At 44.1% G+C, this 139,490-nt stretch overlaps 2 protein-coding genes across 2 annotated transcripts; both read right to left on the bottom strand.

Moving 5' to 3' along the window:
- Positions 1-37,693: 37,693 nt before the first annotated feature.
- RASAL3 (RAS protein activator like 3) lies at positions 37,694-121,450 on the bottom strand. The gene is made up of 18 exons (XM_075855392.1): positions 121,047-121,450; positions 91,739-91,848; positions 86,442-86,520; positions 83,724-83,788; positions 75,414-75,487; positions 74,528-74,648; positions 74,271-74,369; positions 73,179-73,703; positions 72,951-73,095; positions 72,149-72,293; positions 69,988-70,224; positions 68,176-68,377; positions 57,072-57,163; positions 55,684-55,960; positions 54,438-54,554; positions 52,844-53,031; positions 51,637-51,712; positions 37,694-38,412 (listed from the first exon to the last, which is right to left on the bottom strand). The coding sequence occupies exons 1-18, from the start codon at positions 121,345-121,347 to the stop codon at positions 38,269-38,271; spliced, it is 2,997 nt and encodes a 998-aa protein (XP_075711507.1). The 5' UTR covers positions 121,348-121,450; the 3' UTR covers positions 37,694-38,268.
- A 5,845-nt stretch (positions 121,451-127,295) lies between these two features.
- Positions 127,296-135,636, bottom strand: PGLYRP2 (peptidoglycan recognition protein 2). Its single transcript, XM_075859517.1, has 6 exons — positions 135,564-135,636; positions 134,607-135,461; positions 133,537-133,747; positions 127,785-128,082; positions 127,425-127,557; positions 127,296-127,375 (listed from the first exon to the last, which is right to left on the bottom strand). Exons 1-6 carry the CDS (start codon positions 135,631-135,633, stop codon positions 127,296-127,298), a joined length of 1,647 nt encoding a protein of 548 aa, XP_075715632.1. The 5' UTR covers positions 135,634-135,636.
- Between the last annotated feature and the right edge of the window lie 3,854 nt (positions 135,637-139,490).

Raw genomic sequence — 139,490 nt, 5'->3', positions numbered from 1 at the left:
AAAATAAGTTTCATGAAAAAAATAAGTTTCAAAAAACACTATAACAGCCTTTTTTCCTATAATAAGTCTTTTATTTCAGGAAAAACAAAAAACATAAAAAAGTACACATGTGGTATCCCCGCGTCCGTAACGACCCAAACTATAAAAACATCACGCTATTTTACCCGTACGGTGAACACCGTAAATCTTTTTTATAAAAAACTATTCCAGAATGGCTGTTTGTTAGTCACTACCCCTCGCAAAACAGAATAAAAAAGGGATCTAAAAGTTGCATGTACCCCAAAATTATAGCATTAAAAACTGCAGCCCATCCCACAAAAAACAAGCCCTCCCGCAGCTTTTTTGATGGAAAAATAAAAAAGTTATGCCTCTCAGAATATGGTGACACAAAAAATAAATTATTTGAAACAAAAGTGATTTTATTGTGCAGAAGCTGCAAAGCATAAGAGAAACTATATACATCTGGTATCACCATAATCGTACCGACCCGCAGAATAACGTAAAATTGTCATTCATAGTGCATGGCGAACGCCGTAAAAAAAATAATTATAAAAAACATGAGAATTGCAGGTTTTTGGTCACCTTGCTTGCCAAAAAAAATTAAATACAAAGTGATCAAAAAATCTCATGTACCCCAAAATGGTACCAATGAAAACTACAGATTGTCCCGCAACATATAAGCCCTCACACCGGTGGAGAAAAAATAAAGTAGTTCTGGCTCTCAGAGTATGGCGATGCAAAATGTGCAGAGTGTCCAAAAGCGGATAAGATCTGGCACCATTTATCAGTGCGACACCGGCCACATATCTATGAATTATTATTTCTTTTCCCCGTTATAAAAAACCCCTTATTATGCCCCTGATGTACTCCGCACAGCTTACATATGCCCCCTCATCATAAACTGAAATACCAGCAAAACCCCAAACAAAACTGCCACTAAGCAAAATCTGCGCTACTAAAGCCAATCGGCGCTCCCTCCCTTCTGAGCCCTGCAGCGTGCCCAACGGGCAGTTTACGTCCACATATATGGCATCACCATACCCGGGAGAACCCGCTTAACAGTTTGAGGTATTTGTCTACAGTGGCATGAACTGGGCACAAAATATTGTGCACTAAAATGGCATATACCTGTGGAAATTTGCAATTTTCACTTTGCACCATCCACTGAGCATTCATTTCTAATAGAACAAAAAAAACCTGTGTGGTCAAAATGCTCACTACACCCGTTAATCAAATGCCTTCAGGGGTGCAGTTTCCAAAATGGGGGTCACTACTTGGGGGTTTGTTTTACTATTTGACCCCAGAGCCCTGCCATTGTGGGCTAATGCTGCGAAAATCACCAAAATAGGTCTCACATGCGCCTTTCACTCCTAAGCCCTGTCATATGTCCAGGCAAATGATAAATGCCTTGAGGGGTGTAGTTTACAAAATGGGGTCACTTCTCAGGGTTTTACACTCTACTCTGGTACCTAAGGGAGCTCTGCAAATGCAACATGGCGCCCATACACCAGTCCAGCAAAATCTGTGCTCTAAAAGCCACATGGCACGCCTTTGAGCTCTGCCATGTGCCCAAACAGCAGTTTAGGGCCACACATGGGGTATTGCCGTACTCTGGAGAAATTGGGTAACAAATTATGTGTTGTTTTTTCTCCTATTACCCCTTGTGGAAAAAAAAATTGGGTGCAAAACTACATATTTTTGGGGAAAAAAATAATTTTTCATTTTCACTGCCTCATTCTAATACAATCTATGAAACACCTGTGGGATCAAAATGCTCAGTACACCCCTAGATGATTACCCTGAGGTGTATAGTTTCCAAAATGTAGTCATTTCTCAGGGGTTTCTACTGTACGGGTACCTCAGGGGCTCTGCAAATGCGACATGGCGCCCAAAAAACAATCAACCAAAATCTACATGCCAAGTAGCACTCCTGCAATTCTGAGCCCTGCGGTATATCCAAGCAGCAGTTTATGACCACATATGGGGTATTACCGTACTCTGGAGAAATTGGTTTACAATTGTTGGGGCGCTTTTTCTCCTTTATTCCTTGTGAAAATGAAAAAAATTCAACATTTTAGTGGAAAGAATGTAGATTTTCATTTTCACTGCATAATAAAAAACTGTGGGGTCAAAATGCTCACTATACTGCTAGATAAATTCCATGAGGGGTATAGTTTCCCAAATGGGGTCACTTTTGCCGGGTTTGCACTATTTTGGCCCCTCAGTGGCTTTGTAAATGTGACATGGGGCCGCAAACCATTCCAACAAAACTTGGGCTCCAAAAGTCAAATGGCGCTCCGTCCTTTCTAATTTCCGCCATGTGTCCAAACAGCAGTTTATTACCACATATGGGGTATTGCTATGCTCAGAAGAGTTTGCTTTCCAAATATTGGGGTGTTTTTTCTCCTTTATCTATTTTAAAAATGAAAAAATCTGAACTAAATTTAAATTTTATTAGAAAAAATGTTCATTTTCAATTTCACGGCATAATTCCCATAAATTCAGCAAAAACCGTGTAGGGTCAAAATGCTAACTATACCCCTAGAAAAATTCCTTGAGGGGTGTAGTTTCCAAAATGGGGTCACTTTTGGGGAGTTTCCACTGTTATGGTCCCTCCAGGGCTTTGCAAACACGACATCGGTGCCTTTCCAGCAAAATCTGCGCTCCAAAATCCAAATGGCCCTTGTTCCCTTCTGAGCCCTGCCGTGGGTCCAAACAGCAGTTTACATAAAGTAGACATATAGGAAATGTTAACTAGTAAATATTTTGTGTGGTATTACAATCTATTTTACAAGCAGATACATTACAATTTAGAAAAATGCCGATTTTTGCAAATTTTCTCTAAATTTTGGTGTTTTTTACAAATAAATATTGAATTTAACGACCAAATTTTTTTAGTATCATAAAGTTTAACCTGTCACGAGAAAACGAACTCAGAATCGCTTGGATAGGCAAAAGCATTCTGGAGTTATTACCACATAAAGCAAAAATCGGCTGTGTCCACAAGGCCAAAACAGGCTTAGACACTAAGGGGTTAATCTTTCCTCATAACTTAGATTCTCCATACCCCTTGTGGAGTGTTCGGGAGGCGGTACTTAAAATAATACTGGAAGTCCCTGGGGTCTCGGTCCCCAGTTCTCCCGAGGCGGCCCTTTTGTTTATGTTCCCTATGCCATTACTCAGTTACAAACGCTCCCTGGTTAGGCACCTCCTTCAGGCAGCCAATCGGTTATCACCCGCAAATGGAAAACGGCAGTTCCCCCACTTTTGGATGAATGGTTTCAGGAGGTTGCCCTGATACAGCGTATTGAACTCCTCCTGGCTCAATCCCCAGCAGCCTCTGCGCGATATACAGATACTTGGTCTCAATGGCTTCTGTTTCTCTCTTCTCCCACATACCATACTGTAGTGGCTTGAGGCCCAGAACCTATCCTCCCACATGAGCATTAATCTGAGAGGGGACTGTAGACAAGTGCGGAAGAGTTTGCTTGCTCCACCCAGGTATTTATTAGGTGCATGGCTGCTTTGTCTTATTCTTATTTACCCATGGTTTTCCAGAATTGGAGTCCAGGTTCACCATGAACTTTCCTTGTCTTCCCCTTGCCTTTGTTTGTCTCCTATTCTATCCCCCCCCCCCTCTTCTTTTTTTTTTCTTTCTCTCTTTTGTCTACTTTAAGGGGTCATTGCCTCCTGTGATTCTGCTCACATGATGTAGCCAGCGCATTTTAGGATGTGTTGGAAGTCGACTAATTATGATATGTTTCTTTTCCATTACATTTAAGCAATGTTCCTTCCCGTTATGATTACTCAGAAGGTTGGCGTACTGTGTTCTCTTCATGGGTTGTAAGGCTTACCCTTCTGTTTGGGCTGTGCCCTATTTGTCATGTTTTTTTTTTTATTATGAGACCACATTTTCTCTGAATGTTTCTGTAAATGTTTGTATTAAAACCAATAAAAAATTTTGAATTGGGAAAACCGTTCTGGCTGTCACTTAAAATACTATTTTTTGTCACATAATTCTGTATATAGTCCCTCAACATTTTCCCCACAATGGATGTTAAGCTTACTGGTCTATAATTACCCGGGGAAGACCTAGAGCTCTTTGTGAAAATAGGCACCACATTTGCCCTGCGCCAGTCCCTTGGCACTATACCAGTCACTAGAGAATCTGTAAATATTATGAAGCAGGGGACAGAAATAACTGAACTAAGCTCTTTAAGAACTCTAGGGTGTAACCCATCTGGTCCCGGGGCCTTGTGTAGATTTATTTTGTTTAATTTAGCTTGGATCATCTCTACATTCATCCAATTCAGTATATCAACTGATATATTAACAGCACTGGCACCGGCTACATCAGCTGCTCTTTCTTCTGTTGTATATACAGAGCTGAAGAACCCATTTAGTAACTCTGCCTTCCCTTGAACCCCTGTGACCAACTCCCCATTACCACTATCTAGGTGTCCTACATGTTCAGACCTTGGCTTTTTGGCATTTACACCGCATTCCAAATTATTATGCAAATTTTATTTTTCGCTGATTTTCCTAAATAGTCGATGCAAATGACAGTCAGTATAATCTTCAAGCCATCAACCGTTGGAGTATAATGCAAATTTTATTGAACAAATCTCCTAATGATAACATATTTTTTTTTACAAGTAAAAAACTCAAAATTGTTTCAAATTATTATGCACAACAGAGATCAAAACATTTTAAAGGTTGTAAAGAGAACTAAAAGGGTAATTTGTTGAATTTGCAGCATCAGGAGGTCATATTTACAGAAATCAAAAGCTCTTTCAATCCAAAAAAACTTAGCAGGCCAAGTTACATGTTAACATAGGACCCCTTCTTTGATATCACCTTCACAATTCTTGCATCCATTGAATTTGTGAGTATTTGGACAGTTTCTGCTTGAATATCTTTGCAGGATGTCAGAATAGCCTCCCAGAGCTTCTGTTTTGATGTAAACTGCCTCCCACCCTCATAGATATTTTGCTTGAGGATGCTCCAAAGGTTCTCACTAGGGTTGAGGTCAGGGGAACATGGGGGCCACACCATGAGTTTCTCTCCTTTTATGCCCATAGCAGCCAATGACACAGAGGTATTATTTGCAGCATGAGATGGTGCATTGTCATGCATGAAGATAATTTTGCTACGGAAGGCACGGTTCTTCTTTTTGTACCACGGAAGAAAGTGGTCAGTCATAAACTCTACATACTTTGCAGAGGTAATTTTCACACCGTCAGGGACCCTAAAGGGGCCTACCAGCTTTCTCCCCATGATTCCAGCCCAAAACATGACTCCACCACCTCCTTGCTGACGTCGCAGCCTTGTTAGGACATGGTGGCCATTCACCAACCATCCACTACTCCATCCATCTGGACCATCCAGGGTTGCACGGCACTCATCAGTAAATAACACGGTTTGAAAATTAGTCTTCATTTATTTCTGAGCCCACTGCAACCGTTTCTGCTTGTGAGCATTGTTGAGGGGTGGCCGAATAATAGCTTTATGCACTCTTGCAAACCTCTGGAGGATCCTACACCTTGAGGTTCGCAGGACTCCAGAGGCACCAGCGGCTTCAAATACCTGTTTGCTGCTTTGCAATGGCATTTTAGCAGCTGCTCTCCTAATCCTATTAATTTGTCTGGCAGAAACCTTCCTCATTATGCCTTTATCTGAACAAACCCGTCTGTGCTCTGAATCAGCCACAAATCTTTTCACAGTACGATGATCACGCTTAAGTTTTCTTGAAATATCCAATGTTTTCATACCTAGTGCAATACCTTGGACAATTTCACGCTTTTCGGCAGCAGAGAGATCCTTTTTCTTTCCCATATTGCTTGAAACCTGTGGCCTGCTTAATAATGTGGAACGTCCTTCTTAAGTAGTTTTCCTTTGATTGGGCACACCTGTAAAACTAATTATCACAGGTGTCTGAGATTGATTACAATAATCCAAAGAGCCCTAAGGGTATGTTCACACGGCTTATTTACGGACGTAATTCGGGCATTTTACGCGTGGAATTACGGCCGAAAATACGGCTTGAAAGCGTTGACAAACATCTGCCCATTGAAAGCAATGGGTTTTACGTTGGTCTGTTCCCACGAGGCGTATATTTACGCGTCGCTGTCAAAAGACGGCGCGTAAATAGACGCCCGCGTCAAAGAAGTGCCTTATCACTTCTTCAGACGTAAATGGAGCCGTTTTCCATTGACTCCATGGAAAAGCAGCTCCATTTACGTCCGTAATGGACGCAGCGAAATAGCGCCTCATCATGCCATGACGGCTGAAATTACGGAGCTGTTTTCTCCTGAAAACAGCCCTGTAATTTCAGCCGTTACGGACGCTGCCGTGTGCACATACCCTAAGAAACAATACCATCCATGAGTTTAATTGAAAAACTAATAATGAAATGTTTATGACACTTAAATCCAATGTGCATAATAATTTGGAACACGGTGTAATGATGGGGGTAGGGAAACAGACAGGTGAGCCCTAATCTACCCGCCACTCTGTCCCTGCCTACTTGCAACGACCCGCCCTAGGCGACGGGGTACAACTGGGCGACGGGGTACAACTGGGCGACGGTCCCTACGCTCAGTAAGTGCACGAGACGAACAGACAAGGGTACACAAAGCTAAGGGAAATGGGGCAGTTGCCCACGGCAACACCGTGAGCAACAAGAGTGGTGAACGAGCCGAGTCAAACCAGGAATGTACGAGGTACCAAACTCGGAGCAGAAGAGTAGTCAGTAAGCCAGGGTCAGTATGGAGCAGGGTCAAATAGTTAGGAGCTGTAGCAGGGCCAGGAAACCACACGAGATGAATCACAAGCAAAGGAGGAACAGGAAAGGCAGCTATAAATAGAGGGCGGGAACTAGCTCCGTCTGGCCAGGCTGCGATAGGCTCTCCCACTCCTAAGCCTGCCATCCTGAGTGGTGGAAGATGGAGTCAGTCTCAGAGACATAGACTCAGGTGCAGACTGATTACCTATGGGCGTATACACAGAAGTTGTGCCTGGCAGATCCTTTACACACGGTGTATATCCTTGAAGAATTTTTGGGGATTTGTTTTACTATCCTTGGCCACCTGCCTTTCATTTTGTATTTTTGCACATTTTATTAACTTTTTACAAATTTTATTAAGCTCTATAATTTACAAAGGCTACAGCTGTACCCTCAGATTTATATTTTTCAAATGCCCTTTTTTTGTCATGTATTGCCCTTTTTACAGACGGTGTAAGCCAAGTGGGGTTAAATTTTACTCGTTTATACTTGTTACCTATAGGAATAAATTTTGCACTATAATTACCCAAACAGAAAAAATGGGACATAAATATCAAAACCACAAAAAAGGCCATACTCACTAGGTAGGTGGGTGGGTGAAAACCCGTTCCCATCAGGACGCAGACGGGTCAAAGAATGCTGCAGAAGGATATACGCCATGCCTGACGACCAGCACATTATCCCTCCACGTATTACACATAGTACTGACACCCCATGTACTATTCACAGCACTGACCCCTATTCATCACATTTATTTTATTTAGTTATTTTTATTACATTATTACACAGTTCTGACACTTTCATACATACATATTTATTTTTTACCATCCATTCACACCCTAGCACTACACTGACACACATTTATCACACACCTTTGAGCACTTAGTCCGCCACTCCCCTCAAGACTAGTGGGAGGGGCTATCACTATTTAATGTACACTCCTTCTGCAGCATTCTTTGACCCGTCTGCGTCCTGATGGGAACGGGTTTTCACCCACCCACCTACCTAGTGAGTATGGCCTTTTTTGTGGTTTTTATAATTACCCAAAGTAGATTTGAAAATCTCCCATTTATCATTTGTACCATTATTTGACATTAGTTCTTCACAGTCTATATCCTGAATTGCGGTCCCCAACCTGGGGAAATTGGACATTTTTATAACCAGCCAGATACAACACAGCAGCAGCAGCCTAGCATTACAAGGGTGGGAAGGTCCACTGTTTTTGGCCCTTCCCAGCCTCATAATACCAGCCTGCGGCCGCCCCAGAGCCCGACCATCACAATAGATGGTCTGGTACTGGATCGTACCCAGCTCTTCCCGGCACCCCTGGTGGTGGTGGGTACCGGGGTAATAATGGTGTTTAGTGTTAGCCTCTGTACCGGCTAACACTAAGCCTCCCCTTAGTAAAGGACCTTGTCACTCAGACAGCGGCCATTACTAAAGTGATAGTAATAAAACTTGAAAATAAAACACAAAGATATAGATAAAATATTTTATTGAAATAAAGCACCCCCAACACAACCCTCATTAACCATTTTATTGATGAAAAAAAAAGCGTCATCTAAGTAGTCCTCGAAACCGACGTAGTCCAAACACCAAACCTGTAAAAAATCAAAAATATAAAAAAAATAAATGAAATAAAACATGTCGTAGGCTTAGTTTCACTTTCATGTGTGATACTGACTGTTATACCATGTATAGAAGCCTGCGGCAAAGTTGGCTTAGATACAGGGCGCCAGCAGACAGTATCATACATGGCCATACAGACATTTATACAAACAAACATACATACATGCAAACATACATGCACATATAGACATACATACAAGCAAACATACATACAAGCAAACATACATGCAAACATACATACATGCAAACATACATGCAAACATACATACATACATGCAAACATACATACATGCAAACATACATGCACATATACACATACATGCACATATACACATACATGCACATATACACATATAAACATGACAACATACATACAAGAAAACATACATAGATGCAAACACATGCATACATACATGCAAACATACATACATACATACATACATGAAAACATACATGCACATGCATGCACATATACACATACAAATAGGACAACATACATACAAGCATACATACATACATACAAGCAAACATACATACATGCAAACATACACATACATGCACATATACACATACAAACATGACAACATACATACAAGAAAACATACATACAAACATACATACAAGCAAACATACATACATGAAAACATACATACATGAAAACATACATACATGCAAACATACATGCACATATACACATACAAACATGACAACATACATACATGAAAACACATACAAGCAAACATACATGCAAACATACATACATGCAAACATACATGCATGCAAACATACATACATGCAAACAAACATACATACATGCATGCAAATATACATACATGCAAACATACATACATACATACAAGCAAACATACATGCAAACATACATACATACATACATGCAAACATACCTACATGCAAACATACATACATGCAAACATACATACATGCAAATATACATACTTGCATTCAACCATACATACAAACATGTACATATATACATACATGCAAACATACATACATGAAAACTTACATACATGCAAACATACATGCACATATACACATACAAACATGACAACATACATACATGAAAACATACATACAAACATATATACATGCAAACATACCGACATGAAAACATACATGAAAACATACACACATACAAACATGACAACATACATACAAGAAAACATACATACATGCAAACATACATACATACATGAAAACATACATACATGGAAACATACATACATGCAAACATACATGCACATATACACATACATACATACATACATGCAAACATACATACATACATGAAAACATACATGCACATATACACATACAAACATGACAACATACATACAAGAAAACATACATGCATACATACATGCAAACATACATGCACATATACACATACATGACAACATACATACAAAAATAAACTCACCTAAGACGTTCCCACGAAGAGCTGAACGGTCCCGTCACTTTTCTTCTCCCATTCACAATAACATAGCGGTAGGCTTAGTTTCACTTTCATGTGTGATACTGACTGTTATACCATGTATAGAAGCCTGCGGCAAATATGGCTTAGATACAGGGCGCCAGCAGACTGTATCATACATGGCCATACAGACATTTATACAAACAAACATACATACATGCAAACATACATGCACATATAGACATACATACAAGCAAACATACATACATGCAAACATACATACATGCAAACATACATACATGCAAACATACATGCAAACATACATACATGCAAACATACATACATGCAAACATACATGCACATATACACATACATGCACATATACACATACATGCACATATACACATACAAACATGACAACATACATACAAGAAAACATACATACATGCAAACATACATGCATACATACATACATGCAAACATACATACATACATGAAAACATACATACATACATGCACATGCATGCACATATACACATACAAATAGGACAACATACATACATACATACAAGCAAACATACATACATGCAAACATACACATACATGCACATATACACATACAAACATGACAACATACATACAAGAAAACATACAAACATACATACAAGCAAACATACATACATGAACACATACATACATGAAAACATACATACATGCAAACATACATGCACACATACACATACAAACATGAAAACATACATACATGAAAACATACATACAAGCAAACATACATGCAAACATACATACATGCAAACATACATGCATGCAAACATACATACATGCAAACATACATACATGCATGCAAACATACATACATACATACATACAAGCAAACATACATGCAAACATACATACATACATACATGCAAACATACCTACATGCAAACATACATACATGCAAACATACATACATGCAAATATACATACTTGCATTCAACCATACATACAAACATGTACATATATACATACATGCAAACATACATACATGAAAACTTACATACATGCAAACATACATGCACATATACACATACAAACATGACAACATACATACATGAAAACATACATACAAACATATATACATGCAAACATACCGACATGAAAACATACATGAAAACATACACACATACAAACATGACAACATACATACAAGAAAACATACATACATGCAAACATACATACATACATGAAAACATACATACATGGAAACATACATACATGCAAACATACATGCACATATACACATACATACATACATGCAAACATACATACATACATGAAAACATACATGCACATATACACATACAAACATGACAACATACATACAAGAAAACATACATGCATACATACATACAAACATACATGCAAACATACATGTACATATACACATACATGACAACATACATACAAAAATAAACTCACCTAAGACGTTCCCACGAAGAGCTGAACGGTCCCGTCACTTTTCTTCTCCCATTCACAATAACATAGCGGTAGGCTTAGTTTCACTTTCATGTGTGATACTGACTGTTATACCATGTATAGAAGCCTGCGGCAAATATGGCTTAGATACAGGGCGCCAGCAGACAGTATCATACATGGCCATACAGACATTTATACAAACAAACATACATACATGCAAACATACATGCACATATAGACATACATACAAGCAAACATACATGCAAACATACATACATGCAAACATACATGCAAACATACATACATACATGCAAACATACATACATGCAAACATACATGCACATATACACATACATGCACATATACACATACATGTACATATACACATACAAACATGACAACATACATACAAGAAAACATACATACATACATGCAAACATACATGCATACATACATACATGCAAACATACATACATACATACATGCACATGCATGCACATATACACATACAAATAGGACAACATACATACATACATACATACAAGCAAACATACATACATGCAAACATACACATACATGCACATATACACATACAAACATGACAACATACATACAAGAAAACATACAAACATACATACAAGCAAACATACATACATGAAAACATACATACATGAAAACATACATACATGCAAACATACATGCACATATACACATACAAACATGAAAACATACATACATGAAAACATACATACAAGCAAACATACATGCAAACATACATACATGCAAACATACATGCATGCAAACATACATACATGCAAACATACATACATGCATGCAAACATACATACATACATGCAAACATACATACATACATACATACAAGCAAACATACATGCAAACATACATACATACATACATACATGCAAACATACATACATGCAAATATACATACTTGCATTCAACCATACATACAAACATGTACATATATACATACATGCAAACATACATACATGAAAACTTACATACATGCAAACATACATGCACATATACACATACAAACATGACAACATACATACATGAAAACATACATACAAACATATATACATGCAAACATACCGACATGAAAACATACATGAAAACATACACACATACAAACATGACAACATACATACAAGAAAACATACATACAAGAAAACATACATACATGCAAACATACATACATGGAAACATACATACATGCAAACATACATGCACATATACACATACAAACATGACAACATACATACATGCAAACATACATACATACATGAAAACATACATGCACATATACACATACAAACACGACAACATACATACAAGAAAACATACATGCATACATACATACAAACATACATGCAAACATACATGCACATATACACATACATGACAACATACATACAAAAATAAACTCACCTAAGACGTTCCCACGAAGAGCTGAACGGTCCCGTCACTTTTCTTCTCCCATTCACAATAACATAGCGGTGGGCGCAGATGACGTAATCACGTGGGCCTGATATGATTACGTCATCTGTGCCACAACGCATTGTTACTATGAATGCGAGCGGCACCAAGAAGAAGGAAGATGGCAAGTGACGGGACCGTTCAGAGCGCCGTTAGAACGTCTTAGTTGAGTTTATTTTTTATATATATTTTTAGTTCGACGGGTGCTGATGCAGCACCGATGCGGCGGGTACAAACATTACATGTAGTGACAGGGTTGGGTGGTTGGGGGGGGGGGAGAAGTTGTTTGCCGAAACGGGGTGAATGTAGTGTAGTGTAATGTAGTGTAATGTAGTGTAGTGTAGGGTTGATGACATTCACGGTAAGTTCGTCTCAATCGGGCTTACCATGCCCGCTTGAGACGAACATTCTACCGATGTTGCTAGAACTACAGTATCTAGCAACATCGGGAGCGCGCACACTGCAGAGCAGAGCGGCTTGATTGACATCGAGCCGCTCACGCCCCTTTTCAGAAAAGATAACCAGCACTTGCTGAGTTATCAAGTGTAAAAAAAAGGCACTTAGGAAATGAATTTTTAAATTTTTTTAACAGCAAATGTTTTAAAATTCATTTCCTGCTTCGAATGTTTAAAAAAAAAAATTTGAGTCAACTTGGGACAACCCCTTTAAGTCTCCTCCACCTACCACTTATTCTGTCTTTGGTACCCACATGGACCACAACAGCTGGATCATCACCAGCCCCTCCCAGCAATTTGTCCACCCGTTCCACCACATACCGAACAAATTATTGCGACAAATTATTCTATCCGTCTTCCTGATTATAGAATCCCCTACAACTATCAATTGTCTTGCCTTACCTGCATTACCATCCCGCCGACTACTAGCTGGGCTGTTCTCCCGGCTGTTAGGCTGCGATTTCTGAGACCAACACCCTCGCATTATCACCCAACTTGGCAATTTTGCTTGGAAGAACTGTGAATCTATGGAATAGCCTACCGCTGGAGCTGGTCACAGCAGGGACAGTAGATGGCTTTAAAAAATGCTTCGATAATTTCCTAGAATGAAAAAATATTCGCTCCTATGTGTAGAAATGTTTCCCTTCCCTTTTCCCATCCCTTGGTTGAACTTGATGGACGTGTTTTTTTTTTCAACCGTACTAACTATGTAACTACGTATTAGAAAATTCTGGTAAATTCTCATTTAATTGTTTGCAAAATTATATACATTGAATTTAAAACCAAACCTTTTAAAGATCAAGAGCTATTTTTTTTTTACAATTGATAACTATTTGTTTTAATTCCTTGCAAATAATCCTTTCAAAATAGGATTCACAGTTCCACAAAAGTTTCCCCTTACCTGATTTTTTTGCTAGAAGTCCAAATAAGCCTAGGAGTAAGATGAAAATAATTTCTTAATAAATTAGTCGCATCTTCTGCTGTTCAAATGCCTAAAAGGGAAATGTACGGCAACTCCTTGCTATTATTTACAACAGATTCGAAAGTAAATTATAATAAATATTTTGGGCCGCAGTGTCCCCGTCCCACTTGTTAGAAAAATGCCAGAAGTGGCTAAAAGTAAAAAAAAAAGTTTACAATTTATATGCAAATCAGCTGTACACCTAAATTTACTTCTTTTTTCCTACCACTAATGGAGACCAATGTCTTTATTGTGTAAATCCTAGATATTATGTTCTTGATTGTCCTAATAAACCTGAAAGGTCCATTGCAGTGACAAAATTCTGCACCATGTTTCCATTGTGATTCACTAAGCTTGGTAACACAGCCCCTGTCGTCTATGGCACCAGGTACTGATAATGATTACCAACCGTTCTATTTCATCTTACCCATTCAGCTCTCATATAGTTCTTTCAAGTTAGCTACTACAGCGATGTTGGATTCTAGGGTAGCAGGAAATTTTATGGACATTAAAGAGGTTTTCCTATAATCCATATGAGTCCCACCGATGACGAGAATGGGCTTAATTTGCCGTTCCTGGGAGCCCCATAGGAATAGAGCGGTAGTGCGCATGCTCAGTGTCACGATCACGGGGTATGTGGACCCACTAGGCTGCTCCGCCATAGCAGAGAGGCAGCTGGCCAAGTCACAGTTTATGCAAAAGTCTATACAAGTTCGTAGCGCAAGGGTACATAAAATAGTCCAGACGGTGGCAGGGGCTCTGGCACGGATGGTAGTAGGGGCAGCAGGTTGCACTAAATGTGGCGATAGACAGCCGGTGCAGTAGGTTGCACCAGATGTGGCGGATGACAACGGGTGTAGCCGGACACGACTCCAAACACTAAACAGGAACAGTAACACAGCACAGGATACAGGTAGTAGTTCACAGGAACAGGATATCACTAAGGGACCCTTTGCGAAGACTACCAACGCTCAGGCAAGAATCAGAAGGGCAAGGCCCTTTTTAATATTCAGTTTGATCAGGGAATAATTAATTATTTACATATGCACGTGCTGGCCCTTTAAGCCCGGGAACCAGCGCGTGCGTGCCCTCTAGTGATCACTACGGGACAGAGCGGGCGCATGTGCCGACGTCTCTGGGGAGGAAGACGCCGGCAGGTAGAGGAAGATCTGCGGGAGGCAGGTAAGTGAAGGTCGCGGTCCGTGAGCATGGCCGTAACAGTACCCCCCCTTACGCCCCCTTTTCTTTGGTCCAGAGCGAGAGAGGAACTTCTTAATGAGGGTAGGGGCATTGAGGTTCTCCGGCTCCGAAGATCTCTCCTCAGGACCAAACCCTCTCCAGTCCACCAAATAGAAAGTCCTACCTCCTCCCCTTCGGTCCAGAATCTCCTTCACCTCGAATACCTCAGAAGAACCACTGGGAGCAACTGCAGACATAGGAGCTCTACTGTAGCGGTTCACGACCACGAGTTTAAGGAGCGACACATGGAACAAGTTGGGAATCTTCAGAGTCGGAGGCATACTGTGTTGATCCGCTGTAGGACTTTGAAAGGACCGAGGAACCTAGGAGCGAACTTTTGAGAAGGCATCTTGAGTCGAATGTTTCTCGAGGTCATCCAGACCTTGACTCCAGGAGAGAATTGAGGGGGAATTTTCCTGCCTTTATCGGTATGCTTTTTCATGTGGTCCCCTGCTTGGAGAATCGCAGCCTTAGTTTGCTGCCAGATGTGAACAAAAGTGCCAAATGAAGAGTTAGTTGCCCGTACTTGTGTCATGGCTGGCATAGGAAGAGGAACTCGATAATGCTGAATGTAGAAGGGAGACGAGGCGGTAGACTCACTTGTGTGGTTGTTGTAGGAGAATTCCGCCCAAGGCAGGAGTTGCTCCCAATTCTTGTGTTGGGTGGAAACAAAGTGGCGAAGATAATTTTCAAAAATTTGGTTGGTCCTCTCCACTTGACCATTGGACTGAGGGTGAAAAGAAGAGAAGTCAAGTTTAACGTCCAGCAGGTTTCACAGGGCTGTCCAGAACTTGGATGTAAACGGTACACCCCGGTCCGAGACCACATGTAGACGGAGTCCGTGTAGCCAGAAGATGTGCGAAATAAACTGGCTTGCCAGACGAGGAGCAGACGGAAGGCCAGTCAGTGGAATAATGTGCCATCTTGGGGAAACGATCCACTACTACCCAGATTGTAGTACATCCAGCCGAGGGGGGGAAGGTCCATGATGAAGTCCATAGCTATATGCTGCCAAGGGGCATCAGGAACGGGCAGGGGAAGAAGCAGACCAGCAGGTTTGGAGTGGGAAGACTTGTTCGTACGTGAAGAGACATAGTCCACAACATCCTTAGGCAGCATAGGCCACTAATACTGACGGGCTATGAAGTCCTGAGTCTTTCCAACACCAAAATGCCCCGCCAATTTAGGGCTGTGTCCGCAGCGTAGAATTGTCCTCCTGTCTGTAAGGCGGACAAAAGTCTTTCCACGAGGAATGTCTCTAATTTGCAACAGGCCGGCGACAATAATCCTAGACGGGCCTATAATATATTGGGGAATCTCTTCAGAATCATTTATCTCAAATGATCAAGACAGGGCGTCAGCCTTCACATTCTTATCAGCAGGAAAGAAGTGAAGCAGGAATTGAAAGCTAGCAAAGAACAACGACCACCTGGCTTGGCGAGGATCTAGTCATTGTGCTGACTGTAAGTACGTAAGGTTCTTGTGATCCGTATAAATGATAATCGGATGGGCCGCGCCTTCCAGCAAGTGTCTCCATTCCCCTAATACCAACTTGATGGCCAGCAACTCTCGATCCCCGATGGAATAGTTGCGCTTTGCCGGAGAGAACAATTTCAAGAAGAAACCACAAGCCATCATCTTGCCCTTAGAGTTCTTTTGACCTAGTAGTGTTCCAGCATCAACGGAAGAAACTGCCGAGAAGCATCGGGGTGATGAAGAACAGATGCTGAGGTGAAAGCGCTCTTGAGCTTAGTAAATGCCAATTCTGCCTCTGGAGGCCAAACCTTGGCGTTCGCCCCCTTCTTGGTGAGGGCCGAGATTGGGGCAGTTACAAATGAGACGTTCGGGATAAACTGCCGATAGAAGTTCGTGAATCCTAGAAATCTTTGTATGCGCCGTAGGCCCTGTCGACGTGGCCACCCCAAGACGGATCTCACCTTCTCTAGGTCCATTTTGAGGCCACAGACTGACACGATGTAGCCCAGGAAGGGCAGAGAGCTTCTCTTAAACACACACTTCTCAATTTTAGCGTATAGGCGGTTCTCCCTTAACCGCGACAGAACTTGGCGAACATGCCTCAGATGCGTCATTAAATCCGGCAAGTAAATCAGGATGTCGTCCAGATAGACCACTACACAGACATACAGTAGATCACGGGAAAATGTCATTTACAAATTCCTGAAACACAGCTGGAGTATTACACAGACCAAAGGGCATCACAAGGTATTCGTAATGGCCGTCTCAGGTGTTAAATGCGATTTACCGTTCGTCTCCTCTGCGGATACGGATCAAGTTATATGCCGGGGATTAAGACTTTCGGATGAACCCTCTTTCAAGATTCTCTTTAACGTAGGCGGACATGGATTGAGTCCCTGGCAGGGAAAGCGGGTAAATGCACCCTCGAGGTGGTGAATCATCAGGGAGTAAATCTACCGGGCAGTTGTAGATGCGATGGGGAGGAAGAGTCTCTGCTTCCCTTTTACTGAAAACGTGCGCAAATCTAATGTAATGAGATAGTAGCTCGGAGAGTGACTGAGGCAGTGAGGGCAAAACAGCGTGAACCTGTGACAGGCAATGGCTATGGCATCTCGGACCCTATTGGAGAACTTTTCTGGTACTCCAGTCAAGAACCGGAGCGTGTAGGCGAAGCCATGCAGACCCAGCAGAATAGGGTTGATAGCTTAGGTAATACAAGGAAGGCGATCAGTTCAGGGCGAAGAGCTCTGTCTTGTAGTGTCAATGGTTCCGTGATGAACACAATTGGATGGATCGGGCAATGATCGGCTATTCACAGAAGCAACATCCAGAGGTCTCTCTAGAAGAACTGTGGGTAGATGTAAGTGATCCAGAAAGATCCTCTGAACATCCATCCGAGGTATCATTCTCGATAAAAATAGAACCAATTAGATTGAGCATAGTGTTTGGAAAAGCGCATCTGTTTCTTTTCCAATTATAAACTTTTTTTAATAATCCGTGAAATCCCTTTTTATAATTTATTTTTTTCAATTCCACAATAAGTCTTTCCGGATTGACTATATTATTTTTCAGTTTTGTATCCAACTCTACAAAATCACGCAGAGTGGTACAGACCTAAATAGAATCTTGAAGTTGTTTGATTTGTATAAAAACACTGGTAAGGGGCCGTTCACATATGTCCAGCCTCCGCTTCAGTTTACCTCCGGTGTGTTGAAGAAAATCCGGAGGCAAACTGATGCTGGATCGGATCTCATAGCTTTCTATGGGATCTGTTCAGGCGCAGGGGACATCAGTTGTGGTGCTGTACGGCGCCGGACCTCCCTGGGAGCCGGATCCGAAACACGTTACCTGCAGCGTTTTTGGTTCCGGCTCCCAGGGAGGTCCGGCGCCGTATCCTATCTATTCTAATTGTGGCCGGATGAACGCCGGGTGCTGCCGCATCCACCTTCCAGCAGCAACCGGCGGGAAGTGGGCTAGAAGCGGAGTCCCCGGTCATAGCATTGCCGGGGATTCCGCTCCACCTGACTACTACCCTCCGGATTCAGCGGGACAGTCCGGGATTCTGGGCGGTGCCCCGCTTCTCCGTACGGCCAGGGGTATGTCCCACTGTCAACTGTGTTTGCATCCTCAGGACGCAGACACAGTTGAACTTAATACTGAATCAGGGAACGATCAGGGAATGAGTTCAGAGCGGAGGAACAGAGGGAGCTCCTCCGCTCGCCGAGAATTCCCCTGTGGCTGTGTGGCACTACCAGGGAGGGGGGCTGTGTGGCACTACCTTGAGGGCGCTTTTTGGCACTACCTGGGAGGAGGGTGCTGTGTGGCACTGCTTCTGATGGGGCCTGTGTGGCACTAACTGGGAGGGGGGCTGTGTGGCTGGCACTATCTTCAGAGGGCACTAAATTTATGGGGGTACAAACTTGTTTGCCTAACTTCTATATGGGGGCATAAACAGGGCCTAACCTCTATATGGGGGCACAAAGTGACGGTTTCTGCCATTTTACTACCGCCGTGAGTTCACCCTCAAAGGAGCCTACTAAGTCTGTGTTGCTCAAGGGCCCACATAAACCTGGAGCCGGCCATGGGTTGCTCGCATTTTGGTGGCTTCAGCTTTGGCACAGGCAATAGCGACTGCACTGCTGATGGATGAAGCTTTTGTGGAGACAGAAGTTAAGATCTGGTTTTGTGTGAACATTTTTGAGACATGGTGCCTTTAAGAAGATTCTTGACTGTGCAGAGAGTGCTGAGTATCTGTAAGCAGGTAGCTGCTCTTGTATCAGGTCCCTATGTAGTAAGTTTCTTGAATCCCACTGGCCTGGTAGCCGCTGTTTCACTCTTTTATCCTCGCTATACGTTACTCTGTGGCTTGTGTGGAGTTTGACATGCAGGTAAACTGACCTAATCTCCAATAAACAAGACCGTGTGGTGAAGTCTGTAGAATTTATTGTTTCAAAGGAATGCGGTGAAACTAGAATGCAATACAAACTTGGATCAAGACATGTAAATGTACAGGTAAAATAACAGCATGTCATAAAATGGCTGACACGTAACATGTTATCAAGGATGCAGTAGATCAGCTTTTCCAAAACTGTGGGTCGCTACTCTCTGTGGGGATCGTTTGAAGACCTTCGGGGGGTCGCGAGCCACTCACCAATGTCCCGGTTCCAACTGTATCTGCGTCCCCAGGACACAGATACAGTTAAATTGAATGCTGAAGCAAGGAGCTGACGGCTGCTTGCTTCATTATTCACTATTCGGTGAGGTGTGAGCGGCTCGGCGTAGACTCATGCAATGTAGTGTCGTCATCGCTCTTGTCTGCTCCGAGTCACTCATAGCACAGACTAAAGGAGAAGGATCTCCTCCACTCGTTGTGCGAACGGGGATAGGTAAGTAAGTAATCCTGTACTGAATAAGATTACAGTCTGCTGTACCCTGTATCTAAGCCTACCTACAGGGTCCAACAAACCGTATCATACATTCACCTAGGCCCTGTATCTAAGGCCCTGTTCACATCACCGCTGCCCTTCCGGAAACCTTTTTTTTTTTTTTTAAATATCCTTTTTATTGTCAGTTTTCACATTTTCTTACAAACATTTCACGTAAGAGTTACATCATGAGCACGCAGCACTCAACTGTCATGGGATTAACTTTTAAATTAAATTCAACATAACATATAAACACACCAACATAGAAAATATGGCATAATTGTCGATCTTCAGATGGACCAAACAAACATGACTCCCCCAACTCCAACACCACCTAGATCATCAATGAGTTTCCACTCATCCTTTCTCCCCCAGCTGGTTCACCGTTGCATCCTCCCTAAAACGCCTGCCAAGAGCTGTGTGCAGTACCACTTTGTGTACTGGAAAGGCCTAACAATTTCCGCTATTTCGGCTGTTGTACATTGCGTTTCTATAAATACTTGCCACTTATCAAATAGCTTCTTGGTTCCCGTTTCCTTCCGCCTTTCCACCTCCACCCTCTCAACCAATAACTGTTTCAGCCGTGACACAATCATTTCTAACCCCGGCGTGTCTGCCTCTAACCAGTGACTCAGGAGGCATCTCAAAGCTACCAGTAAAATCGTGTGCACCAACACGGGAGGTGATCTCACTCCTCGAGCACCCTCTTCCTCTGGCGGCCGCGCCTGATGGAATAGTAGCGCTTGAGGCGTCATTGGGAGATTCGTTTTCCAATGGTCCTTAATATATTTCTGTACCATCCCCCAAAATCTTTTCGTATGTACACACCCCCACACTCCATGCCACAAATTCGTCAGTGGCGTATTGCACTTGGGACAACTTGTAATGCGGTCAGGGAAAGATTGTGAGGGCAAGATATTAAAGCCATATATAGCTGCATGCATCAACTTAAAATAGGTTTCCCTCCAGCTCTCATTTATCACACTCTTCCGTACCGTCTCCCAACCCCCCAGTATGGTCTCTCCTATATCTGGATCCTGAGTCCACCGTTCCCAGCTTTTAAAACTAATCCTTAATTGCGGACGAACAAAACCCTCTCTCAATGCTCTATACATTCCTGAAATGGTCGCCCGCCCAGTTGTTGGACCTATGACCTCATCCAGAGTGTGCGTAGTAGCTTCCTTACTCAAATCCCTGAGCCTGGAGGTACAAAATGTTCGTACCTGAAGTACTTGCAAAAAATTGACTCTATCTACTATGGGTCTGAGTTTAGCGGTGATTTCCTCCCCAGTTAACCACCTCTTTTCCTCTGTATGCATAAGATCCCCTGCGCTACCAATGCCTACCCTCCCCCATGAGGCAATTCCGTCCCCCTTGTCCATTCCCGGTAAAAACAACCGGATGACCGCTCAACGGCATATACTTCGATACCAGGTGGGGTAACCCAAACTGCTTACGTACCACTTTCCAAGCTAGAACTGTATCTCTCAATACAATGGAGGTTTTGAGACGGCACGGAAGAGAAGCGATTCTACAATGTAACAAAGCTTTCAGGTTGCAGGGTGAGGCATACTCCCCTTCCAGATCTAAATTGGAATAATTACTTGTTTCATGAAGCCAATCTACTACATGACGCAAAAGACAGACCACGTTATAACCCCTGACATTCGGAAAGTTCACACCCCCTTCTTGTTTACCCATCATAAACTTGGTGAGCGCTATACGCGGCCTTTTTCCTGCCCATATAAATTTAGTGAATGAAGCCGTCAATTTCGAGACATCCACATGCTTCAATAAGAGAGGTAGCGTTTGAAAGGGGTATAGCAATCTAGGAAAACTAACCATCTTGATCAGATGACATCTTCCCAAGAGGGACAACGGCAATTGGCCCCATCTAGTGAGTTCCGCTTGTATTTTTTTAATTAACGGGGGATAATTTAAGCCATACAGAGTGTCTGGTACCCTTCCTATTTTGATACCCAGATAGGTAATGCAGTGTTCCACCGGTGATATCCCGCAAACCTTAGCTTCCGTTTGCATCACCATTGATCTCAATGGTGATGGAAACTTTGCTAATTTTTTTTGGGAACGGGTACCTTTGTTTTGGGGGAATCAATAGCGCAGACGACAATGCAAAACAACTGAATCCTGTCACAGCGGTGACAAACGGAAACCTTTAGCAATGTTTCCTTCAGCATTGAGATCAATGGGGAGGGAAACGGAAGCGGAGGTTTCAGTTTGCCTTTCTGTTGAGGGGTTAACCCAACGGAACCCCTAAACGGAAGGGCAGTGGTGATGTGAACTGGCCCTTAGTAAGAAGTAATTTTTTTTTGTGTTTTTTTACAGGTTCAGTTGTTGGACTACGTCAGATTCGAGGACTACTTTGATGACGGCTTTTTTATTCTCAATAAAATGGTTAACGAGGGATGTGTGTTTATTTATTTTATTTCAATAACTCTATTTTTTCTATGTCTTTGTATTTTTTTAAAAACTTTATCGCTACCATCTTGCTAATGGTCGCTAACTGATTGACAGCGTCCATTACTAAGACGGGGCTTAGTGTTAGCCGGTGAAAAGGCTAACACTAACCCCCATTATTACCCCGGTACCCACCGCCACCGGGGTTGCCAGGAAGAGCCGGGTACGATCCAGTACCCGACCATATGTAGTGATGACTGGGCACTGGGGCGGCCGCAGGCTGGTATTATTAGGCTGGGAAAGGCAAAAAACAATGGCCCTTCCGACCCTGGTAATGCTAGGCTGCTGCTGCGTTGTATCTGGCTGGTTATGAAAGCGGGGGAACTCCACATCAGGTTTTTTTTTAATAAATGGACAGCACAATGTGGAGTTCCCCCATTTTCATAACCAACCAGATACAACACAGCAGCAGCAGGCAAGGCAGCGTGGGCCACCCGAAATGACGGGCAATCATGTCTCGGGTCTTACGGGCACCCGCGTGACCTGCCAGTCTGGAGCCGTGTCCCCAGCAAAGGATTCTCCTGTCTTCCAAGCGCACAAAAGTCCTCCCCGGAGGGATGTCTCTTAGGGTATGTGCACACACACTAATTACGTCCGTAATTGACGGACGTATTTCGTCCGCAAGTACCGGACCGAACACAGTGCAGGGAGCCGGGCTCCTAGCATCATACTTATGTACGATCCTAGGAGTCCCTGCCTCGCTGCAGGACAACTGTCCCGTACTGAAAACATAATTACAGTACGGGACAGTTGTCCTGCAGCGAGGCAGGGACTCCTAGCATCGTACATAAGTATGATGCTATGAGCCCGGCTCCCTGCACTGTGTTCGGTCCGGTACTTGCGGCCTAAATACGTCCGTCAATTACGGACGTAATTAGTGTGTGTGCACATACCCTTACTTGCAGAGGGTTGACAGAGATAATGCAGGACGGATCAATGATATTTTGTGGAGACTCCATGGTGTCCTCTGTCTCGAACGACCTGGACAAGGCATCGGCCCTCACATTCCTGTCGGCAGGGCAGTAGTGGAGCTCAAACTGGAACCGGGTAAAGAACAGCGCCCACCTTCATTGACTGTGGTTCAGTCGTTGAGCTGTCTGGAGATAGGTGAGGTTCTTGTGGTCAGTAAATATCAGGATGGGATGAACTGTGCCCTCTAGTAGATATATCCACTCCTCCAGGGCCAATTTGGTGGCCATTAACTCCCGATCCCCAATCGAGTAGTTGCGCTCTGCGGAAGAGAAAAGTTTAGAGTAATAGCCACATACCACTGCCTTGCCCTTGGGACCTCTCTGGAACAGAAGTGTGCCAGCACCAACAGAAGAGGCATCCACCTCCAACGAAAACTGTCGAGATACACTACCGTTCAAAAGTTTGGGGTCACCCAGACAATATTGTGTTTTCCATGAAAACTCACACTTATATTTATCAAATGAGTTGCAAAATGACTAGAAAATATAGTCAAGACATTGACAAGGTTAGAAATAATGATTTTTATTTGAAATAATAATTTTCTCCTTCAAACTTTGCTTTCGTCAAAGAATGCTCCATTTGCAGCAATTACAGCATTGCAGACCTTTGGCATTCTAGCTGTTAATTTGCTGAGGTAATCGGGAGAAATTTCACCCCATGCTTCCAGAAGGCCCTCCCACGAGTTGGATTGGCTTGATGGGCACTTCTTGCGTACCACACGGTCAAGCTGCTCCCACAACAGCTCTATGGGGTGGAGATCAGCTGCCTGCTTCTTCCCTAAATAGTTCTTGCATAATTTGGAGGTGTGCTTTGGGTCATTGTCCTGTTGTAGGATGAAATTGGCTCCAATCAAGCGCTGTCCACACGGTATGGCATGGCGTTGCAAAATGGAGTGATAGCCTTCCTTTTTCAAAATCCCTTTTACCTTGTACAAACTCCCACTTTACCAGCAGCAAAGCAACCCCAGACCATCACATTACCTCCACCATGCTTGACAGATGGCGTCAGGCACTCTTCCAGCATCTTTTCAGTTGTTCTGCGTCTCACAAATGTTCTTCTGTGTGATCCAAACACCTCAAACTTCGATTCGTCTGTCCATAACACTTTTTTCCAATCTTCCTCTGTCCAATGTCTGTGTGCTTTTGCCCATATTAATATTTTCCTTTTATTAGCCAGTCTCAGATATGGCTTTTTCTTTGCCACTCTGCCCTGAAGGCCAGCATCCCGGAGTCGCCTCTTCACTGTAGACGTTGACACTGGCGTTTTGCGGGTACTATTTAATGAAGCTGCCAGTTGAGGACCTGTGAGGCGTCTATTTCTCAAACTAGAGACTCTAATGTACTTGTCTTGTTGCTCAGTTGTGCATCGGGGGCCTCCCACTTCTCTTTCTACTGTGGTTAGAGCCTGTGTGTGCTGTCCTCTGAAGGGAGTAGTACACACCGTTGTAGGAAATCTTCAGTTTCTTGGCAATTTCTCGCATGGAATAGCCTTCATTTCTAAGAACAAGAATAGACTGTCGAGTTTCACATGAAAGCTCTCTTTTTCTAGCCATTTTGAGAGTTTAATCGAACCCACAAATGTAATGGTCCAGATTCTCAACTAGCTCAAAGGAAGGTCAGTTTTATAGTTCCCCTAAACAGCAAAACTGTTTACAGCAGTGCTAACATAATTGCACAATGGTTTTCAAGTGTTTTCTAATCATCCATTAGCCTTCTAACACAGTTAGCAAACACAATGTACCATTAGAACACTGGAGTGATGGTTGCTGGAAATGGGCCTCTATACACTGTGAGACAGTGACAGGTAAAGTCATTGAGGGAAGGTACATTTCCCCTTGAATCCTGTCATATATATCCTAGGCTCCAGGGAATGAGTAGTTCTTGCAATAGAAAGCTCTAGCTTTCCAATCTCGGCTTAAAGGAACAGTGTCATCACAATTTTTTTTTTCATATGTTAAAGATGTTAGTGCTTTATTAAAAACGTTTATATTTATTAGTGTGTTTGTGTTTTACTTTTTCTTATTTTTACACTTTTTCTTCCCTATGGGGGCTGCCATTTTTTGTTCCATTTCTGTATGTGTCGATTAACGACACATACAGACATGGAATACGGCAGCCACAGTCCCATAGGGACTGCGAACGGCTCCCGTCCCATCCACTTCTGTGTACGCCGTCTGTGTGGGAACTGCGCATGCGCCGCTCCCACACAGTCCAATTTGAAATTGGCGCCGTCCGGCGCCATTTTCCTGTGGACCGGAAGTCGCGGCCGGACAGTAAGATTACTACTTCCGGTCGCGGCTTCCGGACTTGTGCACATGGACCAGCGGCAGCAGACGGAGCGGACGGGCCGGAGGGAGCCGCGGCGGCAGGAGCAGGTAAGAGATTTCAATGTATGTTCGTGTTTGTGTACGTTTACTACTGTATGTAAACCTACTACACTGTGTGTTAGCTCAAAAAATGGCGACACACAGTGTAGGAGGATAGACCGTTCAAACCCCTCGTTTATCCCGGCACTAGCCAGGATAAAGGAGGGGGGGATGCTGAGAGCTCACTAGAGCGAGGGCTTTTTACCCAATTTTGCAATGCTGCAATTTTGGGAATAGCTCCATCTAGTGACCAGCAATGGGAAATATTATAAATTAGAATCTAATTTATAATATTTCCTGACTCGTGAAAAAAATAAAAAAAATTTGAACAATGTTTAATCACCTACACACTAAATGTTTAATTTAAAAAAAAACCACATGTTTTTCTGGCAACACATTCCCTTTAAGGAAAAGCCAGAAAAAGGGCCTGGAGTTGGATTGGAGAAGAGCAGGACGGGTTCCCCAATCCCTAGTCCATCTCTGTTTGTAGGACAAGGCTGCTGCTCAATTAGCTGCACCTGTAGCCTGTGTATAAAAAGGTGCAGACACAGTGTGTGTGAGTCTCACCCCTGACTCAGACTGGAGACTACTAAGGCTGGAGTAGCCTGTATTCTATGTGAGTAAAGACCTGTGTTACTTTGTGTCCAGTGCCTGGTAGGGAGGCACTCGGTATAGTTAGATAATATCTTGTTTAGTTAGTGCTCAGACGAGCAGGATTTATTTTGTATTTTGCCTTGTTGTACAAGAGGCTGTTTCTTTGACAAGAATAAAAACACAGGCAAAGCCCTGTTATGACTTTTAATGCACGGTGTCCCTGTCTCTGGCTACAAAGAAACCGCAGTACGAACCTCTTCTGATGCTAAACCCTGACAACACCTATGTAGATATTGCATTAAAAACCAGACGTTTGCAGCTAGAATAGGCATTTAGCACATTAACAATGTATAGAGTGTATTTCTGATTAATTTAATGTTATCATCATTGAAAAAAAATGATTTTCTTTCAAAAATAAGGACATTTCTAATTGACCCTAAACTTTTAAACGGTAGTGTATATTCAGACTTCAAGTGATACTTTAGTTTAAAAAGGACCTGCCAGGTCTCCTGACATGTCAGCTTTAGTAAATAATAGCATTCCTCATGAAATAACAATTCTGGAGCATCTTTACTTAGACTTTACATTGGGCCGTTCCTTTGCTATTCCTCCTGGTAATGTATGAATACATTAACAACTGGGTGTTATTATTCTTCTTGTCAATTGTTTGGGTCCCTAAACACTCTGACATCGTCCAATCAGTGCTGACAGTGTCAAACTGTGTAGGGACACACAGAGATAAAAGGAATGGTAATGCCCAGTTGTTAATTTATTAATACATTTTCAGAAGGAGTAACAAAAGAACAGTACGACGCAGAGTTCTAAGAAAGGTGATCCACCATTGTCATTTTATAGGGAAAACAATTATTTAGTGATACAGACAGGTCAGGAGTGCTGGCAGTTGTTCGTTAGACAGGATTATTTTTCTGTTTATCCATTCTTATCTGGTCATTGTATTTACTACATACAAATCTCATCAAATGCAACAAAGGTAGCACAATCAAACATTGTTCTGCCCTTTGTAGAAGCCCACCAATCAAAATTAACAAAGTGTGAACTGATAAGGTGAACAGTGAGCAGATTTTTTTCACTGATATTTAACCAACCGGCCATACACATAAGGGTGTGTTCACATCAGCGTTAGTTTCCGCTGAGGGGTTCCATCGGAGGTTTCAGTCAACTGCGCCATTGATTCTGTCCAAAACTACGGAACCCTGTTACAACGGTGACAGACTGAAACCATTAGATAGGTTTCCGTCATCATTGAGTTAAATGGTGAGGGAAACGGAAGCTGAGGTTTCCGTTTGACTTTCCGCTGAGGGGTTAACCCGACAGAAACCTCCGACGGAACCACTCAGTGGAAACGAACGCTGATATGAACAGGCCCTTACATAGCTGTTGGCTGAATGCTTACTCATCTTAGGGGCCCATGACACGGGCCAATGATCAGGCAAACGAGCGTTCATATGAACGCTTGTTTCCGATCATTGCCCTGTGTAATCAGGGCAACAATCAGCCGATGAATGAGCAAACACTTGTTCATCGGCTCACCTGCTCTTTCATCCGGCATTAAAAATCATGTGCTGCTGACATGATGAAAATGTATGGGGTGATATCTCCAAACTTGATAGTTTTAATAAAGCCACTGTGGATGGTAGTTTCCCACCTGAGATGTTATGGGCCACTATAGTCACGCTCCTAAAGCCTGGGAAAGAACCTACATCTGCGGCTAATTATGGGCCGATCTCGCCCCCTAACACGGACCTAAAAATTTATGCTAAGGTTTTAGCTCTAAGATTAGTAAATATTAAACCATAACTAATTAATCTAGATCAAGCGGGATTTGTGTCTGGTAGACAATCATCAGATGGCACGCCTCGTTTTATTAAAGAGGCTCTGTCACCAGATTTTCAAACCCCTATCTCGTATTGCAGCAGATCGGCGCTGCAATGTAGATTACAGTAACGTATTTTTTTTTTCAAAAACGAGCATTTTTGGCCAAGTTATGAGCATTTTTATATTTATGCAAATGAGCCTTTCTTAGGTACAACTGGGCATGTTTAAAGTTATGTACAAGTGGGCGTGTATTGTGTGTGTACATCTGGGCGTTTTTACTTGTTTTACTAGCTGGGCGTTGTGAATAGAAGTGTATGATGCTGACGAATCAGCATCATCCACTTCTCTTCGTTAACACCCAGCTTCTGGCAGTGCACAGACACACAGCTTGTTCTCAAGAGATCACGCTGTGACGTCACTTCCTGCCCCAGGTCCTGCATCGTGTCGGACGAGTGAGGACACATCAGCACCAGGCGACAGAGGCTACATCGACTTACCTGCCAACGCTGATGCTGCTGCAGAATTAACTGTAGCCTCTGGTGCCGATGTGTCCTCGCTCGTCCGACACGATGCAGGACCTGGGGCAGGAAGTGAGTGGCGTCACAGCGTGATCTCTCGAGAACACGCTGTGTGTCTGTGCACTGTCAGAAGCTGGGTGTTAACGAAGAGAAGTGGATGATGCTGATTCATCAGCATCATACACTTCTATTCACAACGCCCAGCTAGTAAAACAAGTAAAAATGCCCAGATGTTACACACACAATACACGCCCACTTGTACATAACTTTAAACACGCCCAGTTGTACTTAAGAAATGCTCATTTGCATAAATATAAAAATGGTCATAACTTGGCCAGAAATGCTCGTTTTAAAAAAAACAAAAAACTTTACTGTTATCTACATTGCAGCGCCGATCTGCTGCAATACGAGATAGAGGTTTGAAAATCTGGTGACGGAGCCTCTTTAATCTCATTCAATCGGTGGAACTCTCAGACGCCTTTTCTGCTTCTTGCCTTGGATGCGGAGAAGGCGTTTGACAGGGTTTACTGGGGGTACTTGACTGCAATGTTGGATAAATTTGGGTTTAATGGGTTGATCAAGTCTGCTATTCTTGTATTGTATTCAAACCCTTCTGCTAGAGTATTAACATCCAGATTTTTGTCTGACAAAATTATATCACTAACAGAACTCGGCAGGGTTCCCCCCTTTCACCCATCATTTTCGCCTTAGTAATGGAACCTTTCGCAGAACATATCAGATCTAACTGTAATATCCATGGCATATCCGTGGGCAAATCTTTGCATGTTATAGGTCTTTATGCAGACGATGTAATCCTATCCATAACAAATCCTTTGGTCTCATTGCCGGAAATTCAACACACTATTGAAAGTATTAGTAATGTTTCTTATTAGAAGATTAACCCATCTAAATCTCAAATTCTAAATAAAGGAATAGATTCCCTGACCAAGTCTACGCTAGAAGCTCACTTTCCTTATCTCTGGAAAAACAAATAACTTATTTAGGCATTAATTTAAGTTCAAGTAAAATATATGCCCTTACTGTCTAAAACGTTACAATTAGCTCAAAATTTTGCCAAACCATTACTTACTAGAGTTGCGATTGTCAAAATTATGTTACTGCCTTGTATTCGTTATATACAGTGAAGGAAATAAGTATTTGATCCCTTGCTGATTTTGTAAGTTTGCCCACTGTCAAAGACATGAACAGTCTAGAATTTTTAGGCTAGGTTAATTTTACCAGTGAGAGATAGATTATATTAAAAAAAACACAGAAAATCACATTGTCAAAATTATATATATTTATTTGCATTGTGCACAGAGAAATAAGTATTTGATCCCTTTGGCAAACAAGACTTAATACTTGGTGGCAAAACCCTTGTTGGCAAGCACAGCAGTCAGATGTTTTTTGTAGTTGATGATGAGGTTTGATGATGAGGTTTGAGGTTTGAATTTTGGCCCACTCCTCTTTGCAGATTATCTGTAAATCATTACGATTTTGAGGCTGTCGCTTGGCAACTCGGATCTTCAGCTCCCTCCATAAGTTTGCGATGGGATTAAGGTCTGGAGACTGGCTAGGCCACTCCATGACCTTAATGTGCTTCTTTTTGAGCCACTCCTTTGTTGCCTTGGCTGTATGTTTCGGGTCATTGTCGTGCTGGAAGACCCAGCCACGAGCCATTTTTAATGTCCTGGTGGAGGGAAGGAGGTTGTCACTCAGGATTTGACGGTACATGGCTCCATCCATTCTCCCATTGATGCGGTGAAGTAGTCCTGTGCCCTTAGCAGAGAGACACCCCCAAAACATAATGTTTCCACCTCCATGCTTGACAGTGGGGATGGTGTTCTTTGGGTCATAGGCAGCATTTCTCTTTCTCCAAACACGGCGAGTTGAATTAATGCCAAAGAGCTCAATTTTAATCTCATCTGACCACAGCACCTTCTCCCAATCACTCTCAGAATCGTCCAGATGTTCATTTGCAAACTTCAGACGGGCCTGTACATGTGCCTTCTTGAGCAGGGGGACCTTGCGGGCACTGCAGGATTTTAATCCATTACGGCGTAATGTGTTACGAATGGTTTTCTTGGTGACTGTGGTCCCAGCTGCCTTGAGATCATTAACAAGTTCCCCCCATGTAGTTTTCGGCTGAGCTCTCGCCTTCCTCAGGATCAAGGATACCCCACGAGGTGAGGTTTTGCATGGAGCCCCAGATCGATGTCGATTGACAGTCATTTTGTATGTCTTCCATTTTCTTACTATTGCACCAACAGTTGTCTCCTTCTCACCCAGCGTCTTAGGCCCCATGCACATGACCGTAAAAAACCTCCGTTTTTGCGGACCTCAATTGCGGTCCGCAAAAACGGAGCCATTCACTTTCATTGAACACTGACACCTTTCCGTAGCACTACGGAAGGGTGTCCGTGCCGTGGAAATGTTCCGGGAATTATGGAACATGTCCATTCTTTCGCATTTTGCGGGCCGTGCTCCCATACTTTGTATGGGAGCACGGCCCGAAAATGCGGCTGTCAGTCAGCGGCCGGCCGTGCCCTCAATCGCGGGCCGTGATTGCGGGCACGGTCGTGTGCATGGGGCCTAACTTATGGTTTTGTAGCCCATTCCAGCCTTGTGCAGGTCTATGATCTTGTCCCTGACATCCTTAGAAAGCTCTTTGGTCTTGCCCATGTTGTAGAGGTTAGAGTCAGACTGATTAATGGAGTCTGTGGACAGGAGTCTTTTATACAGGTGACCATGTAAGACAGCTGTCTTTAATGCAGGCACCAAGTTGATTTGGAGCGTGTAACTGTTCTGGAGGAGGCTGAACTCTTAATGGTTGGTAGGGGATCAAATACTTATTTCTCTGTGCACAATGCAAATAAATATATATAATTTTGACTATTGGATTTTCTTTCTTTTTTTATATATAATCTATCTCTCACTGGTAAAATTAACCTAGCCTAAAAATTCTAGACTGTTCATGACTTTGACAGTGGGCAAACATACAAAATCAACAAGGGATCAAATACTTATTTCCTTCACTGTATTTCGCACTGTAGTTATACCCGTTCCTAACATGTTTTTTGCTAAGCTTCAGTGACTTTCAACGGATTTCATTTGGGCAGGTCGCAAACCTAGAAATGGTTTTACTACGTGTTCAGACCTTGGACCAAGGGTGGTATGAGGATCCCAGATTTGAAGAAGTATTATTTGGCAGCTGTTCTAGGCCAAACCAAATTCTGGTGGAGTGTGTCTCCCGAGAAAACATGGACGGAAATTGAAAGCTCTATCGTGGGTTATCCACTGATTGCCCTTTGTCATAATCACCCCAAATTACTTAGTATCTTAGACTCTACTTCAGCATGGCGATTATTCCAAACCTGCGTACCTACGCTTGAATCCACTGTATTATTACACCTTTACATTTTCTGAAGACACTAATCCCTGGGAAAGATTAATGGAACCGGATTGCAGCTGGGTTGTGCAAAATTGGACACCTTTATTCAGGGTCATCCTTATATACCTTTGAATCTATATTCCACACTTACCTTCTCCCCGCAAGAGACTTTTATACCTTTCTATAGATACGTCATGCTTTGCATACTTCCCCAAATAACCCACAGGCTTTCCCAACAATCCTATATCAGTTTTTTTCCTCATCTAATTCCAATTTACGAAGTATTTCATTGTTTTATAAATTATTAATTCAACCAGGTACCATATCTAAACCCTCCTATATTCTTAAATGGGAACAAGATTTACAAATCTCAATAAACATGGTGGAAGGATATAGTGCTATTAAAGCCGTTAAGAGTATCTCTAAATGTGCAAACCACTGGGGAACTTCATTTAAGATAATTCTCCGCTGGTACCTTACCCCTGCTCATATAACGAGACTAAATCCGAATTACCCGCATCATTGTTGGAGACTCTGTGGTCCCATTGGTACCTATATGCACGTCTGGTGGGATTGCCCTTTGGTTAAGGTCTTTTGGCAAGCCTCAACTGCTCTCCTTAAAGGCATGGTGTCGCCCCAAAAACATGTTTTTTTTTTAAAATTTAAACATTTAGTGTGTGGGTGATTAAACATTGTTCAAATTTTTTTTATTTTTTTCGCGAGTCAGGAAATATTATAAATTTTTTCAAATTTTTCAAAATTTATAATACTACCCATTTTTGGTCACTAGATGGAGCTGTTTGGAGCTAGTTCCCAAAATTGCAGCATTGCAACATTGGGTTAAAAGCTATCGCTCTAGTGAGCGCTCAGCATCCCCCCCTCCTTTATCCTGGCTAGTGCCGGGATAAACGAGGGGTTTGAAAGGTTTAACCTGCTACACTGTGTGTCGCCATTTTTTGAGGTAACTCACAGTGTAGTAGGTTTACATGCAGTAGTAAACACACACAAACACTAACATACATTGAAATCGCTTACCTGCTCCTGCCGCCGCGGCCCGTCCGCTCCCTTTGCTGCCGCTGTCCCATGTGCACTTGTCCGGAAGCCGCGACCGGAAGTAGTAATATCACTGTCCGGCCGCGACTTCCGGTCCACAGGAAAATGGCGCCGGACGGCGCCAATTTCGAATAGGACTGTGTGGGAGCGGCGCATGCGCAGTTCCCACACAGACGCCGTACACGGCAGTCAATGGGACGGGAGCCGTTCGCAGTCCCTATGGGACTGTGGCTGCCGTATTCCATGTCTGTGTGTGTCGTTAATCGACACACACAGAAATGGAACAAAAAATGGCAGCCCCCATAGGGAAGAAAAAGTGTGAAAAAAAGAAACAGTAAAACACAAACACACAAATGAAAATAAACGTTTATATTAAGGCACTAACATCTTTAACATATAAATAAAATATTTGTGATGACACTGTTCCTTTAAAGAAGTCACAGTAGTTATTCAGCTACAATCTAAACTAGCTCTTTGCTTTCTGGGCAATTCAGATTTCCCTTTAACCTTAGGGTATGTGCACACACAAAATCAGATACGTCTGAAAATACGGAGCTGTTTTCAAGGGAAAACAGCTCCTGATTTTCAGACGGTTTTTATTCAAAGTCGCGTTTTTGGAGCTGTTTTTCTATAGAGTCTATGAAAAACGTCTCCAAAAACTTCTCAAAAAGTGACATGCACTTCTTTTTCGCAGCCGTTTTTTTGAAAAATGGCCGTGAAAAAAAAAGGCCCATCGGAACAGAACGCCGTTTTTCCCATTGAAATCAAAGGGCAGATGTTTAGAGGTGTTCTGCTTCCGATTTTTCGGCCGTTTACGGCCTGAAAAACGGCCGAAAATAAGCCGTGTGAACATACCCTTACGGACGATAATAGGTCATGTCATACTCGCTGCTAGGTCCATGATTGCAAGAACCTGGAAATCTAGTTCACCCCTAACTACTAAAGAACTTTGTCATACTGTACAATTTCCCTCTAGTATGGAAAGAATTCTGGCTATCAGCTCTCACTCATATCCTGACTAAACTTCAGATGGTCTGTTTGGATCTCCTATTATTCAAATAAGTATCCCTTGTCCTTTATTTAGTTTATTTTTTCCCTTTTCTTCAGCTGACAGATGACACTCCCATTTAATTTCCTTTGGTCCAAGGTATTTAGTATTTGACAATTGCGTAAATTTTACATAATGTTTTATATGGGTATACTCTCACTCTTATCTTTATCAGCAATTGTACTTTTATAAATGAGTAATGTTTTGTTTCATTTGTAATTTTTTTATTTTTTTATTCCTTTTCTTTCATTGCCTTTTATTTTGTGCAATTTATAATAGAATGATTGATTGTATCCCTTGCTTATTCGGGTTCCTGCATGAATCCCTTGTGCTTCATATATAAGTTTAAGTAATGTTATGTTTTATTATTATGTTGTGAAAACTTTAATAAAAAACCTAGACTTAAAAGAAAATGTATGGGGTCGCATCACTATACATAAGCAGTCATTACTCCGTGTGGAAGGAGCAAACAAGTGCCGATCAATGAGCTGTCTCGTTGATCGGCACTCATTTACATGGTCCACGTCAGGCTGTGTAATAGGACACTAATGGTGAAATTACACGGCCCAACATGGGCTGTGTAAACGAGCGCTGATCAACGAGACAGCTTGTTGATCGGCGCACCATTTTTCCTTTCACAAGGAGCTTGTCACATACTCCTTTCCTGCGGCTCCCTCAGTCTCCAGGACGTCGAGAGTCACTCACTCGGGCGTCGCCCAGCCTGGCAGACTGAGGCAGTCTGCAGCCAATAGGAGCTCAGGAGCATCAGGCCAATCAAAGCCTGGCTGATGTTCCTGAGCTCCCGCCCTCTCCTTATTTAGTTTAGCCTGGGGTTGTAGGCCTTTGCCTGTAATTAGAGTTTCCTAGCCTGGCGCTTTCCCTTGTTTCAGACTCCCCTGAGCAACTTGTATTTTTACTCCTTTGTGACCCCTGACCCTGGCTGGACTCCTGACTTTTCTTTGCCTTCTGACCTTTGTTTTTTCCACACTCTCCCGGTTTGACCCTGCCTGCCTGACTCTGCCTTTTGCGCCCGGACTTGTTCGTGGCGCAACTGCCCTGCCTCTCCCTCCGTGTACTTCCCAGGTGACCCTTTGTTATTTCGTACTGTCTCTGTCATATCCATTTGTCAGTTTCACTTGTATTAGTATAGGGAACGCCGTCCAGTTGTGCGCCGTCGTTTAGGTTGGGTCGTACAAGTAGGCAGGGACAGAGGTTTGGGAAGAACAGGGACCTCACTGTTTACCGTATATTTGTTAGTGACAGAGCTAGTATGGGGACGAGCGCTCGTTATTATGATCGCTTATTCCAATACATTTCTATCATGTTGGCAGCAGATCTCCCTGTTGACACAGGGAGATGTGCTGCTGACCACGATAATAGTTTCGGCATTTAAAACGATGCAATCAGCCGATGAACGCATTCATCGGCTGATCGTTGCCCTGTTTTGCCTGATAATTGTACAGTGTCAAAGAGCCTTAAGGCTGGGTTCACACAAGGGAAAACCGGACGATGATTTCGTTGCACCATGGATGCCACTGACGGCCCACGGAACCCATTGACTTTAATGGGCTCCGTAGGCTTTCCATCGGGGTGTCCGTGGTTTTACCGGAAACAATAGTGCAGCATGCTGCACTTTTGTTTCCGGTAATCTCTGCTGGATCTGTGAAAGGAGTACCCAACAGAGCCTCCAATGCAGATATGAACAGAGCCTAACAGTTATCTCTTCTTCAACCCCTAAAAAATATGCACTTGTGCATGTTTCTTTCAGCAGGGAGAGGTGATAAACTGCTGCTAGCCACCTGTTGCATTGGGTTATCTCCTGGGGGCACAAAGGATTGGGCATGTTGGATGTTAATTTCTTTCCCTTGATATTAGATGTTGGGGGACTGTCGGGCTAGCCACATACACATTAGACTGTTAGCTGATCCTGCCAAAATTGGTGGGTTAAGCCAATTTCATTCTAATGTGCAGGGGCAGCTTTAGGTAATATACTGGTGTAGGAGCAGCAATAGAGGCGAACTACATACAATTGCTTGAGAAGAACCTTTTTTCGATGCATATTTTATCCTATGCACGACCTGCCTGGAGACAGTCTTGTAAGATTACACAGGGCATATTAGACTTAATAGCTAGAAACTCATTGGAGGATAATGATTTCACAGTAGTCTTTTTTATATGGGTTGATTCACAAATAACCAAATAGACCCTACTGTCAATGCAATGACAACAGCAAAGTTTACAATGCAATTGAAAGTGGAGACGTTCTGTAAAGAGGGAGGGTGGTATCTCAGAGTCATTTCCTCTTGTCGGCCCAAGGTATCCTACTCCATAACTATTGAACACCAATCTTTTATTAATTTCTTGGTCTAGATTAGTCTGTGTTCGGCCAACGTAAGAGCGTATGAAGACTTTGTTCCTCTCTGAAACAAGATGAAGTTTATTCCAGTATTGAGATACAAGGGTAACCACATAGAGTTATACAAATGGATGTTGTATCTGTCCAGGTGGGAAAAGATGAGGCTAATGCCTGGTTCACATCTCGTTTTTTCATCTTGACGTATACCTCCAACCGAAGGTAGCGTTGTATCCCGCTGAGTAGGCAAACAGTGGGATACGTCTCCAAAACTTTTCTGGCAGAGCACTGCTGGAACTGCTGTGCCTGGGAAACTCCTGATGTCATTGTGCTTATATGTACAGTGATATCTAGAGCTACAACGCCGGAGTCCCCGGCCAGAGCATCGCAAGTGCTCTGGCAGGGGACTCCAGTCCTGGGGAAGTCTGTGACATCCCTGTCCATATTTGGACAGTGACATTAGGAGCTTTACGATTCCGGAATCCCAGGCCAGAGCACTGGCATATATGGAAAGTGATGTAAGGGGCTTTTTCAGGGATGAAATCCCCCGGCCGAGCGCAACCTGATGCTCTTCTTGGGGACACAAGCCCAGGGGAAGCTCCCTGTGCTATACTTTCCACAAATACCTCTGACTGGTACATCCACATAAAAAAAAAAAAGAAAGTATACCACACTGTATTTTTATTTTTTTGCGGGATCCTGACGTATACCAACCTGACAGAGTCCCACGAAACAATCTTTTGGCCTCTGTTGGGCTAATGGAGCTCTATGGACACATATCAACATGTATATAAGGGAGCTTTCCCGACACTCACACTACATGTAGGACAAAAACATGATGTGCATAGGCCCTAAGTCAAATAGTTTAGGTAACTATGCAACAGAGAATGAGGAGGGTTGTTTTAATATTACAATACATCAATTCCTCATTATGTTAACACAAGAATAATGAATAACCCATGCAAAAACAGAGACAGCTCAGCAACTACGCTCAAATGTACATTACCACCTACAATTGTGATATTGTTGTCCAACAGGTACCTTTGTACCTCTTCTCTGTCCTATAACATCCTTCAACCCACTGCCACTTATTTACCCCTCCCCATCTGTTATAAATACAGTCTTTTGCATGATTATATGTTGTCGTGATTATGTGTGAATAAATGTTATAAATAATCCTGTCATACGTCTCAAGAATGCGAAGGTATCCGGTGTGCACAAAAGGCAATAAAACCTTATTGGTATTGTGCAATATGATGAACCCTGAGTTGTCGCGTAGGTTATTCAGTGTCAGAACTTTCTATTTCATCCTTATCATTAGTTACGGAGGCGTCCTCTAAGGCATTTTCCATGTTATGATTATGCTCATTGTGATCTTGTTTGGAGTTTCTCGATGTCTTCTCCAGAACTGACAAACGTCTCTCCTACAAGAATGACAAAGGCAGTTATATCTCTTACACAACGTCCATGCTACTTCATCTACCATTGTGAAGAGCCATTGTAGAAAAAAATAAAAGACATATATTTAGATAGCTCTCAGACTAGAAGAACCTAAGGCATCATGGAGATAATCTGCCGTGGGCCCATACTGTACCCTCAATTTTATACAGAGGCATATGGAGATTTTACTATAGGAATCATTAGAAAATGACACAGATAGTAAGTTCACAAAAGCAGTAGACAATGATGTCTTCACATACAGTATGTGCTTAACCCCTTAATGACCGGGCCTGTTTGTACCTTAATGACCAAGCCAGATTTGTCAAATCTGGTATGTCTGACTTTATCAGAGAATAACTCTGCGAAAGTTTTGAATATCCAAGTAATTCTGACATTCTTTTTTTGTCACATGTTGTACTTTATTTTAGTGCTAAAAGTAGACTAATACGATCTGCGTAAATTAATAAAAAAATAGAAAAATTGAAGAAATTTCGTAAAAATTAAAATTTTTCCCTGTTTTTAACTGCAATATGTCACGTATGTACATACATACTGTACAATTTTTTTTAAATTAAATATATATTTCCATCTCTTTACTCTATTTTCGCAGCACTTTGGACAAAAAATAATAATTTTTTAGCAATTTAGAAGACTTACAAATGTAATAATAATTTTATAAATTTTGAAGTACATTTTGTTTTCCTGCACCAAGCCAGGTTTTCAGAGGCTCATAGGTGTTAGAATGATGGAAACCCCCACAAGTGGCCCCATTTTGAAAACTACACCCCTTATGGTATTTATTAAGGGGTGTTGTAACTATTTTGACCACACAGTTTTTTTGTAAGAATTCATGAAAAGCAGGCGTATACAAATATAATTTAAAAATGTTCACAAATGTGTCATTTTTAAGACAGATTTCTTTTAAAGCGAACATGAGAATGAAGAAACACACCCCAAAATCTATCACCCTGTTTCTCCTGTTTTCAAAAATACCCCCATTGTGGCCCTAATGCGTTGCCTGGACACACGGCAGGGCCCGAAAGGAAGTGAGCAACCGGAGGCTTTCAGGACTCATATTTTGCTTAAAAATTTTGTTGGTCCCACTGTACATTTGGAGAGGATTTGAGCTGCCAGAAGGATAGAAACTCCCCATAAATGACCCTATTTAGAAAACTAGACCCTTTAAGGTATTTATCTATGGGTGTAGTGAGTATTTTGACCCCACAGTTTTTTGCTACATTTAATGCATAGCAGGTGAAAAATAATAAGATTTCACTTTTTTCATAAAAGTATCACTTTGAAGACAGATTTCTTTGTAAAACAAACATGAGAATGAAGAAACACACCCCAAAATCTATCACCCTGTTTCTCCTGTTTTCAAAAATACCCACATTGTTGCCCTAATGCGTTGCCTGGACACATGGCAGGGCCCGAAAGGAAGGGAGCAACCGGAGGCTTTCAGGACTCATATTTTGCTTGAAAATGTTTGTGTGTCCCACTGTACATTTGGAGAGGCTTTGAGCAACAAGAACGATAGAAACTCCCCATAAAAGACCCCATTTAGAAAACTAGACCCCTTAAGGTATTTATCTATGGGTGTAGTTAGCATTTTGACCGCACAGGTTTTTCACTAAATATATTGGAATTAGTCTACTTTTTTTCTGAAACAACATATAAATTTTTAATATTTACAAGGAATAACGAAGAAAATGCACCCCAACATTTGTAAAGCAATGTCTCTCAATTACGACAATACCCCATCTGTGGTAATAAACTGCTGTTTGGACCCACATCAGGGCTCAGAAGGGAAGGAGCGCCATTTGGATTTTGGATTTCTGATTTTGCTGGAATGGTTTTCGGTGCCATGTCGCATTTGCAAACGCCCTAGAGGGACTAAAACAGTGGAAACACCCCAAAAGTTACCACATTTTGGAAGCTACACCTCTCAAGGAATTTATCTAGGGGTATAGTGAGCATTTAGACCCCACGGGTCTTTTGCAGAGTTTATTAGAATTAGGCCGCGAAAATTAATATCAAATTTTTTTCCACTAAAATGTTGAGTTTTCTCATTTTTACAAGGGATAAAGGAGAAAAAAACAACCAATTTTTGTAAAGCAAATTCTCCCGAGTACGGAAATACCCCACATGTGGTCATACGTTTTTTTTCATTAGAAATGAATTAACCCTTTCAGGACTGATCCATTTTTTGCTTTCTTATTTTAGATTTTCACTCCCCGCCTTCCAAGAGCCATAACTTTTTTATTTTTCCATCAATAGAGTGGTGTGAGGGCTTATTTCTTGCAGGATGAGCTGTAGTTTTTATTGGTACCATTTATTGGTACATAAAAAGTTATTAAAAAGTTGTATTACATTTTTTTTTAGAGCTAAGGTGACAAAAAAAACCTGTGATTTTGGCGGTTTCAATTATTCAATTTTTTGAAGGTGTTCACTGTGCGAATTAAATAATGGTATATTGTAATAGTTTGGACTTTTACGGACATAGCGATACCAATTTTATTCATGTTGGCATGTTGGCACGTGAGCCGGCTCCATACATCAACCCCCGCACCATAACGTGCACAGCGGATGGTTCAAAGTGAAAATTGCAATTTTTCACTGATATGCCATTTTAGTGCATAATATGTTGTGCCCAGTTTGTGCCACAGAAGACAAATACCTCATAAAACGTTAAGCGGGTTCTCCCGGATATTGCGATGCCAGGTTTTTTTCCTTTTTTTTAGCGTTTGCACAATAAAATCACTTATTTATAAAAAAAATAATAATTCTGTGTTGCCATATTCTGAGAGCCATCATTTTTTTATTTTTTAGTCAAAAAAGCTGTGTAAGGGCTCGTTTTTTGCGGGACAAATTGAAGTTTTTATTGGTACTATTTTTGGGTAGATGCAACTTTTTGATCACTTTTTATTCTTTATTTTGGGAGGGGTGTTGACCAAAAAAATTGTGATTCTGTCGTAGTTTTTTATTGATTGTTTTTTGGGATGTTCATTGTGCGGGAAAAATAACATTATAGTTTTATAGTTGGGGTCGTTACGAACGCGGTGATACCAAATATGTGTTTTTAATGTGTTCATTTTTTTACTATAATAAAAGTCTTATTATAGGAAAAAACAGCATTTTGTGTTTATATAACTTATAACTCATTTTTACACTTTTATTTTTAAAACATTTATTACTTATTTTTACTTTTTTACTTGTCCCACTAGGGGACTACGAGACTTGCAGCTTTGATCGCTGTTAGAGTACATTACACTACACACATAGTGTAATGTACTTTAACTCCGAGGCTTCCGTACATGGCAACCCGGAGGCCATTGTCTAGCCTCCGATTGCCACAACAAGCATCAGCAGCCCCCACAATCACTTCGTGGGGGCTGCCGATGTGCTTCAAATCACTTAAATGCGGCGACGGCAATCCGTTGCCGCATTTAAGGGGTTAATTGCCAAAAGCAGAGATGGTCCGCTGACCGGCAAGACTGATGTGTCATCTGTCTAGGACAGCTGTCACCGCGGGCTTGTCACTCTGTGGCTTCTCATATTTTAATTCCTGCCTGTTGCCGGACTTACTGTTGGACAAACTCTATTAATTGACTGCCATAATAGCGGTCCTCACACTGGTCGTTAGGTGTTTCACACCGCTGCATATGCAATAACCCTTTACATTTTTGTCCGGTACCATGCAGTGACAATTATAATCTTTATGTGTGGTCAGTCTATTTGCTATATATAGCATAATAAAGAATTTATTTACTTTTATGGTAGTTGGGAAATAGGGTTCCTTGCCTAAAGGCAATTTGTTGTTAGTTGTATATTATGCCCGCCAACTACCCAGGGTCTCTATTATATTTTTGCTAGTGTCACTCTGTATTTACACAGAGTGACAGTTTGAAATGCTGACGAAAATGAACGTCTTGGTGTGCGATCTAGCAGCCGACCATGACGTTCATTTTCGTCATAGGTCGGGAAAGGGTTAAAGGGATTTTCTCATGAAAGACATTTTTGGTCTATCATTGTTATTCTCATAGCCTTGTTCCAGCAGAGGATCCCCGCAGCTCCGTGCTCCAGCCACATTAGGGTGCCATGGAAACCGTTGCTTGCTGATGACATCAGGCCTGGCGACCTATTTAAAGAGGACTTGTCACCCCTCTTAAGAAATCTGTTTACTAATAATTGGATTCCCCGTGAAATAACAATTCTGGAGCATTCTTTCTTAGAGCTCTACATTGTTCTGTTCCCATGTTATTCCTCCTATAAATTTATAAATAAATTGACAACAGGGTGTTACCAGTTGGGGGTTTGTCCAGTTACTGGATTCTGCTTTTGTGTTGTGCCTTTGGATTTGTTGCCTTGTACCTGCAGTTCTGCTCCTAGTTTTGATCCATGGCTCATTCTCTGACTATGTTCTCACTTTATCCTCTGTTGCATCCTGACTGCTCTCCTGGTGACAACCTTTGGCTCCATTCCTGACCATGCTTTAGCTTCCCTCCGCATGATTAGCCTGCGCTCAAAGGATCTGTTTCTCTAGTGAGAAACCTATCTATCTGTTTGGACCCCCAGCAGTCGAACCCCACATTGATCTTGAGCCCAGGGGTGCTTGGTCCTCCATTGCCAGCAAAGAGGTGGTCATGTATGCCCTCTCCATTATAATTTTGGCTTTTTCCATATCTCTTGTAGACATTTAATCATATCTCCACTTGAAATAGGTGGCAAAGCACCCCTATATTTGGATTCCTAACACTGAATTGCATTCATTTTCATATGGCAATTTCCCTTAAAGCGTATCCCCAATGACATTGTCTAAAAATCATTTTTTGCACAGCTGAATAGAGGCTTTCGCTACAATTCCAACAATACCTATATTATGCAGATAGCTACTTCCTAGCCCAAGATCCAGTCGTTATACATGTCAGAGAGTAAATGTAAAATCTTCTCTTGCTGCATATTGAAATGGGCGGGCAATTTCTGATTGTGACATCAGCTAAGGAAATTGAAGCCAGAGCTTGAGCCCTTATATCCCAGGATGCTTTGCTTATAACTCGTGCATGAGCAAATCAGCTCAGCCAATACGGTCACAGAATCTCCTGCTGCAATCTCTCTCCAGCATATAGTATCTATACAGACAACTTCTGCAAGGCAAGAGTAAAGACAGACAGGGCCGGCCCTAGGATAGATGGCGCCCTGTGCGAAATGATCTTTCGATGCCCCACCCCATCATTTAAAAAAAATGCCCCATAAAAAAATTATATTGCCCCTTTAGTGCCCCCATACAGTATAATAATAATAATATTTAATAATATAATATATTACAACCCCTTCAAGGACACAGTATTTTGTCCTCTAATTGTGCCCACAGTATTATGCCATCTGTAGTACCCCTACACAGTATAATGTCCGCTTAGTGGCCCCCACACAATATAATGCCCCCCTGTAGATTTTGTCATACAGCCTCCCTGTAGACAGTGCCATAATCCCCCACCTCCTTTTTGTAGATTGTGCCATACAGCCCCCCACACCTCCCCCTTGTAGACAGTGCCATACAGTCCCCCACCTTCCCCTTGTAGACAGTGCCATACAGTCCCCCACCTCCACCTTGTAGACCATGCCAAACAGTCCCCGCACCTCCCCCTTGTAGACAGTGCCCCCAAACAAAAACAAAAATTTTACTCACCTAGGCCCCGTTCCCATGACAAACTGAGCTGCTCCATGACGGGATCCTGTAGCCTAGCACAAAGTTTCCCAACCTTTTCGGACTCGAGGCAGCACTGGAAAAACAAAATTTCCTCAGGGCCCCCCTACCAAAAATTGTTTTGAGAAAGACAGAAAACGGCGAAGAACAAGCACTCCACTCATAGGGCATGTTCACACACGTTTTTTGTAAGGCAAAAAAAATCTGCCTCAAAATTCCTTCAGCAACTGACAGCGTTGTGTGACCTTTTTTTGTGTTTTTTCTTAAGCTGTTGAAGCGAATGCAAAACACGCAGGAAAAAAAAGCTCCAGACGGGCGCCGCAGGTATTTTCTGCCTCCTATTAATTTCAATTGGAGGTCAGAGGTGGAAACCACTTGAAGACCATCAGCCCCCCACTCACAGTAAAATGACCATCAGCCCCGCACTCACAGTAAAATGACCATCAGCCCACCACTCACAGTAAAATGACCATCAGCCCCCCACTCACAGATTCCCCCTGTAGGTAGCGCCACACAGCCCCTTGTAGGTAGCGCCACACAGCCCCTTGTGGGTAGCGCCACACATCCCCTTGTAGGTAGCGCCAGACAGCCCCCTTGTAGGTAGCGCCACACATCCCCCTGTAGGTAGCGCCACACAGCCCCTTGTAGGTAGCGCCACACAGCCCCTTCTGGGTAGCGCCACACAGCTCCTTGTAGGTAGCACGACACAGCCCCCCTGTAGGTAGCGCCACACAGCCCCTTGTGGGTAGCGCCACACAGCCCCCTTGTTGGTAGCACCACACAGCCCCTTGTAGGTAGCACCACACAGCCCCCTTGTGTGTAGTGCCAGACAGCCCCCTTGTAGGTAGCGCCACACAGCCCCCTTGTAGGTAGCGCCACACAGCCCCCTTGTAGATAGTGCCACACAGCCTTATTGTAGATAGCGCCACACAGCCCCCTTATAGATAGCGCCACACAGCCCCCTGTAGGGAGTGCCACACAGCCCACAGCCCCCTGGTTGGTAGTGCCACACAGCCCACAGCCCCCTGGTTGGTAGAGCCACACAGCCCACAGCCCCCTGGTAGGTAGTGCCACACAGCCCCCTGGTTGGTAGTGCCACACAGCCCACAGACCCCTGGTTGGTAGTGCCACACAGCCCACAGCCCCCTGGTTGGTAGTGCTACGCAGCCCACAGACCCCTGGTAGGTAGTGCCACACTGCCCACAGCCCCCTTGTAGGTAATGCAAGGACTACGAAATTACCCTGATAGCTGGCGGGCAATAGACCTTTTAGCTAGATTAAATAAAAGTTATATCTTAGTTTATTTCCACACTTTTTTTTGATACCCGGGAAAGCTGGGTATTTTGTGTGCTTCTGTCGTCTGTGTCCATGACGTCATTGGCTTCTCCTGGAGTGGAATCCCCGGTCAGAGTCTGCAACGCTGTGACCGGGGATTCCACTTCAGGAGTTTCCCCTGATGTCACTGTCCATATATGGACAGAAATATCAAGCAGTGCTCCAGGAGCGGAATCCCCGGCCACAAGGGGATTCCGCTCCTTCAGGGAGCTACAGTGGCGCTAGTAGACAGCAGAGCAGGGAGACACCTCCCTGCTCTGCTATAGTGCCATCGCTACCGCTATGGCAGCCGCAGCAGCTGCTAACGGCGCCACCGCCCTCTTGCCCGGTGTCACCGCTAGCAGCCGCTATGGCTGCTACAGCGGTAGCGACGGCCACTAAGTGAAGAAGCGCCCGGGTGGAAAGGCGACTGCAGTTAGTGTGTGTATCCCCGCTGGTACTTGCAATGGAGCGGGGATACACACACTCGCTGGCGCCCCTCTTGAAGTGTGGCGGCTGGCGCCCTGTGCGACCGCACTGGTCGAACATATCTAAGGCCGGCCATGAAGACGGACAAGTGCTGCAATCACTGGATCCCTGCATCATGCTAATATATAGCATGATGCTATATTTTAGCATCATGTATGTGTATGTACATACACACACACACTTTCCCGCCACAGCCATTTTTCACGGATTTTGACTTTTTTTTTTCCTCCCCACATTCCAAAAGCCATAACTTTTTCTTTTTCCATCTAAATTGCCGTATGACACCATTTATTGTACTATATAATTTAGTGGGAAACTGGAATAAAAATATTTATGTGGTAAAATAAGAAAAAAATAGCAATTCCTCAATCTTTTGGGTGGTTTTGTTTTTACGGCGTTCACTGTGCAGTAAAAACGATGAATTAACTTCATTCTGCGAGTCAAGACGATTACAGCGATACCAAATTTGTAACGTTTTTTTCATGTTTTACTAATTTTACCAGGAAAAAACTGATTGTTAAAAATAAAATTTGAATTTTGTCGCCACATTCTGACAGGCATAACTTTTTTATTTTTCCGTCGATTGAGCGGTGTGAGGGCTTATTTTTTGTGGAGCGAGATGTAGTTTCTATTTTTACCATTTTGGTGTACATGAGACTTTTTGATCACTCTTTATTCGATTTTTTTGTGGGAGATTAAGTGACCAAAAAACAGTGATTCTGGCATTTTATTTTATTTTATTTTTTACGGCGTTCCACGTGCAGACTAAATAATGATATATTGTAATAGGTCAGACTTTGATGGATTCATCAATACTAGTTCTAATCAATTTTTATATATTTTTTACATTGTGCTCTAGGGGAAAATGGAAAAATAGGGTTTTTTTTAACTTTTAATTTTTTTTTTAAAATTGATTAAAAAAGTTAGGGGACTTGAACCAGGGATTGTTAGATCGCTTGCATGATATACTGCAATACTAATGTATTGTAGTAGATCGTTATACTGTCTCCTAAGAGCACAAAGATGGCGGACCCATGATGCCATGCCAACCAACGGCACTCCGAAATCGTGTCTCGGGAAGGTTGATGAAAAGTTTCAGGGGTCTGCCCCCCTGTTTCTAGTAATTTAAACTCTGCAGTTGCTATTTACTGCGGCATGTAAAAGGTTAAATGAGCGGGATCGCGCTGACGTAACAGCTGTAACACCCAGCCGATACACTTGTTCTATGGAGAGGGCTCAGCCTGTGAGCCCGCTCCATGTTCCCCATCCACGTTCCACCCCATGTATATATGGATGTCGGGAAGGGGATATATATATATATATATATATATATATATATATATATATATATATATATATATATTATAATATATAAATATATATATATATATATATATATAATATATTTATATTAAAATATATACAGTATATGTAGGTACATGTGTGTGTGTGTGTATATATATATATATATATATATATACATACACACATATTTATATACACACACAAACACATATATATATGTGTGTGTGTGTATATAAATATTTATATGTGTGTGTGTGTGTGTGTGTGAGTATATACACAGTATATATATATATATATATATATATATACACACATACACACCAGGGGCGTTGCTAGGGTGTAAGACGTTTTTTATGTGTTACTAATTTTTTTTGTGTTTGATTTTTTACAGGTTCGGTTGTTGAACTAATTCAGATTCAAGGACTACTTCGATGAAAGCGTTTTTTTTAAAAATAAAATGGTTAATGAGGGTTGTGTGGGGGGGTGTTATTTCAATAAAATATTTTTTCTGTGTGTGTGTTTTTTTTAAAACTGTATTACTACTGCCTTAGTAATGGCCGCTGTCTGATTGACAGTGTCCATTACTAAGGGGGGCTTAGTGTTAGCCGGTGGAAAGGCAAACACTAAACCCTTCATTATTACCCCGATACCTACCGCCACTGGGGGCACTGGGAAGAGCCGGGTATGATCCAGTACCCTGTGTAACAATCATGGTCGCGGACCGTCAGGTTTACTCACCCCCTGACGGCCATAGCGCAGCCATGGTCCTGTGAGCGTTGGCCCGCATCTCCTCCTCAGGAGACACCAGCGCACACTTCCGCTTCGCTCTGCTGTGCCCCATAGGGTGCGTGCGCACGCTCGTGCCCGGTCTTAAAGGGCCAGTACGCGCACCTGAATCTGTTGTTAATTAGCCCATGATCCTGGACTATAAGAAGGGCTCTGCCCCTTTCTGCCTTGCCTGAGCTTTGTTGTCGTTACCTATGTTCGTCTATGCAAATGGTCCCTTAAGTGTTTTCCAGGTCCCAGTGTTCCCGTTCCTGCTTCCTGTAACCTGTATCCCATGTTATCCTCGTCCAAGTGCCGTATAGTATTGGAGTCGTGCTGCGCTGTCTACGCCTGCTCCGCTACACCAAGCCTGGTGCCTGCCTCCTGCCAAAGTCCCGTCTGAGCCTGTCCAGCTACTGTCTGAAAGTTACCACAGGTACACCTATTGAACTATAGACTTCGTCCTGTATCCTGTTGGCCAGCTGCCATACCGTCAAGGCGGTACGGCCCAGTGGGTCCACGTACCCTACGTGATACCCGACCATCTGTAGTGACGGATGCGCACTGGAGCTTCCCACCCTGGTAATGCTAGCCTGCTGCTGCTGCTGCTGCTATGTTCTATCTGGCTAGTTATGAAAAATGGGGGAGACCCCACGTCCTCTTTAAAAAAAAAAAAAATGACAAAAAAAACCCGACATGGAGCCCCCCCTATTTTTCATTACCAGCCAGATACAACACAGCAGCAGCAGCCTAGCATTACCAGGATGGGAAGGACCACAGTGTTTGGACCTTCCCAGCCTAATAAAACCAGCCTGTGGCTGCCCCAGTGTCCGACCATCACTTTAGACGGTACTCCTGGTGGCGGTGGGTACCGGGGTAATAATGGGGGGTTGTGTTAGCAGTTTCACCGGCTAACATTAAGCCCCACATTAGTAATGGACGCTGTCAATCAGCCAGCGGCCATTGCTAAGGCAGTGGTAATAAAGTTTAAAAAAAAAACAGACACATAGAAAAAATATTTTATTGAACTCAACCCTTGTACTACGCTAATCCATCCTGAGGGATCCCATAAAAAAAAAAGTATACCACATGGTATACGTTTTTCTAATATGACAGGCTATGGGTGATGGATGCCACTGTATTGCATCCGTCAAAAGTATACGTTAAACGTATACCTCTGGGAGCTCCCAACATCATTTTCCATATAAGGACAGCAATGTCAGAGGCTCCCTCAGAGTCGGAATCCCCAGGCAGTGCGCTAGTGGAGACTCTGCCCCAGGACTCTGGCCCTGGGAAAGCTCTCGGTGTCACTGTTCATATATGGACAGTGATGTCAGGGGCTTCCCCAGAGCCGGAGTCCCGAAACAGCCACTCGTGGGGACTCTTCCTGGGACTCCTTCTCTCCTCTCCTGACATCACTGTCCATCCATGGACAGTGATGACAGGGACAACCCCAGAGCCAGAGTCCCACCTGGGACTCCTGCTCTGCTCCTGACATCACTGTCCATATATGGACAGTGATGTCAGGGGTTTACACAGAGCCAGAGTCCAAGAGCGCTCTGCCGAGGACTCCGGCTCTGGGGTTGCCCCTGACATCACTGTCCATATATGGACAGTGATGTTAGGAGCAGAGCAGGAGTCCCAGGCAGAGCGCTAATAGCGCTCTGCCCAGAACTACGGCTCTGGGGTAACCCCTGACATTGCTGTCCATATATGGACAGTGATGTCAGGAGGAGAGAAAGAGTCCCAGGCAGAGCGCTTGAAGCTGCTCTGTTTCGGGACTCCGGCAATGGAGAAGTCCCTGACATCACTTTCCAAATATGGACAGTGATGTTAGGAGCAGAGCAGGAGTCCCAGGCAGAGCCCGGAACTCCAGCTCTGGGGTTGTCCCTGACATCACTGTCTTTATATGCACCGTGATGTTAGAGGCTTCCACAATGCTGGAGTCCTGAAACAGAGCTGCTTCAAGCGCTCGGCCTGGGACTCCTTCTCTCCTCCTAACATTACTGTCCATATATGGACAGAGATGTCAGGAGGAGAGAAGGAGTCCCAGGCAGCGCGCTTGAAGCTGCTCTGTTTCGGGACTCCGGCAATGGAGAAGTCCCTGTCATCACTGTCTATATATGGACAGTGATATTAGAGGCTTCCACAGAGCCAGTGTACTGGAGCAGAGCCTCTACTAGCGCTTCAGCTCTGCTCTTGACATCAGTATCCATATATGAACAGTGATGTCGGGAGCAGTGCTGTGAATAGGGCCTAGAGTGAGGAGGCTCGGGAGCGTGCACGTCAACATGGTGCCTCCCCCTCAGTCTCTGTTCTTCATAGAATTCGTAGCCAGCTTCTGATGTTGCTGGCTACGGATTCCAATTCACAACGAGCGGGGACTGCCGAAGTAGAAGAGACGGAGGAGCAGCAAGACAGGGATGAAGACTACAGCATAGCAGGCTAACACTTGCAGTAAGGTAAATATAATATATTTAAAAGTCTTTTATTTTGTTAAAAGGAACACATTTTAAAAAAGTTTTTTATCTTTACAGGTACACTTTAATGTGAACGCTGTAATCTTAGGAAATGTTGTCTGAACTATCTGAGAAAATGTTAACATATATGGCCAGCTGTAGTGATTAATGTATATCCTTTCATTCAAGAATGAGGACATTGCATAGAGGCGGACAATGCACCTGCTATGGGACCTATACAGGAGGGTGGAATCAGCCTAGGTTTGCCCCTTAGGGTCCTCTTAGGGTAGCTTGTTGATTGGCGCTTGTTTGCTCCTTTCACAAGGAACTATGTATGGGGACAAGCGCTCGTTACACACATTATGTCGGCAGCACGTCCCCCTGTTTACACAGGGACATGTGCTGCTGACAATGATAATATTTTCGACTGCATAAACTATATAATCAGCCGATGATGAGCATTTGCTCGTTCATCAGCTGATGGTTGTCCTGTTTACACAGGGCAATGATCAGGACCAAGCGATCTGTGAATGCTCGTTTGCCCAATAATTGTAAAAGGGCCTTTAATAATGAGTGGTGTGAACCATGGGGCTCTACCTCTCCACAGGCATTGTAATAAACAACGGGGAAAGAAACCTACCTGAGGGGCTGCCATCCTCCTGCATAAGGCTGGGTTCATACAACCTATTTTCAGACGTAATGGAGGCGTTTCACGCCTCGAATTACGTCTGAAAAACCGGCTCCAATACGTCGGCAAACATCTGCCCATTACTTTCAATGGGCTTTACAATGTACTGTGCCGACGACCTGTCATTTTACGCGTCGCTGTCAAAAGACGGCGCGTAAAATTACAGCCTCATCAAAAGAAGTGCAGGACACTTCTTGGGACGTAATTGGAGCCATTTTTCATTGACTCCAATGAAGAACAGCTCCAAATTACGTCCGTAAAAGACGCCCCGCAAAACGCGAGTACATACAATTACGTCTGAAATTCAGGAGCTGTTTTCTCCTGAAAACAGCTCCGTAATTTCAGACGTAATTGCAGTTATCGTGTGCACATACCCTAATTGTCAACGTGAAGTTTTGGTAAACACCGGTAGAGGGATCGGATGCCAGTAGTGGCATGAACCAGCATGCTTTTAATGTGCCATTTCTATTGTGTGAGACCTTACCAGTATTGCAATCTTCCCTTCATTCTTCTCTCTTTGTGTCTTCTCTGTAGTACATTCCTTTTCTAAGGCATCAAACCTGATATAAAATTCCAAAAATGACGTACATTAATGGTCAATAACACCTCTAGCAGCCCAGCTAAAACGTATTGCAGATCTACTTTTGTGTTTTTGGTTGTTTTTTTTTTTTTACAAATCCCAAGCTTTTTCTTTAGCTGGTTTTTATATTTTTCTACATGGTTTCTTTAGCTAAGATAGATGATAGATAAACCCATACACTCTGTGCTACATGTGCGCTTTAGTAAATCTGTGAAAATGTACCTTCCTGCACCGCATCACAGCCTCCATTGTTTGATATAATGGATATACGGCTCTGTAATAGAAAATCTGCCCATAGTAAAGAAAATATACAGAGCCGTTCTTCTTTAGAACAGTGCGAAGGATGTTAGAGCTGAAGTTTTGATCTGCCATTATAATCAGCCAGAGAAATTAGTGGCATCGGTGAAATGATTGACATAGGTTTCCAACTTTTACTTCACCTATGTGCATGACTGTATAAAAGTATTTCATTATATGGCACTATTCACGTGTGCCATTTTTCCAATGCATGTTACCCCACTTTTCTGCCGCATCTTATATGATAAATATGCCCTTGTATGTAAATCCAAAGCACTTTCCACAGTATCCATATCCTAAATACTCCCATTCAAGATAGATTTTTTTTGGACATTAATGTGGACGCGCCCTACATCATGCATGAAAACTGTTCTAACAAAAAGTGTCAATCTTGCACATAGCAAAGCAATCATATTCAGTTATCATGCCTGTGCTCTTTTCAAATTCCAGATAAGCAATTAAAGGGGTATTCCCATAATAGACCTTCCGAAATGGATCACATTGGTGATTCCCCCAATGTTGCCTAGAATAAATGGATCCATTGCAGATTTTAAGAGTAATATGAATGCAGAGCATCCTGATCATTGGAACCAATGGGAGTTATGGGAAACCACACACACTCATCAGTTTTCGTAACTCACATTGATTTCCATAGTAGGGAGGTCACATTATTTCTACATGAAAACCAACTCCGCAGAACCATTCATTCTGGAGAACAATGACAGTCCCCACTACTGGAAACTCACCAATGTGATTAACATGTCTGAATCGCACCTTTGTCAAGTTCAAATTTTCTAATGTTTTTGTTTATTACCTGCTTTGCATTTGCGTCATATGGGTTGTCATCTCAGATTGTAATGTCTTGTGTATTTCCTCCATTTTTGCCAACTGGTCTAGCGTTTCCTGCATCTTCTCCGCCATTTTGAGCATTTGTCCCTCCAGATCCTTTTGTTTGTCCTGGTTTTCCGATATTTGTCCCCTAATCTCCTCCAGGTCCAGCTCCTGATGATATCAGAATTTTTTGTAACTTTGCATCAGATTCCATATATAGAACAGAAAATAGTCAGATCACCCTTCACTATGTTATCTGTTGTGATTTCAGAGGTCATGTAAGATGTTCCGACAACCAGCTACTGAGCTGAGGGTCGGAGGTAGAGACTTTCTGGTTTAAGGACTCAATAAGGGATTTTTTTTTACTCTCCAGTGTTTGGAGTCTGTGACTGTTGACTAATAGCTCTCTAGTGTAAAGGCCTTAAAAAACAAATCCCCATAACTCATCGTCTAGGACCCCTGTGAGTATGACTTGGGAGGTATACTACTAACACACCTTAATTTACAACTTTTTAATTAGTATAGATCTTTGGTCTATTATGGCTTGAATAGACTTAAAAAAACTCAGGTGTAAGAATCAGCTGCCTTGGGCTTATTTTAGCTCAAGGGGTATTTTACAAAAAAATGTGGTCAGGATTAAATTCCCATAATTTAAAGAGATTCTATCATGAAGTGTAAGATGAAGAAAGCTGACATTTGGCTAATTTACAGCATTCCTACATCTCTACATGTCTGGGATCGCAATCCCCACCGCAGAGCTCCATCTGCCCGGCAGTTTCCTGTCATTTTTCCTGTGATTCCTTGTATTTGACAAGGTTTCATCTTGACTTCACTTGATCCAAATCATCTGTGTACTGACCCCTTGTATATCCCTGAACTTGTCTCTGAATACTGACCACTGGACCTGACCTGCCGGTTACCAACCTAGATCTGCTTGACCACGGTACTGACCATATAGCGCTCCATCTGTAGCCCGACCATCTATAGGTGACTATTCTGGGGACCACAACCTGGGAATCCTAACGGCAAAATGCGGTAAGGGGTTAAGAGCAAGCAACAGGGGATTCCTTGGACTCCGCACCTCAGTTTAGCCTGCACCAACTAAATAATAGACTCAGTCATTTATCATCTTTGCCTACTGCCAAACTTCTCCTGCGCTGGAGTGCAACTCTTTCTCCGACAAGTCTGCACTGTGACGCTGAAGTTTGCTACTTTGTGCTACTCTGCATCATCGCCCCTGAGACATCACATAAGTTTCCACTACGATAGTCTGGGACCGGCATACAAGTACGCTCTTGGGCTTATAGTCTAATACACACAGTGTTACACTATTTATAGCAGCTCTATGGCATTGGCTGAAAATATATTGACTGCTGTTTTTTTCCATCTCTGCTAGGTTTATGGATACTATGAGAGACCAAGAGGAATTATATATTTTTTTGCACTTTATAATGAAGCAGAGATGTACTTTAAATCTAGCCATGCCCTTTAAAAGGATACCAAAAGTATAGAAGTATTATTTGTAGAATTATTTTGTGGTCATCTTTTATAACTTATTTTGTTATTTGACAGATTACCTGGCTCTCTTCAATTTCAGTTTTTTGCTTCACAAAATATAAATCCTCATTCCTGCACCATGGTACCGTTGACTTCCGTCTGGGTAGAGTGGATGATTGCCTTGGTCGTGTTGAATTCTGTACCACATAAAATAACAAAATTCAGTATATACCAATCACTGTAGGAATAAAGAAGTTTAAAGGATTTTATTATTCGCAGTAGATGATACAAACCACATAAGCATTGTCAGTATCACTCTTATGTTCTAAGGTTAAAACCCGGACCATTTGAGTGGAGAAAATGTGGTTCCAGTATACAGATGCAACATTGTTGGGTCGTGAGTTAATTTGGGAGCAAATCTACCCAGATTTCCAAACAAGGACTCAGATTCACTATTCAAGTTAGTTTTGAATATGATATGTAAGATATTTTATCTTGCCTAGTAGCTTGGTTTTCCATATTGATGCAGGATAAGTTAATACATATATTTTTGTTGACATATATTTAAGATGAGAGCTACGGTACGTAGGTGTTAGGCTTCGTTCACATCTACACTAGGGCTCCGTTCCGACGTTCTGTCGGAGCTTTCTGTCAGGATGGAGCCCTGACAGACACAAACAGATACCATAGGTTTCCTTTTTCCTCACCATTGATTTCAATGGTGACGGATCCGGTGCCAATGGTTTCCGTTTGTCTCCAGTTGTGCAAGGGTTCTTTCGTTTTGACTGAATGAATAGCGCAGTCCACTACGCTAGTGATTCCGTTGGCACCAGATCCATCACCATTGAAATAATTGTGATAGAAACCTATGGTTTCCGTTTGGGTCTGTCAGTGCTCCGTTCCGACGGAAAGCTCCTACAGAACTTTGGAACGGAGCCCTAGCACAGATGTGAACGAAGCCTTATTGTTGACATGGTACTTACAGACAATGTTTGTGAGTGCATGTTTTTGGAAACAAAACCATCGATCTTTTCCCACTTCCGACCCCCAGTAGAGATATGAAAACCTATGGATAATGCTACTAATAGGTTCCTGTAACTTCCATTTATTCAATAGAGAAGGGCCATTCATACATGGCCATCACATAATTAACTTCCAGAGCTAAAAACCAACAGTTTTTTGGCTCCCAGCTGGTCCCAACGGTCATACCCATACCGCACCATTTTTACTTTTCTGCAAAGTCTTGTAAACTTGTGATAAGAATTATTTTTGGAAACAACTCCTTTACATTAGCATGAATATATTTGGCATAACTCATGTTCATACCGTCAAGCCTGCACCTCCACTCTCCTCTTCTTCTTTCGTAGCCACGGAAGAAACATCATTTCTAGTCCTACGTTCTCTACCTGGTCTGGTCTGAGCCGGAACACTCTGTGTCCGAGTTATATGACGCCTGCTCCTTTTCTCCCTGTCCTCCATCTTTGAAGGTGTGACTAGCCTTTCCTTAAGGAGACTGCTCAGTGACTGGCTCTTTTTTACAAGTGGGCGTAGATTGCGCATATCTCTTGGAAACATGATTTCAAGTTCTTCACTCTCATCCGGACTGTAGAAACATTAGATGGCATTGTGAGATGGTTAGAGAATATAATTACAGTTAATTACTATTAAATGACTATTCAACTAGAGGTAACTATAGGCGTTAGATGCCTGTTGTCTAATCTGGGTAAGATAAGGGGACAATTTATATTTATGGGTGACAAACGGCAGCCCCGATGAATTCATTTTGAGGGAAATATAGAAAAGCTCAACTGGATATTTCAGCCTGTCAATATTGTTTCTTTAAAGATAAGTCAACACTTGAGCTCACTAACCTACTACCTAAAAACTCATTCAGATGAGCGTGTATCATGTTAAAACAATGGCTGTCTCACCGACCCATGTATTTCAATGGGGCCATTCACACGACCGTTGTTTGAAACAACAACGGGCCAGGTGCGGGCCACCGTTTGACCAGAAACACTCCCATAAAGGAAGACATTGACCTCTATGGATCTAGACATCCACAGCTCATTATTGCAGGTCAATAGCATAGTTTGGTATTTCCACATTGAAAAACACACTACACATGTCCAAAGCATTAAGACATCTGCTCCCCATAGAAATCTATCACCTGAAGTTAAGGAGCACTGACCTGACAGTTGCCTGCAGTTGTCTGCTGATGGCTAACAATTTCAGAGCAAAGGCTGCGGAATTGCTGCGTTTTTTCAATCCGGAATTGCGGACGGAAAAAACGCAGTAGAATACAGTAGCAGCAAAGTGGATGAGATTTAACAAATCTCAGCCACAGGCTGCAAAAATATACTGTGTAGAAATTCACCTGCGGTGCGTATTTTCCAACAGCATGACAATTCCTGCTGCGGAAAGTGGATAGAATTGCTGCGTTTTTCAGAGGAGATGTCACCATCTCCTTGCATTGTGAAAAACACAGCAAAATTACGCACCATTTTCTGCTGTAAAAAACGCAGGAAATGGTGTGTTTTTGCAGCAGTGGAAAGTCTGCGACTTTCAACGGAATTGCTGCAGAAATTTTCTGCAGCAATTCCGTTGTGTGTGGACAAGCCCTAAAATCGATCCTGGTGTGATTATGCAATGTCTTGTTTCTTTATGTTGGGCATGAGTTGCAAGGTTGACATTCCCAATGACTACAATTTTACCTTGGATGCTGGGTGGTGCATTCAGGCACAGGCAAACCCTCAGCCAAGGCTTTAAGAATTGTGGGCAATGGCTCCAGATGGTCTTTAGTTTGCTATGGAAATAAGTAGAAACATATTATTTAAAGGGAACCATTCACCAGCATTTCACCTATTAATCCAGTAATATCTGGAGGTAGTGGGTGAAAAATTATCTTTAGGTAACCTATAATTATCTTTTAAGTAGGCTTTGTAGCTTTAGTATTCCATTTTTTTTAGTGTTTCTGTGCCGTATGCTAATGAGCATAAAAATCATATCTTCATTCCTCAAGCCTTTCCGAGTTAACCCCGCCTCCTTACTTTTGATTGACAGCTCCACGTCTTTGCCCAGCACACATGAAATCCCGCGCTTGCGCATCAATGTCCTGTCTTGGTGCGTGCGCACAACGTGACACCATAGCGGCGCATACGCACTAACTAGATTTGAGGCCTGGACGAAGCCGGGAAGGGTATCAGACCATACATAATGGGCGCATGTGCACTACCTCAAACGAGATTTTGGCATTCAGGACAGGCCGGTTTTCAGCGGTGGGTGGGCATAAGAAGAGGAACGAACGAGACTGCCGGATTGTTACCATAAAAGGCGCAAAATGTTTGCAGACCGTTATTGACGGTGGGAGGAGCAGTTTAGGAGAGGGGATAACGGCAATGAACTTTTGACAGCAGCGGCCAGCAAGGGGTGAGTAGAGTTCAAAAGGTCTATGGTGCCTTAACTTCGATTCCGATGAACTACAAGAGGTCCAGGTGTTAGATGCGAAATATGGACGCAAAACAGCACCTAAATTATGTTCATGTAAAAGCGGCCTAAATCATTGTGAAGCTATCACCAAAATATATGCAATGAGATAAAGATGTTGTTCACACGAATCAGCAAATATTTTAAGTTGAAAATAGGCGACTATATTGTTTTAAGTTTTTATAAATAAATGTTACTTATTATACAGCATTACCTCCAAAAAGAATCACTAGAAAATACAGTATAACCTCTTAAGGACGACCACCCAAAATTGCAGTGAAAAAATTATTTCGAAATCTGGGACAGAAAAATTTGGTCTAAATGCAGGGTGATCTTCTCAAAAAGGTAGTTTCACTGTTTACCACCAGTAACATAGATATAAATGCTTGATTTGTCTTCCTCTCACCTAACTAAATGTTCAACAAACTTTTGATATGTCATAGTGACATGTCAGAAATTTGGATCTCTAGGGGTCTGAGCACTGACACCCCTCAATGATCAAAACTTGTTTATAGTTTGTACATGTATAGACCTAGTCTTATGCACATAGTAATATTGATACAAGTATATCCTGTATGCACTCTGCGACACTAAGGGTATGTGCACACTACCTATTTTCAGACGTAATGGAGGTGTTTTACGCCTCGAATTACGCCTGAAAAGATGGCTCCAATACGTCTGCAAACATCTGCCCATTGCCTGCAATGGGTTTTACGATGTTCTTTGCAGACGAGGTGTAATTTTACGCATTGCTGTCAAAAGATGGAGCGTAAAATTACGCCCGCGTCAAAGAAGTGCAGGACACTTCTTGGGACGTATTTGGAGCCATTTTTCATTGACTCCAATGAAAACCAGCTCCAATTACGTCCGTAAAAGACGCCGTAAAAAACGTGAGTACTTACAAAAACTTCTGAAATTCAGGAGCTGTTTTCTCCTGAAAACAGCTCCGTCATTTCAGACATATTTTGCGCTGTCGTGTGAACATACCCTTACAGTGCATTCGGAAAGTCTTCAGACCCTTTCACTTTTTTCACATTTTGTTATGTTGAGGCCTTGTGCTAAAATAAAAAAAATTTACGTTTTTCCTCATCATTCTGTAGTCAATACCCCATAATGACAAAGTGAAAACAGAATTTTAGAAAGTTTTGCAAATTTATTAAAAATTAAAAACTCAAATTTCGCATGGACATAAGTATTCAGACCCTTTGCTATGACACATGAAATTTAGCTCTGGAGGCCTCCCATTTCTCTAGATAGTCTTTGAAATGTTTCTACACCTTAATTGGGGTCCACCTGTGGTAAATTCATTTGATAAGACATGATTTGGAAATACACACCCCTGTATATATAAGGTCTCACAGCCGACAATGCATATCAGAGCAAAAACCAAGCCATGAGGAGGAAAGAACTGCCTGTAGAGCTCAGAAAAAGGATTGTGTGGAGGCACTGATCTGGAGAAGGGTACAAAAAAATTCTGCTGCATTGAAAGTTCCCAAGAGCAGAGTGGCCTCCATTATTCTGAAATGGAAGAAGTTTGGAACAACCAGGACTCTTCCAAGAGCTGGCTGCCCCACGAAACTAAGTAATCTGGGGGAGAAGGGCCTTGGTAAGAGAGGTGACCAATAACCCAATGGGCACTCTGGCTGAGCTCAAAAGATCCTGTGTGCAGATGGGAGACGCTTCCAGAAAGTCAACCATCACTGCAGCACTCCACCAATCTGGGCTTTATGGCAGAGTGGCCAGGAAGAAGCCTCCTCTCAGTAAAAGACACATGAAAGCCCGCCTGGAGTCTGCAAAAAAAGCACCTAAATGACTCTCAGACTGTGAGAAACAAGATTATGTGGTCTGATGAAACTAAGATTGAACTTTTTGGCCTCTTCATGTCTCTAGGGAATGTACTGCTCATCACCTGTCCAATACCATCCCTACAGTGAAGGATGGTGGTGACAGCATCATGTTGTGGGGGTGTTTTTATGCGGCTGGGACAGGGAGACTGGTCAAGGTTGAGGGAAAGATGAATGGAGCAAAGTACAAAGATATTGTAATGACGGGGGTGGGGAGACAGACAAGTGAGCCCTAATCTACCCACCACTCAGTCCCTGCCTACTTGCAACGACTCGCCCTAGGCGACGGGGTACAACTGGGCGACGGTCCCTACGCGCAATAAGTGCACGACAGACAAACAGACAAGGGTACACAGAGCTAGGGGGAGAAAGGGGCAGTTGCCCACGGCAACACCGTGAGCAACAAGAGAAGTGAACAAGCCGAGTCAAACCAGGAGAGTACGAGGTGCCAAACGCATAGCAGAAGAGTAGTAAACAAGCCGAGTCAAACCAGGAGTGTACGAGGTACCAAACGCAGAGCAGGAGAGTAGTCAGCAAGCCGGGGTCAATATGAAGCAAGAACAATGGTACAAGAAGCTGCAGCAGGGCCAGAAAACCAAACGAGAAGAGTCACAAGCAAAGGAGGAACAGGAAAGGCAGGTATTAATAGACAGAGGGCGGGAGCTAGCACCGTCTGGCAAGGCTGTGATAGGCTCTCCCACTCCTCAGCCTCCCAGCCTGACTGGTAGAAGATCGGGTCACTCTCTCAGACTTAGGAGCAGGTGCAGACTGATTACCCACGGGCGTCGACACAGAAGCTGTGTCTGGCAGATCCTTTACAGTACCCCCCCCTTTTAAGAGGGGCCACTGGACCCTTTCTAGGTGGACCTGGCTTATTGGGGAAGCGAAGATGGAACCTCCTGAGCAATACCCCAGCGTGAACATCCCGGGCGGGTACCCAAGTCCTCTCCTCAGGCCCGTATCCTCTCCAATGGACCAGGTACTGGAGGGAGCCTTGGACCATCCTGCTGTCCACAATCTTGGCCACCTCGAATTCTGCCCCCTCAGGGGTGAGAACAGGGACCGGAGGTTTCCTCGAGGGAGAAAAGGACGGGGAGCAGCGTTTAAGGAGGGAGGCATGGAACACGTCGTGTACTCGAAAAGATGGGGGCAACTCCAGTCGGAAGGAGACAGGATTGAGGACTTCAATGACCTTGTACGGCCCTATAAACCGGGGAGCAAACTTCTTGGACGGGACCTTAAGGCGCAAATTTTTAAACGATAGCCACACCAGATCCCCGACCATAAACAAGGGGTTAGCAGAACGTTTTCTATCTGCCTGAGTTTTTTGTATGCTCTGGGATGCCTCTAGGTTCTTCTGAACCTGAGCCCAGACTGTGCACAGTTCTCGATGAACGACCTCTACCTCGGGATTGTTGGAACTGCCAGGTGAAACGGAAGAGAACCGTGGATTAAATCCAAAATTACAGAAAAAGGGGGAGACCCCTGACGAGTTACTGACCCGGTTATTAAGGGAAAATTCGGCGAGGGGAATGAATGAGACCCAATCATATTGACAGTCAGAGATAAAACACCTTAAATATTGTTCTAGAGACTGATTAGTCCTCTCAGTTTGGCCATTAGTTTCAGGATGGAAGGCAGAGGAGAAGGACAGATCAATCTCCAACTTTATACAGAAGGCTCTCCAAAACAATGAAACAAATTGTACCCCTCTATCAGAAACAATATTGACAGGGACCCCAAGGAGACGCAGGATGTGTTTGACAAACAAGCTAGCTAACGTCTTAGCATTGGGTAGTTTCTTGAGGGGCACAAAGTGGCACATCTTACTGAAGCGGTCTACTACAACCCACACCACCGACTTGCCTTGAGATGGAGGCAAATCGGTGATAAAATCCATGGAGACATGGGTCCAAGGTTTCTGGGGAATGGGCAAAGAACATAGTAAGCCCGCTGGTCGGGACCTGGGAGTCTTGGACCTAGCACAAACTTCACAAGCGGCGACGTAGGCCTTAACGTCTTTAGGCAACCCAGGCCACCAATAGTTTCTGGCAATGAGGTGCTTGGTACCCAGGATGCTTGGTACCCTTAGCCGGAATTGCAGGGGAACAAACAGCTTGTTCTCAGGAAGGCTCCCGGGAGCTGAACCTTGATCAGCCGCAATTTCAGAGACTAAATCAGAATCAATAGCGGAAATGATTATACCTGGAGGCAAAATACAAGCAGGATCTTCCTCCGAAGGAGGGCTGGCCATGAAGCTACATGACAGTGCATCAGCCTTAACATTTTTAGACCCAGCCCTATAGGTAACCCCAAAGTTGAATCTGGTAAAAAATAACGCCCAACGAGCTTGTCTCAGGTTTAGCCTCCGGGCAGATTCTAGGAAAACCAGATTCTTGTGTTCGGTAAGGACCGTTACCTGGTGCCTAGTCCCCTCCAGGAAGTGGCGCCACTCTTCAAATGCCCATTTAATGGCTAAGAGTTCGCGGTTTCCAATATCATAGTTACTCTCAGTGGGCGAAAACTTCCTGGAGAAGTAGGCACAGGGACGGAGATGGGTGAGGGACCTGGTACCCTGGGACAAGACAGCCCCCACTCCCACCTCGGACGCGTCAACCTCCACGATAAATGGCTCCATTTGGTTGGGCTGGACCAGCACCGGGGCCGAGATAAAGCACTTCTTAAGGACCTCAAAAGCCTGGACAGCCTCAGGAGGCCAGTGGAGGACATCAGAACCTTTGCGAGTGAGGTCCGTAAAAGGCTTAGCGATGATCGAGAAGTTAGCAATAAATCTCCTGTAATAATTAGCGAATCCCAAGAAGCACTGTAACGCCTTCAGGGAGGCAGGTTGGACCCATTCCGCCACAGCCTGGACCTTGGCGGGGTCCATGCGGAATTCATGAGGAGTGAGGATTTGACCCAAAAATTGTATCTCCTGCACCCCAAACACAAATTTTTCGGTCTTCGCAAACAGTTTGTTTTCCCGAAGGACCTGGAGCACCTTCCTGACATGCTCAATGTGGGAGGACCAGTCCTTGGAAAACACAAGTATGTCATCAAGGTACACTACAAGAAATACCCCCAGGTAATCTCTTAAAATCTCATTTATGAAATTCTGGAAGACCGCGGGAGCATTACACAACCCAAAGGGCATGACGAGGTATTCGAAATGACCTTCGGGCGTGTTAAACGCAGTCTTCCACTCATCCCCCTCTTTGATGCGGTTAAGGTTATACGCCCCCCGTAGATCAAACTTAGAGAACCATTGGGCCCCCTGAACCTGATTAAAGAGATCAGGAATCAAAGGAAGGGGATACTGGTTCCTTACAGTGACCTTATTCAAGTTATGGTAGTCAATGCATGGCCTAAGATCACCATCCTTCTTCCCTACGAAGAAGAAGCCAGCACCTACCGGAGAAGTAGAGGGGCGAATGTAACCCTTGGCCAGGCATTCCTGGATATACTCTCTCATGGCTTCACGTTCGGGACAAGAGAGATTAAATATCCTACCCTTAGGGAGCTTAGCTCCTGGTACCAAATTGATTGCGCAATCATATTCTCTATGAGGAGGTAACACTTCGGAGGCCTCCTTATAGAAAACATTGGCAAAGTCCTGAACAAACTCAGGTAGCGTGTTCACCACCTCAGGGGGAGAAATAGAATTAAAGAGGCTCTGTCACCAGATTTTGCAACCCCTATCTGCTATTGCAGCAGATCGGCGCTGCAATGTAGATTACAGTAACGTTTTTATTTTTTAAAAACGAGCATTTTTGGCCAAGTTATGACCATTTTTGTATTTATGCAAATGAGGTTTGCAAAAGTACAACTGGGCGTGTTTACAGTAAAAGTACAACTGGGCGTGTATTATGTGTGTACATCAGGGCGTTTTTACTTCTTTAACTAGCTGGGCGTTAGGAATGGGAGTGTATGATGCTGACGAATCAGCATCATCCACTTCTGTTCGTTAACACCCAGCTTCTGGCAGTGCAGACACACAGCATGTTCTCGAGAGATCACGCTGTGACGTCACTCACTTCCTGCCCCAGGTCCTGCATCGTGTCGGCCACATCGGCACCAGAGGCTACAGTTAATTCTGCAGCAGCATCAGCGTTTGCAGGTAAGTAGCTACATCGACTTACCTGCAAACGCCGATGCTGCTGCAGAATCAACTGTAGCCTCTGGTGCCGATGTGTCCTCGCTCGTCCGACACGATGCAGGACCTGGGGCAGGAAGTGAGTGACGACACAGCGTGATCTCTCGAGAACACGCTGTGTCTGCACTGCCAGAAGCTGGGCGTTCTGAAGAGAAGTGGATGATACTTCTCGTCAGAACGCCCAGCTAGTAAAAGAAGTAAACACGCCCAGATGTAACACACATAATACACGCCCAGTTGGACTTTAGAAAGCCTCATTTGCATAAATACAAAAATGGTCATAACTTTGCCAAAAATGCTCGTTTTTAAAAAATAAAAACGTTACTCTTATCTACATTGCAGCGCCGATCTGCTTAAATAGCAGATAGGGGTGGCAAAATCTGGTGACAGAGCCTCTTTAACAGAAAAACATGACGTCAAGCATTCATTACCCCACTTGGTAAGGTCCCCAGAATTCCAGTCAAACGTGGGATTATGCAACTGCAACCAGGGAAGGCCTAAAACCAAATCGGACGATAATCCCTGCATTAACAGTACAGAGCACTGCTCCAAATGCATGGAGCCAACAAGGAGTTCAAAAACAGGGGTATGCTGTGTAAAATAACCATTAGCAAGAGGAGTGGAGTCGATACCCATTACCGGGACAGGTTTAGGCAAATCAATCAAAGGCATAGCTAGAGACATAGCAAATTCCACAGACATGATATTAGCAGAAGACCCTGAATCCACGAAGGCACTGCCGGTAGCAGACCTACCACCAAAAGAGACCTGAAAGGGAAGCAAGATTTTATTACGTTTCATATTTACGGGAAATACCTGTGCGCCCAAGTGACCTCCCCGATGATCACTTAGGCGCGGAAGTTCTCCGGCTGCATTCTTACGCTTAGGACAGTTGTTCACTTGATGCTTGTCATCCCCACAGTAGAAGCAGAGACTATTCTTCCTGCGGAAATCTCTACGTTGTTGGGGGGACACGGAGGCCCCGAGTTGCATAGGTACCTCCGAGTCTTCCGGGGAGGAACGAAGCAACGGAACCTCGGGAGGCATCATGGGGGAGTCAGAGGAGAAAACATCAAGACGTTCAAGTCGTCGTTCCCTGAGACGTCGGTCAAGTCGTACCGCTAAAGCCATAACCTGGTCTAGGGAGTCAGAAGAGGGATAACTAACTAGCAGATCTTTCAGGGCGTTCGACAGACCCAACCTAAACTGGCACCTTAAGGCAGGGTCATTCCACCGAGAAGCTACGCACCACTTCCTAAAGTCAGAGCAATACTCCTCAACAGGTCTCTTACCCTGACGTAAGTTTACCAGCTGACTCTCAGCAAACGCAGTCCTGTCAGTCTCGTCATAGATGAGTCCGAGAGCAGAAAAGAAAAAATCAACGGAGGAAAGTTCAGGGGCGTCAGGAGCCAAGGAGAAGGCCCATTCTTGGTGCCCTTCCTGGAGCCGGGACATAATTATACCCACCCGCTGGCTCTCAGAACCTGAGGAGTGGGGCTTTAAAAGAAAATAGAGCCTACAACTCTCCCGAAAGGAGAGAAAAGTTTTCCGGTCCCCTGAGAACCGGTCGGGCAACTTGAGGTGGGGTTCAAGAGGTGAGGTGAGGGGGACTACCATGGTAGCATCAGGCTGGTTGACCCTCTGAGCCAGGGCCTGGACCTGTAGGGAGAGACCCTGCATTTGCTGAGCCAGGGTCTCAAGGGGGTCCATAGTGGTGTCAGGGACCAGGGTAGACTAGGTATGGGCTTGTGATTATGTAATGACGGGGGTGGGGAGACAGACAAGTGAGCCCTAATCTACCCACCACTCAGTCCCTGCCTACTTGCAACGACCCGCCCTAGGCGACGGGGTACAACTGGGCGACGGTCCCTACGCTCAATAAGTGCACGACAGACAAACAGGCAAGGGTACACAGAGCTAGGGGGAGAAAGGGGCAGTTGCCCATGGCAACACCGTGAGCAACAAGAGAAGTGAACAAGCTGAGTCAAACCAGGAGAGTACGAGGTGCCAAACGCAGAGCAGAAGAGTAGTAAACAAGCCGAGTCAAACCAGGAGTGTACGAGGTACCAAACGCAGAGCAGGAGAGTAGTCAGCAAGCCGGGGTCAATATGAAGCAAGGACAATGGTACAAGAAGCTGCAGCAGGCCAGGAAACCAAACGAGAAGAATCACAAGCAAAGGAGGAACAGGAAAGGCAGGTATAAATAGACAGAGGGCGGGAGCTAGCTCCGTCTGGCCAGGCTGTGATAGTTTCTCCCACTCCTAAGCCTGCCACCCTGAGTGGTGGAAGATGGAGTCAGTCTCACAGACATAGAAGCAGGTGCAGACTGCTTATCTATGGGCGTTAACCCCGAAGCTGTGCCTGGCAGATCCTTTACAGATATTCTTAATGAAAACCTGGTCCAGATTACTGGACCTCAGACTGGGCCGAAGTTTCACCTTCCAGCAAGGCAATGACCGTAAGCACACAGCAAAGACAACACAGGAATGACTCAGGGACATCTCTATGAATGTCCTTGAGTGGCCCAGTCAGAGCCTTGACTTGAACTAGTGCTGGGCAATTAATCAAAAAATAACCGAAACTGAAATTCAGCACAATTAACCAACATCATCTCGTGCATTTCGGTTTCTTCAATTATTTTTTCCCAGTTTCATCTGTATCTCCGCCCTCAGGATGCAGATACTGTTGAATCTAATGGTAGAGCAGGGAGCTGTAAAGTCCCTGCTCTACCATTCACTATGGCCCATGCCTCAGCGCAGACAAGCCCGAGGCAGTGATGTCATCACGCCTGTCTACGCTGAGCCAACAGACCAGAGGAGCAGAGGGATCTCCACCACTCGTCGTTGGAACGGGGTTAGGTGAGTATGTATTTTATTAGGCACTATTGTGGCTGTGTGGGGGGCAGCTATGGGGGCATTATACTGTGGGGGGGGGCAGCTGTGGGATATTATACAGAATGGGGGCACTATGGGGGACCTTATACTGTGTAAAGGGCAGCTATGGGGGTATTATACTGTGGGCGTAGCTATGGGGGCATTATACTGTGTGGGGGCACTTATGGGGAGCATTATACTATGTGGAGGGCAGTTATGGGGCATTATACTGTATGGAGGGCAGTTATGGGTGGCATTATACTGTATGGAGGGCAGTTATGGGGAGCACTATACTGTATGGAGGACAGTTATGGGGGCATTATACTGTGTGGAGGGCAGTTATGGGGAGCACTATACTGTATGGAGGGCAGTTATGGGGGCATTATACTGTGTGGAGGGCAGTTATGGGGGCAATATACTGTGTGGAGGGCAGCTATTAGGTTGTTATATTGTGTGGAGGGCAGCTATAGGGATGTTATATTGTGTGGAGGGCATTAAACTGTGGAGGCAGCTATGGGGTCATTATAATGTGTGGGGGAAGCTATGGGGGCAGTATAAGGTGTGGGGGGAGCTATGGGGAATTATACTGTGTGTGGAGCACTGTGGGGCAATATACTGTGTGAAGGCAGTGTCAGGGGGTATATTATGTACAGTATTGTACAGCAGGCTCAATGGATAAATATTAGTTCAATGGCGTAGCATGCAAATAGGAGGAGGGTATGCAAAACGGGGTGTCTCCTAATTAATCGTTCATTCATCGTAATAATGGTTACATGTTCAATTAATCGTGACTTTGATTTAGGTCATAATCGCCCAGTCCTAACCTGAACCCAATCGAACATCTCTGGAGATATACGTGAAAATGGCTGTCCACCGACGGTCCCCATCCAACCTGACAGAGCGTGAGAGGATCTGCAGAGAAGAATGGCAGAAAATCCCCAAATCCAGGTGTGCAAAGCTTGTGGCATCATACACAAGAAGACTGGAGGCTGTTATCACTGCCAAAGGGGCTTCAACTAAGTACTGAGTAAAGGGTCTGAATACTTATGTCAATGCAATATTTGAGTTTTTCCTTTTCAATAAATTTGCAAAGATTACTAACATTCTGATTTTACTTTGTCATTATGGGGTATTGAGTGCAGAATGAAGGGAAAAACTAGATTTTTTTAATTTTAGCACAAGGCCTCAACATAACATAATGTGAAAAAATGTAAAGGGTCTGAAGACTTTCCGAATGCATTGTATATTGGCATCGTGGCATATGTGGTGCTACATTTTTAGCTAAGTGTAGACCTATTATACCGGTACTGTATGGAAATTGTATTGGCACTGTATAGCTCTATTACATTGGCATTCAATACCAGTACTATACATGTACTATTTTATTAGCTCTGCATGGCACTGCTGGTGGAACTATGGCCATAATAAGTCCTAATTACTCTGAATAGATTTCAATAACCACCTGATGGACGCCAGTGAAGATTCCACACAGCATATAATGAAGAGTAGAAAGTTCATAAGCCAGATCGACACTGCCCTCATAACCTGTAACTGCGACCTCACTGTCGGGATCCGTTACTGTTTGCAGGAAGAGAGACATCTCATCCCAATGCTGCTCCAGGAAGCCATTCATAAAAGACATGTAGTCCTCTTTCTCTCCAAACCTGTAGAGCACCAATATCAAGGGTTGCAAAGTAAATTATTGGGCGGATCAACAACAGAACATAAATAATTAAAAGAAAAGTGCCATATATTATAGATCAGCTATCATATAATGCCCTAATGAAAATACACATACATATTCAGAATTTGCAAGATCTTGTCTAAAAATTTATATAAAGTCTATGGTAGAGCCATAAAGGACATCTTCACTATTGACCTCTATTTTACTACTGTGCATATTAAAGAAACCCAGAGCCAGGGGGTGGTGCATGACAAAATTCAAGGGGTTCTCTTGGACATCTTATATTATTTGGCCTATCCTTAAGATAGGTAATCAATATCAGATTGGTGGGGTCCAACTCCCGGCACCCCCACCAATCAGCTGTCTGAAGGGGCCGCGGCAAAGTACGACGTGACCTCTTTACCGTTTACCAGACACAGTGCCATAAACTCTCCGGAACGGCTGTGCCTGGGATTGCAGTTCTGGTCCCATTCAGGTGAATGGGATCAGACTGCAGAAAAGTGCAATCCCAGGCATAGCCGTTATGGAAGTGTACGACGCTGTGCCTGGAAGACTATAGAGAGGTTACGGCGTTTATCCTTGCTGCCCCTTCATACAGCTGATTGGTGCGGGTGCCGGGAGTCTGAGTTTAACTCACACATGATTTGCCTAAACGTTTTCAGCCTCTGGATGTAAACAACTAAAAGCAAGTAGAGATCTTCAAAATAGTAAAGAATATAAACATGAAGTATATTAGGAAGTTGTACAGTTGTTAAACCGCGCAATCCATTTACACTCCCATACATTTTTTCATGTAATCTGCAAAATTTTTACTTATTTTCTACAGATTTTTACAGAATGTCTCATGGCCAGCTCTTAGTCTCATTCAGAGCTGCATTCATAATTCTGTATGCGGCTGAGCTAGCTTCTGTCACCAATCGTTGTTTGTCAAGGTCTGTACAGTGCATGGAAGAATAGTCTTTATATGCTAACATTCCCAGAATGCAATGTAGCAGAGAGCATTGCACTATGTCAATTCAGCTAAGCTGCTAGGGATGTGTCAACAGTTTTGATGGTTCTAGGAGTGACCAGCAGAATTATGAATGTGGCTCTGGGGTATAATACAGGCTGTAACTCAAGATCAGTACAAGATAAGTAATGTAATGTATTTACAAATTTACTCAACTTTTTATATAGATTTCATTTTGAGGAATATGTACATAGAAATGCGAGCTATTTTAAAGGGGTTGTCTCATAGAGACAACTTCTACCATCTGTCCTGTTAGGGCATAAGGGCGTCATTGATTGGGGTTTTCTGCCTAGGACCCCAAGTGGGGAACCGCTAAGTAATACCGGCTACCACTCTGGCAAACCTGGCTTGCCCTGTATTAACTCTTTGCCCATTCATTTCAATGTCCGAAATGTAATATTAAATTCCCCCTGCAGCTGCCTTTGCAGGAGAAAAGTATGACCATCTGGAAATTTCCACAGCAATAACATCTGATCTTTACAGAAAGGGTCGAGACAACCTCTTGAATGTGTTCACTGCAATAAACTGGATTGATTAAGAAAATCACATGCAACATTTCAAGGTTACGGGCGAATTATCACCTAGTAAAATTAGCCAGATTCTGTAAAACTTTGGCTACCATGGTCAAGGCACGAGCAGCAAGAGGATGTGGATGTTCAGGTGAGAGGTGAAAAAGTCCTGGGGAAAGAATAGCAGGGCACAGGAAACGCAGGAACAGGCAGGCACTGACCAGTCGAGAACCCAATTCTGGTCTTCCTCGCATGACAACTTTTTCTTGCCAACTGGAGAACACTGCTAGGAGCTCTGGAGGAAAGTACCTGCACATAACAAGAAAGGGTCTATCATTCAAAAAACATGGAGAGAGATAAGTTAGATGACCAAAATACTTAAGAATATGATGGGACCTCCATCATTCATACTTGAACTAAGGCAGTGGTATACAGACTTATCACTGTAACACTGTCACGTACGTGCACTTCAGACCTAGAGGTTGTGTATGCCAAACCCTGATAGCAGTCATGAGATGCCCATCTGATCTGACTGCTGTCATTACAACAATGTTATTCTAGAGAACATGAGGCCTGGATGGGCCCACCATATGACTCAAGCCTTGGGGAAGGAAATCCATATGACGGGAGGTTATACAATACTGCTAGGCCCTTCGTTCTAAAGATTGTTGGGGTACCATTGGTTGGGTCTACACCAATCAGTAAATTATGGCATGTTCTAGCAATATGCCATAACTTACAATAATGGGAAAATGTCTTTAATGATTGGACAGGAGCGTTGCCAGACAATAGGGAACAGAATAACATCAATGGTTGGTACGATTACAGCGATACCAAATATGTATAGGATTTTTATATTTTACTACGTCAATGTAGCCAGATGTGGGCTTGTTTTTTTGTTGGACGAGGTGTAGTTATCATTGGTACTATTTTGGGGTACATGGGAATTATTATTTTTTATTTTATGGAAAAAAAAGAATGTTGCTGTTGTTTGCGGGGTTTTTTTTATACGTCATTCACCTAGTGGTTTAATTAATGTGTTAAATTTATTGTTCAGTGTTTTTTTACACTTTTACTAAATAAGACCACTTTTTATTGAAAAAAAAGTGGTTTTATTTTATTATAACTGTAATCTTTTATAAAAAAAAAAAAGGTATAAACTTTATTTAACTGTATTACATTTTTTATTTTTTTTTGGTCCCACTAGAGGACTTCACAATGTGATCTTCTGATCCCTTATATAATGCTTTGGAATAATTAATATTATTTACATTATTGTGTAAAGCTGACAAGCAATCTATTGGGCCATGCATGATAGGCATATACCCAGGGCAGGCCTGGGAGCCTTTGTTATAATCCCGGTTGCCATGTCAATCCATCGGTCAATCCATAGAGAGGTCCGAACTGACTCTGGAATTGACATTAGCATGAAATGGGTTTCCATGGTTAATCAACCGCCCACAAGCCAAAGATCACATGTGCAATGACAAGCGTTGTCTGGAGTGGCATAAAGCATTCCGCCACTGGACTCTGGAGCAGCCGCTTCTCTAAGGTGATGATTTAGTGCCGTAGAATGCATAGAGTGGAAGGGGGAGGGGATAATGGTCTGGGGTTGCTTTTTAGGGGTTGGGCTATGCCCCTTTTGTTCAGTGAAGGGTAAAGTTAACACTACAGCATATAAAGACATTTTACACATTTGCATGCTTCCAACTCTGTGGCAATAGTTTGCCCCTGTGCACACAGCAAGACATGGTGTGGCGAGTTTGGTGTGGAGGAACCCAAGTGGACTATACATATAAGCTGCATAGCGCCGCTGTAGGCCGAATCCGTCAGTCAGCTGGACCGTTGGCTCAGCTGACAGAGTGTCCTGTGTGCCTTTATGAACTTAGATGTGATCGTTATTAGGATTATCCTGTGTGTCATAGACACACAGTAGCCACCGTCAGCCGAGACATAAGTCCAGCAGACTGACAGATTTGTCTCGCGGTGGCGCCATGCAGCCTCTATGTATAGAGGATACATAGAAGCTACATCGCTAAAAGTAAATAATATTTTTAATACAAGTAAATTCGAAAATAGTTTTTAAGCACATAATACATAGATTTAAAGAAAGAAAAAAAAGCTACAACGCTTTACATAGCCTTTAAACTTGTGAGATTGTTAGATAATTATTACAATTATTCGATTACTAAATTTGAGATATATAGAATGGTATTATGCAGTGACACTTTACTTTTGTGATTGCATAATGCTTTCAATAGCTTCTTCACAGCTCCTCCACAAATGTCCTCTGTTCTCACGGAGGTCTTCTGGGGAACATCGCTGTGGGTCGACCTCATGACTATCTGTTGAGGCGTATGTGCGAGTGATAAAGGGACCTTAAAACAACAAAAGTTTTATGCATATTATTCATACTTGCCTACAATTTTCTTGTATAAAATGTTTGACATTATGTGTAATATTATTTAGGGTTTTATTTTACAAATACTAAGAAACATATTAGGCTTTGTTCACATTTGCATTTTGGATTTAGCTTATAACGAAAACCACGACTCGTCAGATTTGTCATTTGACCGATACCACTGTGCCTGACCAACTCTATTGACTTAAAATAGAGTTAATCGGGGTTGCTTTTGTGTTGACGGAAAAAGTAGCAATGCAATGGAGACTGGCATTAGTTTACTTTGGCAATACCAATGTTTCGTATTGCTTTATAGGTTCAGGTTGCACCACAGTTAGCAGACGCTTCCAGGCTCTGGTGCCTAAGAGGGCTTAAAGGCCCCTCTGCCATATTAAAAGACCAGTATTATAAATGGCACAAATGGGGGGAGGGCCATTAAGAATTAATATTGGAGCCCAGGAGATTCAAGTTACTTCTCTGTAAAGGAATTCTGTATACTTTAAAGAGAGAAACTATATTTACTTGAGGACCTATGAAATATCTACAGGATGTCTACTTTTATCTCAGACTATTATAAAAACTGCTGATAACTGTTTACTGTATGAGCTTTATGGGAAATCTCCTGTTTACGCACCAAGGGTCTCCTGAAGATACGTCTGTCCCACGATTTTCATATACTCCTCAATAGCCTTTGTGAGAATAGTGTTTTCACGGAATATTAATGAGTCTTGAACATCATAACGAGAAATCTCAGCTACGCCAAGTTCCACAAGGAACTCCTAGAGAATAGTAAAAAATAAATGAAACCGTAATAATGGATAAATGCTATGATGTATAATGTCAAATCCTATTCCCTTCTCACCTTGGCTTGGCCAGTGCTCTGCAGAACATATATCATTGACCTCCCAAGTTCTTCTTTCTCACGAGCACTTAGAATTGGCTCCATTGCGCTGGTCAACTTAAGATATCTCCAGGTTAGATACTCTGCAAATTCCTTATACTGCACCAGGGGGAGAACACAAATTTTCCTGTACCTGCCTCGTACTCTCAGTGTTAAATCTCCACCAAGAGGCACCCATCTCTCCACTCCCTCCTTCATTCCTTCCAATGCCAGTGTAACAGTCCCTACTCCAGTGGCTTCTTTGCCCTCTCGAAGAAGATGAAGAGCAACATGGCCTGATGAAAAAGGCAGGTCCCTCAAGTTAAAGCTTTCTCCCCAAAATACCACTCCAGCTTCAGTTGCCTTACTTGTAGTCCGTCCATAAAGGCAACTATCTAGATGGACTTCACAAAAGTACCGAGCACGAGAACCGAGACCTGAAAGGGGAAGACCCTTGGCCTCATGGATCCAGAGTCTGAGAGAAGAATCTTCACGTTGACAATTATCCTGAACAAGTGCAGAAAATATATAAAGAAGTAGGCATACAGATATTTTAGTTTCATAATGTCATAATATGGTCTTCTATGAGTTGCAAATCTCATATACAGTGTGTGAAGAGTGGGAGAAGAGGGTTGCATTGACAATCCAACACAATGGGCAGCACTTTGAACACATTTTATAAGTGGTCAGAAACTTGTAAATAACTCATGAAAGAATAAAGTAACGTTAAAACCAAGCAAGCCATTGTTTTTCTTGTGAAATTCTCGATAAGTTTGATGTGTCACATGACCCTCTTCCCATTGAAAAAACTAAAGTTGGATACAAAATGTCAGACTTCAAAATGGCCGCCATGGTCAACACCCAGCTTGAAAAGTTTCCCCCCTCCCATATACTAATGTGCCACAAACAGGAAGTTAATATCACCAACCATTCCCATTTTATTTAGGTGTATCCATATAAATGGCCCACCCTGTAGATGACTTGTCTATATTGGCTTGCCCATACAACATACCGGATGATTGATAGGTGTACAATATTGATGAATTACTATGAATGTGATGTCATTGTTCTCACCTTGTCTGGTTGTACAATTCTACGGAGATTGTCAATCCATCGGTCTCGCTCTTGAACTGAGGAACATCCAAAGCAATGACTACCAGAGGCTGTGATGACCTGTGAGAAATAGCAATGCACTGAGTCTATGTTACATAACTCAAGAGGACCTTCTACAATTCAGCCCAAATATGTATATGGAAGTTCTGAACAGGTAGAAGAATCTTCTAATAATATTGACTGTGTCCTTCAGCAGTATTAATTTTTCTTCTCATTACCTCAAAGCAGAACTGCTCTCCAAGTATACTGCTGTGTAGAGTCCTTATAATGACATCTTTCTCCCTATTAAGGTCCAGAATTTCAACACAACTCAGCGACTCATGTGACCCTTGCAGGCTTCTGTAAAACATTGTATGGTTCCAAGCACAGACATAACAGCATTTATTGCTAGTGTAGCAACAATTTTTTCTCATGTTCCCCTAAGGGCCTATGCACTTGGCCTTATTATTGGCCATGTAATATGGTACCTATAAACGGATACAGAGCGATACTGTATTTCTGTGTGCCTTCAATTTTATATGGAGTTTATTTGCTCATGTACTCATACAAACTCTGGGAAAAAAATTGTGACATGTTCCAACACATTTTGTAATACAGAAATGTTCTCCCCTAAAGGCCTAGTGTCCCACTGATGGAAAAGCGATCATTCTGTAAACTGAATTTTTGGCCAATGCCACCAAAGCATACATCTTTAGCATAGGCTATCAATATTTGATCGGTGGGGGTCTAAATGCTCCGGCGCCACAGCCTCTTCCTCCAACTGATCAACGGGGATGCCGGGTGTCGGAACCCCCTGATCAAGTATTGATGGTTGATCCTAATGAAAGGCCATCAATATTACAAACCCTTTAGTCCCTTTTTAAGACATTTTTTAGGTAGGTAGTGAGGAAGACCTAGCAAGACTGTGCTGGGTATTTGTAGGGTAAAAGCTTCCAGTTACATATATAGGATTTGGAGAGCAAATTAGCCTAATAGGGTTTCAGTAAGACAAGGTTCCCTTATAGGCCTTATCCGCTACAGATTCCATTTATTTAAATAGCCTGTAGGCACACAATGCTCTCGGGTAAGAGAGTCTTTATAGATGTAATGATGTAAGATAAGTACCTTTCATCCAGTTGTAGTGGTGCTGCCCCCGTCTTCTTTCTATTCTTCTTTCTTTTCCTCTTCAGAATTAATCCCTAAGATGATCATATCATACAGTTATATAGAACTGGAAACTTAGACTTATACAGTACTATAGTATGTAGCTGTAAAGGATCTGCCAGGCACAACTTCTGTGGATACTCCCATAGGTAATCAGTCTGCACCTGAGTCTATGTCTCTGAGACTGACTCCATCTTCCACCACTCAGGATGGCAGGCTTAGGAGTGGGAGAGCCTATTGCAGCCTGGCCAGACGGAGCTAGCTCCCGCCCTCTGTCTATTTATACCTGCCTTTCCTGTTCCTCCTTTGTTTGTGATTCCTCTCGTGTGGTTTCCTGGCCCAGCTACAGCTTCTGACTATTTGATCCTGCTCCATACTGAACCTGGCTTACTGACTACTCTCCTGCTCTGCGTTTGGTACCTCGTGCACTCCTGGTTTGACTCGGCTCGTTCACCACTCTTGTTGCTCACGGTGTTGCCGTGGGCAACTGCCCCTTTCCCTTTGCTTGTGTTCCCTTGTCTGTTTGTCTCGTGCATTTACTGAGCATAGGGACCGCCGCCCAGTTGTACCCCGTCGCCTAGGGCGGGTCGTTGCAAGTAGGCAGGGGCAGAGTGGCGGGTAGATTAGGGCTCACTTGTCCGTTTCACTACCCCCGTCATTACATAATCACAAGCCCGTATACCTAGTCTACCCTGCTCCCTGACACTACTATGGACCCCCTTGAGACCCTGGCTCAGCAAATGCAGGGTCTCTCCCTACAGGTCCAGGCCCTGGCTCAGAGGGTCAACCTGCCTGACGCTACCATGGTAGTGCCCCTCACCTCACCTCTTGAACCCCACCTCAAGTTGCCTGACCGGTTCTCAGGGGACCGGAAGACTTTTCTCTCCTTTCGGGAGAGTTGTAGGCTCTACTTTCGCTTAAAGCCTCATTCCTCAGGTTCTGAGAGCCAGCGGGTGGGTATAATTATGTCCCGGCTCCAGTAAGGGCCCCAAGAATGGGCCTTCTCCTTGGCTCCTGACGCCCCTGAACTTTCCTCCGTTGATTGTTTATTTTCTGCTCTCGGACTCATTTATGACGAGACTGACAGGACTGCCTTTGCTGAGAGTCAGCTGGTGACCTTACGTCAGGGTAAGAGACCTGTTGAGGAGTATTGCTCTGACTTTAGGAAGTAGTGCCTAGCTTCTCGGTGGAATGACCCTGCCTTAAGGTGCCAGTTTAGGTTGGGTCTGTCGAACGCCCTGAAAGACCTGCTAGTTAGCTATCCCTCTTCTGACTCCCTAGACCAGGTTATGGCTTTAGCGGTACGACTTGACCGACGTCTCAGGGAACGACAGCTTGAACGTTTTTGTGTTTTCCCCTCTGACTCCCCCATGATGCCTCCCGAGGTCCCGTTGCTTCGCTCTTCCACGGAAGACTCGGAGGTACCTATGCAACTCAGGGCCTCCGTGTCCCCCCGACAACGTAGAGAGTTCCGCAGGAAGAATGGTCTCTGCTTCTACTGTGGGGATGACAAGCATCAAGTGAACACCTGTCCTAGGCGTAAGAATGCAGCCGGAGAACTTCCGCGCCTAAGTGATCATCGGGGAGGTCACTTGGGCGCACAGGTATTTCCCGTAAATATGAAACGTAATAAAATCTTGCTTCCCTTTCAGGTCTCTTTTGGTGGTAGGTCTGCTACCGGCAGTGCCTTCGTGGATTCAGGGTCTTCTGCTAATATCATGTCTGTGGAATTTGCTATGTCTCTAGCTATGCCTTTGATTGATTTGCTTAAACCTGTCCCGGTAGTGGGTATCGACTCCACTCCTCTTGCTAATGATTATTTTACACAGCAAACCCCTGTTTTTGAACTCCTTGTTGGCTCCATGCATTTGGATCAGTGCTCTGTACTGTTGATGCGGGGATTATCGTCCGATTTGGTTTTAGGCCTTCCCTGGTTGCAGTTGCATAATCCCACGTTTGACTGGAATTCTGGGGATCTTACCAAATGGGGTAATGAATGCTTGACGTCATGTTTTTCTGTTAATTCTATTTCTCTCCCTGAGGAGGTGAACACGCTACCTGAGTTTGTTCAGGACTTCGCTGATGTTTTCTCTAAAGAGGCCTCCGTAGTGTTACCTCCTCATAGAGAATACGATTGCGCTATCGAATTGGTACCAGGAGCTAAGCTTCCTAAGGGTAGGATATTTAATCTTTCTTGTCCCGAACATGAAGCCATGAGAGAGTATATCCAGGAATGCCTGGCCAAGGGTTACATTCGCCCCTCTACTTCTCCGGTAGGTGCTGGCTTCTTCTTCGTAGGGAAGAAGGATGGTGGTCTTAGGCCATGCATTGACTACCGTAACTTGAATAAGGTCACTGTAAGGAACCAGTATCCCCTTCCTTTGATTCCTGATCTCTTTAATCAGGTTCAGGGGGCCCAATGGTTCTCTAAGTTTGATCTACGGGGTCGTATAACCTTATCCGCATCAAAGAGGGGGATGAGTGGAAGACTGCGTTTAACACGCCCGAAGGTCATTTCGAATACCTCGTCATGCCCTTTGGGTTGTGTAATGCTCCTGCGGTCTTCCAGAATTTCATAAATGAGATTTTGAGAGATTACCTGGGGGTATTTCTTGTAGTGTACCTTGATGACATACTAGTGTTTTCCAAGGACTGGTCCTCCCACATTGAGCATGTCAGGAAGGTGCTCCAGGTCCTTCGGGAAAACAAACTGTTTGCGAAAAGCGAAAAATGTGTGTTTGGGGTACAGGAGATACCATTTTTGGGTCAAATCCTCACTCCTCATGAATTCCGCATGGACCCCGCCAAGATCCAGGCTGTGGCGGAATGGGTCCAACCTGCCTCCCTGAAGGCGTTACAGTGTTTTTTGGGGTTCGCTAATTATTACAGGAGATTTATTGCTAACTTCTCGGTCATCGCTAAGCCTCTTACGGACCTCACTCGCAAAGGTGCTGATCTCCTCCACTGGCCTCCTGAGGCTGTCCAGGCTTTTGAGGTCCTTAAAGGAACAGTGTCATCACAAATTATTTTTTTATATGTTAAAGATGTTAGTGCTTTATTAAAAACGTTTATATTCATTTGTGTGTTTGTGTTTTACTTTTTCTTATTTTTACACTTTTTCTTCCCTATGGGGGCTGCCATTTTTTGTTCCATTTCTGTGTGTGTCGATTAACGACACATACAGACATGGAATACGGCAGCCACAGTCCCATAGGGACTGCGAACGGCTCCCGTCCCATTGACTGCAGTGTACGGCGTCTGTGTGGGAACTGCGTATGCGCCGCTCCCACACAGTCCTATTTGAAATTGGCGCCGTCCGGCGCCATTTTCCTGTGGACCGGAAGTCGCGGCCGGACAGTAAGATTACTACTTCCGGTCGCGGCTTCCGGATTTGTGCACTTGCACCAGCGGCAGCAAACAGAGCGGACGGGCCGGAGGGAGCCGCGGCGGCAGGAGCAGGTAAGAGATCTCAATGTATGTTCGTGTTTGTGTGTGTTTACTACTGTATGTTAACCTACTACACTGTGGGTTAGCTCAAAAAATGGCGACACACAGTGTAGGAGGTTACACCGTTCAAACCCCTCGTTTATCCCGGCACTAGCCAGGATAAAGGAGGGGGGAATGCTGAGAGCTCACTAGAGCGAGGGCTTTTAACCCAATGTTGCAATGCTGCAACTTTGGGAACAGCTCCATCTAGTGGCCAAAAATGGGTAGTATTATAAATTAGAAATAATTTATAATATTTCCAGACTCGTGCAAAAAAAATAAAAAAAATTTGAACAATGTTTAATCACCCACACACTAAATGTTTAATTTTTTAAAAAAAAAACATGTTTTTCTGGCAACACATTCCCTTTAAGAAGTGCTTTATCTCGGCCCCGGTGCTGGTTCAGCCCAACCAAATGGAGCCATTTATCGTGGAAGTTGACGCATCCGAGGTGGGAGTGGGGGCTGTCTTGTCCCAGGGTACCAGGTCCCTCACCCATCTCCGTCCCTGTGCCTACTTCTCCAGGAAGTTTTCGCCCACTGAGAGTAACTATGATATTGGCAACCGCGAACTCTTAGCCATTAAATGGGCATTTGAAGAGTGGCGCCACTTCCTGGAGGGGGCTAGGCACCAGGTAACGGTCCTTGCCGACCACAAGAATCTGGTTTTCCTAGAATCTGCCCGGAGGCTAAACCCGAGACAAGCTCGATGGGCGCTATTTTTTACCAGATTCAACTTTTTGGTTACCTTTAGGGCTGGGTCTAAAAATATTAAGTTCGATGCACTGTCGCGTAGCTTCATGGCCAGCCCTCCTTCGGAGGAAGATCCTGCATGTGTTTTACCTCCAGGTATAATCATTTCTTCTATTGATTCTGATTTAGTCTCTGAAATTGCGGCTGATCAAAGTTCAGCTCCCGGGAACCTTCCTGAGAACAAGCTGTTTGTTCCCCTGCAATACCGGCTAAGGGTACTTAGGGAAAATCATGACTCCGCACTATCTGGTCATCCAGGCATCCTGGGTACCAAACACCTCATTGCCAGAAACTATTGGTGGCCTGGGTTGCCTAAAGACGTTAAGGCCTACGTCGCCGCTTGTGAGGTTTGTGCTAGGTCCAAGACTCCCAGGTCCCGACCAGCGGGCTTACTACGTTCTTTGCCCATTCCCCAGAGACCTTGGACCCATATCTCCATGGACTTTATCACCGATTTGCCTCCATCTCAAGGCAAGTCGGTGGTGTGGGTGGTAGTAGACCGCTTCAGTAAGATGTGCCACTTTGTGCCCCTCAAGAAACTACCCAACGCCAAGACGTTAGCTACCTTGTTTGTCAAACACATCCTGCGTCTCCATGGGGTCCCTGTCAATATTGTTTCTGACAGAGGGGTACAATTTGTTTCTTTGTTTTGGAGAGCCTTCTGTAAAAAGTTGGAGATTGATCTGTCCTTCTCCTCTGCCTTCCATCCTGAAACTAATGGCCAAACTGAGAGGACTAATCAGTCTCTAGAACAATATTTAAGGTGTTTTATCTCTGACTGTCAATATGATTGGGTCTCATTCATTCCCCTCGCCGAATTTTCCCTTAATAACCGGGTCAGTAACTCGTCAGGGGTCTCCCCCTTTTTCTGTAATTTTGGGTTTAATCCACAGTTCTCCTCCGTTTCACCTGGTAGTTCCAACAATCCCGAGGTAGAGGTCGTTCATCGGGAACTGTGCACAGTCTGGGCCCAGGTTCAGAAGAACCTAGAGGCGTCCCAGAGCATACAAAAAACTCAGGCAGATAGAAGACGTTCTGCTAACCCCTTGTTTATGGTCGGGGATCTGGTGTGGTTATCGTCTAGGAACTTGCGCCTTAAGGTCCCGTCCAAGAAGTTTGCTCCCCGGTTTATAGGGCCGTATAAGGTCATTGAAGTCCTCAATCCTGTCTCCTTCCGACTGGAGTTGTCCCCATCTTTTCGAATACACGACGTGTTTCATGCCTCCCTCCTTAAACGCTGCTCCCCGTCCTTGGCTCCCTCGAGGAAACCTCCTGTTCCCGTTCTCACCCCTGAGGGGGTGGAGTTCGAGGTGGCCAAGATTGTGGACAGCAGGATGGTCCAATGCTCCCTCCAGTACCTGGTCCATTGGAGAGGATACGGGCCTGAGGAGAGGACTTGGGTACCCGCCCGGGATGTTCACGCTGGGGTATTGGTCAGGAAGTTCCACCTCCGTTTCCCCAATAAACCAGGTCCACTTAGAAAGGGTCCGGTGGCCCCTCATAAAAGGGGGGGGGTACTGTAAAGGATCTGCCAGGCACAACTTCTGTGGATACTCCCATAGGTAATCAGTCTGCACATGAGTCTATGTCTCTGAGACTGACTCCATCTTCCACCACTCAGGATGGCAGGCTTAGGAGTGGGAGAGCCTATCGCAGCCCGGCCAGACGGAGCTAGCTCCCGCCCTCTGTCTATTTATACCTGCCTTTCCTGTTCCTCCTTTTCTTGTGATTCTTCTCGTGTGGTTTCCTGGCCCAGCTACAGCTTCTGACTATTTGATCCTGCTCCATACTGACCCTGGCTTACTGACTACTCTCCTGCTCTGCGTTTGGTACCTCGTGCACTCCTGGTTTGACTCGGCTCGTTCACCACTCTTGTTGCTCACGGTGTTGCCGTGGGCAACTGCCCCTTTCCCTTTGCTCGTGTTCCCTTGTCTGCTTGTCTTGTGCACTTACTGAGCATAGGGACCACCGCCCAGTTGTACCCCGTCGCCTAGGGCGGGTCGTTGCAAGTAGGCAGGGACAGAGTGGCGTTTGATTAGGGCTCACTTGTCCGTTTCCCTACCCCCGTCATTACAGTAGCATGGGCAGTTTTTCATACTGGTGACCTATACACTGCTTTGGCTGCCTCCGGGCACCAGATGTCCGTGCCAGAAGCAGATGGCTTCAGTCACAGTATAGCGGCTGTGTTGCATTATTGCTCCTCTGCTCAGGGGTGAAGCTATAGGGGGTGCATAGTTGCAGTTGCACCCGAGCCCTGGAGCTTGAGGGGCCCAAAAGCCACTGAGCCACATAAGAAGACACTAGTATTATAAATTATATATGGTAGACACGGACCCAGTTATAGAATTTGCATTGGTGCTCAGGAGCTTCAATTGAATAGGAGCAGAGTTACAGCTCTTCAGCATGGCCGCTATAAAGTGTATGGAGCCATCAGCTTCCGACACCACCCACTGCATAACATCCAGTGCCCGGAAGCAGCCTGAACAGCTGATCGGTGCGGGGTCCGGGTGTTGGACCCCACAATCATATACTGATGACCTATCTTGTGGATAGGTCATTAGTATGAAAAACCGTCCCGTGCCCTTTAAGGGATACATAAGGTATCATGATTATTCTCTGTCATGACTTTGGAGCTTCTCATGCCTGGTGTCTGGAGATATAAATCTTTATTCACACTATATGAGTTATTACATATATCTCCTAAGGTGTCAGCCGTTAGCTTTATAGCACACGCACACAAGTCTGTGTGCAACAGAAATCTTATAAGATGTCAATCATTTATATAAATCAGCGGAAATAGTCCAGAGGTCCATCTCCAGACCCTGCCAACTTTCACATCGTGATGGGGAATACTCTTTTATAATATGTTATGATTTTCCTGCTTGTGAATGTTGATCATAAATTGAGTCACAGAATTTGGGCACATGAAGTAGCATTCACAAAGTTTGGGGGACGTCCCTGCTTACATTCATTTTCCTCACCGGATTCTCACGTGTGTAGCAGCTGTCAGTAGCAATAAAGAGTATGTTATAAAATGTGAATACTACTGTCAAAAAGGCCGACAAATGGTGAACCCACTGGGTTACTAAGAGGTTTGGCGTAGGCTAGACCAGAGAGCAGGGACTAAAGGAATATCCAGATTTTACGAATTTTAGATATGGACTTTCCTGGAGGTAATCCCCAGGTCATTTTCCCCGAATTGTTACGTAACATCAACACAGGGTTAGGGCAGCAGAATTTTCAAAGAATAATTAACCAGTCACAGGGTCAGGGCAGGCGATGTACAGAAGTCAGGTCAGGAGTAAAGATGAGTTAAATCAGAGTGATGTAGCAGAGAACAACATAGCAGAATACTGGCACCAGATGAACATATTGCTCAGGCACAGGGATGAGTCCAAAGGAGCCTTAGATAGGAAAGAGTGCTCAGCCATAGGCCGCTGCTTGCTGGCCCTTTAAAAGAGTGGGCACAGCATGCCAAAGGATGTCGGATGTGGGGATTGGGTTAGCATCCAGTTATAACTACACATGCTAACCCTTTATAACCCAATGTGGAAACCAATGCTGAAGCTTTCAGTTATTCAACAAGGGCTTGTTTTAACAAAAATCGTGTCAGCCTATTAAAGGGGTTTTCCCGTTGTATGTAAAAAAACCTGAGACATCATAAAATCAAAATGTATGTAATTTTCTAATATACATTGTGCACCAATTGCTTACAGTGCTCGAGACAGTTGTTATTGCTTGCAGTCTGTGAATAGAAAATCTGTCTCGATCATGTGCTGCTCACACAGGTGCACGGCCTGTTACAATGTATCAGAGTTCTCTCTTCTAACAGCCCCTGCACCTATGTGAGCAGGAATAGATTGGGCTTGCATTATGTTACAATTTTTGTAGCCAAAATTGTGAAAGAATTCCAAAACAGAGACTTCTAAAACTTTCAATTAAACCTCTCTCTATAGGCTCTGCAGCTGCTTTTGGCAAAAATAAACTGCATCAAAATGGCAAAATGTGAACACCAGAAAGCATCCACATTACCTTCACATTATTATGTTGATTCTTTGTATCAGCTTCTACATTTCCATCAGGATCAGCATCTGTAGCTGAACATAAAACAGATAATACAGGGTTAAATAAAGCAGCCATTGCAGACAGATCCAACTATACTTATCCTATGGTAAGTACATGCCTCTTATTTACAAACTGATCCATATGGTATGTGATACTCCAGTGAATCTGTCATATCTACTATTTGATGGCAGCATAGGCTAGAGGGGGAGATGCTGAGTTCAGGGATATAGGGTTTTCTATTATTCGATTGAGTATTTTCTTGTAAAAAGCTGTTTAAATGCTACCAGGACTGTGAGAAAGCCTGTGAGTCCAGCTTGCCCCACCTACACACAGTGTTTGAAAGCTCTTCCTGTATGCAAATTCATGCAGCCATCAATCAATGTGTGTGGGTGTCTGAAGCTGGACTCACCGGCTTTCTCTATGAATCCAGGCAGCATTGTTTTTTGCAAGAAAATACTCAAGCAAATCATAAAAAAACAATATATTTCCAAGCTTGGCATCTCCTCCTCTATCCTATGCTGCCCTCATATTGGAGACCCGATGGAGCCACTCTAAAGCAAATTTTCCTTTGTTTGGAACACATCATCTTGTCTTCTCTTAGACCATAGGGGCACTCCCGAATAGTGTAACTGAACAATTTTGGTGGAGGAGGCATCTTATATTGGGGTAACAGTGGCTATGGACTCACAGAAATGTTGAAATTGAATTTCCTCTATTTTCCCCAAAAATATTAGACTAAAATATGGAGAAGGTTGTGCATTTTATTAGCAGCAAAGACTGTGTTTACAAAAATGGTCATCTTGCCGCAGGTCCTTTTTGTGCTGCAGAATTGCCCTATACGGCTACCAAATAATTTTTTCAGGTCACTCGAAATGATTATGCAGGATTTTTTTATGGAATAATAAACACCCACAAATCAAATTAGATATATTAAATTTACCAGTTACAAGTGGTGGGTTGGCGTTGCCTAAATTTCATAACTATTACCTTGCTTCACAGTTGCAATATATACAAGGCTGTGATGATATGGTAATAAAATATTTCATAAAGGGTAAAAGTATACACTGTAGAAGAAACTACACACTACTGAGGATTTTAGAAACAGGGTTATTGGACACTTTCGAGATTAAAAAAAGATTTGCCGATGGGCTATAGTTTACAAAAAGTTTAGGACACTGTAAAAATGTATTAAAAAATTGAGGGATACTGGAAAACAACTATTATTCTGGGAAATAAAAATTTCACAATAGGTCCAGTAGTAAACTCTAAGAATTGGAGAGAGCACGCTGGGATATATTTACACCAATTAATTCGGAGAGGGAAGTTAAAATTACTTGAATTTCGGTTGGGTACTATATTTTATTATTATTATCAATGGCGTCATGCAGCACTTGAAGCATATACAGTTAAAGGATTTCTAAACTTTTAAAAAATGTTGACATGTCATAGTGACATGTCAAGAGTTTTGATCGGTGGGGGTCTTGGCACTGGGACCTCCACTGATCGCTAAAATGAAGTGGCAGAAGGAAAACCAATCAGAAACTAAGCGGCTCTGCGCTCACGAGTCCTTCTGTTGCTTTGCTTGAGCAATCGGTGGGGGTCTCAGTGCTCAGTTTTTTTTCAATTTAGTTACACTTTAAAATGATCGCGGGATGAACTGGTGATATGAAGTAACTTGTTTTTCTATCTATTGCTATTCTTTTATAAAAATAAAATAAAGCAAAAAATAATAGCTAGATTCTATCAGAGAGCCCCTGAATTAAAGGGGTTCTCCAGTTTGAAAGAATGACTACGACGTGATGCTGTCTGCTTTGCCTCCATTAGTAACCCATTGACAATGCATAGTTAATGTGATGTGCTATGTATTTGTCTTAGGGCTCATGCACATATTAATGAATATCACCGTAATATAGTGCTGTACAGAGCACCATATGGCAGCACACAGAGTACCTACAGCTCCATAGTACAGCGTTATATGGACTACATATGCCATAGTACAGGGTCCTATATATGGCTATATTATATTTATATGAATCGCATATACAGAGCCCATATATATGCAATATTACAGATGTATTATTTCCCCCTAGAAGCATCCCTTCCAGGGCAGAGTAGGGTACCTCACGGTGCAGAAGAGACACTATTTTGTCAAGGGAAGAAAATCGCAGTTTTTCTCCATGTAGCAAGCAGGCACAAGGTATTCACGGTGTGAACACTGCCATGCAGCACCCCATGTCTCAGTTTCCTGGACCTCTGTAAACGTTATAGAGGGGAGTGGAATATTGGGCTTATCTTGAGGTAATGGTTGACTTTAATGTGATTTGAAAAAAAGAATCTTATTTTTATTGATCAGGCCACACAGTGGGTTTTATGGTAATGCGTGATGATAGTTTAGGCAGTTGTTGTATATTATGTATGTGGGTTACTGAGATGAACATACAGCCATTAAAAACCAGACAACACTATTATCGCTGATGAAGTCTTCTCTGATCAGCCTCTTCCGGCAGGAAGGAAGTGGTAATTTCAAAGTTCTTGGACGTGTTAACCCTTCACCAGTCCTTCAACAATTACCTGTTTTTGCCTGCATATCATTGGAAGTCTAACAGTCTAGTAAGATACCTCTAGTGCTAAGGAATAATATGCGATTTATCATACGTGTTATATATTGCCTTATGTATGGCTTACCTGTGTCCAGCTTCTCTATCTGGGCCACTTCATTGTTGGACACGCAGCTTCCTGCTCGGCTTCGGGCATGAAATGCATCCTGAGAGTGAGAAGAAGACTTCTAGATTTCATAATGTATAATATTTCTGTGAGCTGGACTATACCCAGGGACAGATATTTACATACAGATGCTATTATCATAGTTTATATAAGCCTATCACTCCAGTTGCAAGAAATTGATCTCTTTTTAATACATTCTTTTATTATTTATTGACTTGTTTTATATGTATAGCACCAACTTATTTCAGAGCATTATTGTAAAGGATCTGCCAGGCACAGCTTCGGGGTTAACGCCCATAGATAAGCAGTCTGCACCTGCTTCTATGTCTGTGAGACTGACTCCATCTTCCACCACTCAGGGTGGCAGGCTTAGGAGTGGGAGAACCTATCACAGCCTGGCCAGATGGAGCTAGCTCTCGCCCTCTGTCTATTTGTACCTGCCTTTCCTGTTCCTCCTTTGCTTGTGATTCTTCTCTTTTGGTTTCCTGGCCTTGCTGCAGCTTCTTGTACTACTTATCCTCTGCTTGTGATTGACCTTGGCTTTTATGACCATTCTTCTGCTCTGTGTTTTTGTACCTCGCTCATCTCCTGGTTTGACTCGGCTCGTTCACCTCGCTTGTTGCTCACGGTGTTCCCGTGGGCAACTTCCCCATTTCCCTGGCTTCTTTGTACCCTTGTCTGTTTGTCTGTCGTGCACCTATTGAGTGTAAGGACCGTCGCCCAGTTGTACCCCGTCGCCTAGGGCGGGTCGTTGCAAGTAGGCAGGGACTGAGTGGCGGGTAGATTAGGGCTCACTTGTCTGTTTCCCCATCCCCCGTCATTACATAATCACAAGCCCGAAGAATGGTCTCTGCTTCTATTGTGGGGATGACAAGCATCAAGTGAACAACTGTCCTAAGCGTAAGAACATCCCGAGAGGGTACCCAAGTCCTCTCCTCAGGCCCGTATCCTCTCCAACGGACCAGGTACTGGAGGGAGCCTTGGACCATCCTGCTGTCCACAATCTTGGCCACCTCGAATTCTGCCCCCTCAGGGGTGAGAACAGGGACCGGAGGTTTCCTCGAGGGAGCCAAGGACGGGGAGCAGCGTTTAAGGAGGGAGGCATGGAACACGTCGTGTACTCAAAAAGATGGGGGCAACTCCAGTCGGAAGGAGACAGGATTGAGGACTTCAATGACCTTGTACGGCCCTATAAACCGGGGAGCAAACTTCTTGGACGGGACCTTAAGGCGCAAATTTTTAGACGATAGCCACACCAGATCCCCGACCATAAACAAGGGGTTAGCAGAACGTTTTCTATCTGCCTGAGTCTTTTGTATGCTCTGGGACGCCTCTAGGTTCTTCTGAACCTGAGCCCAGACTGTGCACAGTTCTCGATGAACGACCTCTACCTCGGGATTGTTGGAACTACCAGGTGAAACGGAAGAGAACCGTGGGTTAAACCCAAAATTACAGAAAAAGGGGGAGACCCCTGACGAGTTACTGACCCGGTTATTAAGGGAAAATTCGGCGAGGGGAATGAATGAGACCCAATCATATTGACAGTCAGAGATAAAACACCTTAAATATTGTTCTAGAGACTGATTAGTCCTCTCAGTTTGGCCATTAGTTTCAGGATGGAAGGCAGAGGATAAGGACAGATCAATCTCCAACTTTTTACAGAAGGCTCTCCAAAACAATTAAACAAATTGTACCCCTCTATCAGAAACAATATTGACAGGGACCCCATGGAGACGCAGGATGTGTTTGACAAACAAGGTAGCTAACGTCTTAGCATTGGGTAGTTTCTTGAGGGGCACAAAGTGGCACATCTTACTGAAGCGGTCTACTACAACCCACACCACCGACTTGCCTTGAGATGGAGGCAAATCGGTGATAAAATCCATGGAGATATGGGTCCAAGGTCTCTGCGGAATGGGCAAAGAACATAGTAAGCCCGCTGGTCGGGACCTGGGAGTCTTGGACCTAGCACAAACCTCACAAGCGGCGACGTAGGCCTTAACGTCTTTGGAGCAGTGCTCTGTACTGGTGAGGCAGGGATTATCGTCCGATTTGGTTTTAGGCCCTCCCTGGTTGCAGTTGCATAATCCCACGTTTGACTGGAATACTGGGGATCTTACCAAATGGGGTAATGAATGCATGACGTCATGTTTTTCTGTTAATTCTATTTCTCCTCATAGAGAATACAATTGCGCAATTGATTTGGTACCAGGAGCTAAGCTCCCTAAGGGTAGGGCTGGGTCTAAAAATATTAAGGCTGATGCACTGTCGCGTAGCTTCATGGCCAGCCCTCCTTTGGAGGAAGATCCTGCATGTGTTTTGCCTCCAGGTATAATCATTTCCTCTATTGATTCTGATTTAGTCTCTGAAATTGCGGCTGATCAAGGTTCAGCTCCCGGGAGCCTTCCTGAGAACAAGCTGTTTGTTCCCCTGCAATTCCGGCTACGGGTACTTAGGGAAAATCATGACTCTGCACTATCTGGCCATCCAGGCATCCTGGGTACCAAGCACCTCATTGCCAGAAACTATTGGTGGCCTGCGTTGCCCAAAGACGTTAAGGCCTACGTCGCCGCTTGTGAAGTTTGTGCTAGGTCCAAGACTCCCAGGTCCCGACCAGCGGGCTTACTATGTTCTTTGCCCATTCCCCAGAGACCTTGGACCCATGTCTCCATGGATTTTATCACCGATTTGCCTCCATCTCAAGGCAAGTCGGTGGTGTGGGTTGTAGTAGATCGCTTCAGTAAGATGTGCCACTTTGTGCCCCTCAAGAAACTACCCAATGCTAAGACGTTAGCTACCTTGTTTGTCAAACACATCCTGCGTCTCCATGGGGTCCCTGTCAATATTGTTTCTGATAGAGGGGTACAATTTGTTTCATTGTTTTGGAGAGCCTTCTGTAAAAAGTTGGAGATTGATCTGTCCTTCTCCTCTGCCTTCCATCCTGAAACTAATGGCCAAACTGAGAGGACTAATCAGTCTCTAGAACAATATTTAAGGTGTTTTATCTCTGACTGTCAATATGATTGGGTCTCATTCATTCCCCTCGCCGAATTTTCCCTTAATAACCGGGTCAGTAACTCGTTAGGGGTCTCCCCCTTTTTCTGTAATTTTGGGTTTAATCCACGGTTCTCCTCTGTTTCACCTAGTAGTTCCAACAATCACGAGGTAGAGGTCGTTCATCGAGAACTGTGCACAGTCTGGGCTCAGGTTCAGAAGAACCTAGAGGCGTCCCAGAGCATACAAAAGACTCAGGCAGATAGAAAACGTTCTGCTAACCCCTTGTTTATGGTCGGGGATCTGGTGTGGCTATCGTCTAAAAATTTGCGCCTTAAGGTCCCGTCCAAGAAGTTTGCTCCCCGATTTATAGGGCCGTACAAGGTCATTGAAGTCCTCAATCCTGTCTCCTTCCAACTGGAGTTGCCCCATCTTTTCGAGTACACGACGTGTTCCATGCCTCCCTCCTTAAACGCTGCTCCCCGTCCTTGGCTCCCTCGAGGAAACCTCCAGTCCCTGTTCTCACCCCTGAGGGGGCAGAATTCGAGGTGGCCAAGATTGTGGACAGCAGGATGGTCCAAGGCTCCCTCCAGTACCTGGTCCATTGGAGAGGATACGGGCCTGAGGAGAGGACTTGGGTACCCGCTCGGGATGTTCACGCTGGGATATTGGTCAGGAGGTTTCACCTTCATTTCCCCAGTAAACCAGGTCCACTTAGAAAGGGTCCGGTGGCCCCTCATAAAAGGGGGGGTACTGTAAAGGATCTGCCAGGCACAGCTTCGGGGTTAACGCCCATAGATAATCATTCTGCACCTGCTTCTATGTCTGTGAGACTGACTCCATCTTCCACCACTCAGGGTGGCAGGCTTAGGAGTGGGAGAACCTATCACAGCCTGGCCAGACGGAGCTAGCTCCCGCCCTCTGTCTATTTATACCTGCCTTTCCTGTTCCTCCTTTGCTTGTGATTCTTCTCTGTTGGTTTCCTGGCCATGCTGCAGCTTCTTGTACTACTTATCCTCTGCTTGTGATTGACCTTGGCTTTTCTGACCACTCTTCTGCTCTGCGTTTTTGTACCTCGCTCATCTCCTGGTTTGACTCGGCTCGTTCACCTCGCTTGTTGCTCACGGTGTTCCCGTGGGCAACTTCCCCATTTCCCTGGCTTCTTTGTACCCTTGTCTGTTTGTCTGTCGTGCACCTATTGAGGTAAGGGACCGTCGCCCAGTTGTACCCCGTCGCCTAGGGCGGGTCGTTGCAAGTAGGCAGGGACTGAGTGGCCGGTAGATTAGGGCTCACTTGTCTGTTTCCTTACCCCCCGTCATTACAATTATACAGCGAGTACACTCACATCAGTGGAGTTTAGAATCTAGTTCACCCTTCACAGGCCTTCATTCAGACATATAGTAGGCTCAGTTATATAGGTACGCAGTTTACCTGTCAGTATGTTTTTGAAGTGTCGAAGGAATCCGAGCACCATGTGGAAACCAACAAAATATCTATGAGAACATACCAACTCCATGGAGATGCCGGCCTGGTTGGATTCGAATTCAAGAACCCAGTGCTCAAAGTAAACACTCCTAACCACTAAGCGTATTAACTAAGTCCTCCTTTTACTAAACCGTAGCTTCATCTTAAGTTAAGTTATCCTCAATCTGCACTTCACCAGCTACAAAGTTATTTTGATTTAGGGGTCCATAATAGGGGAGATTGAGAGATGAAAAAGGTAAGATGTTCTAGATATCTACTGGAAAATTCAGATGCTGTCAAATTTTCCACCATCGGTGATACAGTGCATATAGAAAACGAAATATAGCAGGTGGTAGAGAGACAAACAATAAAGTTGTGCCTTTGAAAACCTTTTCCATGGTGGGGAATATTTTTAGGCTGGGAGATTATATAATATTACTCAATATAAGCCATAGGCATTCATTAATCATCTTCCTCTCTTCTGATATTCACCTCTGGTGCCACTCATCTTGGGAGAAACAAAACAATCGGAAAGGAAAATTCAACCTTTCCGATAATTTCTTCCACTAACATCACATGTCAAGAGTGGAATGAGCAACTTCCATAGATATCAAGGTGTTGGCAGGTTCTTAGGGGTTGACTACAGTAAAATACATACCTAGCACACATTATACGTTGACAACATTCTTCTAGATGGACCATCTCAAACATGAACCTTCGTATTAATAATTGTTCCATGTAGATGAAGAATGAGGAACAATAAAAATATGGATCACTGATGGTTAATATATATAATTTACCTGTTCCTCTCCTTTGGATAGCAGAATACATCCATCTACAAGGGAAAAGTTTGATACATCCCAGACAGGAACTTCAGGTTTTGTGGTTGGAAGAGATATGTGTGGTGGCTCTGGAAAGATATATTAAGACAGATGTTCACTTATAGCATTATAAACTCGTTGGTATAGTGAGGACATGTTAACAGAATATTTTCTTTCGCCCTAGCCTATTTCATACTACATTGGCATTACACTTCACCCACTTGTAAGGTTGGGATTATTTTAGTGCCAGCCATACACAAGTACTTCTCCTTCGGCTGTATATCAATTACTAGCCCTGTAAACAAATATATGGAACCGATTGAGGCCAAACTGGAGTAACATAAATTTGTATTGTAGTATCACCTTTATACAATGAAACCCCTATTATAACAAACCTGTACCTCAGGAGTCTGTTGATTTATTGCCCTCTGTGATGTTTGTCTCTATCTCTTTAGTTGATGTAAACCTATCCAAAGACTTCTTGGGGACTGGGCCAATTTTGGGACTAAGGACATTGACAATTTTTTTATTTTTCCTCTATGCATTCCGACGGTCATAACGTTTTTATTTTATGTTCGGTGTAGCTGTGTAAGGCATTGTATATCTGAGACAAGTTGTACTTTATTTATGTGCCATTTTTTGTTACATATGCATTAGCATTTAACCCCATGGATACATAGACAATTTTATTTTTTTTTTGTTCATTTTCGTTTTTCTATTGTTGCATTCCAATAGCCATAATTTTTCAAAATTTGCCATGAACAAAGCCGTATGAGAGCTTGTTATTTGCAAGACGAGCTGTAGTTTTTAATGACACTATTTAATGAACCATGCAATGTATGAGGAAATGAATATTTGTGGCATGGTATGGGAAAAAAAACTATAATTCCACCTTTTTGGGGGGTTTTTGTTATTACGGCATTCACTGTGCGGTAAAAACTACATGTTGACCTTATTTTGCGGGTCAATATGATTACAGTGGTACCAAATTTATATAGTATTTTTTATGTTCTGCAACTTGTACAAAGAAAAAACTATTTGTTAAAACAAATTTCTTTTGTGTTTCCATATTCTGTGAGCCATAACTTATATACCGTATTTTGTTGGACTATAAGACGCAGTTTTTAGCAAGAATAAATCTTGCTAAAAAGTCCCTGCGTCTTATAGTCCGCAGTCACCGGGCCCCATGACTGCGTCATTACTTAACCCCTTCCCGACCCATGGCGTGCAGGGGGGTGATGTATGGAGCGGGCTCATGCGCTGAGCCCGCTCCATACACTGCAGGTGTCCGCTTCTGACACGCTGCTCTAACAGCCAGAAACAGCAATTTCGCTGTTCCTGGCAGTTTAAAGGGCTTGTGCCATAAAACACATGTATCCCCTATCCACAGGATAGGGGATACATGTGTGATCGTTTCGGAGAACGGGGACTGAAAGTTACCAAGAGAAGCTGTGACTTCCGCGTTCTGTATCCGGCAGCTTCATAGAGATCAATGGGTTTCTTCTGCGCATGCGCGAGCGGCTCTCCGTTGATCTCTATGGAGCTGCGGAACAGATAAGCCGGACATAGAACCCAGAAGTTCAGACTTCTCATGCAGCGCTTTGGGTGGTCCCCTGTTCTCCTTATTGCTGGGGGTCCCAGCGGTCGGACCCCCAGCGATCTCACATGTAGCTCCTATCCTGTGGATAGGGGATAAATGTGTTTTATGGCAAACCCCTTAAACTAGTTAAATGCCGTAGGTCAATAGCGACCGCAGCATTTATAGGGGTTTTTCTATGAAGGACATTTATGACATATCCACAGGATATGTCATAAATGTCAGATAGATGCAGGTCCTACCTCTGGTACCCCCACCTATCTCTAGAACGGGGCCCCCTAAACCCTGTTCTAGCTTTCTGTGCTCTCCCGGCCACTTGATTACATGTGGTGTTACTGAAACAGCACAACTCGTGGAGCTACGCTGTTTCCGTAACTCCCATAGAACTGAACAGTAGTTACGGAAACAGCGTAGCTCGCATGCTTCCGTAACTGCCATTCACTACAATGTGAGTTTGGGAAACAGTGTAGTTACGCTGTTTCAGTAACTCCACATGTAACCAAGGGGCCGCCGGTTCAAGTCCCCTAGGGAAACTAATAAATTGTGTAAACAAAAAAAATGTTTGATACATTTTCAGGAGTGTAAAAAAAATAATGTTAAGAAAAAAAACCTTTTCCCATTTTTCCCCAAGCACAATGTAAAAAATAAAATAATTTGGTATCGCTGTGTCCGTAAAAGTCAGATATATTACAATATACCATTATTTAACTTGCATGGTGAATGTAAAACATCAAAATAGTTTTTTCGTCACCTTAGTGCTTAAAATATGAAATAAAAAGAAAGTGATCAAAAAAATCGTATATACCAAAAAAAATGGTGCCAATAAAACTACAGCTCGTCCCGCAAAAAATAAACCCTCACACTGCTCAATCGATGAAAAAAAATATAAAAAAAATGTTGGCTCTCAGAATGTGGTGAAACAGGATAAATTATTTTTTAACAAATAATTTTTTTCCTATTTTCTGTTGTCTAAAACCAGGGTTCACATGAGCATGTTACGTCCGTAATGGACGGAACGTATTTCGGCCGCAAGTCCCGGACCGAACACAGTGCAGGGAGCCGGGCTCCTAGCATCATAGTTATGTACGATGCTAGGAGTCCCTGCCTCACTGCCGGACAACTGTCCCGTACTGTAATCAGGTTTTCAGTACGGGACCGTAGTTCCACGGAGAGGCAGGGACTCCTGGCATCGTACATAACTATGATGCTAGGAGCCCGGCTCCCTGCACTGTGTTCGGTCCGGGACTTGCGGCCGAAATACGTTCCGTTCATTACGGACGTAACACGCTCGTGTGAACCCAGCCTTATGGTCAGGTGCGTCTTATATTCCAAAAAATACGGTACTTTTCTGTTGATTGAGTGGTATAAGGACTTTTGCAGGGCAAGATGTAGTTTTTATTGGTACTATTTTGGGGGTACATGTGATGTTTTGATCACTGTTGTATTAAATTTTTGGGGAAAAGCTAGGTGAATAAAAGACAGCAATGCTTGAATTGTGATTTATACGACGCTCGCCTGCAGGCTAATTAACCTGATATTGTAATAGTTTGGACTTTCACGGACGTGGCAATACAAATTATGTTTCATTTTAATTGTTTACATATTTTTTTTGTGAGAAATAGGAAAAGGTTTTCTTTGAACATTTAGTTAATTACATTTATTTTTAGATTTTTTTTAATTTTTTTTAATTTTTTGCGGCCTTTGGATCAGGATCACTCATGCAACATGCTTGCCTCTGGCAAGTCTTAATAATAGATAAAATAAGGCAGACAGCATACATTCAACTTACTAGTGCCTTGGATGTCGCCAAGGGGTTTATTTATATCCATTTTTATTTTGCCAAAAATTCTGAAAAAAGTACACTTCAGGTTTTATGGAAATTGTAGCATCAAAAAATATGTTATATGTTTCTTGTATAGATTGTTATGGTCATGAAGATACCAAATACAGTGCATTCGGAAAGTTTTCAGGCTGTAATGATGGGGGTAGGGAAACAGACAAGTGAGCCCTAATCTACCCGCCACTCAGTCCCAGCCTACTTGCAACGACCCGCCCTAGGCGACGGGGTACAACTGGGCGACGGTCCCTACGCTCAGTAAGTGCACGACAGACAAACAGACAAGGGTACACAAAGCTAAGGGAAATGGGGCAGTTGCCCACGGCAACACTGTGAGCAACAAGAGTGGTGAACGAGCCGAGTCAAACCAGGAGTGTACGAGGTACCAAACGCAGAGCAGGAGAGTAGTCAGTAAGCCAGGGTCAGTATGAAGCAGGGTCAAATAGTTCAGAAGCTGCAGCAGGGCCAGGAAACCACACGAGAAGAATCACAGGAAAGGCAGGTATAAATAGACAGAGGGCGGGAGCTAGCTCCGTCTGGCCAGGCTGTGATAGGCTCTCCCACTCCTAAGCCTGCCATCCTGAGTGGTGGAAGATGGAGTCAGTCTCACAGACATAGAAGCAGGTGCAGACTGCAATAAATCTCCTGTAATAATTAGCGAACCCCAAGAAACACTGTAACGCCTTCAGGGAGGCAGGTTGGACCTATTCCGCCACAGCCTGGACCTTGGCGGGGTCCATGCGGAATTCATGAGGAGTGAGGATTTGACCCAAAAATGGTATCTCCTGCACCCCAAACACACATTTTTCGGTCTTCGCAAACAGTTTGTTTTCCCGAAGGACCTGGAGCACCTTCCTGACATGCTCAATGTGGGAGGACCAGTCCTTGGAAAACACAAGTATGTCATCAAGGTACACTACAAGAAATACCCCCAGGTAATCTCTTAAAATCTCATTTATGAAATTCTGGAAGACCGCGGGAGCATTACACAACCCAAAGGGCATGACGAGGTATTCGAAATGACCTTCGGGCGTGTTAAACGCAGTCTTCCACTCATTCCCCTCTTTGATGCGGATAAGGTTATACGCCCCCCGCAGCAAGGCATACCTCAATGGCTCAGCTGAGCTGTTTGTTACTTATATCAGTGTAACAGATACAATCCCAACCTTAGTAACACAGCTAGTTCTTATCAATTTAAGACTGAGTGATTGTTATAGCTTGTAGCCCACCAGCTCTAATAATTTGCAATGCAATTTGTGGCATCTTGACAGTTTACTTATCAAGTACTGTCAACGGAGCACATTGACAGCAACATTATACAACACCTTATTATACAACTCATGGCCAAGGGTATGTGAATTGAGGGGTCACTCACACATACCAGGTTGCACCACTGGACCTTTTAATCACATTGTTTCTTTTAATGCAATACAATAAAAGTTATATATTAATTTTCTCACAGACCACATTCTTTTCCCCTTTACCATTCCCTGATCTAATTCAGTTTAGCTTGGTGGTGCACACCAATGTGGTCTCCTTGACATGATATAATCTTGTGTAATAGGCGATCTTCACCAATTATTCCACCTTGATAAGAACCTCATTACTCAACTGGAATAAGTATATTTGTCAATCAAAGACTTTTTCTGATCATAGTAAAATATCTCATGATGTAAGTGGTCAGTTCAGACAATAAACCTGATAACAAATTACATCCAAACTTCTAAAGTGTAAAAAAAACATTATTTGGAGATGCAAACTCTCCAGAAAATAACTCGTGATCTAGACTAGTTTTCTGTGACGGATATTAAAGGGAAGGTGTCACGAAAAAAATTTTTTTTATATGTTATTGCTTTTAGTATGTCATTAAAATAAATTTTATTTATTTGTGTTTTTGTGTTGTACTTTTTTTTTTTTCTTTCTTATACTTTAACGACACATACAGAGATGGAATACGGCACACACATCCCCATAGAGAATGCGAACGGGAGCCGTTCCATTCACTATAGCGTACGCCGCCTGTGTGGGAACGGCGCATGCGCCGCTCCCACACAGACCAAAAGGAAGGTCTTCGGCAGAGCAACATCCGGCGCCATTTTCATGTGGACCGGAAGCCACGGCCGGACAGTAAGATGACTACTTCCAGTCGCAGCTTCCGGCCATATGTTCAGACGCAAGGACTAGGAGCGGAGGCACTGGCGGCGGCGACAGTGACAGCGGCAGCAGGAGCATGTAACTTATGTTTGTGTATGTGATGTGTGTGTATGTTAGTGTTATACTGTCTGATTACCACTGTATCTAATCCTCCTACACTGTGCATTCGCTCCAAAAACGGCGACACACAGTGTAGGAGGTTTGAACATGCAACCCCCTCCTTTTTCCTGGCACTAGCCAAGATAAAGGAGGGGGGATTGTTTGAGGACACTAGAGCGAGTGTGTCTTCTCCAATTTTGCAGCATAAAGCAATGAGGTTGCTTTACCACATGCCAATGCTGCAATTTTGGGAATTGCTCCCTCTAGTGACCAGCACATGGAAATGTTATAAGTTAGAATCTAATTTATAATATTTCCTGACTTGCGAAAATATTAAAAAAATTAGAACAATGTGTAATCATTTATATACTAACTGTTTAACAAAAAAATTAAAATAAATTTCTAGCGACACATTCCCTTTAAATTTCCTTCTATCCTATGTATATTGTCCCTCTTCTTTCAGCAGACCACCCCTCTGGAAAACCATTTTCACTCCAACTTTGTGTATTCATCTCAAAAAGTTTTCACTGTGTGTTGTAAAATAAGTAGTTCTACCAAAGACCATCTTTCTTTTATGATGTAGTAGAGCTCAGTTTGTCATTCGGCCTGTGTAATTGTGCTATCGTGTTGTGTTATTCATGTACATGTAAGCTCAGGGCCACCATCAGAAATATCTTGGTGGCATATGGACAAAATTGTAGGGCCAATATATTCCCTATTATGTATGTCAGCCTTCATTTTGTACCCAATTAAATACTCTACATTTGGTGGGCATCTGGGGAGGGCTGTTATACTTCTTCTCAAACAAAGTGACCCACTGATTTCTAAATGAAGGGGAATAATGTGATCTTTATGCAGTTTCTCTGGCCCATACCATATATTTAGTTATTCCATAAGTTGGAGGCTTAGGCAGATAAGTGGCAAATGAAGTTTAACACTGATAAATGTAAGGTAATGCACTTGGGAAGGGAAAATACAAGTTACCACATATAATAAATAGTAAAACACTGGTTAAACCTGACATGGAAAAGAACTTAGGAATTTTAGTTGACAGGAAACCTAACTGTAGAAACTAGTGACAGGCAGCTGCTGTCAGGGCAAATAAGATCATGGGGTGCATCAATAGGGCATAGATGCACATGTACATAGTTCTACCACTTTATAAATCTCTACACCGCACAAGGAGTATCGTGTACAGTTTTTGGCACCAGTGCACATGAAAGACATAGTAGAGATTTAATTAGTTCAAAGGCGGGCAACTAAGATAATACATGGAATGGGTGGTACCCAGAAAGATTATCAAAGTTAGGGTTATTTTGTTTCAGACAAAAGAGGGGTGACCTAATAACTATGTACAAATATCTCATAGTTCAATAGAGATATTGTATCACTGGTAGTCGCCGTTCGCTACTATCTGGGTTCCTCTAGCGGCCGCCAGTATTGTTTACCTTTGTGCCTGTGTCCTCCCCCTCCTTCCCGGGGATGCCGGCATGTACTTCTCCTGCCCGTGGCTCGCTCCCATAGGGTATGCGTCCGCACTCTGGTAACCTCTTAAAGGACCAGCGCGCGCACCACTTTGACCTTCCCTATCCTATCCCTGTGCACCCTGCCCTACTTAAATCTGTCCTGCCCTCCTTCTTGTGTCTGAACATTGTTGTGTCTACCCATGTTCATTTAGCAAATGGTCCCTTAGTTGTATCCTGTTCCCAGGGTTCCCGTTTCCAGTAATTGTGTTTGTTCCTGAGCGAAGTCTAGTGTTGGAGTCGAGTCCATCCTCTGTGCCAAGTGTCATCTGCCACGACAAGTGTCATCTGTGCCAAGGAGTCCGCTACGCTAAAGTGTCTTCTTTGCCACGTGTCTGTCAGAACTTCTATGCAGGTACTCTAGTTCTAAAGTGTCATGATCTGTGGGTATGTGGACCCACTAGGCTGCACCACCATAGCGGGGCAAGCAGCTGGCCAAATAACAGTGTACCAAGTATAAACAAAGTCCAGCACAAGGGTACCTGTAATAGTCCAGACAGTAGCAACAGCACAGATGGGACCTTGGCGAAAGGTGATGCAAAACGTGGCAGATGACACCAGATATGGTGTAAGTCAGCAGGCGTAGTAGACGGCACAAGACGACTCCAACACTAGAGATGGCACAGAAACAAATACAGCATGGGCTACAGGTAGCACAACGACAACCCTGGCACACACCTCAATCCCGCTTCTTCAGCGGTGCTTGAGATGTGCCGAACGACTGTGGAGAAAATCGCATTTGGATGCAGATTTCCTCCATTACAAATTTATGCTCAAAACTTACAACTCTGCCCTTCACCGAGCCAAACAATTCTATTTCACCTCTCTCATCTCAAAACTATCTAATAATCCAAAATGCCTCTTTGATACTTTTCACTCCCTCCTTAGTCCTAAAGTGCAGACGCCGATCACAGATCTCAGTGCTGAAGAACTGGCCACTTATTTTAAAGTTAAAATTGACAACATCCGGCATGATATTATCTCCCAGTCCCCTAGTAACATCGATCCCCTTCCCCCCTGCACTCCCTCTTCTTCACTCTCAGCATTTGACCCAATAACAGAAGAAGAAGTCTCTAGGCTCCTCTCTTCTTCTCGTCCTACTACCTGCCCTAGTGACCCTATCCCCTCACACCTCCTCCGGTCTCTCTCCCCAGCTGTCACTAGTCACCTGACTAAAATATTTAACCTCTCTCTTTCCTCTGGTATCTTTCCCTCCTCTTTTAAACATGCCATTATAAACCCATTACTGAAAAAAACAAGACTTGACCCATCCAGCGCTGCCAACTACCGACCAGTCTCTAATCTGCCCTTCATCTCCAAACTCCTGGAACGCTTAGTCTACTCTCGCCTTATCCGCTATCTCTTTGCTAACTCCATTCTAGACCCCTTACAATCTGGTTTCCGCACTCTACACTCCACAGAAACTGCCCTTACTAAAGTCTCAAATGATCTCTTGGCGGCTAAATCTAACGGCAAATCCTCTCTCCTGATTCTTCTGGATCTCTCTGCAGCCTTTGACACTGTAGACCACAAACTCCTACTTAACATGCTCCACTCTATTGGCCTCAAGGACGCGGCTCTCTCTTGGTTTTCCTCCTATCTATCTGACCGCTCATTCAGTGTGTCATTTGCTGGTTCCACTTCTTCTCCTTTTCCCCTTGCTATCGGGGTTCCTCAGGGATCAGTCCTAGGTACGCTTCTCTTTTCTCTCTACACAGCTCCTATTGGACAAACCATCAGCAGATTTGGCTTCCAGTACCATCTCTATGCTGATGACACCCAATTATATGCCTCATCTCGTGACATCACCCCTGCTCTAATACAGACCACCAGTGATTGTCTGTCCGCTGTCTCTAACATCATGTCCTCTCTCTATCTGAAACTGAATCTTTCTAAAACTGAGCTCCTTGTGTTCCCACGATCTACTAACCTCCCTAAACCTAATGTCTCCATCTCTGTGTGTGGCACTATCATAACTCCTAAGCAGCATGCCCGCTGTCTCGGGGTTATTTTTGACTCAGATCTTTCCTTTACTCCTCACATTCAATCACTTTCACGCTCCTGTCATTTTCACCTCAAAAACATCTCCAGAATCCGCTCTTTTCTTATGGAGGAAACTGCCAAAACTCTCATTGTTGCTCTGATTCACTCTCATCTTGACTACTGTAACTCATTACTAGTCGGTCTTCCCCTCACCAAACTCTCCCCTCTCCAATCTATCCTCAATGCAGCAGCCAGGCTCATCTTTATGACCAACCGCTACACCAACGCCTCTAATCTGTGCCAGTAACTGCACTGGCTGCCCATCCCCTTCAGAATAAAATTCAAACTTTTTACTCTCACCCACAAAGCTCTCCACAGTGCTGCACCTCCTTACATCTCCTCCCTCATCTCTGTCTACCACCCTACTCGGGCTCTACGTTCTGACAACGACCTTAGATTAAAGTACTCCATAATCCGAACCTCCCGCTCCCGTCTCCAAGATTTCTCTCTTGCTGCATCCGTCCTCTGGAATGCGCTACCCCAGACAATCAGATTAATTCCCAATATCCACAGTTTTAAAAGTGCCTTGAAAACACATCTATTTAGACAGGCCTATAACATTCCCTAATCTGACTCCTTTCCATGGCCCTCCTTTTAGATTAGTCATCAGAATAAGATTCCCTCACACTCCTTCTCTTCATGTCCATCATACACAGATACTGGCTGGTGACCGGCTCATGCAGCTTTATGTTACCACCCCATGTGTATAAAAATGGCCGGACCATTGTACAAAACAAACACTGTTACACTTTGTGTCTCCCTTATTTCCTCATAGATTGTAAGCTCTTGCGAGCAGGGTCCTCACACTCCCTAAATTTGAATTGTAAATGAACTTTGTCACTATGTAATGTCTGATATTGTTTGTTTCATGTTCCCTCTAAATTGTAAAGTGCTGCGTAATATGTTGGCGCTATATAAATAAAGATTATTATTATTATTATTATTATTAGCAGGGCACGGGAACACAAGGAACAGGATACAGCTAAGGGACCATTTGCAAGACTAACAGAGGAATGCAAACAACGCTCAGGCAATGAGCAAAATGGCAGGACCGTACTTAAAGGAACAGTGTCATCACAAATAATTTTTTTATATGTTAAAGATGTTAGTGCTTTAATAAAAACGTTTATATTCATTTGTGTGTTTGTGTTTTACTGTTTCTTATTTTTACACTTTTTCTTCCCTATGGGGGCTGCCATTTTTTGTTCCATTTCTGTGTGTGTCGATTAACGACACACACAGACATGGAATACGGCAGCCACAGTCCCATAGGGACTGCAAACGGCTCCCGTCCCATTGACTGCCGTGTACGGCGTCTGTGTGGGAACTGCGCATGCGCCGCTCCCACACAGTCCTATTCGAAATTGGCGCCGTCCGGCGCCATTTTCCTGTGGACCGGAAGTCGCGGCCGGACAGTAATATTACTACTTCCGGTCGCGGCTTCCGGACTTGTGCACATGGAACAGCGGCAGCAAACGGAGCGGACGGGCCGGAGGGAGCCGCGGCGGCAGGAGCAGGTAAGAGATTTCAATGTATGTTAGTGTTTGTGTGTGTTTACTACTGTATGTAAACCTACTACACTGTGGGTTACCTCAAAAAATGGCGACACACAGTGTAGGAGGTTAAACCTTTCAAACCCCTCGTTTATCCCGGCACTAGCCAGGATAAAGGAGGGGGGGATGCTGAGAGCTCACTAGAGCGAGGGCTTTTAACCCAATGTTGCAATGCTGCAATTTTGGGAACTAGCTCCATCTAGTGACCAAAAATGGGTAGTATTATAAATTAGAAATAATTTATAATATTTCCTGACTCGCGAAAAAAATAAAAAAAATGTGAACAATGTTTAATCACCCACACACTAAATGTTTAATTTTTAAAAAAAAAACATGTTTTTCTGGCAACACATTCCCTTTAAGTCCAGGGTGATCATGGGCTAATTAGTAATGTTTAACATGTGCGCACACTGGCCCTTTAAGGTTGGGCGCGAGCGTGTGCATGCCCCCTACGGGACACAGCAGAGTGGAGCGGAAGTTAACGCTGGCGTCCCCTGGGGAGGAGATGCGGACCAGCGCAAGTCCATGGCTGCGGCTGTCGGCGGTGAGTAGTCCAGACGGTCCATGCCCGTGGATGTTACAGTATCCCCCCTCTTACGCCCCCTCATCTTGGGGCCAGAGCGAGAGAGGAACTTCTTCATAAGGGTAGGGGCATTGAGGTTCTGTTTTGGCTCCCAGGACCTCTCCTCTGGACCAAACCCATTCCAATCCACAAACTCAAAAGTTCTTGCTTCTACTTTCTTGAAGTCCAGGATCTCCTTTACCTCAAAAACATTGGATAAACCGCTGGGAGCAACTGCAGGGCTAGGGGTTTTAGTGTAGCAGTTCAGGAGCACAGCCTTCAGGAGGGACACATGAAAGGAGTTGGGGATTCTGAGGGTAGGAGGCAACCGAAGCTTGTAGGAGACAGGGTTAATCTGTTGCAGGATCTCAAAAGGTCCGAGGAACCTGGGAGCAAATTTGTATGAAGGCACCTTCAGACGGATATTCCTTGAAGACAGCCAGACTTTGGTACCCGGAAGATACTGGGGTGGCTCTCTTCTTCTACTATCCGCCTTTCGCTTAATGCGATAAACTGCCAGCAGAATAGAGGGCTGGGTCTGCCAGATTTGCAGAAAGTCCCCAAATGCAGAGTCAGCTGCGGGTACCTGAGATGTGGCTGACACAGGAAGAGGGATTCCTGGATGTCGACCGTACACAATGTAGAATTGTGTGGAAGTGGTGGATTCACTTGTGTGGTTGTTATACGAGAATTTGGCCCATGGAAGAAGCTGTACCCAGTCATCATGTCGCATGGAGTTGAAGTGGCAGAGATAATTCTTCATGATCTGGTTAATCCTCTCAACCATTGGATTGAGGGTGGTAGGCTGAAGAAAAGTCCAATCTCACATCCAGGAGTTTGCAGAGGGCTCTCCTGAATTTTTAGGTGAATTGAACCCCCCTGATTGGACATGATGTGAAGGGGCAAGCCATGCAAGCGGAAGATGTGTTGAATAAAGAGATCGGCCAGTCGAGGAGCAGAAGGAAAGCCGGTTAGCGGGATAAAATGTGCCATCTTCAAGAACCGGTCCACCACCACCCAGACAGTGTTGCATCCTGCTGAGGGAGGAAGGTCTGTGACAAAGTCCATCGCAATGTGCTGGCAGGGGGCATTAGGTACGGCCAGAGGTTAGAGTAGGCTGGCAGGTTTGGAAGGAGCAACTTTGTTAGAAGCACACACAGTGCAGGAAGAGACAAAGTCCACAACATCGTTGGGTAGCATGGGCCACCAGAAATGACGAGTAATCAGGCCTTACGAACACCATCGTGCCCAGCCAGTTTAGAGCTGTGTCCCCAGCGGAGAATTCTTCTCCTGTCTGCCAACCGATCAAAAGTCCTCCCCTGAGGGATGTCTCTAATTTGCAAAGGATTGGCAGTGACAATGCTGTGACACTTTGAGAGGACTCCACTGTGTCCTCCGTTTCAAATGACCTGGACAGGGCATCGGCCCTAACATTTTTCTCTGCGGGACTGTAGTGGAGCACAAATTGGAAATGAGTGAAGAACAGCGACCACCTGGCTTGACAAGGGTTTAGCCGTTGAGCCGACTGGAGATAGGTGAGGTTCTTGTGGTCGGTGTATATCAGTATGGGGTGAGCTGCGCCCTCTAGCAGATGTCTCCCCTCCTCCAGAGCCAATTTGATGGCTAGTAGCTCCCGATCCCCAATAGAGCAGTTGCGCTCTGCCAGGGAACAAAGTCTTGAGTAGTAGCCACATACTACTGCCTTTACTTTGGAGCTCCTCTGGAAAAGAAGTGCACCTGCACCAACAGAAGAAGCGTCGACCTCCAAAGAGAACTACCGAGACACGTCAGGATGATGGAGGATCGTGGCTGAAGTGAAGGCTTTCTTGAGGCTAGTAAATGCTGATTCTGCCTCTGGAGTCCACACCTTGGCATTCATACCTTTTTTAGTAAGGATAGAGATGGGGGCCGTCAGTGAAGAGAAATTTGGGATCAATTGCTGGTAGAAGTTAGCGAATGCCAAAAAAAGCTGTATGGCCCGCAGGCCCTGAGGACGTGGCCACTTCAGAACGGACTTTACTTTCTCAGGATCCATCTTGAGACCCTGATCCCAGGAAGGGCAAAGAATCTTTTTAAAAAGTAAATTTCTCCAACTTTTTATCAAGATAGACTACAACGCAGACATAGAGGAGGTCTCGGAAGGTATCATTGACAAATTCTTGGAAGACAGCGGAGCATTACAAAGGCCGAAGGGCATCACCAGCTATTCATAGTGCCCGTCTCGAGTGTTAAATGCCGTCTTCCACTCGTCACCTTGACGTATTCGGATTAGGTTGTAGGCCCCACACAAGTCTAGTTTAGAGAAGATCTTGGCTCCTCATATGCGATCAAATAATTCCGAGATCAGTGGCAAAGGGTATTTGTTTTTGACCGTGATATCGTTGAGACCACGGTAGTCAATGCAGGGTCGAAGAGATCCGTCTTTTTTCTTTACAAAAAAGAATCCGGCACCGGCCAGGGAGGAGGATTTTCGTATGAAACCCCTCTGCAGATTCTCCTTGATATAGGCTGACATGGACTAAGTCCATGGCAAGGAGAGGGGGTATATGCGCCCACGGGGGTGTGAGGCATCAGGAACCAGTTCAATCGGGCAGTCGTACGCCTGGTGTGGGGGAAGCATCTCAGCCTCCTTCTTGCCAAAGAAGTCTGCAAACTGCGCAAAATGAGGTAGTCCTGTCAATGACTGAAACACAGGAGGCAGAACAAGACGAGCCTGTAGCAAGCAGCGGTGGAGATATTTGGAGCCCCATTGTAGAACTTCTCCGGAATTCCAGTCCAGGACTGGAGCATGAAGCCGGAGTCAGGGCAGACCCAGCAACACCGGATTGATGGCTTTAAACAAAATAAGGAACGTAATCTGCGCGCTTATACTTGGAGCTTCAGTGGCTTAGTCTCGGACACGATGGGGTCGGGCAAAGGAAGTCCATTCACCGAGCATCATCCAGGGGTATCTCCAAGGGAACCATTGGCAACTGGAGCTGATCCACTAAGTCCTGTTGGATGAAGTTTGCTGTGGACCCGGAGTCCAGGTAGGCAGAGACCCTGTGCGTCTTCTCACCGGCCACTATGGTCACGGGAATGGACAATTTGGGAGAGAGTTTATTATTTAGTCCTTTTCTTTCTAGGGTTGTCTCTCCAACCAATCCTATGCTCTGGAGTTTTTTAGGCTTTTGGGGACACAGATGCACAAAATGGCCTCCGAGGCCGCAATACAGACAGAGTCCTAAAGTGCGTCTGCGCTGTTTCTCCTGGACAGACAACTGGAGATGGTCTACTTGCATAGACTCCTCTGATTGGACAGCTGATGAGGGCAGCAGGGCTTGCTGGAATGTAGGAGCCAACCTGGGCAATCTCCTAATCCGGTGAATCTCTTGGGACCGTTCCTGGATCCTCATGTCAATCCAGGTGGCTAGAAGGATGAGGTCATCTAGGGTAGAGGGTAGGCCTCGAGCGGCAAGCTCGTCTTTGCTATCGGAGGAAAGACCAATATGTAGCCACTAAGGCTTTGTTGTCCCAGATCAGCTTTGCCGTCAGGTTACGGAACTGAATGGCGTACTCGCCCATGGAGGTATCTCTTTGGAGAAGGGTCAGCAGGGATGCAGCGACTGAAGAAACTCTACCAAGTTCCTCAAATACAGTGCGGAAAGTCCGTATGAAACACTGTGGGTCATGGGTCTACGCTCCCTGACGTTACCAGATGGGGTTCGCCCATGCCAAGACCTTGTCAGTAAGGAGAGAAACTATGAATGTGATCCTTACGCCATCAGCTGGAAATGCACTGGCATGTAGGCTGAAGTGGATCTGACACTGGATCAGAAATCCCCTGCAGGTCTTCGCATCTCTGTCGTAACGGGGAGGCAGTGGCAGAGAGAATAGTGAATCTGTACTGCCAGGAGGTGTAGTAGGAGGAGCAGCAGGAACAATAGGAGCAGGTGTTGGGAGGGTTGCATTTTGCATATCCATCCAATGCGCAATAATGCTCACCGCCTGGAGGAGTCCTGTCAGAGGGCAAGCATCTCTGCCCGCATGGCTCCTCATCGTCGTGGTCTTGGGTCGACCAGCAGGGTCCATGGCCTGAGCGTACTGTCACGATCTGTGGGTATGTGGACCCACTAGGCCGCACCGTCGTAGCGGGGTAGCAGCTGGCCTAACAACAGTGTACCAACTATAGACAAAGTCCAGCACAAGGGTACATGTTATAGTCCAGACAGTAGCAACGGCACAGATGGGACCTTGGCAGCAGGTGATGCAAAACGTGGCAGATGACACCAGACGTGGTTTAATCAGCAGTGTAGTAGACGGCACAAGACGACGCCAACACTAGAGATGGCACAGGAACAAATACAGCACGGGATAAAGGTAACAGGGCACGGGAACACAGGGAACAGGATACATCTAAGGGACCATTTGCAAGACTAACAGAGAAATGCAAACAAAACTCAGGCAATGAGCAAAAGGGCAGGGCCCTACGTAAGTCCTAGGTGATCATGGGCTAATTAGTGATGTTTAACATGTACACGCAATGGCACTTTAAGGCCGGGGGCGAGCGTGTGTGTGCTGATGGGGACACAGCAGAGCGTGTGGGGATGGGACACAGCAGGGTGGAGTGGAAGTGAGACCTGGTGTCTCCTGGGGAGGACTTGCGGACCAGTGCTCACAAGTCCATGGCTGCGGTCGTCGGGGTAGATGGGTAGTCCCGACTGTCAAGGATATTACATAAAGACTTTCATTGACTGTAGTTTGGCCAGCTGCTACTCCGCTACGGCGGAGCAGCCTAGTGGGTCCACATACCCCACTGGCGTGACAGTATGCTCAGGCCATGGATCTTGCTGGTCAACCCAAGACCACAGTCCAAATAGTGCAAACAGACATGCGTGACGTCCGGGCACTCCAGGATCAACTACTACAGGCGGTAAACTCCATAATTACCTGTTTGGATCAACCTCCTGTACCTCCTCTGGCTGTTCCTGCTGCTTCGCCACCTGCTATCCCTCCTGCCTGCCTTGGGTCTGCAATTTCGTTGCCTCTACCCCTTCGTTACGACGCGGATCCTAAGACTTGTAGCGGTTTAATCAGTGTATCATCCACTTCAGGTTATGTGCTCACCACTTTCCCTCTTATTATTCCTCTCCGGCAAAGCACTGGCATATGCGAACACCATCTTGGAACGAGAGGGCCCGTAATTCTCTGATCTGCCACTGTTTCTAGAGACTTTCCGTACTGTGTTTGAGGAACCGGGTCGAACATCTTCTGCCGCTGCCTCACTGCTGACCCTCAATCAAGGGGAAGCAACTGTTGGGGAGTACACCATCTCCTTCTGTACGCTGGCAGTGGAGCTAGCTTGGAATAATGAGGCCTTAGTGCCAACTTTCTGGCAGGGCCTGTCCTCTCATATAAAGGATGAAGTGGCGGCTTGAGAAATTCCTGCTACCTTGGATGCACTAATACTGTTGGCAACCCAGGTCGACATGAGAATCCAGGAACATGCCGAGGATTCATGTACGCCGGGAGAGAAAGTCCTAGACTGGCACCCAAGTTCCAGAGACCCCCACTGACTTCTTCAGTTATTCCACTTGAAGAGCCCAGGCAGGTGGACAGACTCAAATTGTCCGATCAGGAGAAACAGCGCAGACGCTCTTCAGGACTGTGTCTGTATTGTGGCCACAAAGGCCATTTTGTGCGTCAATGTCCACAGACGCCAGGAAACTCCACCACCTATGGTCGGTTGGATAGACAACCCTAGGTAGAACGATGCCAAATCCTCTCCCAAATTATCCATTCCAGTAACCATTGTCTCTGGTGAGAAATCCAAACACCGTCTCTGCTTATCTGGACTCCGGAGCTGCTGCAAAATTTATTCGGCAGGACAAAGTAGATCGTCTCCATCTGGCCATGGTTCTTCTGGAGAGACTCCTGGCAGTCGCCTCTGTGAATGGGCAACCTCTGCCTGATCCTATTTTGTCCATCACTAAACAGCTGATACTACAAGTCTAAATCCTCCACTCGGAACAGATTGCTTTCTTCATCTTGCCAAAAGCTATCAACCCTATTCTGTTGGGCATGGCTTGGCTTTGTCTACATGCTCCAGTTCTCGACTGGAGTTCTGGAGAGGTCCTCCAATGGGGATCCAAGAGTCCTCACTGCTGCCTGCCACAGGTTCGTCCTGTTCTGCCTCCACTGCCTTAGTCACTTTCTGGACTAACCACAAATTATTCCAGCTTTGCAGACGTCTTTAGCAGAAAGGAGGCACAAGTTCTTCCTCACCATCGTCCCTACGATTGTCTTATTGATCTGCTCCCTGACGTCTCACCCACCTCATGGATGGGTCTATCTTCTATCCTTGCCAGAAACCCAGGCCATATCGGCTTATGACAAGGAGAACCTTGAGAGGGTGTTCATCCTTAAATCTTCTTCTCCAGCCAGAGCCGGATTTTTCTTCGTTAAGAAAAAAGATGGATCACTTCTACCATGTATCGATTACCGCGGTTGAAACCAAATCACAATCAAAAACAAGTACCCTTTGCCGCTAATCTCAGAGCCCCTCGATCGAATTCGTGGACCCGAGATTTTTACAAAGCTGGATCTACGCAGGGCTTATAACCTGATCTGGATCCGTCAAGGTGATGAATGGTAGACCGCATTCAACACCGGAGACGGTCACTATGATTATCTCGTGATGCCCCTTTGTCTCTGTAACGCTCCAGCTGTATTTCAGTAATTTGTGAGTGGCCTCTTCCGGGATCTTCTGTATGTCTTTGTGGTGGTATATTTGGATGACATCCTGATCTACTCACCAGATCTGACCATGCACCGGAAGCATGTTTGCCAAGTCCTGTTGCGGGTAAGGAGGAATCGCCTATACACAAAATTCGAAAAGTGCATGTTCGAGAGGAACTCTCCGCCCTTCCTGGGCTACACTAAGAAGGGTGTGAGCTCCAAGGTTTGGACTCTGGAGGCAGTCGGCATTTACCAGCCTCAAGAGCACCTTCACTTTAGCCTCAGTTCTTCACCATCCTGAAGTGTCTCGACAGTTGTATCTAGATGTTGATGCTTCTTCCATTTGTGCTGGAGCACTTCTGTTTCAAAGAAACTCCAACGGTAAGGCAGTGATTTGTGGCTTCTTCTCCAAATTGTTTGCTCTTGTAGAGCGCAACTGCTCCATTGGAGATTGGGAGTTACTGGCCATCAAGTTGGCCTTGGAGGAATGGAGACATCTGCTGAAGGGCGCTATTCACCCCATCATCATCTATACCAGGGGTCACAAACTCAGCTGGGTAAATGTGTTGCACATTGAAAAAATCTGAAGTTGACGGGCCGCATTACTTTTAAATTTGATACAATGCAAAATTATTATTAATCAATTAGTTATTTGAACTACTATGACAATCTTTCATTACTATACCAAAACTTCATTACAATAATAATCTTACATTATTATAACAATACTACATTACTATGATAATACTACATTACTATAATAATAGAGGTTTAAACTAAATGGATATTTGCGAGTTTACTCCAAGTGCTTATTTTAACAATCCAGTTTAAATGTCACTAAATGCAGTCTGGCTGCTCAGTTGGCGGCGTTTGGTATAGACAGTGACGTCATGGGATCGTACTAGATCGGAATGTGATGTCAGGGGCAACCCCAGAGGCGGAGTCCCAAAGCACAGCACTAGTATAGGCTCTGCTCCGGAACTCTGGGGAAGCCCCCGACATTACTGTCCATATACGAACCTCTATATGAACAGTGATGTCAGGGGCAACCCCAGAGCCGGACTCCAGCTCTGCTCCTGACATCACTGTCCATATATGGACAGTGATGCCATGGGCAACCCCAGAGCCGGAGTCCCGGGCAGAGCACTACTAGCGATCTGCCTGGGACTCCATCTCTGTGCTAATATAAGCTCTGCTCTGGGATTCTGTCTCTGGGGAAGCCCCTGACATCACTGTCCATATATGAACAATGGACATTGATGTCAGGGGCTTCGTCATTTGCTGGGGCACCTCTCCTTCGGCCTGCCCTCTCCTCTCCTGAGGGAGCTGCGGTGCCCCTCGGACCACAGATGACAGCATCAGGGGCCGCATGCGTGCTTGAGGCCCATGATCTATACGGACCACAAGAATCTCATGTACCTACAGTCTGCGCAACTATTAAATCCTCACCAAGCCAGATGGTCATTGTTTTTCGCCCAATTCCAGTTCCTGCTCCACATCCGCCCTGCAAATAAAAATGTGAGGGCCGATGCCCTATCCTGCTCATTTGAGACGGATGACTCTGAGGAGGCTCCCCAATATATCATAGATCCTTTCAGGATTATTGCCATTAACCCCCTGCAAATTAGAGACATTTCCTCTGGAAAGACTTTTGTTCGTCCTGCAAACAGGAAGAGAATTCTCCTCTGGGGACACAATTTCAAACTGACTGGGCACTCTGGTGTCCGTAAGTCACGGGACTTTTTATCTCGTCATTACTTGTGGCCTACGCTGCCTAGAGATGTTCTGGACTATGCTTCTTCTTGTACCAATTGCGCCCGAGACAAATCTTCTCATTCCAAGCCTGCTGGTCTGCTCCAACCTCTGCCCGTTTCTGATGCACCTTAGCAACACATAGTCATGGATTTTATCACTGACCTTCTTCCTTCTGCAGGTAACACTACTGTCTGGGTCGTGGTGGATCGCTTCTCTAAGATGGCACATTTCATCCCAGTAACTGGTCTTCCCTTTGCTCCTCGTCTGGCAAATTTATTTATACAGCATTTCGTTCGTCTGCACGGACTGCCCCTCCATATCGTGTCTGATCGGGGTGTGCAATTTACTTCTAAATTCTGGAATGCCCTCTGTAAGCTTCTTGATGTGAAATTGGACTTTTCTTCTGCTTATCACCCACAACCTAACAGCCAAGTTGAAAGGATTCATCAAATACTGGAAAATTATCTCCGTAATTTTATTTCTGTTCAACACGACAACTAGATGCAGCTCCTTCCTTGGGCCGAGTTCTCCTACACTCAGGGCCGCCATCAGGAATTTCTGGGCCCCATACAGCCAAGATGTCTGGGCCCCCCCCCCTCCATTACCGGGGGTGGGCAACGGAAATTGTGGCACTCACGTTTGTACGTTATACGCATTAACTGATTTTGGTGCCGATGTCAATTACAGTGAAGGAGACCATGGAGCAGGCAGTGACCGGTTAATGCTCCAGATTTTGATCTATTTAGCTAAAACGTATCCGACTGTATGGCATACAGTGGAATACGTCGCCTGGGGAACGGCCCAGGGGAAACTCCTGAAGTCACTGCCTATGAACAGAGCTGGAGCCTTCTACTAGCGCTCTGCCCAGGGAGTCTGGCGCTGTTCCTGATGTCCATATACGTAAAGTGACGTCCGAAGCTTTGCAAAGCCTGAGTACACGGCCGGAGCGTCGACAATGCTCTGGCCAGGGATTCCGGCCCTAGAGACCTCTGATGTCAATTTACATAGATGGACAGTGATGTCAGGAGCTTTCCCAGGGACAAAGTCCACGGGTAGAGCACTCGTGATGCTGCCTGGGGACTCCGGAATAACAAAGTCTACTACGCCATTTCATCCTTCAAAAATAAAGTAAACCGACGTCTACAAGCCCGACGGAGGCTAAAAGGACATAATGGAGCCCTGTGAATTATCGTTTACGTTGTTTATACTGTAAGGTAGGAGATTTCCTGACTACACGATAAACTTAGGGCAACAACACGATGTGAAGGGGGAAGGGAGGGGGAGGCACTTGTGAGGATGTAGGGAGAACTAATGCTCCGCTCTTACGTTGCCATTAAAGTTGAATGTGTTTTTCCACAGCAAAAATCGGAGGCTTTCCCTTTGATTCCTGGCGCAGATGCTACAAGCGTGTAGCAGAGCCGCACGAGAATAAGGCCCTGTTCACACATAGTTTTTTGCCACATTTTTTTCAGCGGAATCCGCGGCAAAAAACGTCCGAAATCGCCTCCTATTGATTTCAACAGGAGGCGAAGGCGTTTTTTTCCCGCGAGAGAAAGAAGCGATATGCTCTTTCTTCAGGCATTTCCGTCTCTGACCTCCCATTGACATCAATGGGAGGCAGAGAAAGCCTGAAGGAATTTCAAGGCAGATGTTTCTGCCTGCAAAAAGCTGTGTGAACAAGGCCTAAGTCCCATTGTCATTCAAAGTTGCTCATCCTCGGCTTTTCCATGTAATATAAGTCGCATGCTACTTATTGCGGTGGCGGATTTCTTTTCATGGTGCGGACAAAAATACACGTGGAAAATTTTTCACAGCATGTGAACTTGGTTGCGGAAACCTCATATGCATGGGATGCAGAATCATCGGCATGTCATCGGAATCCGTATCAAATCCAACGGGGCCTTGTGAACGGGGCCTTAGTGGGAGTTAAAAAAAATCTCTGTTAAGCCAAATGCACATGATACTTATTACGTGCAAATTTGTCGCGGGTATTTTCGTGCGGCAAATCCGCAGTGTAATACAGTACCAGCAAAGTAAATGAGATCAAGAAATCTCATCTACATGTCGCATTTTCTGCACAAAAACTGACCTGCGGTGCGTATTTGAAAATATGATACATGTCACTTTATCTTGCGTTTCCGCTTGCGAATTGTTTCTGACTAGTTTAAAAAATAATAAAAAAATCTGCAGCATAAAACCTGCACCTATTTCCGCATCAAAAAGTAAAAACCGCACCTAAAAACGTATAAAAAAAATGCACTATTAGGTGCAGATTTTACCTGCGGAATTACCTGCGGTTTTGATACGGATTTTGTGCACCAAATTCCTCAATGTGTGCGTTACAGAATTTGCTGGGGATTTACAGCAAATTAACCCTTTACATTGTAAAGGATGAAATACGTTACAATTCTACAACATTAGGGTATGTTCACACAGCTTATTTTCTGCCGTTTTTCTGGCCGCAAACGTCTGAAATATCAGAAGCAGAACGCCTCCAAACATCTGCCCATTGATTTCAATGAGAAAAAAACGGCGTTGTGTTCCGATGGGCCGTTCTTTTTACAACGGCCGCGTAAAAAAAACGGCCGCGAAAAAGAAGTGCAGGTCATTTCTTCAGACGTTTCTGGAGCCGTTTTTCATTGACTCTATAGAAAAACAGCTCCAAAAACGGCCGTAAAAAACACCGCGAAAAAAACGAGTTTGCTTAAAAAACTCCTGAAAATCAGGAGCTGTTTTCGCTTGAATATCTCCGTATTTTCAGACTGTTTTTGCGAATTGTGTGAACAGAGCCTAATAGGCATGCAGCTTATTTAACCCCTTCCCTTCTCAGCCATTTTTTGGATTTTAACTTTTGTTTTTTCCTCTCCACCTTCCAAAAGCTATCATTTTATTTACTTGAGGGCTTGTTTTTTGCGGGACAAGTTGTCATTTTTCATGACACCATTTATTGTACTGGGAAGCTGAAAAAAAATTATTTGTGGGGTGAAATGCTGCACGTGCGTGACGTTCTGACAAACCCCATTCACATGAGTTGGGGCTTATTCAGACTAACGTGTTAATCGTCCATGTGAAGGACGTTTTTTTTAATGGCCGTCACACGTCTGCGTGTATTTCTATGGGGTTATTCATATGGTCGTTGTTCTAACAGACCGTGTGAAGGGCCTGTAAAAAAATAGGACATGTCCTATTTTTGTGCGTTTTCACGGATCCCTCAATAAACTCAAGTCTGTGAAAACGGGTCCCGCACGGCTGCAAGTCGGCCGTTCTTCACGTCTGATTTCACACACGTTGGTCTGAATATCGCCTTAGGCCTTATTCACACGAATGTGTCCGTTTTGCACGCGCAAAAAACGCTGCGTTTTGCGCGAGCAAAAGTTCGGTGTGGCATCAGTATATGGTGCGTGGCTGCATGATTTTCACGCAGCCGGCATCATTATGACATTCTGTTTTGATGTTACAACACAGTAAAGAAGGAGGGGCTTTTATATTTCCCTTCACTTCTTTACCTACTGTAGCGCGAATCACGCGTGTCACCCGGAAGTGCTTCCGTGTGCTGTGCGCGATTTGCACGCACCCAATGACTTCAATAGGTGCGTGCTGCGTGAAACACGGGCGAGTATAGGACATGTCGTGATTTTTACACAGCGCACATACGCTGCGTGAAATTCACTGACAGTCTGAATGGCCCCATTCACTAACATAGGTCCGTGCGACGCCCGTGAAAATCACGCTAGTAGCACGGACGTATAACACGTTCGTGTGAATAAGGCCTTATATTGTAATTTGTAGTGAATTTTCAGTGCGCAATCCGCACCAAAAATAGGAGACAAGTAAGTGGCCTTATTCAGACATCCATGTTCGGTTTGTGAAATACGGAGCATGTATCGGCCATATTTCCCGGACCGACCACAGCTCAGGGAGCCGGGTTTCTAGCATCACAATTATCTATGATCACAGTCCCGCCCTTCCCGTCGGAATACTGTCCCCGGTCCCGTACTGAAAGCATCATTACCGTATGGGACAGTATACCAGCGGAGAGGCAAGGACTCCCAGCAACACTGATAAACATGATGCTAGGAGTCCGGCTCCATGAATGTGGTCGGCCTGGGAAATACGGCCAATACACGCTCCGTATGTCACGGACCGAACGCGGCCGTCTGAATAAGGCCTTAGTCTAGTTACACAGTGCGGTGGAATCCCATTTTTTGCCAAAATTTTTGCAAAATCGCGGCAAAAACGTGATTTGACCGCACTGAGAATATAGCCTAACAGCACTTTTCATGTCTTGTATCCTTTTTTTATGCAATTTTCGTAATTGCGGCACAAATCACGCGGTTTTGCAGCGATTTTTATATAATCGTGGCAAAACTGCGCCAAAAAACATTTTAATCAACTTTATACATACTACAAACGGGGTCAGGGGAATGGGAAGCAGGATGGATAGGGGAAAATACTCACCAGTCTGCAGGTCCGTTCGGCAGTGTAGAGGAGCTGGGGGGCGGGATCTCCACACGGAGCTTCAGCACATGCTGCATCTTTCCCTTCCAGTGAAGCTACAACAGGTATGCAGGGGGTGCCGCGAGCGTTGCTAGGGTGGTGCCGCGGGCGTTGCTAGGGGGGTGCTGCGAGCGTTGCTAGGGGGGTGCCGCGGGCATTAGTAAGGGCGGGGCACGAGCGTTGCGAGGGGGGGGGGCCATGAGCGTTGCGAGGGGGGGGGCAACGGCAGCCCGGCGGGCCCCTTTTCTTCATCCATGTGGCCGGGCCCCTGACGGGAGTACCAGTAATACCCCCCTGATGGTGGCCCTGCCTACACTAACCACACGAGTGAATATACTGTTTCCTGCCCATTCTTCATTGTATACAGCCATATACAGTGTCAATTACCTGCAGCTAACTCTTCATTTGCAGACTTTCTTCATATCTGGCAGCAGACAAAGTCCTCTATCCTACAGGTGGTAGACCGCATGAAGAGAAATGCTGATAGAAAAAGAAAAAGCCCTCCTCAGTTTCTCCCCGGACCCAAAGTCTGGTTGTCATCAAAGAATATTCCTTTGAAAATCCGCGCTTACAAATTTGCTCCCAGATTTCTTGGTCCTTTTGAGGTTTTCCAACAGATCAATCCTGTGTCATATAAGCTACGACTGCCTCTGACTCTCAAAATTCCCAACTCCTTTCATGTGTCCATCCTAAAGCCCGTGGTCCTGAAATGCTACAGTAAATCCCCTGGCCCTGCAATTTCTACCAGTGGTGCTTCTGACATCTTCGAAGTCAAGGAGATTCTGGACTATAAGAGGGTAGGAGGAAAAATCTTCTACTTGGTTGACTGGACGGGGTTTGGTCCTAAGGAGAGATCATGAAAACCTGAAGAGAACATTGATGCTCATCAAGAGGTTCCTTCTGCGTTCTGGTCCTAAGAAGAGGGGGCGTAAAGGGGGGTACTGTAGCGCTTGCGGCCGCCGTTCACCGCTATCCCGCTTCCTCTAGCGGCCGCCAGCATCGTTTACTTTTGTGTCGGCGTAGTCCTCGGGGGCGCGCGCCTTGGTAACCTCTTGAAGGGCCAGCGCGCACCACTATAACCTTCCCTATCCTATCCCTGTGCACCCGGTCCTACTTAAATCCATCCTATCCTCCTTCATGTGCCTGAGCGTTGTTGTGTCTACCCATGTTCGTTTAGCAAATGGTCCCTTAGTTGTATCCTATTCCCAGTGTTCATGTATAATGTTTCCTGTATCCCGTATCCAGTAATTCAGTTTGTTCCTGAGCGAAGTCTAGTATTGGAGTCGAGTCCATCCTCTGTGCCAAGTGTCATCTGCCACACTAAGTGTCATCTGCCACGCCAAGTGTCATGTGTTCCAAGGCGTCTGCTGCGCTAAAGTGTCTGCTACACAATGTGTCTGACAGAACTTCTATACAGGTACTCTAGTTCTAAAGACTGCAGTTTGGCCAGCTGCTTCTTCGCTACGGCGGAGCGGCCTAGTGGGTCCACATTCCCTACTGGTGTGGCAGATATCTCTCTCATGATCTATTTATACCCAGGACTGTAACTATAATAAGGGGACATCCTCAACGTTTAGAGGAAAGAAAGTTTCTATATAAACATAGATGGGGATTCTTTGGTGTAAGAGCAGTGAGACTATGGAACTCTCTGCTAAAGTCAGTTCTCATGGTGAATTCACTGAAAGAGTTCAAAGGGGCCTGGATGTCTTCCTGGAAGTCATATGTGCTAGATTACATTAGATGTGTCTTTGATCCCGGGATTTATTCTGATTGCCATATTGGAGTCGGAAAGATGTGGAAAATTGGCATATGCCTTGTGTTTTTTTTCTGTGCCTTCCTCTAGATCAACAATGCAGAAGAATAGACTGAACTGAATGGACTTTTGTCATTTTTCTTCCTCACATACTATGTCACTATGTTACATAGGGTAAGGGGACCAAAATACTAATTGGGTATTATATATTTAGACTTATGTGAAATGAAGGACACCATGTTGGAAACCAGGTTTGCCCACCATTACCTATAAAATAGTGCCCTTTTTTTAAAAGTGAAACTTCTCCCAACTATATCCCATGCAGCAACTGGTGGATAGGTTGGTGGCAGTCCACAGGTGAGTTTGGGTCCCTTATTTGCCAGGACCCCTGACAGCAGTACCACCTGTGTTACCCTGGGCAAGTTTAGGGCTTAAAACAAACCCTCTTCAAAAGATTGAACAGCTTGCCACGCAATAGCTGCTTTTTCTAACAGATGTGTGCTCTGGCTAAGAAAAGGGTCTTCAGTGGGACAATCCTTTAAGGAGTTCAATAAGTTATCACTTTATACAAAAGAACCTGTTCAATTACAAATATTCAGCACTGCTACATTCATACATTGGTAGAAGTGGGCTTATTTATATCCTGTTGTGCAGTAGAAAGAGGGTCTATGACCTACTAGTCCTCACTGACCTTGTTATTTGCACCTACAATCACTCAATGCCAATACATTTTCAGTCTTGGGTGGAGAAAAAATCTTTTTGATCCAACAATTATACAAGAATCAGGAAACATATGGGAAACAATACTCAATAGCAAAGTCTGTATGGCGAGCGCAATGGTATCAGCAATTCTATGTTAATGTTATTACGTCACTAGACATTGGCACAGGATTGTCTTGAAGTTATAACTAGTTTTTCTTTTGGAGGTGTGGCTAGGATAATTAGGGGTGGGGTTAAGGTGGCACATGCTATATGACTGACACTAACGGCAGCTAGCCATTATTGTGACTCCCAAAAACAGCCCGCCAAGCCTAGAATATTTATGTGTGTGCGGGAGGCTATAAGGCAGTAGAGGTGGGGTCACCATGCGGCAACATAAATATTTTGTAACTGGACTAAAAGTGTAAATCTAGACCTGGTTATGTGCACATCAAACAGAGGACAGAGCAGGAAGCGATCAAATTTCCGTTTCTTCAAACCACAGTATCTGAAGCTGAAGAAGAGTTTTCCCTCAACACTAAAAGAGTCTGTAGGTTGTACTCCTCATAGAGCAGCTATGAGTTCTTCTATGAAGACGTTGTTTTCTTTTATGTGTCATAGGTAACAAGTTGTAAAAAGAAGTCATAAACATTTTTGGAGTTTTAAGATATTACCCATATGTTTCAGTGATTCATGCCAGTTTCTTGAGGGCATAAGGACAGTGGTTGTCCTGAAGGAACAACAAGTCCTTCTGTAGCTTACTTTAAAGGATTTTATGTACTTAACGTTTCAAGCCCAATGTCTGTAGCTTCTATGAAAACACTTCCTGTCCCGTGATCTGAGGATTCAGAGTTGTCATGGGGCATTGCGTGAGTTATATTTTGTGACTGAGTGTCCATCCACATCAATGTCCACATCCTAATTGGCTTGAATAGTGTGATTTAAGATGTGGATCCTCAGTGTCCCTATGACAAGCCTAAACGCTTGTAGCACACGACAGGAGGTTTTGTCACGGGGGCACAGGAAGACTGAAGATTCAAACCTATAACTTCAAGCAACAAAGAAGTAAGCTGTTCACATATTTTTGAATTTTCCTTGTACACTAAAGGCCTTTTAATATAATACTTCTTATTCTTACTTATATATATATATATATATATATATATATACCGTATATATATATATATATATATATATATATATATATATATATATATATATATCGTGCCCTTATTGTTGGTTTTGCTTATGTTTTGCTATAACATATACTGGAAATAATTGTTTAGCCTAATATATGGGAACTATGCATACCTAGTAACGGACTGGTGATCGCACTGGACCAACAGTCAAAGGATTGTACACATAGGTGCACGTCTCACTGAAGCCAATAGTTGGTCAAACACCTCCTTGTTCTTGGACATACTTTAAAGGGAATGTGTTGCTAGAATTTTTTATTTTTTTTCAGTTAAACAATTAGTATTTAAGTGATTACACATTGTTTTGATTTTTTTAATTTTTTCTCAAGTCAGGAAATATTATAAATTAGATTTTAATTTATAACATTTCCATGTGGTGGCCACTAGAGGGAGCAGTTCCCAAAATTGGAGAATGGTCACTGTGGTAAAGCAACCTCATTGATGTATGCTGCAAATTTGGGGTAGACACACTCTCCTCTAGTGTCCTCACACAATCCCCCCTCCCTTCTTCTGGCTAGTGCCAGGAGAAGGAAGGGTTTGAATGTCTTCAAACCTCCTACACTGTGTGCCTCCATTTTCTGAGCGACTGCACAGTGCTAGGAGGATTAGATACAGGGCTCAGCAAACAGTATCACACGAACATACACAAACAAAATACACACGAACATGATACACACGAACATACACGAACATAAATGACCTGCTCCTGCTGCCGCCGCCGCTGGTCTATGCTCTTCTTCCTTGCGCCTGCGCTTCGTTGAACATATGGCCGGAAGCCGCCATCTTACTGTCCGGCAGCGGCTTCCGGTCCACATGAAAATGGAGCCAGATTTTGCTCTACGAACGAGCTTCGTTTTGGTCTGTGTGGGAGCAGCGCATGCGCCGTTCCCACACAGACGGCGCACGCAACTGAGAATGGAACGGCTCCCATTCGCATTCTCGATGGCTTTCTATGCGCCGTATTCCATCTCTGTATGTGTCGTTAATCGACACATACAGAGATGAAAAAAAAATGGCAGCCCTCATAGAGAAGTAAAAGTCAGAAAACATTAAAAAGTAAAACATGAGAACACAATTAAATAAAATGTTTGAAAATATGACATTAAAAGCAATATGATAAAAAAAAAAAATTAATGACACCTTCCCTTTAAGAAAAGGGAAGTATTGTGTCATCACAAACAGAAATTCCGACATGGTAGTATTTGATTTCTCCTAAAAAAAATAATAATTCCCAGCTGTTCTTGGATAGGGATAAAAATTGTGCCATGTTTTATAGAGTGTGTCCCACAATCCTCTGCTTACCTTCTAAAACCTCAACTGGCTCAACCACCTCTTTCTTCCTTCCCTTCTGGTGCAGCGACACTGAACGCAGATAATGTACAATGCCCCCTGTGCTGGACTCTTTGGAAGGCTTTATCTTCTTAAACCGATACATCTGCTTTTTTTGAGATTCCTTGTTTTGGGACACACGAGAAGACTTCCATCCTTGAATTCGGTCCCACATACTGCGCTTTTGTCCCTTTTTCCATTGATAAGACTCCAGAGGACAAGGCTCTGGAGTGGTGGACCCTAGAACTTCTGGATCTTCACAAGGTTCCACCATTCTTCTAATTGTGTGTTCTGTAATGGAATTGCTCCGGTCTTCTGCAAAGTAGACTTTTCACAGTAACTTCTAGAACTTATTTCCTGTGCACCATACTATGCATTCATAATAGCATCCACCTTCTGTCTTGCAGACACCTTCACTCTTTCTCTGGTGTTTCCTCTGTTTTTGCAACTTCCTCCGTTCTTATTGCTTCTTCTATCTGAACCTATTCGTATTCGCCTACCACCCTGTCTGTTACGCTCCCTGGCTTGTCTACACCCCTATACTCAGTCCCTCTGTCTTTTTGTATCTTTCGTTTTCTTCTTACCTCTACAACAGGAAATATAAGTTTGGCAAAACTTTTTTCATGCTAACAGTAAACCTGCGGTGTCACGAAAATCTTAAAATATGCAGACCAAAGTCTAGTCAGGTGGTGAGGGGAAGGTAGATTGCGGTGATATGTAAATGCTCTATAATTCACAGAAATCAAACTCAAATAATCAAGCTTTATTAAGCACAGAACAGGAAGGGCCTTATCTTGATGTGTGAGAAATCATACTTTGGATTCCTAGAAATACAACAGAATAAAAGTTAGACATCATGAAATAACGGTCAGGAACTATTTTAATTTACTGCCCTACTGCTTAAAAATAGAAGTCAATGTAAATGTCCCGAGGGGCCCCGACTAAAACCTCCTTGTGCTAGTTAAAACCAAGAGCTCTGTCCTTGGTTTTGGAGGTCCATAGGCTTCCTATAATAACAATGGACACTTGTTGATTTTAATGGATGTCTTTCAATGTTTCATGAGGATAATGTAATTTTTGTGCATTTTTCAATAATAAATCCTAATCATTTTGGCTCCAGCAACTTATATCGGGGAGACCTGCAACCGAACTGGGGGCTCAGTGTGAGACTGTGGTTCACTAGGCCCATCAGAGAAAACTATTCTAAGGGCCTACCCTCCATCTTTAAAGAAGACAACATTTCCTGTTATCGATGCAGAAGCAAAACATTTCCCATTCAGGCATAATATTAAAACCACTGACAGGCAAAGTGAGTAACATTGATTATCTGGTTACAATGGCGCCTGTCATTGAGTGCGATATAATAGGCATCATATGAACAGTCAGTCTGGAAGTTGATGCGTCAAAAGAAGGAAAAATGTCAAGGACCTGAGCGACTTTGACAAGAGCAAAATTGTGAGCTCCATCTCCAAAACGGCTGGACTTGTGGGGTTTTCCTAGTATACAGTGGTTAGTTCCTATCAAAACTGGTCCAAGAAAGGACAGCCGGTGACAGGGTTAAGGGCCCAAGGCTTAATGATGTGCATGGGGAGAAAAGGCTTGCCCGTTTGGCCCGATACTGCAGAAGAACTACTACAGCACAAATTCCGAAAAATATAACTGCCAGCTATAATAGAAAGTTATCAGAACACAGTGCATCACAGCTTGCTGTGTATAGGGCTGCGTTTAAGGTGGTCAGAGTTCCCATGCTGACCCCTGTTCACCACCAAAAGTGCCTACAAATGGGCATGTGAGGATCAGAACTAGACCATGAAGCAATGGAAGAACGTGACGAAGTCTAATGAATCAAATTTTCTTTTACATCAATCATGTGGACGGCCGGGTGCATGTGTGACGATAAACCGCCAGAGGCAATGTGATGCTCTGAGCAATGTTCTGCGGGGAAACCTTGGGTTCTGCCAAGATCATATGATCCATCCTGCAGATCCATCCTGTCAAGCCTCCTCTGCCTCAGTCATTGGCGGGACTGCCTCCCCAGTTTGCTCAGTATGCAGATGTTTTCAGCAAAAGGGAGGCTGAGACACTGCCTCCACATCGGACTTATGACTGCCCCATTGAACTTGTTCCTAATGTCTCTCTCCCCCGTTGACGGGTATATCCTCTCTCCTTGCCAGAGTCTCTATTCATGTCGGCCTATATCAAGGAGAATCTGGAGAGGGGTTTCATACGAAAGTCCTCCTCCCTGGCCGGGGCTGGATTCTTCTTCGCTAAAAAGAAGGACGGATCCCTTTGACCCTTCATTGACTACCGTGGTCTCAACCAGATCACATTTAAGAACAAATACCCGTTGCCACTTATTTCTGAGCTGTTTGATCGCATATGAGGAGCCAACATTTTTTCTAAGCTAGACCTGCGGGGGGCTTATAATCTATTCCGGATTCACCGGGGTGATGAATGGAAGACGGCATTTAACACCCGGGACGGGCACTACGAATATCTAGTGATGCCCTTCGGACTGTGTAACGCTCCCGCAGTGTTTCAGGAGTTCGTTAACGATATCTTCCGAGATCTACTCTATGTCTGTGTTGTTGTTTATCTCGATGATATTTTGATTTTCTCCCCAGATCCGACGACTCATCGGAGGCATGTCTGTCAGGTTCTACTACGATTAAGGGAGAATCATTTATACGCCAAGCTGGAGAAGTGCGTCTTTGAGAGGACTTCTCTGCCCTTCCTGGGCTACATCATCTCGGATCAAGGCCTCAAGATGGATCCTGAGAAAGTGAAAGCTGTCCTGCAGTGGCCACGTCCTCAAGGCTTGAGGGCCATACAGCGGTTCCTGGGATTCGCCAATTTCTACCGGCAGTTTATTCCTAACTTCTCTTCTCTGACGCCTCCCATCTCGACCCTTACCAAGAAGGGTGTGAACGCCAAAGTGTGGACTCCAGAGGCAGAGTCTGCATTTATTAGCCTCAAGAAAGCCTTCACTTCAGCCTCGATCCTCCATCATCCTGACGTATCTCGGCAGTTCTCTCTAGAAGTGGACGCTTCCTCTGTTGGTGCAGGTGCACTTCTGTCCCAGAGGAGCTCCAAAGGAAAGGCAGTAGTATGTGGCTACTACTCAAGACTTTTTTCTTCTGCTGAGCGCAATTACTCCATTGGAGATCAGGAGCTACTGGCCATCAAATTGGCCCTGGAGGAGTGGAGACATCTTCTGGAGGGCGCTGCTCACCCCATCCTGATCTTCACCGACCACAAAAACCTTACCTACCTTCAGTCTGCACAACGACTGAATCCCGTCAAGCCAGGTGGTCGCTGTTCTTCACCCGTTTCCAGTTTGTGCTCCACTACCGTCCCGCGGATAAGAATGTGAGGGCCGATGCCCTGTCCAGATTGTTTGAGCCGGAAGACACGGTGGAGTCCCTTCAGACTATCATAGACCCGTCCTGCATTGTCACTGCTAATCCTCTGCAGGTTAGAGACATCCCTCCTGGGAGGACTTTTGTTCGGTTGGCAGACAGGAGAAGAATTCTCCGCTGGGGACACAGTTCTAAACTGGCTGGGCACGCTGGTGTCCATAAAACCCGAGACCTGATTGCTCGTCACTTATGGTGGCCCACGCTACCTAAAGATGTTCTGGACTTTGTCTCTTCTTGCAAGGTGTGTGTCTCTAACAAAGTTACTCACTCCAAACTTGCCGGCCTACTCCAACCTCTGCACGTACCTAATGCCCTCTGCCAGCACATTGCGATGGACTTTGTCACAGACCTTCCCCCCTCAGCAGGATGCAACACTGTCTGGGTGGTGGTGGACCGGTTCTCTAAGATGGCACATTTTATCACGCTGACCGGCCTACCTTCTGCTCCTCGTCTGGCGAGTCTCTTCATTCTACACATCTTTCGCTTGCATGGTTTGCCTCTTCACATCATGTCGGATCGGGGTGTTCAGTTTACCTCAAAGTTCTGGAGAGCCCTCTGTAAACTCCTGGACGTGAGTTTGGACTTTTCCTCAGCCTATCACCCCCAGTCCAATGGGCAAGTTGAAAGGATCAACCAGATCATGGAGAATTATCTCCGCCACTTCATCTCTTCACAGCACGATAACTGGGTACAGCTTCTTCCATGGGCCGAGTTTTCATACAACAACCACACAAGTGAGTCCACCACTTCCACTCCGTTTCACATTGTTTACAGTCAACATCCTAGAGTCCCCCTTCCTGTGTCAACTTCATCTCCGGTACCCGTTGCTGACTCTGCATATGGGGACTTCCTGCAAATCTGGCAACAGACCCGGTCCTCTATTTTTCTGGCGGTAGATCGAATGAAGCGAAAGGCAGATACTAGGAGAAGAGAGCCGCCTCAGTATCTTCCAGGGACTAAAGTCTGGCTGTCCTCTCGGAACATTCACTTGAGGGTGCCTTCATACAAGTTTGCTCCCAGGTTCCTTGGCCCTTTCGAGATCCTGCAACAAATCAACCCTGTCTCCTATAAGCTGCGGCTGCCTCCTACCCTCAGAATCCCCAACTCCTTTCATGTGTCCCTCCTGAAACCAGTGGTCCTGAACCGCTACAGCAAGACTTCTAGTTCCACAGTTGCTCCCAGCGGTCCTTCTGATGTATTCGAGGTAAAAGAGATCCTGGACTGCAAAAGGGTAGGAGGAAGGACTTTCTATTTGGTGGACTGGAAAGGGTTTGGTCCTGAGGAGAGGTGCTGGGAGCCAGAAGAGTACCTCAGCGCTCCTGCTCTTATTAAAAAATTCCTCTCTTGCTCTGGCCCCAAGAAGAGGGGGCGTAAGAGGGGGGTTACTGTAGCGTCCATGGTCGCGAGCCGTCGGGTTTACTCACCTCCCGACGCCCGCAGCCATGGATCCGTGAGCGCTGGTCGCCATCTCCTTCCTAGGAGACGCCAGCGCTCACTTCCGCTCCGTTCTGCTGTGTCCCGCGCAAATAGGAAGTCGTCATCATCATCAACTGCCACGATTTCCTGGTCTATAAGAAGGCCCCAGGCCTTCTAATCCTTGCCTGAGCATTGTTCGTTTTCCCAGTCTGTCTTGCAAATGGTCCCTTAGTGTTTCCCGTTCCAGTTGTTACCCGTGCCTTGTTCCCTGTTCCTGTTTCCCGTGCTGTGCCTTTACTATCTGGTCGTACCACGTCCTGTGTCATCTGCCACGTCCGGAGGAATCTGCCACGTCTTGTGTCATCTGCCACGTCCAGAGGAATCCGCCACGTCCTGTGTCAACTGCCACGTCCTGTGTCATCCGCCACGCCCGGAGGAATCCGCCACGTCCTGTGTCATCTGCCACGTCCGGAGGAATCCGCCACGTCTGGCGCAACCTGCGGCACCTGTGTCATCCGCCATGTTTGGCGTTATTTGCTGCACCCATCTCCATCGTTGCCAGAGCTGCGGCAACCGTCTGGACTATCCAGGTACCCTTGTACGGCACATTGTATTTCTGGGGTTTCCTGTTGTTTGGCCAGCTGCCTCCCCGCTACGGTGGTGCGGCCTAGTGGGTCCACTAACCCGCTCCGTGACAAGATGTATTGTAGAGTCTACGCCTCGATGGGGGAGGGGTTGTTGTGGCGGGACGAGTGGGGACTTGAACAATATTGGGCAGGTGGTTTAAATGTTATGGCTAAATGGTGTATAATTAATAAGGTCTAATAGGTTATTTGTGAATCAACCGATGAGAAATAGACCCTAGTTGCAGATGCTGTTTTCTTCTGCTGGAACCTTGGGGCTCTGTTTTAGTAGGGGTCTATTATTGTGTCAGAACCTAAACCCATCGAAGGATCCTCTGGTACAGTGGTGGGCCTTTCCTACTCTGCTTATCCATGATGCATTTTGGCAACCCTAAACTAGTTTTTAACCAGTCTATCTTTGTTTATCACTCCTGTGTGAGGAAAGGAGAGTGTGACCACTCTGGGTTTCACAAATGGTGCTAAAGAAGGTTATCTCCTAGGGGTCTCCAGGGGTACCTAAGTTTGTTCTGAGCTCATACCAGTTTCTAGGGTTTAAGAGACTAAGGGAAATAATTGACGGTTTTGTCCACTAATTATTTTTATCACCAGCTTTGAATACTGCTGACAGGGGCCTAATATAGTCTAAATTCCAGGTTCTCGATCACTGCTTTACATTTTTTTTTAAACTCTTGGGGAATATCATCTAATTTGATGTTTATTTAAGGGGGCTTGAGGTTCTTATTTCAGGAATCTTCCCACCTCCTTTATTTAAAGCTGAGAACTATGCTGGTAGCCTGAAAAGCCACCCACTGAAACCACTTGATGTCATAGATGTCTTTTGATTCTATTAGAGAAGACAATACCTTGAAAATGAACCTCAAATTTAAACAAACCATCTGACAATTTACTGAAAAATTTCAAGTTTACATTTGTGAAGGGCTGAGAGCTGGGACCTCCACTGATTGCTAAACCACTAAAAGTCTTTGGCATGACCATCACCATAAGCTCAAGATCTGGAGATCCAAGCTAAAACGTGAAGGCACACAGTGCTCAGAAGAGAACACGGAGCCTTATCATTCTAGCAATCACTGGAGGTGGCAACTCATGGACCTACACCAATGCAAACTTCAGCTAGGTCTTTAGATTATATCAACAGTTTGGTAAAACTGAAGGGTCATTAATTGGTGTACTCTAGAGGACTATGACCCTAGAAGATCATTAAAGCTTTAATATTTTAGATCGGTCTCTGTTACCTTGAAGAAGTGTTCCCAGCTGGTAATCTCCTGGAACAGGGCATCTCCTGGACACGTGGTGCTAACAACCTGTCGATGACCTTGAATGGTATAGTTGGCCATGATATAACCAGATCTTACTGCACACTTCAAGAAGCGGTCTTTAACCAGATTCAGTATGCGAGTATCAGGAATTGATGAGGTGAAATCCCCAATGAAGCTAATGCCATAACCAATTGAGTTGTGACCCTTGGTGTGAGCCCCAACCCAGTGCCAGCCGCGTCCTTCATACAGGTATCCATCAGAACCGACCACATAGCTAGGGAATGTGGAAAAAGAAGACAATTTGTATTCAAATATCAGTCACAAGAACATCCTATTAATTATCTATATCAATGTGTTTTTGTGAGCCTAAATTATTTCATTTTGACTTTGGACATAAGATTTTATTTATGTCCTGTCTGTCTGGCGGAGTAGGACACTTCATCCCCAGAAAATCGGAATTGCCATCTAAGGGCGGCATGACGCTTCAAAACTTTAGGTCTTGCTACAGGTCAATGAGCGCTATGCTAGGTGTCTGCAATGACTTGGAGAAGACTAAGTAAGAGCCCCCTAGTCTTTCAAGACAGTCCACTAGACTTTCTTCACATTAGTCAGTTTTCATAATAACAATGAATTGTGTTTGTGTGTTTATAGATGTATATTCAGTGCCTATAAGGTGCAATGAGGCATGCCACACACTCGCAAGTATTTTCAGAACCATTGGACCTTGTTAGTATCCAATCAGATAGCAGGATTGCACGACTTCCTTGGTTTTAACCAACTAAGAATATGATATCACAAGTATCATAAGATGCTGGAAACTTAGGGCCTTTTTACACAGAACGCTCCTTCCCGATCATTGCCCTGTGTAAACAGGGCAACGATCAGCCGATGCACGAGCATCAGCTGATCGTATCGTTTCAGCAGCTTAAAATGTTATCGTTGTCGGTAGCACATCTCCCTGTGTAGATAAGAAAGGTGTTTAGCCATATTTTTGTGAATGCTGGACCAGCAGGATTTCTGGACCATCAGATGCCGTATAAAGGATTTTTTTTGTATATTGTAATAAAAGAAGACCTCATTTTTTTTTAAGAACTATTATTGCCCAATTGTTAGATGAAGGCTTGATTTACACGAGCGTGTGCATTTTGCGCACGCAAAAAACGCGGCGTTTTGCGTGCGCAAAAGGCACTTAACAGCTCCGTGTGTCATCAGTGTATGATGCGCGGCTGCGTGATTTTCGCGCAGCCGCCATCATTTTGACACTCCGTTTGAATGTTTGTAAACAGAAAAGCACGTGGTGCTTTTCTGTTTACATTCAGAGTTTGACAGCTGTTGCGCAAACCACGCAGTTCGCACGGAAGTGCTTCCGTGCGACCTGCGTGGTTTTCACGCACCCATTGACTTCAATGGGTGCGTGATGCGCGAACAGCGCACAAAGAAAGGACATGTCGTGAGTTTTACGCAACACACTCCCACTGCGCAAAACTCACGCACTGTCTGCACTGCCCCATAGCCTAATATAGGTGCGTACGACACGCGTGGAAAGCACGCGCGTCGCACGTGCGTATATTACGCTCGTGTAAATGATGCCGAGCTCTGTTGGAAGACATTGAACGAAACCTTCATTATTTACTTACAGGGGATGGAAATCTTTCCTGGTCAGGTGAAGATTACCCAGATCCTCGGCTCGTTACACTAAGGCTGGATTCACACGAGCATGTTCGGTCCGTAAAGGACGGAATGTATTTCGGCCGCAAGTCCCGGACTGAACACACTGCAGGGAGTCGGGTTCCTAGCATCATAGTTATGTACGACGCTAGGAGTCCCTGCCTCGCTGCGGGACAACTGTCCCGTACTGTAATCATGTTTTCAGTACGGGACAGTAGTTCCACGGAGAGTGTTCCGTCCGGGACTTGCAGCCGAAATACGTTCCGTCCTTTACGGACCGAACATGCTCGTGTCAATCCAGCCTTACAGTTCAGATATTTGTTACGATGCATTGCAATTGTGCAATCATCACTTGACTAGGACACAGGTTTCCATCGCCTGGAAGTAAATAATTAAAGGGATCCTGTCATCAACATCTTACCTGTTAAACTCACCTGACCCTTCAACGGCCGCAGCTGTCCAGAGTTCATTCCTGTTCTCTTCTTTCCTGAAGTCCTCCTCTGTCAGTAAATATAGTCGTTTAAACTTTTCCCGCCTTTTATGGTAATTATTTTTCCCTCTGGGATGCAGCTTCTTAACCACGCCCACTGCCACCACCTGTCCGGCCCTGACTGGCTAAGGAGCTATCAATCAAAAAGAAGGAGGTGGAGTCCACTCTGAGATGCTGGAGGAATGAAAATCTGACTCTTTTCAGATGAAGATTTGACTCTTTTCTGCTCATTTGCATACGGCGTGGGACCACTGAAAAACGGAATACTAAAGCTACAGAGCTTACTTAGAACATATTTATAGCTTAGATGACAATGATTTTTCACCCACTTTCACCAGGTATTGCTGGCTTTATAGCTAAAATGCTGGTGACAGGATCCCTTTAAGGTTGCCATTCAATGACTAAAAACAGAAATCTTAAAAACCGTGAAGAATAAATGCACAAAGTATTTTATAAGGCTGCATAACTTTTCAATACACAATGGATATACTTTATTTGCTGAAGCAAGAATACCCCTTTAAGGTGGTCTATAGATACTTAGCAAGTGACACATCTGCCGCTGACTAATTGTCTTTTTCCTAGTGCGTTATAAATATTGTGCATTAGATTATAATGGAAAGTGATGTCAGCCTAAAAAATATGAACAAGATTGACCAGTTCACCCTGCAATGTGTACCTTACGGATAATACCATTCCGGGCTAGGTTGGGCAGGAGTCACATGATCTACTTTGGAATGATGACAAACTCTGCAGAATCAACCGTCACACTCAGATTAGGTGCCCGGAGGTTAGAATTCTTTCTTAAAGGGTATATATAGAGTACTTTTACATATTATTGGTTTGAGTCTGTTAGCTGGGTCCACACTGATCACTTGGCCCCATATGCCAGGCCACCTTGATTCTGGGCCATATCCCTCTGTAGGCACAGCGCCACATCAACAAAGACCGACACAACACAGCACCAGGACCACCATAGTCATAGAAGATGTTTACTTACCTACCTTTTAATAGGCCTGTAGATGTACAGGCCCAATATGACCTGTAATGTGACTCATTAAAGCCACAGAGACAGGATACTACATGATAATTATCCTTATCACCACTAATATCAGCAATGTAACATCAACTATCATATCCGGAACATCATAAGCAGCCGTGGTAGCATCACATACAAAAAGTCTTCTTGCCAGTATTATAACTGATCCGTTGTGGCCTTTAGGTAAATTTTGGTGTGTTTTGTGCACTATTTTCCAGTTCATATATAAATAATAATTTACATAAAAACTTTAGTAACATTGTATGACTTATCTTGAGTTCTGATCCTGAGTTACAGCCGGTATTATAGTCCTGAGCTGCATTCACTATTCTGATGGTTGCTGTTGGAAACAGACAACAAGCTTGTTGACAGGCACACCTCTAGCAGCTTAAACTTCCCATAATGCAAATCACCAAAGGTGCAGACATTGAGACAGAAAGGAATACTGGGAGATTTTAGCTCTAAAGCCTGTAGAATTATTAATGCAGCTCTGCAATATAATATAGGTTGTAATGTTTTACTCAATTTAAATCAGCCTTTTGGGTTCCTGAACCATTATTAGTCATTAAAGACGTTATCATGGTGTATTACAATATAAAATTGGTGAGCGTGATGTGCTGAAAATAGTAAAAAGAAATAAACGTACCAGTTAGGCTCTGTTCACATTTCCATTGAAGGCTACGTGCAGAGCCTCAGTCGCAAATTCCGTCAGATTTGATGGGAAGGATATTAATGCATTCAGAGCTAATCTTCCTGTTAAAATGATTGACAGCACGATGGAACCCGACAGACTCCATTATAAGTCAATGAAGTGCATCGGGCACAGGTGGTATCCGTCATATGACAGATCCAGCACCGCGCCATAGCTTCCATTATGAATGGAATGTGAAGTATTGGCTAACACATCTGTATATAAACAATATGGTGGCAGTGACTTGTTGTCCGGGCAGACATAAGGTCCATCAGTCATCTGACCACATTACACGGTGGGTTTAGTGCCATAAGCACACAGTTCTAGAGACCATGAGCTCATTTGGATGTACTGCATGACATTGCCGCCATATTGATTAGATACGGTCATAGCTTTTTGGTAAGTTTATTCTTTTTTTTTTACTAAGCACAATACTAGTTTTATATGGCTGTACTCCCATACAATCCCTTTAAGTCACAATATTTCACAATTATGTCAAATTATTACCTAAAAAACTGACAGTGTAAAGTATTACACAAAAACAAGCCTATAGCAGTGTGTGCCATCTAGTGTTCAAGTTCTGAACAGCAGGTGATGGGCAATGTACAGCTCACATATCAGCCAATGTATCTACCTTATATGTTGTATTGCATTAGACCAGTGGTTCCCAAACTTTCTGAGGCCGGGACCCACTTTTGGCCAAGACATTTATTCGGACGCCCCCACTACCGTACTTAGCCCCATTTCATCTGACGTATGTCAACAATATTTGTAGCTAGATGCCGATACTTAGCTTCATTAGAAAAATAAGTCCCTGCAACATCAAAAACGACGATAATTGTGTGGGTGGGGGAGGGGGCAAGCTCAAGGTATCCCGCTGCTGTGCTCTTGCTGAGGAAAAACTATGGCTGTTGATGGTGGGTGACCATCAGAGACATAGCTAGGGGTAAAGCACAGGGGTTGCGAAACACATCTGAATGGGTCCCAACCCAGTTGGCCCTCCCACACAGTATAATGACCCCTTAGTGACTCCCATACATTATAAGGCCCCTATAGCTGCCCTCACACAGAATAATGCTCTTATAGCTGCCCCCCACAGTATACTGCCCCTATAGCTGCCCCTACACAGTGTACTTCCCCTAAATTGCCTCCGTACACAGTATAATGCCCCTATAGCTGCCCCTACACAGTGTAATTCCCCTAAATTGCCTCCATACACAGCTGCCCTCAACACACTATAATGCCCCATAGCTGCCCCCCACAGTTTAATGACCCCATTAGTGCCCCCATGCAGGATAATTCCCCTATAGCTGCCCCCACACAGGATAATGGCCCTATAGCTGTCTCCACACAGTGTAATACCCCTATAGTTCCCCCCAACACAGTATAATTCCCACATAGCTGCCCCATACAGTATATTACTCCCATAATGTATATTACTCCCATAGCTGCCCCGACACAGAATAATGCCTCCTTAGCTGCCCCCATACCTAGTATAATGTCCCATTAGTGCCTAATAAAAAAATTACTCACCTATCCCCGTTCCTACGACGAGAGGAGGAGAGCCCTCTGCTCTTCCGGGCAGTGCTATGAGTGGCTGGGAGCAGACAGGCCCAATGACGTCACTACATCGTGCCTGTCTGCTCCAGAATGCTGGAGCAAGGAGCCATCATCTCCTTGCTCCAGCTTTGTATTGAACTGTATCTGCGTCGAAACTGGGACATCTGTGAGTGGCTCGCTACCCCCCAGAGTGCTTCACACGACTCCCCAGGGTGTCGCAACCCACAGTTTGGGAAAAACGCTGTGTTAGACAATAGTTTATTGTGTGCTTCTTGTTCTCTACCTATAGCCGATGTCATCCCAGCCTCGATCCACCTGATGAAATCTCTGCATGCTGCGCATATCTACTGCACATTCCTGAAAAGAGGCACAAGGGCTAGAAGGCTCGTAGGTATGATGGATATAGACATGGGGCAGAGGAGGCTTTAGTAAAGTCGGGGTGCCTTTATATGGCTTGGCCTCCCACAGGCAGCGAGGAATTATAGCGAAACAGTCTGCAAAAAAAATAAAAAATTAGGCTAACATAACAGGTTTATTTCAGTAAGTTTCTGCAAAATATAATTATCTTCTACTTAGTTTGAGGTGCTGTTCCCCAATACCTCACAGATCTGCTAAGGCAGTGGCCTACAACCTGTGACTCTCCAGGTGTTGTAAAACTACATCTACCAGCATGCCCTCTAACTTTCCAGCTGGGAGTTGTCGTTTTTAAACAGCTGTAAAGCCACATAAGGGAAACCCACTCATGAGAAGGGGACTGATGACCCAAAATTAGAATTTAACATACTATGTGCAATCTGATTATTTTTGACTGTATCTATCCATTCATGAAGCAAAATAGGGGTATTCCCATCATAGACATTTATGGCATATCCACAGGATATGCTATATAGGTCTCATAGGTGTATGTCCCAGCTTTGGAACTAACACCTATCTACAGAATCGGGGCGCACCGCATTTGGCTATTATATCAAAGAGGAGAATGAACATTTCTATGGGAGTTACAGAAACTGCTGAGCACGCTTGTGGACAGGGACCCCCGTTCTGGAGATAGATTCCATCTCTGGGACCGGCAACTATAAATGTCTATGAAGGGAATAACCCTTTAGTTTGCCCATCCTCTAATGATAATGAGATGAGTCTGCTGTATTATACTATAAGTACTCATAGCAGGTAGTGTCAGCGTATTGTGACTGCTCTAGTGGCCGGTGTGAAAATTGCAATATTTCAAGATATTTTTTCAGTGACAAAAAGCATCACAAAAAATGATAAAAATATGTTTTAAATAAGAACCTGACTCAAATAATATGTCATTTTCTCATGATACGTTCCCTTTAAACAAATTGTGTGTTGTACCTAGATACTGCCGTTCAAACTCTTTGGCCGCTACAGACGCAATGGAGTTCAACTCTTCATCTGTGAGAGAACGCAAGTTATGCCTTTCACCATTTTCCATGTACCAAATAATTCCTCTATGTATTTCATCTGCTAACTGCTTCTCCTTCAGCAAATCCTGGAAGTCCTGTCTACGGAATGCACTTTTTGTTGGTTTTCCCCAGTAGTATGACTGAAGTAAGGAACTCATTTTCTGGGTCTCATTGATCAGCATCTCTCTCAGCAAAGTGCCATCCAAGGCACCATTGATATAAGCCAGTGTTAGGTCATTTCTAGAAGGAGCCCCTTGTAGCTTGAATATTTTGGGTGTGGAGACAGAATCCCAGCATCCATTGGGAAAATCGAGTGGTGCTTCTAGGGACACTTTAGAATTAGCAAAAGCAAATGCCAAAGACATTGCGAGGGATGGAGGTCCATCGTTGCCTGGCCTGAGACATGATCTTTCATGATCATGCAAACTTTGAGGACAGTGATCTTCTCCCTCAGAGTTCTCTGCCTGAACATTCTCCCATTTACCGTGAACTTTCCACCCCCAGAGCATAGCACCAAGAAGTGGTCTTAATGCCACCGTGCTTCCATCAGGGGCTAATACAACGCCTTGTTCCTGCCAACCCTCTTCGTTTAATGTCACAACTTTGTAAGTCAGCAAAGCATGGGTAAGAGAAGCTTGTGCATCATTAAGAATCTTGGAAGGGCTGGATGGTAGAGTGATAGTAGAAAGCAGGAGCCGAGCAAGATCCTGGGCAGAAGAATCCGGCACAGTGGACTCCAAGTCCTTTATAAGACCAAGAAAGGTGTCCATCTTCAGGACATGACCTAAGGAAAGGAAACTGAGAATAAGATTGTGTATAGACCATAAAATATTAGGGAAGGTGGAAGCAAGTTGCACGTGACAGCAGATTGGTTATTCTCAATTACCATTTTGAGGATCTGATGATGACCACATAGGGAACAGGAGGAAGAAGACAAGATGCCGGATGGCCATCATTTCATCACCTGCAGGATAAATGTATTTGAACAGGTTAAAGTCATCATTGCCTTTTGTTAAAGATTTTGGGGAAAATAAATGAACATAGATGATACATTAACCCCTGAGATAGGATCTCATAGTCCCATATTCTTTAGACCATTTTAGATCTGGCCCAAAGATTGCTGGATGTGCCAACAAAAACAAAATGTGTGGCTTCACTCTAAACCCTTTCACAAGTCATCAATAATATTGTAGACATCCATATAGTGCATGGCCATCCGCCATTAGCCTTAAATCATTATCCTGTCAAAGTCTCCATATTACATCCAATTAAAAAAATACATCTAGGTAACGTGAATATTGTTGTCCTCATTGAACAATCATTATTTCTTAGAAGGGTCCGATGATAAGCAGATCAAAGGTATTGTGTTGCTGGGACCCTCGCTGATCAGCTGTAATCTGTGAGTGCAGCAAGGGTTCAATGCCTCTACAGCGCCACCACAGGGAAAATTAAGCATTACACAGTTCATTGAAATGAGTCCTGGTCCTCAAGAGCAAGACTGGGTCTTTGTAGCCACTCTTCTCTCCAGATAATAGACGAGGTCCTGAATGGAGTACCCCCTCTATTAAATCATAACTCACTAGGATATTTGAAAATGGGTTTTCTAAACCAGGGAACCCCTTTTCAAATCCAGACAACCCCTTAAAAAATACATTTAGATTAGCAGAATATTTATAGCAGCCAGAGACTAGTTTTGAAATGGGCAGGGAAAGAATACCCTGTAGCCAGATGATGGAAATGGTGGCAGCAGGAGATGAGTGTGCTGATCATGCGGGAGGCAGTGACCTGCCCCCTAATGTAATAAGGTAATAATTAAAGGGGTTTTCCCATGAAAATATTCTATTTAAAGTAAAAGAGCATGTAAAATGAACTATATTTGCAATATAAATGTATTAAAAATAATGTTTATTTGCTGAGATATAGTACATTGGTGTCAGTGGTCACACACCTAAGTTTTTCTAATACGTCCCAAATCCTGCATCCACCTTTACCTGCAAGCGAAGGCGGACACGTTTGTTTATGCAAGTATGTCCTCCTCTGCCTGCTAGTGAAGGTGATAAAGGACTCGGTACGTGTTATAAAAATGAGGAGGTGCGACCACTGACACCTATGTAAATAATCTTAGCAAAATATATTAAATATACTTATTTCATTTTTTGAGGGATAACCCCTTTTAAAAGAGCAATGCCGTGGATGAAGAGTATTATAATGGAAGGAGCAAAGTCCCTAACAGCTCCGTCCAGTCCCAGTCTCCTGACATACTAATACTTGGAAATTTGCAAATATCGTAAATACATAAATCCATTAATATCAGATTTCAAAGGGCTTTTCGGAACAAATTGAACAACTTGCCTGGATAAGCGTCACCTTGTAGCAGGTAGGAACAAGTAATTTTTGCCCCAGTAGAATGTCTGCTAATTACTTCCGTATGGGAGGGACAGATACAGTAATATAAATATGTTTAACTCTGTCAGGGACAGAGTGAAATCTCAACAAAAAAATGTCCTTCAGAAGGACATGTTTGATCTACAAACTTCAATCTGGGTCTAGTTTTGAGGGACAATCCTTCTATTAGACAACTGACCACATTGGTCTTCTTCATCAATGATTCCACTATTTCATTTTTTATTGATATTATTTTTTACACTACATTGCTTAGTATCAATTTTCCCTCCAGAAGCTCCAGTTTTGGCCATTTGGCTTTATGTGCATATCAAAACTGAACTGCTTGTTATTTAAGGGGTTGTCTGCTTTGGACAATGGATTTTTGTTTGAAGGGCCCCTCAATGATAAGCTGATTACAGGGTGTCCCACTGCTGATACCCGCAGCGATCAGCTTTTATCTGTGATAGACCCCAGCACCCATTTCATTATACTAGATAGAAAATGTTGTTAGGATTTTTTGGCACACTGGGAATGTGGTACTGTAATTTTTCCCCTCCATACCTTCAAGTGAAGTGCTAACTAAATATTATAGTGAGAACAATGGTCTTGCAACGAAACTGATTCAAGACAAAAAACAACTTACTAAGGCTTCGTTCACATCTGCGCCAGGGTCCCGTTCCGACGATCCGTCTGAGCTTTCCGTCGGAACGGGACCCTGACTGACACAAATGGAAACCAAACGGAAACCATTGATTTCAGTGGTGACGGATCCGGTGCCAATGGTTTCGGTTTGTCTCCATTGTCCAAGGGTTCCGTCGTCTTGACGGAATCAGTACTGTAGTCGACTACGCTATTGATTCCATCAAAATGATGGAACCCTTGCACAACGGAAACAAACGGAAACCATTGGCACCGGATCCGTCACCATTGAAATCAATGGTGATGGAAACGGAAACCTATGGTTACCGTTTGTGTCTGTCAGGGCTCTGTTCCGACGGAAAGCTCAGACGGAATGTCGGAACGGAGCCCTAGCGCAGATGTGAACGAAGCCTAAAAGGGTCTAAAGCCCTACTAAAGACCCAGCCCTTCTCTGACAGACCATAATGGTAAAGCCACACGGAGCAGCTGTCAAATTGCTTGTTAATGTCTGCACGTTGTTGCGGGCAAAACATCCTTCTACCTGCAAAGTCGTGCGGCACTTCTTAACGACACGGACAATTTTTATTTATTTTATTTTTTCATTTTTTTCTCCCAGCATTCCAAAAGCCTAAACTTTTGTAACATTTTTTTCAACATAGCCGTTTTTTTGCGGGACAAGTTGTAGTTTTTCATGGCACCATTTAATGTACCATATAATGTACTGGGAAACTAAAAATTATAAATATTTGTGGGATGAGAGGGGCAAAAATCAGTAATTGCTAAGATTACGGTGATAACAAATGTTTTATTTTTATTTTAATGTTTTAACACTGTTATTAAAAAAACAGTACTTGCTAAATATATATAACTATATATATATATATATATATAAGTTCAAATAGATGGAAAAAACACAGCACTCAAGGCAAACTGAACATCAGGCCATGTGCACTTTACCAGTAAGGGTATGTTCACACGCTAAGCCAAAAACGTCTGAAAATACGGAGCTGTTTTCAAGGGAAAATAGCACCTGATTTTCAGACATTTTTTGAGCAACTCGCATTTTTCGCTGCGTTTTCGCGGCGTTTGCGCAGTTTTTTCGGCCGTTTTTGGAGCTGTTTTCAATAGAGTCTATGAGAAAACGGCTCCAAAAACATCCCAAGAAGTGTCCTGCACTTCTTTTGACGAGGCTGTAATTTTACGCGTCGTCTTTTGACAGTGACGTGTAAAATGACAGGTAGTCGGCACAGTACATCGGCAAACCCATTGAAAGCAATGGGCAGATGTTTGCCGACATTGGAGCCGTCTTTTCAGGCGTAATTCGAGGCGTAAAACGCCTCAGTTACGCCTGAAAATAGGTCGTGTGAACCCAGCCTAATAGTGGTCTCATTTGAAGGCATGGATTTCAAGCAGTCATCAATATAGAAGTATTTGAATTATAGATGAATCAACTCCTTGGAATGGAATAACAGGAACATAAGACAAGTAACAGCACCAGGACTTCAATGTTGGAGAGATGTTGGTTTATTCACCACCAGGTGGAAAGAATGAGCAACGTTTCGGTTCACACCTGAGAAAGGTTCAGGTGTGAACCAAAACGTTGCTCATTCTTTACACCTGGTGGTGAATAAACCAACATCTCCCCAACATTGAAGTCCTGGTGCTGTTACTTGTCTTCTTCTCCTGTTTTATACTGTATATATATATATATATATATATATATATATATATATATATATATATATATATATATATATATAAAAATATATATATATATAAAAAAATATAT

This window comes from Rhinoderma darwinii, chromosome 3, assembly GCF_050947455.1.
Source record: "Rhinoderma darwinii isolate aRhiDar2 chromosome 3, aRhiDar2.hap1, whole genome shotgun sequence".
Classification (NCBI taxonomy): Eukaryota; Metazoa; Chordata; class Amphibia; order Anura; family Rhinodermatidae; genus Rhinoderma; species Rhinoderma darwinii.
This window is presented reverse-complemented; position numbering and strand designations above follow the sequence as displayed.

Excerpts from the sequence above, each read along its gene's own strand:
- RASAL3 (XM_075855392.1), bottom strand. The coding sequence starts at position 121,347 with ATGGTGGAACCTTGTGAAGATCCAGAAGTTCTAGGGTCCACCACTCCA. Across the intron at positions 74,649-75,413 it reads CCACTACAACTGGATGAAAG|AAGCCTGCAAGGGTCACATG; the intron begins GTACTTATCTTA and ends AATGTTTTACAG. Across the intron at positions 53,032-54,437 it reads CTGAAATTGAAGAGAGCCAG|GAGCTGGACCTGGAGGAGAT; the intron begins GTAATCTGTCAA and ends TGATATCATCAG.
- PGLYRP2 (XM_075859517.1), bottom strand. The coding sequence starts at position 135,633 with ATGATGGCCATCCGGCATCTTGTCTTCTTCCTCCTGTTCCCTATGTGG. Across the intron at positions 133,748-134,606 it reads GTTTGAACGGCAGTATCTAG|ACTGTTTCGCTATAATTCCT; the intron begins GTACAACACACA and ends TTTTTTTTGCAG. Across the intron at positions 127,376-127,424 it reads TTTCAGTAAATTGTCAGATG|AATCAAAAGACATCTATGAC; the intron begins GTTTGTTTAAAT and ends CTTCTCTAATAG.